The 144,179-nt window shown below is 40.9% G+C and overlaps 2 protein-coding genes and 1 pseudogene across 3 annotated transcripts; 1 reads left to right on the forward strand and 2 right to left on the reverse strand.

The window, feature by feature from the left end:
• Positions 1-23,807: 23,807 nt before the first annotated feature.
• On the reverse strand, positions 23,808-58,227 carry ABHD17B (abhydrolase domain containing 17B, depalmitoylase). Its single transcript, XM_080913272.1, has 4 exons — positions 57,862-58,227; positions 31,633-32,102; positions 27,347-27,526; positions 23,808-25,297 (listed from the first exon to the last, which is right to left on the reverse strand). The coding sequence occupies exons 2-4, from the start codon at positions 32,097-32,099 to the stop codon at positions 25,078-25,080; spliced, it is 867 nt and encodes a 288-aa protein (XP_080769398.1). The 5' UTR covers positions 32,100-32,102; positions 57,862-58,227; the 3' UTR covers positions 23,808-25,077.
• Positions 58,228-58,522: 295 nt separating this feature from the next.
• LOC308416429 (uncharacterized protein C9orf85 homolog) lies at positions 58,523-109,576 on the forward strand. The gene is made up of 4 exons (XM_080911424.1): positions 58,523-58,837; positions 89,704-89,810; positions 108,199-108,312; positions 108,720-109,576. Exons 1-4 carry the CDS (start codon positions 58,541-58,543, stop codon positions 108,862-108,864), a joined length of 663 nt encoding a protein of 220 aa, XP_080767550.1. The 5' UTR covers positions 58,523-58,540; the 3' UTR covers positions 108,865-109,576.
• A 7,357-nt stretch (positions 109,577-116,933) lies between these two features.
• On the reverse strand, positions 116,934-117,485 carry LOC308417972 (ferritin light chain 1-like; annotated as a pseudogene). The gene has a single exon. The product of its transcript is annotated as a ferritin light chain 1-like (transcript).
• Positions 117,486-144,179: the final 26,694 nt, after the last annotated feature.

Raw genomic sequence — 144,179 nt, forward strand, 5'->3', positions numbered from 1 at the left:
CACCAGATCCTAATATACAGGGAGCCATGTCTACATTTGCTCAGCATTGATTGGGTGCTGTTCCCAATGCAGGTGGTACCAGAGGGAACAGGGTGGGAAGCTAGTATATAATATGTATATAATCCTAACTATATAAATGTCTTGTTTGTTGATGGTTTTTGGCCAACTTGACACAAGCTAGGGGTATGTGAAAAGAAGAAATTCAATTGAGAAAAGGTCTCCACCCATATTGCCTGTAGGTGAGCTGGTCAGGCATTTTCTTGATTAATGTCTGATAGGGCAAGGCCCAGCCCATTGTGGGTGGTTCTACCGTTGGGCAGATAGCTGATCCTTGGTTGTTCAAGAAAGCAGGCTAAGCAAACCGTGGAGAACAGGCCAGTAAGCAAAATTCCTTCCTGCCTCAGCTCCTGCCTCAAATGTTTTTTTCTGATTTCCCTCAATGATGAAGTATACCTGAGACTTGTAAGATGAAATAAACTATTTCCTCTCCAAGCTGCTTTTGGTAATGGTGTTTTCTATCACAGTAATAGAAACCCTAAGGCAATATACTATACTATACTTATACTATACTATACTATACTATACTATACTATACTATACCATACTATACCATACTATTCTATACTATACTAATACCATACCATACCATATTAATACTATACCATACTAATACTATACTATACTATTCTATACTATACTCTACTGTACCATGCATACTATAATCTAGTAGTAAGTAGGTTCCCCAATGCCTATTTGGCAGGAGCCTGGGAATGAAAGCTTGATCTTACTCCACCCAGCAAGTAAGGTGATATTCTTCTGGTTTTTTGCTTCAGTGGAAGCCAAACAGGTAAGCCATACTTCCATGTCACCTGACAGTAATAAAGTGTCACCATCCTCCTCCACTGGTGCTAGCAGAGCTGCTGAAGTGGAAGAATTCAGTCTGACCCGGAGGCTCAGTACAACAGCTGAAAATCACTAATAACATGAGTCAGGAACAGCCAGATACGGTGGCCCTTACTTGCAATGCTGAGTATGACCATGAGTTCCAGGCCAATCTGAGCAACACAGCAAGATGAAATACTATCTCAAGAATAAAACAAAACACTCCCAAAAAACAAAAACCCAAACCAAACCAAGCAAGAACAATAAAACAAAGAATCAGATAAACTAGAAGAGACTTCTAATGAAGATAACTCTAAGATTAAACAAATGCTAGAATTATCTGACAAGAATTTAAGAGCTGTCAGCTGGAGAGATGGCTCAGTGGTTAAGAGTACTGACTGTTCTTCCAGAGGTCCTGAGTTCAGTCCCCAGAACCCACATGGTGGCTCACAACCATCTATAAAGAGCTCTGGCATGCAGGTGTGACCAAGCCAGCTCAGTCAGTCAACAGGTTCTCCAGCGCAGGAGTGAGGGTTAAAAGGGAAAAAGACAATTAGTCAACCTTGTAGCATGACCCCAGCCAGTTCTGGGGCTGAGGCGGGTTTATTTTTTCCTAGTCTGCTAGGGAAGTGGAAGAGTAGTGTTGCGGTAAAAGAAAAAAATGACCGATGGCTACCAGTCCCCGTGCATTCTCACTCAGCAAGCAGATTCACGAGCCCAGCTGCTTCTCTGCCACCCAGTCTTCGAACTTCCCTCACATTCCCCACAGCCCGGTAAAAATCATGACTCAATAATCAATAATTTATCAATCAGATTTATATGCTAAATTCTCAATCCACAATACAGCCACACAATAAGCTTACAACCAGTTAAGATATAAACCGCCCACCTGGATAAGAAACTGATGTATAGAAACCCTTAAAAATCATTATCTACCTATCTCCAATTAAGACCACCTGGATCTATATCCTCCTTCTCCGGCTCCATCTTGATTCTTCTCTTGTTCTTCCTCCTCTTTCCTTCCTAGACTTTTCTCTATCTTCTCATCCAGTGATAGGCTATACCCGCCATGCTACATAATGACGTCCTCCTACAGGAGAGTGTACTGGAAACAGCAAGAGGTAGCACTGGAGAGCACAGAGGATAGAGTACGCTGAGAGTAGCCAGAGAGTCTGAGAGTGAAAGGGGTGAATGAATCATCCCAATCATAAGGAGGATGAGAGGCTGGGGGGAGGGGCTGCTTTGGGGTATGGTTTCACAAGCTGCTGAAGGGGCTGGCTTTTTATCTATGATCAGAAATCTAATAGTCCATCTTGAGCTCACAGAAGGCCTGAGACCTAACATGTGAAGTAAAATAAAATGAAAAAAATTATATATATATATATATAATGAAGTGAAGCCTAGTGGAAGAAAATTATACAATTGAAAGTATGTCCTTTAAGGGGCTATTTGGGCCCCTGTCCCTACCTGTCCTTTCTACTTCCTGGCCATTCTAAGACATACAGGCCTTTTCTACTGCCAGATATCACCGTGGCATTCTGTGCTCATCGAGGCTCAAAGCAACAGGGCCAAGAAGCCCAGGGCTGAATCTTCTGAGACTGTAAACTAAAACCCTCCTTTAAAGGTGATTGGTCTCAGGCACCTTTGTCACAGTGATGGAGAACTAACGCGCACGTGCCAACCAAATACTTGGTGATAGAATTCATTCAACTGGTGAACTCTGCAGTTGTTTGAAGAGATGAATTTTGTGTGGATATTTTGTCTGCATGTATGTTTATGTACCACATGTGTGCCTGCTGCCTTGCAGAGGCCAGAAGAGGGCATCAGATCCCCAGTAGTTGGGGTTAGAGACCCTTGTTAGCTGCCTTGTGAGTTCTGGGACTTGAACCTGTCCTCTGGAAGAGCAGCCAGTGAGTGCTCTTAACTCTCGAGCCCTGCAGATGAGTGTTAAGAATCTTCTTTTTTTCATAATCTTAACAATTGTGACTATTTACAGTTCTCACATGCATGCATTTCAAGTCCCTCTGGCAGCAAAATTAGGATGTAGGCGTGAGGATCTGGGCGTTTAAAAATAAAATCATTGTTTTAATGTATGTAGTATTTAAAGTTATTTAAATTAACATTCAGTAACATCCAGAAGCATTTTCAACAAAATACAATAACCACAGGAATCCCAGTCTCCAGCTGGAAGTGGGCCAGGTCCACTTGGTCAGCTGCTGGAACTAAATAATCCAAATGGATGAGATTCCTTGGATAAGTTGTTTGAATGTATCATAGTTTATCAAGGAATGTGGCTAGCTTTCTCATACAAAGGACGCGTGAAAAGTGTTTGGTTTCCTGCTGCATGTATTCAGATATTCTCTGTCATCCTTGGGAAGACATGAGCCTCTTTACAGAGAACAAAAGAGACAGGAGGAGGAAGGAGGTTTATGCTGGAGTTCCCAAACCAGGGGCAAAGGCTAACACAAATCTGATTTCATTTCTGTCCTGGCATTTTAAAGGGCATAGAAACTCCATTCATTCTGGTCATACCTACAGACTTATTACGGACAATGTCATTTCATTTGTTTGAGCCAAAATAAAATATTTTGTTCAGTGGCAGATCTGTTGTTGACAAAGCTAAATAGTTAAACATTTATCACTTCTTGGATATTTCCCCCTCATCTTAACAAACATTTGTACCCATATGTGCCAAGCACAAGATTGTTTGCTACATTTGAGGGGAACGGGAAGGCTGTGAAACACCAGTTGTTGTGTGTTCTTTTACACAGGTCTATTGTCAGTTTAATTTTGCTACTCAGAGCTTTGTTTCTAAACCTTTGGATAATGTTCTTTGCTTTCCCCTTTAAGCCACAGAAATCAATTATTCATTAGTCGGCTCTCATCTTGGTATCCAGAATACTCCTAAGTACTTTAAATGTGAAGTTAAGAAGTCCAAGTACCCTTTGTTTGTCTGTTGCATAATCATCTGGGAGGGTATCTATACTCCTTACCCTTCCGTTGCAGTGACATACAGTGATCTAGGTAGAAACTGAGCACGGACATATCAGTATGGGGGAAGAGTGGAGAGATGGCTCAGCAATGAAGAGTACCGACTGCTCTTTCAGAGGACCCAGTTCAGTTCCCAAAATACTGTGGTTCCAGTTCTAGTGGATCTTCTGGCCTCTGTGGGCACCAGGGGCATGTGTAATACACATACATACACATGGACAAAATACACATACACATAAAAACAAAAATTTTCCTTTAAAAAAGAATATATCAACCAATCAATTAATCAATCAATTTCCACTCCCTTTCTCTTCTCCAGAAATCATAAAAATCAAAGCAACCCCTTTTCTAATGAGCTTTCTCCATTGTTTTCTCTTTACATTTTTCTCCAGCCTGAACACGTTTTGCTTTTAGTATTTTCTGGCTGCCACACTCCACTTTAATGACAGGAATTTTAAGACTATGCTATGTCCCATGGGTATGTTTCGTTGTTTTCTGTTTTGTTTACAAAAGGCTAGAATCTAGGACAGCCTTTAGTCTCTTATGACACGATTTAGCCTGAACCTGATAAGACCATAGCAAACAGTTTGACTGAAATTTCATTTGATGCTCTGGCATCTTCTTCAGAAGTGATTGGTTGTCTGAAGTGATATTTAAAATGCTGAGGCTTGTGCATGGCTAATTGTGTTTGAATGACAAATATGACGTCATGAGTAATGGGTATGGTGGCGGAGACTGTCCTTGCATGCCCTCTTACTTTACTTACAGACAGAGTTGAAGCTTGGCACTAGGAGAAAATTTATTCTCTTGGTCCCATGCCTAGTACATGCTTCAAGGGTGGGAAAAAATGCAGTCAGTTAATCTAAATCAACAAAACCTGATTAGCCCACCTCCCCCAACAGCAGCTAAGAAGGCCAGGTTCTGTTTATTTTCACAATGAAACAACAAATCATTTATTTCCTGACGTCAGAGATTTTACATTTCATCATAAAATCATGTTACTCTCACCAGTTGATAGAAAGACCATGACCACAGTTTAAAGCCAATTAAATCCTGGTCAGGTTGATGGACTCTCTGGCAGGTCCATCTCTGGTTCCCAGAAAATGGCTATGAGTCATGCCTTGCAGAAGCTTTTAAAAGGCAATTCCAGAAGGCTACAGTACTTCCTACCAGTCCAACGAAGGGCAAGCCTACAATCGGATGTATTTCCCGCCCACTTACCTCCTGCCTACATTCGATCAAAGACATTCAGTGCAGCTGGGTCAAACAAACTTGTTTAGGGGAGTGGAAACAGGATGCTTGTAATCTCCCATAAACAACAGCCTCCAGCATTTCGGAACATATGTGTCATTAGGGCAAGGGGCTTACAGGCTAGAAACATTTTTTGTTTTGTGGTTCTCTTAGGCACAGTTACTAAAACAAAACATTGGCTCTCACAATAGTAAGCATCCATGGTTTCCTGGTGTGCTGGTTAGGTTTTCTGTTTCTGTTCTTTTGTCAGCTTGACACAAATCATCTCCGATAGACTGCCCCATAGGCAAATCTAGGGCGTTTTCCTGATTAATGTTTGATATGGGAGGGCAGTGGCACCCCTGGGCAGGTCGTTTTACGTTGTATAAGAAAGGAAGCTGAGGAAGAAGGGCAAAGGGAATCAGGCTTTTGTTTCAGTTCCTGCCTCCATATTTCCTCCCTGGGACTCCTCAGGATGGACTGGACTGTAGCATGTAGTTTCTACCACCGGCTTTAAGCTCCATCAGATCATTCTACCAGGCCCCGCCCAGGTTCCCTTGGATTTGCTGATGAAAGCCACATGCACACACTAGCTTATTTCTAATACGCTTTTTAGCTCAATGATCAGGCATGTCTAAACCTCCTGCGGCTAATGTGCCCTTACCTTCACTCTCGCGCCAACACCTCTAAATCTTCCGTCAACCCAGTTGCTCAGTTACCGTTACTTCTAGCTCAACACTCTAAATCTACCCTCAATTTAGTTGCCTGGTTACCTTCTCTTTGCTCAGCACCCTAAATCTGTCCTCAGCTTAGTTGTATTTCCAGTCTTCCAACTGCCTGCTACCCCAGACCCAGTTGGGGAAGCAGCCAATGGTTACTCCAACCAAAATCGCATATGGCTGGTGGCTCTCTCTCCCTCCAAAGCATGGTGAACTCTTTCCCTTTCTGTCTCTCTTGGCCAGCCTGCAGGAACCAGGAAGTCCTACCTCTTTTTCCCAACCACTAGCTGCTAGCCATGATCAATCAAGAATCAACTGGGGAACAAGACCTTCAAGCCTGGGCTGTTAGTCGTAAGCAGAATAAACCTTCTCCTCTTCAAGTTGTTTGTGGCCACGGTATTTATTGCAGTAACAGAAGGCAGTCTGGAACAGTGGTTACTGCTTGCTTTGTTTTCCCAGGTTAGGATGACAGAACAGCTTCATAAAGTGTCCATCCTTGACAGAGCAAAGCAAATTCTGAATGGAACCAAGAGAGGAGTGGGAAAAAGGAGAAATGAGAAGAGAAACAAGAGGCCAAAGATAAAATAAAAGACAAGTTTTCCCAGACGTGGCAGGAAGAACATGTAGATACAAAGAACCACACAGAACCAAATCCCAAACTGAGAGCATAACTGTTGGGTTTCAAACCCAGGACAAGCAGTTGGTGCGAGTACTTAACATAACAAAGCAGACCTGGCCTGCAGGCTCTTTCACACTTTGGTCTCAGCTATCTTAAGTTTCCAACCCAAGAGCTGGGCTTCCTTTCACATAATGGCTCTTCACTGCATAATCTAGACTTTTTGGTACTCTCTCTCTCTTCTCCCTCTGCAAGCCACTTTCTCTCTCTCCTCCCCCTCCCCTTTCTCCCCTTCCACGGTGACTTCACTGACTGATGACAGTGTGATCAGTGAACTAGACAAAGATCTCCCCTCCCCGCCCCAAACCTGCCTTTATACTTTAATTTAATGGGCTCATTTTGTTGGCAGAGTTACAAATTGATTTCTTTAAGTGGGAAAAATATGTAATGCTACCCCCTTTTGTTTGTTTGTTTGTTTGAGACAAGGATTCTCCAAGTAGCACTGGCTGTTCAGGAACTCGTTTTGTAGACCCCTCAGCCACTCAATGCCAACAGCTAAGCTATGTCATCACTGGTCACCAACCCTTGTTTTCCTGTGGTCTTAGGTGATCCCTGTCTTGCTCAACCCTGCAAAGGGATCTCCAACCACAAGTTGAGAACCACTGCCCCACAGTCTTGTCTACAGCCCAAACTTTGAGGTTCCCTCCTCTCAGATGACATTAACTTGTGTCAAGGTGACTTAAAAACTAGCCATGACAACCCCTTAGGTTAGTGATTCCATAACATCTGTCACTTTTGGCCTTATGTCTTCTTTTCTTCCAGGTGTGGGTCAGAAGCCATTCCTTTTTTACAGGCTGAATTCTATTGGATGCTGTACTATGTCAAGAGTTGAAATTTTGTTTTCCTCCTTAAAAATCCCTTCCTGCCTGCCATTCAACAGGGTTTCCTTATGTAGCCAGACTGGCCTCACATAATCATCCTTCCTCAGTATCTTGGTGTTTGTGGGTAACAAACATGAAACACCTGCAGGCAGTTATTTGCAAAGATTATCTTAATTTTTTTTATAGTTTTAAAAACATTGTTAAAATTTTGTTTCATTTTGTTTTGCTGGTGACTGAGCCCAGGGACTTCTACTGGGTCAGCAAGAGCTCAGTCACTGATCTAAATTGCCAATCCTGTGGATCGGTTTATATTTTTAAATATTGAAACTAGTGTTTCTTTCATAGTACCTATTGCTAAGATATGCACTTTTTAAAAGATCTCTAATAGCTCCATATGTCCAGAGATGTCCCTGAGATCTGGGTGCATGGGATTCAAATGCCCTCAAGCCAAGTGTGAACTTGCAATCTTTATTCTTTCTCCTGGGAGATCTCATGCTATACATACAGAGTGGTACTCAGCCATGAAACCAAGGAGGTCCTTGTGAACATTTCTAGGGCACTTTCATATGCAGTTTCTCCCTTCCATTATTCTGTTCTGAAAATTTTAGCCACTTCAGCTTCATGAAACTAGTATTTAGGTCTTCCGAGAGGAATGAAATTAGCATATTCCATTTGGATTTTCTTTCCCTGTGTCAGTATCTAAAAATGTCCCCTTAGAAGTGTTGCCAAGTACAACCTTGTACTTTTACAAATATTTCTACTAAAAATGTCTTTTGGTTGTAACTTGAGGCAGGATAGAAAGATAGGGAAAATTATGGGGACACGGGAAAAAAAGGGGTTCCCAACTCTAGAGTCTAGTTGCTAAGAATTCCAACACAGTTAACAACGCTTGCTATGAACATTCTATGTGCAGAAAAAAAAAAAAAAAAAAACTTTTGTATAGGGTCGTATTAGACAAGAATGTTAACAGAGCAATGATTCATGCTTGAACCCTGAGTAGATATGGCCAGCAGTTTTCTGGGACTCCCATGAGGAGAAACCCCATTTATTGTAAAAAGTATGCCTTGACGACTTCCTTGTGCAATCCTTCCGGCTCCTAATTCCATGTTATCAGATTGTGATCCCATCTAAAAGCTACACAAAAGTGGTAGCCACAGCTACTTAGACTTCCCTTTGTGAGGCTCACAACCCTAATCTCAGGGCTGTCTTTACCTTTGCCCGAGCACCTTTCTTTCTAACTTTCATGTTTAAATCTGTTGAACTCACTTTCAAAAAAAATCTGATGGTGCTTCAAACCAGCTCCTCCTGATTTTTTTTTCCCCCAGAAGATATTAAGGATCCATCTTTGCCTTAATGGAAGCCCCTAGGAGATAAAGGGCTCCTGAGATTGGACAGCAGTTCTGGACGTCTCCTCCTTGCTTTTACTGATGGGCTGAAATTTGTTGTGTGTCTGAGATGTAACAAGATTTGTCTAGCAACCCTACTTGTAGGCAGTGCTCTGGGACAGTTGTGGGGTTGATTGCAGTTTTCTGTCCAGAATAAGAATCTTGAATATGTGGAGCCATGTGACTACCACAGAGCTGTTTCTTGTATGCTGTCTAGCTTTCTAGCCATTTACAATAGGAGGGTAATACTGTACTCCTTCGTTAAATAGAGGTTCATGGTGCATCCTCAACGCAGCTGGGCTGGTGGCACATATCTACAATCTTAGCATTCAGGAGGTGGAAGCAGGATTGGTAGTTCCCGGCTGGCTTTGACTGCAGAGTGGCTTCTCAAAATCAAACCAAACAATACTGACCCTTCTAGAATTCTCTATAGAGATCACATAAAGCAAGTACATAAAGCAGTGTGGTGACGTTAATTACACAGCACCTTAGGAGCAGAGGCAGGAAGATCAATACAAGTTTAAGGGGGCAGCTTGGTCTACATAGCCACATTCTCACTGTGCCTCCCAAGGAGTAAATTAGTACGTGACTTCTCCTTATGCCAGACTTTAAGGTGTCCGTGTGAGAATGAGCTAACCCATCACTCAGAGGCTCTGTCTGACAAGTGGTGTTAATACAGTTAAATAACAGATTCCATACGTAGCTCAGGCTATCCTCCAATGTGTACTCCTTTTTCCTCCATCTCTGTGTTCACCTTTAAAATAATATTTTCCCCCAAGTTTTGTGGTTGTCATAAGCTTTTATCTGCTTCCATGTCCGGTGGTTCAGAGAATGCTAAGCCTGTAGGGTTTTCCTGTCATTGTGTTCCTCCTGTTTTCTCCACCACCCCCACCCCATCCTCTTCTTTCCTTCATTATCTCCCTCTTCCTGTTTTTTTATTCTTTAGAAAGACCCAGGAAAAGGCCAGGCTGTGTTCACATTGGAGAGGAAACGGAACCAGTGTGGATACTCATCGACAGATGGATCCTGAAAGTGTGGCTCACATACACATGGGGCTTTTTTCTCAGTGGCAAAGGAAAACAAAATTGCAGATTCTGCAGGAAAATAAATGTAGCTTGAAAGTCTCACACTGAGTCAAGAGACCCTAACAGAGACCGTTCTTACATATGCATGTCCTCCATTGTAGCATTTACACATGTAAATATAATTATGTATAAACACAAACCAGAGTAGAAAGGAGGTCAAGAAAGAGTAAAGAGGAGGTGTCAAGGCAGTGGGGGAGGCAGACATATGGACTTGAAAGCCTAAATGGGGCTGCAGGTATTGGAGAGGACAGTGTGGGGGGGCAACTATAACACATATTGTTTGCAAATGTCATTAGGATACATAACTCATTTTGTATGGTAATTTAAAAGGAGGAAGAGTGGGCGGGAGGTAAGGAGGGAGGGAGGAGGGACAGGCATAGTGGGTACTCAGGAGGCTAAAGTAGAGGGATCTTGAGTTTCTTGGACAACATTCGTTACATAGTGAGTTTGAGAAAAGCCTCTTAATGTTGGGTGGTGAGTGGTGTGTGGTGCACGTGTGATGATGGTGGCAGAGACAAAGAGTAAAGTCATCAGGGCGGATACAATACTGTAAACACGTAAAAGATGAGATCAGGAGGTTCAGAACAGTTGTATAAAGTCCACACTCCCAAGACCAGTATCCTAGTTAGGGTTTTACTACTATGAACAGACGCCATGACCAAGTCAAGTCTTATAAAGGACAACATTTAACTGGGGCTGGCTTACAGGTTCAGAGGTTCAGTCCATTACCATCAAGGTGGCTGTATGGCAGCATCCAGGCAGGCACGTTGCAGGCAGAACTGAGACTTCTATATCTTCATCTGAAGGCTGCCAGCAGAATACTGGCTTCCAGGTAGCTAGGGTGAGGGTATTAATACCCACTCACACAATGACACACCTACTCCAACAAGGCCAAATCTATTCCAACAAGGTCACACCTCCAAATATTGCCACTCCTTGGGCCAAGCAAATGTGAACCATCACAACCAGGTTTAAAACCAGTCATTTCTCGTCGGAAGCCTCTCTCTTTCCATCTTAGTGCTTTCTCAGATCCTCCACACAGATCAGAGTAGTTTGGGATTCAGCACTCTAACAAGATACTTCCTTTAATTCATTTCCTTTCAAGATGTCCAACAGATACAACACAAGACAAAGATTTGGGAGTAAACAGCTTCTTTGAGGAGGTGCAGAAAAAGCTAGAGAACATGGACAAGACAGGAGAACACCCAATCAAGTCCATGAAACCAAACCAGCAGAACAGCAAGGGCTGACGCATGCACCCTCTAGGCAGATTTGGTGCACCTGGGCAGGAAGCATGAGTAATAAATATCCTTCTTTGCCCAAGCCAGGGAATGGGATCAGGGTCTGGCCTGGGTTAGATCTAGCAAACGGAAGTCATCAGAGAAAGCAATACTAAGTGCTGGCAGTTAGCAGGTGGCTTGACTGGGCAGGGAGGCGGTGGTAGGCTCAGCAAGTAGGCACTATATGGGAGTGCCCACTGAACAGCGCTTGTGCAGTTGTCATGCGCACTTTTCATCACTAGAACTGGAGATAGCTTCCAATCCTAAAGAGCTTTTCACATGGATCATCCTGTAAGACCATTTATGAGAGCTGTGTTGTACAGACAGAAAAGTAACTTGGTCATTGGCACTGAACAGCCTTTAGGAGGACATATGCATTTGGCCTTTTCCATGTGCACTTGGGAATTTCAAAGTTTTTCTTTGTTTGTAGAGTCTCAGTCATCCTTATTTTGGAAAGTCACAGGCACAGGAGTGAAAAAATTTAGAAGCTGATTATAGAGTCTTTTGGGATCTCACTCTAAAAACCTATTTTGGAAACACAGGAACTTGGAAAGCATCTTAGAACCTCGCCAAATGATACAAACACAAAATAATACGGGTGGTCTGAGTCAAACAATTAAGTGCATCCGTTGACATGCATTAAAAATTTTATTATTAGTCATGCATACATATGTTTGGGGGGATGTTTTATGTGTGCCTGTGAATGCAGGTTCCTGAGTTATCTAGGAGAGAGTAGCAGATCCCCTGAAACTGGAGTTACAGGCAGTTTGAGCCACCTGATGAAGGTCTGAGACCTGAACCTAGGTCTCTGTAAGAGCAGTAAGTGTTCCTAACCACTAGCCCACATACATTTTTACATCAATATATATCAATATCTATCTATCTATCTATCTATCTATCTATCTATCTATCTATCTATCTATCTATCTATCATCTATCTATCTATCTATCATCTATCTATCTATCTACATACCCACCCACCCACCCACCCACCCATCCATCCATCCATCCATCCATCCATCCATCCATCCATCCATCCATCTATCTAGTTTTCTTAGTGATTTGTTTTAAATCAAAGCGTCAGAGTATTTTTTCCTCCTCCAAGGTCAGGCGAAGTGTGTTTCTTCCTGTAGAGCCACCTTGTTGAAGTCCTGAGGGAGATCCTGAACTCTGAAAGTAGAGGATGTTTTGCTCCTCAGCTGTGTTTCAGAACAGCAGAGGGAATGGTGTGTGAGAACAACTTCCAGAACACCTCGCTCAGAAGCAGAGCTGCTCATATTAAAACCCCTGCACACCGTCCCTTGTTCTGCATTCATGCAAAGCAGTGTGCCCTTGCTGCTGACCATCACAGCACAGAAGCTCAGAAGCCATGGGGAAGGAGCACAGGAGAAGAGCTGGAGAAAAGGAATGTGTGTATGTGTGTAAGGGGGAGGGGCACAATGTTATTAGGTTTTAATTAAAGCAAAATAAAAGCATGTCATAAGCTCAGCTAGAGTTATCAATTGCATTTTTGTCCCATCTTAGAGATAATCTAACAGTAATAAATTATTTATATTTAATTTTTCCTCATGTTAAATCTTTATTAGCAAGCTAATAATTAAGTTTTGAAATATTACTTGGCCAGTGATCTTTATGTCAGCTGGAAAGCAGAGGTGGGATAGATGGGGTAGTCATCATTATCATCTTCAATTTTGTTTTTAAGCTCTTTTAACGATTGATTTTCATTTCTTGTGCACTGGGGTTCTGTTTGCATGTCTGTCTATGTGAAGGTCAGATCACCTGGGCTTGGAGTAACAGGCAGTTGTGAGCTGCTATGTAGGTCCTGGGAACTGGATCCAGGTCCTCTGGGAGAACAGCCAGTGTTCGTAACTGCTAGGTCATCTCTTCAGCCTGCCCCTCAGTTTCCTTAAGGAAAAGTGAGCAAGCTCGAAAGTTTACCACTTCAGATGAACCTTTCCTGAAACCATTTTCATCTCATGTTCTAGGGCCGTCTTCCCTCCGGCATCTTTAGTTTAACCAGCAAAGCTAGAAAGACAAAAGAAGCACGTTTGGGGACAAAGAGTCACCAGAGCAGGGCAGGGTTGGACAGGACAGAAGGCACAGTTGCTCTCGTTTGCTGCTTTAGGCTGCGCAGTATCGGGGACACAATGCTACTGTCTGTGTGTATGAACAGAGAAACACACACAGTGAGAGTATCACCAGGACAGCTGGATGATGGTCAGTCTTGGCTGCCAACTGGAGAGCACCTGGAAGAGGTCGATGGCATCAATGGAAAGGGAAATGGAATGTTGGCTGGTACCAGTGAGCAGGCGTTCATGAACTCATCTGTTCCAGCTGCTTCCGGCTTCTGCCACTCTAACTTGCCTACCTTGATGGACCATCCTTTGAAGACAAACAAACCTTCTCTCCCTAAGTTGCTTCTGTCAGAGTAGTTTATTATAGCAACAAGAAAAGAAACTTAAGACAAACTTTAATCATGGAGTTTCATGAATTCAGTGCTCTCTCTGCAAATACAACGGTAAACCAGCGCATTTTGAGGGATATCTATCTAGCTAAATCACTAAAAGTTATCTGTGGTGTTACTTTCTTTACTCCAGATATTTATGTTTGTGTTATTATATATACACACATATAATAATATCTATATATGTAGTGCACATGTTATGGAGTACAGTGCAGAGAATGTTCTAGAATGAGTGAGCTTAAGAGAGATGCCTCTGACTCTTTCACATTCACTCTTAGAATGAAGATTTGAGCAAATTATTTCTAGGAGACACTGACTGGTAAGGCATGCTTATCAAACATCTTAGCAACTTGGGGCTCTAGTTGGCATAGGCTACTCACACACACCTGTCTGAATTATCTAAAATGCTACTTATGTATAGTTTAACTAAAATATATCATTTTCCCCCTTCACACTTGGCAGCTTAATTCCTTTACCTGCATGTACCATGCACACTCCTCTCTGAATGATGCACCTAGCAACTTTGGATTCGAGTCCAACACAAACACACACACACCAAACAATGAGATGGGTTTCTTTTGCCCTGAGAACCATCAAGTTGTATTCAATTCCATGTTCAGTATGTCTGGACAGAATGGAAAGACTGACAGCTCTGAGCTGGTTTTAGATGAATGTGCAACGAGGTAAAATTGTGGCATTTTAAGAACAATATCCCAACTTACCATCTTATGCCTTTGCATAATTGGATATACACCATGGGAAGGGAAATGCACTATAATGCGATCTAATGTTTCAAAATAGAAAACCACCCAAATTACATCCCTGGTAACCAACCAAATTCCTTTTTCTCTTAAATCCCCAATAAGAGAGCTATATTTGGACCCCCTCCTATACTTTCTCATATGACCTGCTGTTATCTTGTGATGTGTTTTCTAAACTGTTCTAGAGATTTCCTTTGAATAGTTTGCTACATGTGTCTTTGGATAAGAGACCAAGGACCTGGAAACATCTGACCTCAAGCCTAACCTGTGGCCACACTGGGAAGGATTAGATTGGTTCAGCACCAGAAACCTTGCCCTCAAGCCCGTTTAGATTAATTATGCTCTGCTTGTCTTTGGTACTCTGGCTTCTTCAAAGTACAGCAGCAGTCCAGTGTCGGCCTGCGCACTGGAGGCTTTCCATGAAGATCTCTGGCAGTTCAGGCCCACTGGAGAGAACCTGGCAGGGAGGGAAGGAGAGAGGCAGGGAGAGCTGCTTCCGCTTTTGTTGCTCCACCTCCATTTTCCACACTGTCGCTTCAGTTGCTCCAAGATGTCAGGCCGGGCTGAGCCAGCAAGAGGCTGAGTAGCGGGCAAGGGGTTCAGGGGAGCTTCTGGAGATGATCCCAGGAGAGCAGATCTCTTCCACAAGTGGCAGTGTTACCGCTCTTATGGCAGAAGCTCTCAGATGATGGAGTGATTCTTGCACACCTTTATTCTTTCTGGATAGGATCCTTATATAGTTTTGGGGTGGGCCAGGGTCTAATAGCGGGTACTTCCTATTGTCTTGGCCTGAGAGCTTGGAAATACCTCACCTATATAAGGGAGGGTGTGGTCCTACTTCTATGTGGCTGATGGCCACAAACCTCTCTATAGGGGGATGTGGGGAGGCTGGAGCTACATGAGAGGGGCCTGGCCTTCTGGGAACTTAGGGAAGCGCCTACTGTCCCTTAGGGTCACTGGGGATTCAACCTTATCTGGACCGGGGGACCAGGATACTGCTCACAGCCCGCTGCCCCACAGTCCAGATGTGGGTACCATATGGACTCTAACTGTTCTAATGACTGTTTCCTGTACAGCCTCCATCAACACAGCAGTTAGCTTACTTAAAAATTCCATTACAGTTCCAATCTGAACTATTCCCCATCTGATGCTGCCATCTTTAGAGGAAGGTTTGGCTGGCCGAGAATGGTCACTGTGGGTGAGTCTTTGAAAATCTAGCCAGCTTGTCAGTTCCAGAGCTGCTCTCTGCTTTGCTAATGTGTACACAGCTGCTACCCTAAGCTCTCTCCACATTTCCCCACCCAGAATGGACTAAGACCCTCTAAAGTGGAAAGTAACCCCCCCTTATTTGTCACAACAGGAAATGCCAAAGGGAGACTAGTTTCAATTTTTGTTTTTTTTCTGAGACAGATTCTCACCATGTAGCCCTGGATGACCTGTAAATTTCTGTGTAGACCAGGCTGGCCTCAAACTCAGAGATCTGGCCCAAATTGTTGTTGGGTTCAGAATCTTCCTGCCATAATACCCCAAGAACTAGGATCACAGATATGCACCACTCCACCTGCTTTTCAAGCTAACTCCATCTGGAATCAACCAAAACCCAAGGAGCTGGGCTCACCTGTGACTTTTCTTGGATTTTTTTAAGGTAGGAAGACCCAACCTAAGTCTGGGCCACACCTTCTGCGGGTAGCCTATGTGGAAGTTTTTGCTTTTTGAGTATTTGTTATTAAGCTTGCTGGCAAGCTCATCTGTCCTGCTGCCGAGTCATTCCTTCGCTCCTATTCAAATGTACTTCATCAAGATTCCAATACATTTTGAAGACCAGCTGAGTCATCCAGCCTATGGACTGAACAACTATTGGATTCTTGATTTTGTTAGAAGACAGCCATTGTTGGACTAGTCAGACCAACAATGTGGAGCCACTCTAATAAATCCCATATATAAATTCGGTCTATCAGCAGTGTTCTTCTAGAGGACTAATTCAGACTGTGGTACCAAGAGTGGGGTAGGTGTTCTGACTTCAAATGATCCAGTCAAGAAAATTCCCTTACTGGTATGCTCAGATGCTTCCATTTTAGTTGATTGCAGATATAGCCAAGGTGATACCAAGATTAGCCACCACACAAGATGTAATTGTATAGCCCACACAGACAGCAAACATGGTGAACCATGGCATGAGTCACCATGCCCAGCTTCCTTTTTTGTCAGTGCTGTACTCAGGGTTTCCTATTAGTAGCAAAATATTTAACTGGGACTTCACATACTTACATGAACTTCCTCTAGATCCTATATATTTCTGGTTATTAGACTTAAGGTATATCATTACACTGATTTTTCTCAGCCTCTTTTTATTTTTGGTACTAGTAAGCTCATTCTTTCATATCATGGCTATTTTCTTTTTCTGTCTGTCACGGTTCAACTTTCTGAGCAGCATGTTTCAACCTGTCAGGGTGGCTTTTAACTGTGCCAAGCTGAATGCACAGTACCAGTGCACCTTCTCAAATTAGTGTGATTAGTCATTTGGATGCTGCTGGAAAACTTGGACAAAACATGTTGCTGTTTCTAAAAAAAAATCATGAATTGTTGGTTTTTTTCTTCCCCGAGACAAGGTCTTGCTAGCTTTGTCTCACCCTTAAAAGTGGGGGTTTCAAGACCTTGGGCATGCCAAGCACACACCCTATGAATGGGCACACTGCTAGTCCTAGACATAATTTGATGACTGTAGTTTTCTAAACTATTAGAGCCAATGACATAAACGTATAGAACGCTGATGCCACAATTAACTGTGAGAAGACTGTAAAACATCTGAATGCAAACTTAAGTGTTGTGGTGAATATTAAAAAGGTGGTAACCTTTCATCCTGCACTAATGCTGGCACGGGGGGAGGGCATATGGCACTGTGGGGATGTCTAGCTTGGAACTCCATGCTACCTCTAAGAACTCAGGAACGTTCACTCCACCATCCCTGATGCTTCTATCCTAGGTGAATATGACCACTCCAGCACACTGTTTTCACTCACTTTCCTCCAATGCTGGTACAAACATGACTCTACATCCATTAACTTATCAAACAGGTTTATATGTTAAATTCTCAATCCACAAACCCTCTACACAATAAGTTTACAACCAATGGACAAAGATATAAACTGCCCATCTATATGAGATAAATTAGACCCATAGAAACCCTTAGAAATAGTCATGACAACCTCATCAAGCTAGAGATGCGTCGAAACATACATGTCAGCTTCCATTTTCTCTCTCCGTCAATCTCTGCCTAGTGCCTCTTCTTCCACTTTTCTAGACCTTTCCCTGCCTACCTCTCTACAGTCCAATCACATATTGCCTTAACATAAACCTACACATAAGAGCCTGAGAGGGCACTCAGGCTGGATTCCTATAACACAAGAGCTCATGTAACTCATGAGGTTGGGGCTGGAGATGAGTTACTGCATAAGAGCTCTTGCTGCCCTTCCAAAATTCAGTTCTCAACACCGAGGCTGGGCAGTTCATAACAACCTGTGACTCCAGCCCCAGGGAACCTGATGTCCTCTCTGGCCTCTATAATCACTAGCACATGTGAATACATTTACATTTCTTTTCCTTACTGGCTACTCAGAAATTTTAATTATCATGTTTCTTGTGGTGCTGGAGACGCAACTCAGGACCACTTTAACCAACACACACTTACCCAGTTCACATGACCACTCCATTTCCCAGGATTCCGGTGGTATTGCTTAGTGCACACCATGCACTCTACTACAGAGTGTCTCACCCACCCACACATAATGACTTTTCCAAGTGTCATAGGGGCTCAGAAACCTGGCTTTGAATACTACAAAGTCTTTGATGGTGGTATACATGCCTTCTGGTTTTACAAAAGAAACAATGGACTTGAATGCAAATGTTTCACCAGACTCAATTTTGTAACGTACAATTCTATTTAGAAGTTGTGATTTATAGTTAATGTATTCACCAAGTATGAAAGAAAGTCAAAAGGGTTGCTCTGCAGCCCAGTGTGGTTTGAAATTCACAGCAATCGTGAACTACCATGCCACGCTCTGGTTTTAAAATTCTGATTCAGGCTGCCCAATGTCCACAAATCTGCCTTGCCATGTCAATTTGAATCTGCCTTGAGCAGTCTCTTTGGAATATGTTAAATTCTTATTCCTGTGAAGCTAGGGATCAAATGCATTGGACATGTGGGGCAAACACTCTACCAAGGACATTTCACCTCAACCATGTACCAGTTATTTTAGGGAAAAAAAATCTAACTCCGGAGTTACTACAAAATAGCTTCCCCCACCCCTTTCCAATACAGGAGTTTGTTGTTTTCTGTGATAGGGCACACTCGGCTCCAGCTGGCCTTGAACTTCTGTTGCTCTGTGCTCAGATTATAGGTGTGTGCCTTAGTGCCTGGATACATTTTGTTCTTAAATCTTAAATGCCTTTTCCTGTGGTCTAACTGTATTATGCATGTTTAGTCATGGTTGCCAAGAGGAAATACAAAGTCTGAGTCCATCTGTGTTCATGAAAGCCAATTTAACAGCTTTCAGCTGAACAGCATTTGTAGACTCTATTCTTCCTGTTCTTTTGTTGTTTTTAGGCTCAAATGTCAAACAGGTCACTTCCAGGCTAGTGCTGCTTGTTTCCATCCTCAGCACCAGTCATCCCTATTCAGTCAGAGGCATCAACTATTTGGAAACAGGAAAAATGTTGTCTTGCTCATTTCTGAAAACTGAACCTCAGTCTAATTTCTAGTATTAACTGTTCTCAGTGCTATAATTTGTAGTAAATGGGAAGTAGAAATAAACTCTTATTCATGTAGCCATACCGACATACTAAAAAGGTACTGACATACTAAAAAGCTGTTATTTCACCTTGTCAGCAAAGTAAGTTAGCATTGATTAAATCATTAAGAAATAGGAAGGAACATTATGGTGAAAATTTAGTCATTTAAGATACAGAACTAAGCAGTGAGGAACAAATCAATTTGGTGCTAGAAAGTCCAAAGGGGTCACTGGAGCAATTCCAGCACATAGCAGCCCGAGGTAGGAGGATAGCTTGGACTCTGTAGCTACAATACCAAAGAATCAGTTGTATTACTTAAAGAAAGATAACAGCATCTAGGAGCCTCACCACAATATTGCTAATAAATTAACCTAGAGCAAACTATTCCTTAGCTGGGTTTGTTTCTGCATTTCTAAAATACAGGGTCAGGGTGTACAATTACCACCAAGCTTAAGATTTCCAAGTTTACTTTGCTTTCTGTAATGTAATACCTATTTAGGGAAAGCTGTCTTAAGCCAAGTTTTGGTTATGTAGAACTCATAAATGTGCCAAGAATATGACAATTGTTGCCAGTTACAATTTTTTTTTATTTTTTAAAGATTTATTTTATTTCAGTATACTGTAGCTGTCAGTTGAAATTTCAAAACTCACTTTGCTAAGCTCTTAAACAGAATGCCTATATTATTAAGAAAAAGAACTGCCAAAGTGGTAGTGGCACACACCTTTAATCCCCACACCTGGGAGACAGAGGCTGGTGGTTCTGAGTTTGAAACCCTGTCTTAAAAAATAGACTGAGATATATATATATCTTCCCTTACATAGCACAGAGAACTGGTAAATTTGCCGAAGTTCCAGGTTCAGAAAAGTATTACACTGATAAACCACTTTATGTTACAATTCTCTGATCTACCAAAAACCAAGTATGTAGTAAATGAGACTACATAAAAAAGAACCCACAAAACTTTCAAATAAACATTGTCTCTTAAACTACAAATCAAATAAAAATTAGCAGAAGGAAACAAAAAATGAGTAAGATAAATGAAAGAGACAAAAAAAAAAAAAACAATAGAAATAATCAACGAAACATATTTACAAGGGTCTGTGACAGGACCTTACTATGTAGCTTCTGTCAATCACAAACTCAGGACACACCCACACAAGCACCACTAATCCAAGGGCTACAGGCAAGGCCTTCAACACCTGGCCAAAGGGCTAGCTTCTGACAAGAAGCTTTACTTGAACTAACCAAGAAAAGAGATGTGGGTGTAACACACAGAGTAAAGAGGCAAAAAGCATAATAACCAAAGGGATTCAAGGGCTCAGTAGGGACTACCCTGAAGAATTATATGCTAACCAACTGAAAAATCCTCTAGAAAAAAATTCTTAATACCTATTAATATACTGAAGTAGACCCATGGGACCATTAAACCACTTAACCAGACCAGTTAACAGAAGATTGAATCTGTAGTTAAATTTCTCAACCTACAGCCCTGTCAGATGGCTTCATGAATGAATTCTGTCAAAATTAAGAGAATTAAAATTACTTTCAAACCATTCTAAAGGCATAAGGAGGAAATATATTTGCTAAAAGTTTGAATGGGACCCACTTGGTACCTAGCTGGAAGTTCTGTTTTGGGAGGTTGTAGGATCTTTACAGAAGGTGAGGCCTGACAGGATGAAGTGGGTCACAAGGGCTTTCTGGGTCACTACCCAGGTCTGGGCTGAGTTCAGATTGCGCTTCAGTGATGTGAGCAAGCAGCCAGGAGTGCTGCCGTGAACTAACTGAACCATCCTAGCTAGAACAGACTATGCCCTCACACGGAAAGCTAATTAAATCGCTTATCAGGTATTTTGGTCATAGTGGCACACTTTCCAAACCCATTCTAAGCCGGCACCACACAAGGATACAATACACAAAGAAAACAGTACTCCTCAAGAACAGAGATGCAAGACTCTCACACAAAGAACTGATAAGACAATCGGTGATGGACATACAGGGAGGTGAAACTGAGGGGCAATGGAAGGAAACACTGATGTCCGAAAGTCAATGAAAGGCCTCATAAAACAAACGGATCAACACCCTGCATTTGGACATCTGGTTTCTAAAACTAAGAGAATATAAATTTTGTTGTCAAACCCCCAAATTGTAGTAAATTGAATTCATCATCATGTTTAAAAAAAAACTGTGTTAAATTGGTTTAATTCTAGAGATATGAGCATGCCAATCACCTAAAAGGATGAAGGATTAAAGAGCATATGATCATCTTAACGTGCAAAAAGGGATCTGATAAAATTCAACTTGACAAGTTCAGATGACAGACCCATAGTCAGTGTCACAGTGAGAAGGGAAAAGCTGAGAGCAGTAGTAACAGCAATAAAAGGCATCCATGAATACTGTTCCTATTCAGCACAACACTAAGAGACTTAGTTAGAAAAACCACACAAGAACAACACAAAAATCATATAAATAGGAAAGAAATTAAATAATTGCTGTATGCAGATGATGCTGCATTTAGAAAAGCCCAAGACTCTACAAAAAGGTCAGAACTGATAAACAAATCCAATAAAGTAGAATACATCAGTACAAAAATCAGCTAAAAAGCAGCTGGGTGGAGGTGGCCCACGCCGTTAGTCCAGCACTCTGGAGGCAGAGGCAGGTGGATCCCTGGGTTTGCTGCCAGCCTGATCTACGGAGTAAGCTCCAGGACAGCCAGGGCTACACAGAGAAACCCTGTCTTGAAAAACAAGAAAAACAGTAACAAAAAGACATCTGGTAAAATAATGAAAGCAACCTTACAACTTAACCAAAGAAGCCCTCTGTAACGATTACAAAACACTGATGAGAAATATTAGACGCAAAAGTAAAATGCAAATACCTCCCATGTTCAGTGACAGAAGAATCAGTACTTTTAAAAAAGTCGATGTTTCTTAAAGTGATCTCTATTTGAACACAACCCCATTAAAAGACCAGTATTCTTCTTCACAGAACCAAGAACTAGAAATAACCATGCTGAGTTCATATGGAAGCACAAAAGCCTCCAGATAGCAATCTTGGGCAAAATGACCAAAGCAAGGTGAGTCACAATACTGTAAGCCGTGTATATACTAAAGGGTCATAACAACCAAACCTGGCATGCTGTTAGCCTAAAAACAGTCCTCTCCATCAATGGAGACAGAAGTAAACACAAACACACACAAACACAAACACACACACACACACACCTTGAAGACAGAAGTAAACACAAACACATACACACAGACACACACACACACCTTGGAGAGAGTAAACACACACAGATACACACAGACACACACAGACACACACACAGACACACACACACACCTTGATGCCAGCTCATTCTCACCAAAAGCACTACAAACTTGCCCAGGATAAAGGGCAGTATCTTCAGTAAACAGTACCAGGAAGCTGGATGGCAAGAGGTTCCTCTTCTATTCTAGGCAAAAATCAACTCAAGGTGGATCAGGGGCCTAAATAAAAGTTCTGACACTCACAAACTACTAGAGAAAATAGAAAAGAAATAGTTGAGAAACTGGTAAGAGCAATGGCTATTGTAAAAATCAGATGTGTGGCCACACTGAATAAATCTGCTTTTCAGTTTTCTTTATTTTGTCTGTTTTTGTTTTTCAAGACAGGGACTCTGTGTAGCCTGGTTAGTTTGAGACCAGACTAGCCTCAAACTCAGAGATCCACTTGCCTCTACCTTCTAAGTGTTAGGATTAAAGGTGTGTGCCACCCCCTCCTGACTGCTTTCCACTGATAATCTGGATCTTTTGATGGGTTTATTAAAGATATATGCCAAACCTGGCTTGTTAGAGCCAAGGAGCAAGCTCTGAACTTAGCTCTGGCCAGTTAGAGGCTGGACTACACTAACAGCACTACTTGGCTATGCTCTGCCTGCCCTCCACTTTAAAGATGGACCTGAGAAGAGGACTCACTGGATCTTTGCCTTCTTCCTCAATGTGGACCTCTGCTTTCGACTTACTTTTTTACTACTGTTTAATTGGCTTCTTGAAATTGTCAGGGCCCAGGCTCTGACCAATTAATTAGTATAGTAATAAGCAGATTAGTGGACAAATAAAATGTGTCACACACCCACAGAGTATTGCTTTAATAACTATAAGGAACGAAATCCTGCCACATGCAATAAGATGAATAAAATTAAGGAACATGATTAAATAAATAAGCCAGACACAGAATGATAAGCATGACATTTTCTTTTCTATATAGAGGTTAAAACGGTTGACCTAAAGTAGAGCCCCGAGGGGCATGGTCGTGCACACCCTCCGTCCTAGCAGTTGGGAGGCAGAGGCAGGAGCATCTCTGCGAATTCAAGGCCCGTCTGGTCTACATAGCAAGCTCCAGGACAGCCAGGGCTACATAGTGAGACCCTGTCTCAAGAAAACTGAAACCAGCCAACTGTCCAACAAACCAACACCCCCCCCACCCAAAATGCAGGATTCTTAGTGTTAAAGACCAGGAAAGGGATGGAAAACCGAAGGCTACAGACATTTACTTATGTGGAAATACCAAAGAAACCTTCTTAAATGTGTAACTAGAATGCTAATTTTTTTTTAGATATGGAAAACTTCAGAAATATGTCTGACATTTACTCTTTCAGTGTGGGGTAAGGGTTCAGAAGAAGGCAGACAAAAACAGCCGAGTGATACATTTGTTGTTTTACTGTTAATCTGACATATCTGAACCAAAGCATTCACAATACTTGATATACTCTGAAGGATCATATACTATAATCTTAGACATAACCACAGAACAAGCAGAACAATTAAAACTACATAAGGCCTTAAAAACATATCCACAGTGTGTATTATTTCAATTCTCATTCATTACAAATTAGACTATATACCATTAGTTTAATTTTTATTTTTCTTTCATTTATTCAGGCAGGATTCATTTAAGAAAAGGCAACTTAGTTTTTGTGTGTGAGCTTTATTTATTTATTTATTTTTACTATACTGGTTAATATAAAACGTTTGGCATGTTCTCATAGCCCCTGTACTCAGGAGGGAACCCATGATATTCTCAGACAGTAATCTGAAAGAATAGGCCCTACTCTTAAAAACAGCCAAGATGGAAAGGGACTAGACAGCCAGTCTGTTGTGGTCTTCAAGATCAACTAATGGAGTTTCAAGTATTCATATAAGGAAGACTACTACAATGCTAATAATTAGTCAAATGTAAAACAACATTGCATACAAAATCATTCTTGAAGCTCTATGTCCTTTAAGTAGCTGAATGAAAGTGCTCCGTAGTTGTCTCACAGTACCAAATATAAACCAGAGCTAGTTCAAATGCAGCGCCATTGGGATTCTCATTTTCACAAATAGCTGGTAAGTTAACAGACGGCTTAGAAATTAAGACTTCATTCTTTTTTAGAATAAATGTACTATAATCAGAGAATACCGAAAAGTCAATGTATTTTTTTTTTACAATAAAATAACCATTTAAGCCTTTATCCCTGTACAACAGAGTATACATCAACTCAGTGTGGGTGTTTTCATACAGTTTTGTTTTTTTAGAGTTTATTCAGAGTACTTTAATTGCTTTAGATATACAGCTTTTTGAAAGAATATTACATTTGTATACCAGGATATTTAGTACATTGAGATGTTTAAAAATATTTATAAATTTGCTTTTGATATGCAAAAGCATTTAACAATACTTTTACAGCATTTGATTTTATAGAATTAAAATTTCATACAGTACTCATCTTGATGTTTAAAAAAAATTCACAGAAAAAATATAAATTACATAGCCTGACTGCATGATACTGCTATTCCAGTTTCAAGTTATGGTAATTAAAACCTTCATTAAGTCTGTTAACAAATCATTACCTGTACAGTTATGAAGGCAACTTACATGATTTGTAAACAAAACCTTCAGGTTTTATGTTATTTACCAAGGAGTGCAGTTCAGCAAGAAAAGAAAAACCAGTATGCAAATTTACAGAGTAGTTTACAAATTTACCAGTTCCTGTGACACAAACTGTTTTAACCTCTCGAGGTATTGTCCATAGAGCTCCACGTCATTGTGTCCTGCCCCTTCAACCCAGAGAGGCTCCACAGGTCTTTGGCAACGCTCAAACAATGCGAGGCCATGTGAAAAGTCAATGACTTCATCTTCAGTCCCATGAATTATTAATACTGGAGAGGTTATCTTAGATATTTTGTCAATACTAGAGAGAATAAGAGAAAGGGATAAATGATCAGTGAACTATATAAAAAAAGTTTCCTGTGTTGGAAGAGAAAATTCAAACATCAGAACTGTACAAATTAGCTTTCGGGATTGAAGCGACTTAGATTCAGTAGGATCCAAAAGGCATCCACCCTTTCCATGTCTATGGTACTGCAGAAAGTTACCTATGTGCCGCTGTTCCACTGAGCTACGCACTGCCACCTCACACAGAAGCACCGTTCCTTGACTCTGAATTCCCCCTAGGCTTCAAGAACCATAACCTGAGGACTGTGCCTGGCTAATCTCATTCTGGCTAATTTCACTCTCCACTGCGCTTATTTTATTCTATCAGTTACTAATCAACACTCAAGAAAATTCTTTGGGTTTTGTTCTGCTTTAAGGTTATAAAATAAAAACAGTGAGAAAACATAAAATTGTTGAAGTTATAAATCAGATAAGTGTATGAAATAACTACTAATAGGGTAAGTAAAAACACAATGTCAATAAATCGAAGGCAAAGTGAAGAGCCATCCAAGCTACAATGAAATTCCCAGAGGCCAAGACATTGAAATAGAGATGATTGAAACATGATGGAATCCTTCAAAGTCTGCTTAAAACACAATACGGCCTCCCTTTCCCAGACTTCCTTCAACTCTGGAAGGTCTGTAGATGTAGGACTCTAGATTAGGGGAAGGTACTATATAGTCACACAGCACACAAAAGGGCGACTCTGTGAGGTCTGTTTGGGTTCTGAAAATGCTATATAAAAAGCTTCATCATCCAAGAGTTTCAGTTTTATTTGCATAGTGTATCAGAGTAGCTCTTTGGTTCTCTACTTTTAACATAAGAATACTCTGATCCTGAATGATCAGATATTGAAGAGAATACCTCAAATACAAAATAGATACTAAAACAAACAGAAAGGCAACTTGGAAAAAGAAACCATGCAAAAAAATCTTATAAAGATGTTTTCTGCATTTTCCCCTCTGGACAGAGAAAACACTTTAGTTACAAATAAGATGGAATCTTATAAAGGATTAAGTTACTTAGTGAAATTGATGAGCAATCTCTGCACTCTCAAGGTTCTATTTCCTAATAAATAATGCAGAAATGTTTACTTGGAGAAATTAAAGATTAAAATAGTATCTTTTCTTTTTCAACTAGCTTATTCCCGAGAAATATCTAAGTATATCAAACATGAAAAAAGTTCAGAGAATAAGCTGGCAAAGCATCACCTCACCAACTCTCTGTAATTCAGTTAAACACTAGGTTCAGTGCCCAGGGAGCTCCAGAGAACTATTTGTTTCTCTGACCCCCTCACCAGCCAAGTATTTACAAGTGAGCACCATTATGCTTACTTTTAAAAATGTTCTAACAGATTGAACTCAGTTCTTCATGTTCACAGCTAAGTCATCTCTGTAGCCTAATACAGAATAAATATTGTTTTTGAAATAACTTTTGCTTTTCTGCTAAAGAACCAAATGATAACTTGGCTTCTGGCCTGCCATTCAAAAAAAATATCCTTTGTATTTCTGTCAACAGAGGAAAGAAGACCAAACGCAACTGCCAGCTTTCCCCTTCTTGCCTTCTCTTTCCTTGAGAAAAATAGGCCACTAACTTTTTTCCAACTAGGAAGACAGCTGATGGAACCACTCTTCACCATGGAAAGCAAGCAGCAGCCCTTCTTTCAAACCCATCCAGCACTGTGTACAGCAGCTATACTCACTCCAGCCATCAAGAGGTACCTTTCTTGGCAGGTTATATCCACCTGGCAGCCAACATTACTCCTCCCTTCTTCCCTACTTCTCTCATGCTGTGCCTCTCACTGAACTGCACTTTGTTTTAACACAGCAAGTCTGGGGCCTTCCTCAAGTTGTTCTTTGTAGAATCCAACATCCAACCTGCAGCTCTGACCTGTTAATTTATATTCACAAATCTGTTCTTTTTGTCTAAGGACTAGCGCACTGCTGAGCATTCATTTCCTGCTCAGACATTTCAACCTTTTTATCGGTCATGCTTGGAGCAGAATGATTTCTAATACTGAACTTACTTTGGGAATGCATCAAAACAGTAGGTCTTCTTGGTATCCGGGAAAGCAACCCGCATTCCTGAGGTCAAAGGAGAATGGAGAATAACAGCAGCACTCTCGTACCGAGCAGCGAGATCCACAGAGGGTACTGTCCCTATGCTCTGGCCATATATAATCACATTTTCAGGACGAATGCCGTATCTGAGAAATTCAGAAGTTCAAAAAATAGTTGGAAGAAAACAGTCCATTGCTCTAAAAATTTGCTACAAAATATCTCACAAGATATCAATTTGCATTTAAAAATTAAAATTTCTTAGCTATCACCATTGCTAATGTTACAACAAGCTCTATACCCACTTACTTCATGCTCAATTCTAATCTTTTAGAAAAGTAGTTGGTTAAGTCTTAAAAGTTCAATTTTATGGAATTAAGCAGTGGTGGCACAGGCCTTTGATCCCAACACTTGGGAGGAAGAGGCGGGCAGATCTGTGAGTTGGAGGCCAGCCTGGTCTACAGAGTGAGTTCCAGGACAGCCAGGCTACAGAGATATCAATAACCAAAACAACCCTTCAGTTTTATAAAAAAAATTTACGTTCATCACATTTTAGTAATTTTAAGATTGAAATATACTATACCACTTACATTTCAATGAACAAATGATTAATATTTGGTGCTATTTAGTGTGAGATATTTTCTATCCAATATAGCAGATGTTCTTGATTTCTCTGTACTTCAAGAGTAGGTTTTGTGATTTTCTAAACTGGCCATACTGATGAGATGCTGCATAAAGTCATGATATGAAAAGAGTGTAGGAGCCTATACTTTTAGTCAAGATCAAACTACAATATTGTAACTGTAATTTCCTTACAGTTATTCACAGAGATGCATCAAAACTTACAAAAACAATCAGATGACAAAGCATTCCAAATAGCATTATTTAGTTAATTAGGAGTAGAATTCATACTAAAAAACTTTAAACATGTCACTTTGACTCATTAATACCCCTACACATTTAAGTATATGAATTCAATGACTCCATAAAAATTTACTGAATACCTAAGATAAGATGTTCCAGAAAGTGTTACTAGTTTATAGTGTAATTGTTCCAACTTAAACTCCTTCAGATGTAGGTGAGGTACCATAGGAACTAATGAATGTAGGGACTAAGACTGCAAAGACCTTCAGTATGCCTTTCCATTTAGAAGGCAGCATGGTTGTTTCTGGCAGCTAATAGTGATTTGGACAGGGGTGTTTCATCTTTTGGGGTTGTTGTGGGGTGGTGGTAGTATTGAAAATTTGATCTTTCACCAGAGAAGCAAGGCAAACTCTCCCTGTGCCCTCTTTTAAGTATTCAAGACCAATTTTAGTATCCAGGCAATGACATACTTCCCCACAGCTTCTTCAGTTTGTCCTCCATAAACATACAGGGTGGGTTGCACCGGGTCCTAAGAGACTGGGGCTAAAGCCAGCAATATTAAGACTCAAGAGTAGGAAGAATCAAGAGGTTCTAATTAAGCAATAACAGTTCAAGAATAACGAGTTTAAAAGAACTATAGAGACCACCCAATCCAGTTAAGCTGCTTAATGCCCAGATATTAAAAATCACAGTAAGTTGATAGTAAACCTAGATCCAGAACTGACTTTCAGTGGTCTCTCCATGAAAGCACACAGAGACGGGGGACTGTGGAAGAGGACTGCATAGACCAAACCCATTTCTATCCCTGCTGATCCATCAGAAGGCCAGAAACAACTATTTAGAGCACTCGATTTTATTAAAAAGATAATTTAAATAATAAGCTTATATTGTATAAGAACAGAATAAAAACATTTTAACACATTCACTACTATTAAGGGACATGCTAAGAGCATATTAAACCTGCAAAATGATAAAGGAAATCCAAGGAATGCATATTCTAACTTGAGGATTAAGTTCTAGAACTGGACAGAATCTTTAATGCCACTCACACAACCTCTTCATTAGACAGATGAGGAACTAGGCTCACAGGTTATTCCCAAGACTGCTTATGTTACTTGCTATTCTACCATGTTTACAGGTCAACATTACAGAAAACAAAACCTCCTTTAATGCAGTTAAGTCTGTGGAACTGAAGGATTTATTTAGCTCCTGTTTTTCACTAATATTGGCCATTGTATAAATTAAAAGATTCAGCCAGGCACAGTACTGCACACTTTAAATCCCTGCACTGGTGAGGGAGAGGCAGAAGGATCTCTGTGAGTCCAAGACCAGTCTGGCCTTTGTTGTGAACTTGATAGCCAAGGGCTATTTCTTGTTAAGAAAACCAAAGTTTAATGATGACTGGAAATCATGTAGGGAAGTTTTTTGTAAAACTGGTAATAGTAAGATTTTAAAAGAGGACAATGGCAATGCTTTGTCCTCCTGTAGACAGAGAACACTGCATCTTCATGTCTTTCAATAATACTTCTGATGACACTTACAAGTTCTACTTTAGTATTTTAAAAACCACTTCTTTTCACTGAATTGACACTACAACTGTGGACATGTGAGTTTTGTCATTGTGTGTGTGTGTGTGTGTGTGTGTGTGTGTGTGTGTGTGTTTGTAGGCAGGCTGTAATAATATAGCCCAGGCTGGTCTTGACTTTCCAATATTACCATATAGCCTTCTACATGGGTATTGCAGGTGTGAGTTACAACATCCAACTTGTACCTTAGTAACTAAATTGTTGTATTATTATTAACATTTACCTTCTTTATTTTATTTTATTTGAGACAAGGTTTCTCTGTGTAGCTCTGATTGTACTGGAACTTGCTCTTTAGACTAGGGCAGTCTTGAACTTGGAGATCTGCCTGCGTTTACCTCCAAAGTGCTAGGATCCCACCACGCCAGGCTTATTCCCCGTCCCTCTCTTTTGGAGACTGTCTTGTTATGTGGTACATGCTAGCTTCAGCTTCAATTCACTATGTAGCCCAGGCTGGCCTTAAATGCATGGACCACTCAGCTGCTCTATTTTAAAATATTATAATATCTGACAGTTGTATTACATTCAAATAGTAGATTCTAATAAGTGGTGATTATTCTGTTACTTGTCCAGATAGAAATGGTGTCAACATTCTTAAAGATAATTTTTATATAAATATAATTTTTTTATATTAAAATGGGAAACTAAACACAATTCCCTGTCCTCTCCTATACAGTAATTTATTTTTTTGGAGACAGGTTTCTCTGTGTAATGGCCCTCACTCTATAGATTAGGCTGGCCTAGAACTCAAGAGATTCATTCTGCCTCTGCCTCCCAAAGACATGCACCACCACCATGCCTGGCCTAAAAAGTGATCTTATCACTCCGTTAACACTTTACTACTTCCCATTTACCTTTTCTTACTCTTCAAATTAATGCTTTCATATCACTGCAACTTGGTTTCAGAATTCCTTCTACACAGAATTTTGCTATGAGGACATAACTTTATTGGAATGGAAACATTTTAAAAGACATTTTATAAAAGTGGTTATATTGCTGGGCTGTGGTAGCATATGCCTTTAATCCTAGCATTCATCCACCAAGCTAGAGGCACCAATTCATAATATTGAGTTTCTCCCTGGCATCATCAGCATTAACACTGGATTAGAAAAAGTGGGTACTTTTTATAGCCTGTAGCTTAAGTTTAAAATACTGTGGAAAAGGCAGGTTATCAATATGTAATGAGAAACCATTTATATTAAGATATCTACTATTTATTATATACTAATCTGAATTATGAAGAACAATACTCTGGAATCTATAAAGTTTGTACCCAGAAAAGTTAATGGATTTCTAGTTTTCAAATACAATCTGTTCTAGTTAAAGAATGGCATTAATAAGATATATCTTATTAATTTTTTCATATTACTACAAAGAAAACAGATTCCTTCCCAAGTTTTAGTAGACTAAAATATAAAGTAAAATGTCAACATATCTTGCTTAATAGTAAAACAAAAGGCTTCTCATTAATGACAGAACAAACGGAGTAAAATCAAAGAATACGAATTTATGTATTATATCTCAGCCACAAAGTCTGAGATGAAACATTTACAGGTTCCTAGATTTAAATAAAAAAGATCCTGAAAAACACATTCACATAGGCATTTACAAACACATAAGATGTGAGCTGTTTTTAAAGACTGCTTTGGCTATTATATAAAATTTCAATCTGTTAACTTAATACTTCATATACATAACATATATGCAAATATCTTCCTACTGTATTTCGAAGCATCTGTTTTAAAAAACGCTTTCTGTTGTGCTGTTCTACGGTACAGCTTAAGGACCACAAGTGTAAACATGATTACCTTGTCCGAAGAGCCAGCCAGGCAGCTTCAACGTCTGCATACAGGTTCTTCTCTGTTGGCTTTCCAGAACTAGCACCGTATCCGGAGTAATCATAGGAGAATATATTACAATTAATCCGGGATCCCAGACCTATGTAAAAGCTGCTCATCTGACCAAGATCAACAGCATTTCCATGTGAGAAGAGCAAGGTATATTTAGCATTTGGTGAACAACGCACAAACATACAAGCAATTCTGTTGCCTTTACTGGTTCTTGTCATGAAACACTCGATAGCATCTTTCTCTCTGGACGAGTACTGCCAGTCTGCTCGTTCTGACAGGTGTAAGGTCCAGCGGCTTCCACTTTCATCACACATCAGTGTGTAAGTTGGGTCAGGTGGCAAGAATGCTAGTTTTGAAGCAATTTTCCCTGGGCAAGGCGGACAGCAGAAGAGGCAACATAGCTCACTAAATGAAAGATTATTCATCTTCTGAAAAAGAAAAAGACAGCAAATATTTTAATAATTTAATGTGGACTTTGCACTCATACAATAACAAAGACGTGTAAATATTATTAGTAGTCAATGTCTATTAACTATAATTTCAAGAACTACCCTCCAAATCGGTTTAATGACTTTGCACTGGAAATACTTTAAATCCTGAAGTGAAGCAAGCATTTCTGCAAACAGACTCAAACACACTATATTCCCAAAGCAGAGATTATCCTACTTAATAAAACTACTTAAGGTTATCCACAATCAAGATAAGAGGTGTGTTTAGGTTAGTTGGTAACTTTTGTGTAACTTGATGAAAACTCAGAATGCGAAGGGAAGGTAAATAAAGAAGAACATATGGATACATTATTGGTCAGCAATGTGTGTGTTTGTGTGTATTCATATTGGTTTCCTGACACTCACATATCAGTATGAGAAAAGAAATCTGCACAAGGGAGCCACAGTAAGACACTAATCACTGTCACATTCACACAGAAACAAGGTTCTGAACCCTTGGAGCAGTTCAACCAAGTGATAATAATCCTTTCGCATTATAAACCTATTAATTTCCATTTATAGTTCATGGCTCACATAAGATTCAAGAGAATTCAAATCACAATGACTAATAAGGCTAATAGTGTAGTGATGGGACAATCTTTTGAAGCAAGAGTTTCAAAAAAGTGGGGAAAACTGGAGCAAGAGTTAGAGTATCTAGCCAAAGGAAGAGTACCAGGACAGACAGCTTCAGAAGGGCACTGACTTCTAAGCCTAAGTCATGAAAGGAAACTGAAGGAAAGATTATTCCTACTAAGTCAGAGAGCTAAAGCAGTTTGTACATCTAAAGCAGCTATATTCAATCTTCACTATTTTTCAGACCTCAACTCAAGGGAAGAGTAAGCATAGAGAAAGAAAGAAGAAAAACTCAATGCAGATACTACTATTCAGTGCCAGGGACTTTCTTATAAAAACCTTTCCCACAGATACTAACTCACTTAAGCATTTTCAGAAACCCTCTGACATAGACTGTGATCCAACTCACCTTACAATCGAGGCAGGAAACAGTTATCCAATCTGCCTATGTTTACACATGGTAAATGCTAGAAGTGAGAATGATTTTCGGAGTCTTTGCTATAACCAATACTGGTCAGGAGGACATAAATACGTAAGTATTATTATTTGGGGTCCGTGTGTTAAAGACTAGTTGTCCAGAGTGATGTGACTGTAAAGAATGATGCAACTATAAAGTCTTCAGTGATAGAATCTTAAAGGGAACAACCGGCTCTCTTCTTTCTCTTGCTGTTGCAAAAAGGTGAGCAGGTTTGCTGCTGTCACATGCTCCTAACATGATACACTACATGTTACACGTTTACAGAAATAAGGCCAACTGATCCTTCAAAACTGAGAGCCAAAATAAAATATCTTTAAAGTTGATTACTTCAGGTACCTTTAATAGTGGTTAAAAGGTAGAATAACTAAACAACAAAACAGTGTGTAAAATAGGAGGTTAGTTAAAAGAAAAAAAAAGACAATAAAATAACCTTGAGAAATACATCAAGTTATTTTGGGTAATGTGATAGTGAATACTGGCAGCTAACTTGACAGGATTTAGAATCATTATTGAAATGAAACTAGAAGTTTATGAGTGAGGGTTTCCCAGACTAGGCTAGGTTACCCAGAGGCAGGAAAACCCACCATAAATGTGAACAGCACCATTTTATGGGCTGGAATCCCAGCCTGAATAAGGTCAAAGAAACTGAGAGCTCAGAAACAGAAAAAAAATTAAGAGATGGAGGACTGAGATGAATCCTGGGAAATGTGGTTTTCTGGAATAGATATGGCTATAATAATCATGAACTCACAGGTGTGAGAACTTGTACAAGTATATAAGACCTACTCAAGACTCAGCAAAGATCTCCAGCTCCAGCCTCTGCCCACAGTGAGGAGCTATCAGCTGTGGTAGCTGCTAAGGAAGGAGAATTTAATCTTTATTCAGGATATGGTCAGTTGACAGGTTTCCCATGAGGCAGTGGATGGTGCCAGTGTTTGTGCCTAGGTGAACCTATGCACAGAGAAGCACTGGCAAGACTTAGTGGGTTACCAGGAAAGAAAAAAAAGAAAGGAAGAACAGATGAACATGAAGTTCAGAGACGGCATGTTGGAGGAGGAAAAATGGGATAGATAAGATCATATTTTATTGTATATATACATGAAATTCTCAAGAATAAGGAATCCGTAACAACAACGACAACAAATTGGTTCTTCCAAAAGATCAACAAGACTGACAAACTCTTAGCTAAAGGACTGAGAGAGAACCCAAATTAATAAAAGTAGAGATGAAAGAGGGAGCCATTACAACAGCTACCAAAGAAATTCAGAAAAACATTAGATTGTACCTTGAAAACATATACTCTACTAAATTGGAAAAATTAAAATAAGAGTTTAAATTGCAATTACTCCCCACCCCCCAAAGAAGTACAGGCCAAGATAGGTTCCAATGCTACTCAAGCCATTCTATACAACAAAAAAGAAAGAAACATTCATTACCCAATTATTTTACAAAGCTAGTACAAGGCCTATTAATGAAAGCAATAAAGATCTAGGAAAAAGTCACCGACCAATTTCATTGATGAAGAATCAAAAATTCTCAGCAAAGTATTTGGAAACTGAATTTAAAAAACACAAAGAACAAGTCACTGACCATGATCAAGTTTGTCAAATTTTATTCTGGAGATGCAGAAATGATCCAATATATACAAATCAATAAATTTTATATTACATGAATAGATAGGTTCAAGAATAAAAATTCCATTGTTATATCAATAGATGCAGAAAAGGCTTTTGACAAACTCCAATCTGTTCATGTTAAAAGCCCTGAAGAAACTCATAAGAAATACATTTCATCACAAAATCATAAAGGCTATATATATATGTGATATACCTACAACCAATATTATATTACATGGGGAAAACCATAAAGCATTTCCACTAAAATGAAAACTAAGATAAGTGTCTTCACAAGACAAAAGAAGCAAATAAAAGGGATATAAATAGGAAACGAAGAAATCAAAATGTCTATATTTGCAGATGGCATGATTCTTTCTATACATGAAACCCTAAAGACTTCACTGGCAAACTCTTAAAGCTGTTAAACACTTTCAGCAAAGTGGCAGAATACAAAATTAATACATACCCCCCCAAAACAAAACAAACCCAACAGTCTTTCAACATATTAATGAAAAAAAAATTTGAGAAACAATCCCACTGTCTAAAACAAACCAACCAACCAACCAACCAACCAACCAACCAACCAAACAAACAAACAAACAAACAAGAATAGCTCCCCACTCACCAAAACTTCCAAACACTTGGACTAAACCATGGATATGAAACACCTCTATAATGAAAATGTAAAAAATACTTTTAAAAGAAATTGAGAAAGACCCCAGGAGAAGGAAAGACCTAATACGCTCATGGTTTGAAAGAACCAATAATGTGACAATGGCTATCTTACCAAATGCAAACTGTAGGTTGAAAGCAATCCCAATCAAAACTTCAGCAATGTTCTTCAAAGAAATAAAACAACAACAAATCTTAAAGTTCACATAGAAGCATAAGCTACTATTTATTGATAACCACGGCAATCCTGAGCAAGAATTGCGCTTACTTATCACCATACCCGATTTCAAGTTACACTACAAAGCTAGAGTAATAACAACAGTACAACACTGGCAGAAGACACGCATGTAAACCAGGAGCACCACAGAGGACTCAAGTACATGATCAGCTAACTACAGGCACTTGATTTTTTTTTTTTTTTTGAAAGATGCCAAAAACAAACAAAAGATAGCATTTTCATGAAGTGGTGCCAGAAAAACTGGATATTAACATGTACAAAAATCCACAAATCCTTGTCACTCTGCATAAAATCAAACTGGATCAAGGGCCTTAACATAAGACTTTAAACTCTAAACCTGCTAGACGAAAAGTAGAGATACAGGGGATGGTAAGGATTTTCTGAATATCTGGTTGTTCAGGAAATAAGACCAATACCAATAAGTGGGATCAAATAAAAGTAAAAAGGTTTTGTGGAGCAAAGGAAACTGAACCAATGAAGAAACATCCTACAAAATAGGGGAATATTCTTGCCACTCATATTTTCAACAGAGGATTAGTATCTTGAACAAAGAATCCAAGAAATTAATATCATAAAAACCAAAAATTAGTAAGAGGGGATAGAGAAATGAAAAATTAAAGAAATAGAAATGTCTATATACAATAAAAAATTTTAACATCATTAACTATCAGGGAAATAAAAATTAAAATTACTTTGAGGTTACATTTCACCTAATCAGACTGGCTATTGTCAAGAAGACAAAGGACAACAGATGCTGGTGAGGATGTGTGCTGATGGTACAAATGTAGAAAACTAAATTGCTTCACCCCTATGGAAATCTTTGTGGAGGTTATAAACAACCACCATAAATTAATTTATAACTCTCCTGGGCATCTATCCAAAGGACTTCAAATCCTCTTTGCACATCCATGTTCACTGCTACTCTATTTACAGTAACTAGGGAATGGAACTACTCTAGAAGCCCATCAGCTAATGAATGGGTAATGAAAATGTGGTACAAAAACACAATGGAATTCTAATCACCTCTAAAGAAAAATAAAATTATAAAAACTTCGGGAACTTGGATGCAACTGGTGGACATAAATTTAGCAAAGCACCCTAGGCCTAACAAGACAAATGTCACATATTTTCTGCCATGAGGATCCTAGCTTTGATGTTCATATTTGTGTTATGGGTCGAGACATTAGAAAGGACCTATTATGGAGAGGATGAAGCCTTAAGGGGCGAAGGGACAGAGGGCTGGTACTAGGAGTTTAAGTTTAAGGAGGGATAGTGGTGAAGGGACAGAAGAAAGGACAAGTGGAAAAAAGGTTTACTAAAACTAAGGAGGCATAAAATTATGTCTTAGAAACCCACTACCTTGTAATCAAAGTAAAAAATGTAAGTAAAATGAATTTGAACACAGGAATCCTATATACCTGGACAATGCTCCCCCAGAAGACATGATTATTAAATGAAAATTTCAGTAGTAGGTAACTTCTAAGTATGGGATAACTTCATGAGTTATTGGTTACTGACGTCCCAGCCGACCTCAAAATAACACTGGCTCTTTGTTGCCCAGCCTAACTAAGTTGTAGTTAATAGCCAACTGCTGAAGACAATATACGTTTGTTGTAGGATATGAAGGAAACTACACTGACCTGAAAACATACTGCTGCATACTACTCATCAATCAGTGCCATTCTTGACTTGGCCGGAAGTTACTTTCCACAGAGGGCAGCAGCTAATGCAGATTGAAGTGCTAAGAATAGGTTATGGTTAAGTATTAGGTGAAAAAAAAAGTAAGGAACTAAGACCCACTAATGCCATTAACATAAACACCCCCCCTCCCTCCCTCTCTGTCCTTAAGGTACAATTAAAAAAGAAAATAGGCTGAGCAAGCCAGTTAGAAGCTGTCCTTCCTCTAGCAGTTCCTGCCTCCAGGCTCTGACCTCCATGCAAGATGGACTACAAGCTGTAAGATGAAATAAACCTTGTCCTTCCTAAGTTGCTTATGTTCATGGACTTTTTATACAGCAAAATGAACTTTAAGACAATCCTCTCTCTCTCTCTCTCTCTCTCTCTCTCTCTCTGTCTCTCTCTCTCTCTCTGTCTCTCTCTCTCTCTCAAGATTTATTTATTATATATAAGTACACTGTAGCTGTCTTCAGACACACCAGAAGACAGCAACAGATCTCATTACAGATGTTTGTGAGCCACCATGTGGTTGCTGGGATTTGAACTTGGAACCTATGAAAGAGCATTGTTCTTAACAACTGAACCATCTCCAGCCCTGACACTCATTTCTTTAACACTGAGGAGACCTTGTCTTTTCAAGGTATACAATTTCCTCCTCCCCAGTATTGTGTCCTGTTGTTTATAATGGACTTCAGCCTCTAGGCACAGAATATGACATAGACATCCTTAGATATCTTAATGCAGATCTGTGAGTTCAAGGCCAGCCTGGTCTATGAAGTGAGTTCCAGGACAGTCAAATACACCCACATGTGCAAAACCCTTTCTATCATGCCCACAAACATAGTAAAGCTTAATGTAAAAACAAACAAACAAACAAACAAACAAACAAAAAACAAAAAAAAATTGATTTCAACCTGTAGATAGTCCTGAAGCTGTTTGTATTTTGATGCTAATTCCACTTCCCCAAGAAGGGGTGCCTAGTCACATACTCATGAAGGTGACTTCATCTGAACCTTCCCATTTTAATTAGTAAAAGAAAGGCAAGACCTGGTGACTGGGCAGGGTAAGAGAGGTGCAGAGAGGGTCAGAAGTCAGAGGTCAGAGGTGAGAGGTGAGAGGTGAGAGGAGGACCAAGAGAGAAGGACCAAGGTGGAGACCAAGAAGAGTGAATTGGGCTCAGATGGACTTAATTGGTGTTAGGTAGCTATGAACATTTTAAGGATTTTACATAGGCATTATATCTCATATAGAAGGGCAGTTTATATCTTTGTCTATTTGATGTAATCTTGTTGTGTAGAGGGTTTGTGGTTCGAGAGTTTGATATATAAGCTATTAGGGCCTTAGAGTTGTATTTGTTAAGATTTGGGGTAAAGAAATAACCCAGGACGGAGGCAGTAGGGCAGGTGGAGTAAATTGCCAGGGAAAGGTATGGATAAAGTGAGACCATGGGGGCGTCTTGGACAGAGCAACAGAGTCCATGTGCCGGCTCCAAACTAGAAGTGGCGCCCAAGGAGTGAGACCACGGGAGCTGGTAAAGAGAATAGCCTTTCCAATTTTTTAATATTTACTGCAACATCAACCCCGTACTGGACAAACAGAACGTTGTTGTTAACAAGAGGGACACTAGAGTAGACAAGAGTGACAGCAATGTATCACTATCACATGGTGCTGGGAACCAAACCTGAGTCCTGAACAGAATACACAATCTTAACTGCTGAGCCATTTTTTCTTCAGTGCACTGAACCAGAGTTTCTCACAGTACCCTGTGTTGGCCAGTGAGGTCCAGGGATCTATCTCCACTTTTCACTAACTTGGCTGGACACCAAACCTTGGGTTTGTAAAGGTGCTAGCAACCGAATTCAGGTTTTCATGTTTGCAGAACAAACACTTCACCGATTATTTCTCTAGCCTACAAGGACATTATTTACATTAACAATTAATGAGTTATAACGTTAGGTAGTGACGATGAGGTAGGTAATGAGGTGCAGAGAACACAGAGGTCACACACACACACAAACACATACACCATGATGGCAAAACAAGCAAACTGTGTTTACACATCACAGTTCTTTTGCTTTTCTGTCCTGAGCTATGACTTTTTCAAAAGGAAGGCGGTCCTCGAATGTGTATATATCTTAGTTATCTTGGGAAGTCTTAGGACACAGGATTCAATACTGTAAAATTTCTGTTTCCCAAAATGTACCTGAAATAGCGCAGGGACTGAAGTTGCAGCTCAGAGGCAGAGCACTGGCTTAGCATGTGTGAGGTCCTGAATTCACCCCAAGGACCAGGGAAAAAAATAATATTATCAATTAGTGGAGTTATATGAATGAACACCCCAGAGATACCTATTATTTAGTTTAATTGATGGTTTAATGAAAACAAGTGAGACTCTTGGATTACTAATGAATGACAGTAACCCTAGAAACCAGTTCTGAGTAACTAAAACCTTGGAGTCTATGTATTCCAGAATAAGTTCTTTCCCTTCTGAAAATTGAGTCTGTATGTAACAACTCTACTATAGTTCTTCAATCTCAATATATTAGCTGATACTTAGAAGTTCACTGCATTTTCCTGATTTACAAAGGTTTTGATGTAGATTACCACTAACAAGCTCCTGATTCTAAAAGTGAAAGGGTGACATAGCTTTTCTTTCCCTGTCAGGTACATTGTTGCCTGGTAGTCCAGGTTGGGTGCCACTTGACAAATATAGTAATAGTAATCATTTCAAGTATAACTTCTTCCATAAAAATATTAAAACATATTCTCATAAATTAAGAAAGTTTGGGTGCTGGAGAAATGGCTCAGAGACTGAGAGCACAAAATGTTCTTCCAGGGGAGCTGGGTTCAGTTCCTAGCACCCACAATGACAACTCACAACCACCAGTAATGTCAGTTCCAGTGGATCAGATATCACACATGTGGTGCAGATATACACGCAGAAAGAAACACCCATGCATATAAAAGGAGATAAATCTTTAAAAACACTTTCTTTCCATTCCTTGTTTTCAGAGTTTTAATGGAGTAAATGCCAGAAAACCAATTTTTTATTCATGAAATGGTTGTTTAGGTAATATGTAAAATATTTACACATTGCTAAAGTTAGGTGGGAGGCAGAAGCAAGCCAATCTCTAGGAGTTTGAGACCAGCCTGGTCTACAGAGCTAGTCCAGGACAGCCAAGGCTACAAAGAGATACCATCTTAAAATACAAAAACAAAACAAAAAATTGTACTTACATACATGGTTGAGAATGAATTTGAAGTATCCTTATCTCTCATATTTTTGTATTATGATTACATTAAATTAATACAACTTAGGTGGGGGAGTATTCTTCCTATATTAAAGAAAAATCAGTTTCTTATATATAAATATGAAATAGTTAAGATTGTTTTCAGACTCCCCCATGTCTTGCTGTTTTCCCCTCTTTTAACTATTATGGTAGCCATGTAGTGAAATATACCTGATTCCAGCTGTGGGGAGGCCAAGAAAGAGGATTTCAAGCTTAAGACTACGTTGAACTATATATAAGTTGATAAGTACAGCCTGTCTTAAAAACAACAAAAAATCCTGCGTGACATTGTAATGTCAGAGAATGAAGTCAAAGAAATGGCTACCTCACAGAACAAAGGTGCTTAAGAGACAGAAAGTACTGAATATTAATTGCACAATGTCTGATATGTACTGAATTTCTGACATTTTACATTCACTTTCAACTACCAGAGGACAAATGCAGATATATAAGCCTTGGATAATGTATATAATAGAAATGCACTCAATTTGCAAAGCTGCATGAGAACTAAGAAGCAATGTCTAATACAAATCCGAAATTTAAACTGAATTGTTACAGTAAGGGGCCTTGCCAGACGAACGACCTGGCTCTCTGACAGACTGTACATGTTTACGAGACTATGGCGAGTGACGGCGGCACATAAACCAACGTGGAAGCTTCCAGCCCTTGGGACTTATCTCGGCACTCTATACATTTTTCTCTTTGAACCCTCTTGCTCTAGTTAAAGATTCCTGGTTTCTGCTCAACTGCTTTCCTCCTTTCTATTCTACTGTCTTCCACCTTCTACTGTGAGATACTACCTTCAGTTTGGGGGCTTGAAATTTTAAATCAACCTTAGATTCAATACTCCCGATGCAGGAGGCACACTCAAGAGTGAGTGAAACTCTACTGTCCAAAAACTGCTATTAGCAAGATTAAGTAGATAACCACATGTGTGTTCCAGGAATCTAGCCTGGAGGTGTGGAAGAGGCTGGAGGAGCAGCAGCAAGCACTCAAGCTCCTCCATTTACTATCTTCTGGTGAATGCAGGACTCTGAGAAGACCTCAGTTCCATGATTACACACTACTGTTTGCAACTTTTAGCCTTTCTCTACCCAGAGATTCGACAGTATACTTATGGGTTTCACAGGCTGCCATCAGGGAGGTATTCTTAGATCTAGACTCTAAGTTGTAACTCCTTAAAGACTAACTAGATCAATGCTCATGCCTTAGACTTACTTCCCATCCAAATGAGTAAATATATTGTACATCTCTCAGGGCTGATCTGTTGTGGAAGCGCTACTCCACTGAACATTCTTTTCTTTTTTGATTCTCTGACCAATAGTCATGTCATGCTTGGGAAATAAAGTTTAATAATGCTCTACCATTTCTCATCCTGCTTTTTTTTTTTTTTTTTCCTGAACTTTTAAAATGTTTCCTAGCCATGGAGGAAGTTATATAGATGTTCTATTTAAGGCTAAACATTCAACAGTCATTTATTTTCATCATTTCAATCAGTATGAGTTTGTAGACTTACTGCTGTCCATTGTAAAAAGAAATATGCTGGACATAGTGGTGTGCTCCTTTAATCCCAGCATCTGGGAGGCAGAAAGACATGGATCTCTTCAGTGAGAATTTTGGTTTCTCTAAACACCCAATAATGTACGGATTAGGGGAAGAATTATTGGAGGTGGGTGACTGGGATGGAGCAGTTAGTGGGATGTAAAGTGAATAAGTAAACAAAACAAAACCAGTTATGTTATGTGAATATGTTTTTGTTTTAATCGCAGGTGTGAGATACAGGGTTGCTTCAGATTGCCCACAGCCGCTCTGATTTGTCTCCTGCTCTAGGAGGGGTTTGATTTTTGCCAGCTGTAGATAGCTTATGTTTAGAACTCTGGGGACTATGTGAGAGCCCTGAGAGGTCATATGGTGGCTGCTGCTCCTCCTGCTCCTACTGTAGCTATTGCTGGCTGAAGATATTCTGACAAAGATTACACTTAACCCGAGGAATTCAATCACTGTTGTAATCAGCAAGTAGTCTAAAGAGGTCTATGTCCCTTTCTGCCTCTAACATTCTATTGCACCTAGTACCAAATGGGGGTGATAGTGGGGGATGGAAGGGATTGGGATAGAGGATGTTAGATATAAGAACCCAATAAAGTAGCCCCCAAAAGAACACCTACAGATCTCTGTTTAGGAAGGCTACATAGTGAGACCCTGTCAACAAACAAGAAAGCATCTTTGAAAAAAGCTGACACCACCGTTAACTGATCTACAGACATAAAGATTTAAAACATATTTAGATAGGCACATACATGTCCAATTAGAAAAACAGCAGTAGCTTTGCCCCCTAGAGACACCTACGATCTCCCCAGCCACAGCTTTCCGGTACCATAAATTCCTTCTTGTGGAGCAGACCTCAAGTAAAGCCAGAAAGGGACTGGTTACCCTGCACTCACTCGTCTCTACTGCACTGGTGGGCACCTAGCCAGAACTGGCTCTACATTTAAATATGAGATTACTTCAAGATTAGGTGGAACAATAACATGTAGACTCACATAATATTAAATGTAAGTAACTTCATATACCAAAATTTTAAGACTTAAATGTAAGACTGTGTAAATGAAACCTAAGGCAGATACCAACCCACAGCATGAAGACATGCCCAATATACATTAGAAAGAAAACTGAGTATTAAAAATAAAATTGTCAGGTCACTTATATTACAAAATGTGTCAGTGACACCCTTCAGTTAATTATCTTAGTTATTTCTCTAAATTATGAAACAGAGGCAAGTAGTGAAAACACAGCAAATATCTTCATTTTTCTTTTAGAAATGACTATTAGGGAAGTTATGAAATGTATTTTAGCCAGAGCTAACAGGTCAACAAAATGCTCTAAACTGTTGGCCAAATATGGCAACACAGGAAGGGTGGGGTGATTTCAACATGATTTCCCTCTTAGACTTAGGGATTTAAATGCTTGGGTCTCAGTTAATGTCATTTTTTGGGGAGGTTTACGTGTGGCCTGTCAGAAGTGTGCCACTGTGGAGAGGCTTTGAGAGCTTAAAGACTTGAGCCATTTTGAGTTTGCTCTCTACTTTTGCTTGTGATGTGAGTCCTTAGCTTCCTGCTTTCCACCATCACAGGTTCTAATCCACTGGAACCTGTCATCTCAAGTAAATCCTCTGTTAAATTGCATTAATCATGAGCTTTATCACAGCAATGACAAAGTAACTAACACAGAAGTTGGTACCAGGGACTGGGTCACTGCTGTGACAGACTTTAAAATTTTGGACATCTTTTTAGAACAATGATTAAATGCTGTAAGAAGAGCCTAGTGTATCACAATAGCAGAAGCTCAAAAGACAGTGGTGTAAAAACTACAGACTGTGGAGGCCCAGTTTGAAGGCAACACTGACAACTGGGCTAGAGACATTCTGTGATATTCTGGCAACTACATATTGTTTTCTGTCCAAGTCTTAAGAACTTACCTGGATAGCATAATATTGACTAGTTGAGTATTTATTAGTAAAACCACTCTTATGAGGGTATACAACGAAGAACAAATGGGACAAGGAACTGTACAGTTTGAAGAGGAAACAAAGACTCAGAACTTCACTGCTTATAGCTAAGGCAAGAAGAGCTGGAAAGAAGCTGTAATTGTTAAGGAGAGTACAGCTATCAAGGAAAGATCTAATTTGAATTGTGCCCTGGGGTCAAGACCCCACCCAGTTAAGGCTTAGACTTCCAACAGAAACTTTCCAGGGGATTTTCTGGTCCTGGAAAGCAACTGGGAGTGGCAAGCATCTTTCCCAAGCTGGCAGGTGAACTTGACGCTGTGATCCAGGTGGTAGTAGCTTTAGAGTCATGGAGAATGAAGAGAGTAGAGGGGATTCTTCCCCACTGCGGCCAGGCAATGTCTGGCACTGAGTAAACCTGTGAAAGCCTGGGTTGCATTGGATAACCCCAAAATGTTGGGGATGCCAGAGCTATGAGGCATCTGCCAAAAGCTGCATATAGGAAATGTAACCAGTCTAAGAGAGAAACGTATGCTGCATGGAGCAAAGCTGGAGGAATATAGCTATGTGAGCTCTTTAAAACTAAAATCCCAGACATTGAATGTGGACCAGCTGGACTTGATATTTGCCTTGCTGAGTTTCCATTTTGGTTTTGTGAAGCCATTTCTTCACTATTTTCCTACCCCTTCCTTTCAGTATGGCAACGAATGTTTTGTGTTACTGTATGTTGGGCTGTATAATTTGCTTTGTTATTTTATAGGGCTTGAGTCTCAGAAAGAGTCTGAACTCAGTGTTGAGACTATGAAGAAGATTGTGGAGACCAGCTTGTTAAATATAAATAGACGGGTATTTGAATGCTTGGCTTTCAATAGGTAGCACTTTCTTAGGAGGCTTAGGAAGTGTGGCCATATTGGAAGAAGTGTGTCAATGTAGGTGGACACTGACATTTTAAAGACATCAATTCAAGTTTGTTCTCTTTGCTTTGTACCTGCAGTTCAAGAAGTGAGCCTCCAGCTCCCTGCTGCTGCTGTCTACTATGTCTTTGCTCTAGACCATTACACAGATTTTGAGGGACACTTTTTATGCTAACATCTTTACTAGATTGGGTCTCTTCCGGACCCTACTTCCACAGTCAAATAACCTGATTTCATATTCCATTAAAATACTAAGTATATTTTAAAAACTTATTAGCTATGATATCTCGAGACAGGAAAACAATACTCTTTTTGAAACAATACAGAATACAGGCCAAAGTAGTATCACAGAGGAAGGATATTTTCATTGACCTAAACATCCTGAAATTCTAAATTTGAAAGCAAATGGGAAGGAAAACTGGTAATGTATTTATTGGTATTTTCTTTTCTACTCTTCTGTTAAGTTCCTGGTTTAAAGACCAATAAAAGGAGCAACAACTCAAAATGGCATAGCAAATGTAAACCTTTTGGAAATGAAAAGTAATTTTTTTTTCTACTCATGAGTTCTTTGAATCTAGACAGTTTAAAGATGATCAACTTCGTGCTTTAAATTACCTTGGTACTCCTTGCCCCTCACCACCTGCAGAGGTGGGAGATGTGGCTCCGCCCCTTGCTTAGTGCTGCACTTGGGTAAGCAAGCCTGAGCAGTGCTAGAGGGCTGGTCAACTCAGCTACCACACAGGCCCAGACCCAGGACTATGACGTGGCTCACCCCAACATCTACCCCATCTACAAATAGCCGGAGCATATGAAGAGGCTGATCCTACAGAACCAAAGATTCAGGGTCTCCATGACAGTTGGCAACAACAGAATAACCGAGAGCAGTCATGATAAGGATCCAATATAGATGGTGTAGCAGAAGCCAGAGGCCTAGAAGCAGACCAATGAATATCTTTGCAAGTAGTTTGGACAAAGGGGTATATAATGTGTGAACTGGGCTTAGCTCACCTCTCTGTTTGGACGCTTTCAATTCACTACTGTAGTTTGCAGGGTTCACACATGCTTTTATAACTGAACATTGTGATGCCTGCTACACATTTATCTGTGGGCTATATTAATGGCTGTTATATTTATAATTTATTATTTTTATTCTGTGTTTGTATGTGGGTATGTCTACATGAGTGTAGGTGCTCAAAGAGGCCAGAGGCATCAAAACCCCCGGACCTGAAGTTAATGGCAGATGTGAGCCACCTGACATTGGTGTTCAGACCTAAACTCTGGCCCTCTGGCAAGACATTATATGCTCATCCAATTCTCCAGCCCAATGCCTTTTATCTTTAGATTGTGTTTATTCCATGAAATCAGTCACCTACATTACAAAGAGTACACAGAGTGTAAGATGAGATAATACTAAGTAGTTTTGTTGGAAGGAGATTCTTTTGCTTCTCTGAATCAGGGTTCTAAGCACCAGTACGTATACATTTTCTGGAAACTGGTACCACTATGTTTTTTTAAAATCTATTATTGTATTCTGTGTATTACAGAAACCTATGTTTTGAATGCTTAAAATCCAAAAGGCAACTAAGTAAACAAACCACTGAAGTGAGAATTACTTTTAGGATTATGTATTAAATTGATAAACCAAGGCATGCATGACCTGGATAAGTCTACTAACTACAGCATAAACATCAATTCCATACCAATTCATCAGTTATAGTCATAAAAATTCTATATATTTATCCATCAAGCTTTACTATGTCTTCCTTCATAAGGTTGCAAAGTCCCTTAAAAGTTTCCACTGAGGAGCTGGAGAGATGGCTCTTGCAGAAGACCTGAGTTTCGTTCCCAGCACTCAGGTTAGGTGGCTCCCAACTGCTTTTACTCTAGTTTCAGAGGATTCAGTGTCTCTGACTTCCACGGGCACCTGTATCCACACACATGTATTCACAGATACTAGCACATAAACACTCAATTTAAAATACAATAAAACATAACATGAATGTGTTATGGGGGTGAAGACCTGGAGAGGTGGCTCAATAGTTCAAGAACACATAATATGCTTACAAGAAGACCTGAGTTCTGTTCCCAGGATCCTCTTCCTTCCGAGAGGACATGCTTCCAGCTGGGATGTATGTGGTGGTGGTAGTGGGTGCAATTTTGGTCAGCTTGCTCTTTGAAGCGATGAAGTTTGTGAGTTGTCGAATATTACACATTCCTTCATGTTTAGGAGTTTTTTAAATGATGCAACAATTCTGAAATGTGTGCTAAGAGGCAGGATTGATCTCCCTCAAGTATTCATTTTTAAATGGCTGGGGGCACTTGAAAAAACTGAGTAATCTGTTCCTGCGGCCCTTGGGCTAGCACCCGTCCCTTATGATGTGGTCTCAACTACTGCCTAAACGTCAAAACAGCTGTAAATTTAACAAATGTCTTCCTGTTCATTTATTAAAGGTGGTCAGCTGTAAATAGTGGAGATTTCAAAACTGGTATTAATGGTGTGTGTTAAGTTACTACACGCTGACTTTTCAAAGCTGTTTTACCAGCAGGAAACCTAAAAACACAAATTACAAGAATAATGGAATGTTAAGTTCTATTTTTCAGTTAACCTCAGTTTGTCACTATTGCCCCCAACCCCTGGCAGCTCAACAATGAGCAAAATCATTAAAATCATTAAAAGCTTCATAAGTATCAGGTGTGGTGGTGCTTGCCTTTAATCCCAAAGGTGTCAGAGGAAGGCAGAGCTCTGAGATCAGACCAACCTAGTCTTCGTAGTGACACGGCAGCAAGGGCCACCCCCTATAAACAAACACAAACAAACTCAAGAGAAATTCAACTGTTTTTATGAACACAATCAGATCTTCAGTCATGATAGATTTTGTTTTGAAACAGTAATATACTAAGCTTTTGCACACAGAGTTGCTATTTCATAATTATTTCTAGGCAGTAGAAGTTTGGAGACAGTGATAGTTTAACAAAGCAGAAATAGTTATGAATTAGATATGTCAAACAAATTCATTATGGACATAATTTATTTACTTACTTGGTCTGTGTTGCAGTAAATATTAAAATAATTCAGCAAGACCAATTCTTGAGCGTTACTACTCCACCCTACCCTGGCCTCAAGCTCAGGATCTTCCACGGAAGCCTTTCAGTATTAGTATTATTTCTGGGCATGATTACGAATCTTGTTTATTTTTTAAACCAGTCAGATTTAGTATTGGGATTAATATTAGTATTGGATATCAATTTTAAGCAAACACACTTTTACTTTTGCTTTCTATTCTTAGGTTGTTTCTCCTCCTTTTAATGTGAAATGTTATCTTTTTGAAAAAAATTTTATTAAAAGTAAACAATGTGAATTTTTTTGAAGTGATTTGCTAGGCAAAAACCTAAATAGTATTCTCATCTTTTCTGCAATTAAAATTATTTAAATTACACTCATGAATATAGATATATATCTGTGTATTTATGTGAACACGCGTGTGCTTCAGTATCCATGCAGAAATCAAGACCATGTGAGTTAGGAGAATGCAACTCCAGTGATAATGATGGACAGACACTTTGCAAAGAAACTAACTAGTCATAATACATCAGGTTTTAACCTGGGCCTGGCCTTTGGAACTAGACAGATAAGCATTCCCGTCATACCTTGGTGACCCTAGGCTTCTTAGCACCCCAGTCTTCTCAACTGTGACCTGCAGCTCTGCTGAGATTAGTCTTAAAGCCTGTACACACTATCTAGATCCAGAAAAACGTCTTTAGTTGGTAGTCACGTTTGACCACTCTTCTAAACACTAGAAATTAATCAAACCATGTCTGTCTTTTTCCTCCTGAGAAAGTTGTACTCATAATGATCAATCTCTCAGAGACCCCCTACTCATCAGTCACAGAATCTGTAGTTTGCACCATCTTCCTCTGGTGGTGGCATTTCTTTTATTAGTAAACAACCCCCCACACACACACACCCAAGAGACAGACTCCCATATGTGATTTCTTCAGAATCTCAGGCCTAAAATGAACTGTGACCTAGTATCTAACTCTTCTTTCAACCTCTTAAAACTAAAGCACAAGAGTTTTTACCTTTAACCTAATGTATCACGTAACAATTTGTCCTTTTGTTCCTTCTTAAAGCTAATTTTCAACCTCAATTTCTACATTCTTCAAGTTTTTTATTTTTCTGACAGATTGGTCTTTTGTTTTTCTTTATTTTACTGAAACTCTTAATTTTCTTCTCCTCAAAAAGTAGACCCTCACCCCACTACGACCCAACCAAAGCTAGTCTCAAACAAGTCTGCTAGGGCTAAACTCAAGGCTCTGACACAACAAGGACACCAAAGCAGATCTAAATCTTAAAATTTTCTTAATCCCTTCATTAAACTCTACACCCCAGAGTCTGTATATTTCTTGTACTTTTATGACACATTAAACCAATGCCTCTTTCCTTGTATCTTCCATCAATCTTCTTCAGCCATTTCTTAACTACTTTCCACCAGACATACAATCCCTGTGCAATAACATTATAATACCCCATATCTATCAAATCAGTACTTTGTATTCCTGCCAGGTGGCATTGCTTTTCCGTTTACATTTTAATAGGCCTGTGGGCCCTCTTGAATAGGCCTCAATTCTTTAGCATGCCATACTGCATCATGGCCTCTATTCATTGATTCTACTGCACATGCTGACCCTGGATACAGACATTTCTTTTCTTTTTTTCTTCTGCTTCTGTGTATTTGTGTGCACTGTATATAAACTATTGATAGAATCGTTGCTATCATTCCGCTCCAAATAAGAACTCCCCTTCTCCCACAAAGCTTATGTAAAGTTTTATTTTTCAAGGAAAAATATAAGTCTGCCCTGAACTATGCTGTGCCCATGATGTTTGGTTTAGACACTCTCGTTAGCAAAAGTGTAATTTTGATTGTTTTATTTCCATATTTTAAAACAAAATGTATTCTGGGTCCTAAATAAAATGCTAAAACTTGTACCCTAGGGGTTTATATTGGAATGCCCTTTAAAAACAAGAAGTCCTTACAGATACTAACTTCTTGCTCTAAACATTTAATTAATAAAAGATACACTAAAGTCTGTAAAGGAAATGTAACAAATTATTTGGGTATCGGAGACAGAAAAACTCAAGCTAAGCCTAAGCTAAACAGCCTGAAATCTACACCCTCCGCTTTAAAAAAAAAAAAGGTACACTTATTATTTTAGATACAAGCTACCAAGTTATATCCTTTTGGGGGGTGCAGGGAGGGGGGAGAGCTATCTGTACACTGTAAAATTTCAGAATCAAAATCTAGGTCAAAATCTGGGGACAGGATTTTTTAGAGGTTATTACACAAACTATGTCACATTATCTCAGTTTTCAAAGCATAGTTAAGGACACCCTAAACTCAGAAACCAAGCAACTTTATGGCAACTGATAAACAGCCTTCCATTGTTGTTGTTGGAGGCATATTCTTTTGTTTTGTCCCATGGGGAAGGTTCTTTCAATTCTTTAATTCTTTACCCTGATCTACAGTAAATATATGCCAGATTCATTTCCCCCCTAGTGCTGGGGATTGTACCTAGGGGCCTTGTCATGGCCAGTATGAAGACCCTTCCATATATCCTAAACCATATCCCTAACTCCACTATGTACTGCCTAACTCCTATCACTTCATGTGACTATGTATCCTCAGTAAACCTGAAATCCACAAAACCATACAAAAAAAGAATTCCTTTAGTCCTGGAGACACTTTATAAAAATAAAGGCTTTTGACACCACTTTTCAGATATTTTGAGGAGTTCTAAGGGAAAACTTGGAAACAAAGCCATAACTAGAATACTATTTCCATGTTTCCTCATCATTTTTCCAAAGGCTAAACCTAATGATTTAGGGTTCATGTGCTTTTGCTTTTAAGTAAATTTTAGCAATATTGTATGTGTGTAGGGGAGTGGACAGAAAGATGAACCAAATGTCAGCTGTGATCCAAATTTGCTTTGATTTTGTGTCACTGTGATTCAGCAGCCTCAGTGCTTTTACAGTGCAGGATGAGACATACCTACTACTTTCATCACAGAGATGTGTGGTGATTAATGAGCTAATGCCTGTAGTACAGTCTAAAGCTCTAATTCAAAGAGACTGTATAAACACAAAACACTCTCAACAAATCTGAAAGAGATAATTTCTAAATGGAAAAAGGGTTAAAGGCTGTCTCTGAGTGTATGTTAATGAAATAGTACTGTACTAACTGGTTCTTCCCATCAATATTTCAGAAGGGGTGAGATAAGCTTTATCAAACTGTGATACAGACAAGCTGTGACTTACACTGTGAAAACACAGTACAGAGTTCCGAGAACACAGTGGGGTGGGCTCTTACTTATCTCTTAATCTTAATAATACTTTTCTTACACTGTTATACTTTTATACATGAGGAACCCATACTGTAAGTTTTTAAGTTAACTGACTTTTCTAAGCTCACACAACTTCAAAGCCAGGGACACAGGCCTGATGGAAAGGCTATTCTGTCTACTTGTACTAGATTCTGCTAAGACCTGCATAGTTAATGCCATGCAGTGACTGCATGACATTGCTCATTCTCCCCTGTTCAGTGAAATCTAACACGACCACCCCATTTAGGATGTCAAGCAGCTTCCTTTGCTCTCCTGAACCCTGTGCTACTTATTCTGAAGTATCTATCACTTTCTAACATCATTTTATTTGACCATATTGAGTGATCCTCTGTTAGATGCTGAGTTCTAGGAATAAGTTACACATCTTTATTTATTCTGCTCATAAGCCCCGCTTCACCACCAAAATCAACCCTACAGCCGTGAGCAGTGCATATGCTGTGTACACACTCCTACTTTCCCTATTTATCTATTCATAAAAACTAAACTTGTTTTTTTGAATGTATAATTCCCAAGGAAACAAAACAGGGCCCATCTGAGCCAACTTAAACATTTCAATTTATTCTGACATTTTATTCTACTAAAGAAGACTGGAATCCTGAGTATCATTAAAAAAAAACCCTAGCCAAGAACAAAAAAAAAAAAAAAAAAAAAAGACTGTGAAAAACCCATAAAGCATACTGTAAAATGAAGATTCAAATAATGATCAGTGACAAAAGAACCTGCCATGTCCTACACATCTCGAAGCTAAATGTGAGCCTCAGATGCAACAACATCCATGTTGAGCATTCCATGTGAGATGAGTAGGACCAGAAATCTATTTTAAAATATTTTTCTTAGATTTTTACTAGACAAGCATTCTTAACCTCAAAGTCAGAAATCCTAAAATACTCAAAAATCTGAAAACTTTTGACCTTTATACCAGTACTCAAAGAGTTGTACATTTTGGAGTTAAAATTTCATATTAGGAATGTTCAATCTGTACTCTAAAGGAATGACTGTAGATTCCAAGAATTTCTTACTTTAAAAGAAATTATTTCTGGTCCCCAATGAAGGAGTTAGAAAAAGGATTGAAGGAGCTGAAGGGGTTTGCAACCCCATAAGAACAATACCAACCAACCAGAGCTCCCAGGGACTAACCACTATCCAAAGAGTACAAATGGATGGACCCATGGCTCCAGCTGCATATGTAGCAGAGGATGGCCTTGTTGGGCATCAATGGGAAGAGAAGCCCTTGATCTTGCCAAGGCTCTATGTCCCAGTGTAGGGGAATATTAGGGCAGAGAGGTGGGAGGGGTAGGGGGCACCCTCATAGAAGCAGGGGGATGGGATAGGGGATTTATGGAGGGGAAACTGGGAAAGGGAATAACATTTGAGATGTAAATAAAATATATCCAATAAAAAAACCAAAAACAACAACAATAAAAAGAGTGGAAAAGTTATCTATTCTTTCACATAATTATGCATGTCTCGATAGTACAAAATGCTTTTTTCCACATTATCATGACTGAAAAGAAAGCAAACAAAATGAAATATTGCAATGACAATAGTTATTAAATCTTATTATTCTTCCGTTTTATTACTCATCTATGTATGTATATGTATTCACAGTGCTATGCATGTGCATATGACTGTGGAGCAAGAAAAGAATGTCAGATCCCCTGGAGTTGGAGTTATAGGCAGTCGTAAGCCACACAATGTGGGTGCTTGAACCCACACTCAGGCCCTCTGGAAGAGCAGCAAGTGTTCTTTACCACTGAATGGGATCTTCCACAGAGTTGCCCAATTTTAATTTTCCATATAGGGATACTAACTAAATCCAGTAACCATCGTAACTATGCCAAAAGAGAATATTAACATTCTAAAAAGTCAATTTCAAAAAAAGCATCTTTCAATGAATACAAATTTATAATCCCCTTATTATGAATAAAAATGAAGAATTTCAGATCTTAGCTACTTTTCTGTAATAAATACTCTTGACAAAAGCAGCTAAAGGGAGAAAGTTATTCCGGTCCATTGGGGTGGGAAGCCATTAGGGGTCAGGAGTGTGAATCAGCTGCTTACACTGCATTCAGTCTGACAGCAGAGTTGAAATGTACACCCGTGCTTATTTCATTCACCGTGTCCATTTCAGCAGTCCAAAACCCCTGCCCAGGAAATGGCATCACTTGCAAGGAGGATGGGTCCTCCTAATACAAGCAAGATGACCCCCCCCCCAGGCACGCCTAGAAGTCCTTCTCCCAATTGATTCTAGATTCTATAAAGCTGACAGCACTAACCGTTCGTTACAACTAAGAAATTCAGAACCAGCTGAGGTGATAATTCCAGCACTTGATAGGCTAAATCAAAGACTGTTATTAATCTGAGGCCAGACCAGGTTTCAGAGTGAGACTCCATTTCAAAACATTAAATAGAGAAAACCACTGGACTAAAAAGTTTTTGTAAAATAGTATTCAAAGTGAAAGACATGCTAAAGAGTGGAAGAAGGTATCTTTAAAACCCCAATCTGTTACACGGAAAATCAGTAAGGTAAAACTGGGGGGGGGGGGGGGGGACACAAAAGAATATATGGCAAGCAAAGAAAAATAAACAATTATGAACAATACAAATTGGGAGATATGAATGAAATTAGAATCAAGTACCATCTGTCTTTGGAATGGCAAAAATTAAGTCTACAGTATCAATAAAAGGGAAAACCTGATTTCATCCATCATTGGTACAACCAATCTGGACAGAGAATTGGCAGTTACCTAATAAGGAGAAGCTCATACCCAGTGATCTAAAAATCTACTACTACATTTATGGACTAGGGTAATCTTTCTTATTGTTGGCCTTCAGGTATCATGAATGAAGCATGACTAACTCAAAAACCAGGGAAGGCAAGTACTTTCCCTGTAATCAAGGCCAGCCCTAGCTCTACACCTCTCCAATGAAAAACAATCAAAACAAACTAGAAAAAGATAATGCTGTTCCAAGTCCCGTGAGTTTTAACTTCTGTACTAGACAGTGGAAATGAGAGGAAAAACAAAACCAACTCCAAGGTCAGATATTTCTAAAAATGTACTTATTGTCTAGTTATATTGTTTTAACACAGATGATGACATTAAGTAATTTGTCTAGTGTAAAAAAGGAAGAATGTTTGCTGTTTTGCTCAGACTTTAAGGAGTAAGTTTGTTAATTTTGAAGATCACTTGTCTGTCACAGTGCTGCGTTTGGTGTCTGAAAGCAATTCAGTAGAACAATGAGAACAGACAGCTGCAGCGACTGTGCTGACAGTTACTCGACCCACTGGTGCAGAGCTCCTGACTCTAGCAATACTTCGAGTTTAGTGTGGACACATCCTGCAATCCCATTAACCACCTGAGCCAGTGCGATAGGGCTCACAGCACTGCAGACCCAGCAAACTCCCAGGTGCATCTGATGCTGTCATTGCAGCACTGCACTGGGGCAAGGACTGAGTGTTGCAGCTCAACTACTGATCTAGGAAACACAGAGTATTTTGGGTTTTACTAAGAACACTAAAAAAACTGCTCATATGTATACATATATATATATATTGTATATACATATGAGAGAGTGCATGTGTGTGTATGTGTGTGTGTGTTAAGAACCATAGCTGGTGATATCTTGCACACACATTTAAATACACATATAAGAGACAAGCTGGTAGTGGTGGTGGCTCGCTCTGATCCCAGCAATGGGGAGGCTGAGAATCTCAAATTTAAGGTAAGCTTCGGCTACTGAGGGTCTCTCCCTGCCTTAAGAAGACAAGACAGCGAGACATTTTCAGAACCCTGCTGTCAGACAATTTTCTTATGCAAATGTCAGAATATACTTACAGAAAGACTCCAAGGACAGCATAAAGCAATATAATTTTGAGACTTCACATTGAATACTTGTATGTAGTCATAGGGCAGTGAAAAAAAAAAAGAAAAGCAGGAAAAATATGGATGAATCTTGGCCAGATAGAGAATACAAGCTACAGAAAGATTTAAACATGCTCAGATAAATTGAAGGCCATCAAAACTACACCCCAGGTGTGTTGAGGATCTAACTGCTGTTTAGATGAGCAATGACAGCAAGGAGCCGTGGCAATTAAAGGTTAACAGTTGGTGTGGGGGAAAGAGTAGCATTTGGGAAAATTTACAAGACATTGGGAAAGTGTCCTTTTGATTTGCAGTTGTATTTCTTCTAGTTGGTGAAAGGTACATGAATCCTCATTAAATTTTGTCACCAAATTGAAACTGCTACACTGACATTTTACTAAGACTAAAGAAAAACTGAGTATAGACATAGCAGGGAAGACTGTCTCAACACCAAGAATTGAAAAGAAGTCAAAAGATGTGGGTTCAAGTCTCAGTTCTTACTGTCTAACTTTAGGCTAATCAAGTAATTAATTTCTCTTGTTTTCATCTACTTAATATGTAAAAGCCAGTAAACCATCCCCCTACCCCCACAAGGCCGGGATAGACAAGACAAAGTAGTGAGAGATTCCTAACAGGAAAGGAAAGGAAGACATTATTTTAAGAATTACAAGGGAAATCACTTTATATTGTTAGTGATATAAACCAAGGAAGTTAATAAGCCCTAAATTTCCTTGTTAACACTGCTTTAACACCAATCCTAATGCACACACAAAAATTTATCAATTGATACCTCTAAAAACTGAGCAGGTGGAACAATTTTAAATGAAGGAGATTTAATTTTTTTATGTTTATGTTTCGTCCACATGCATGTTATTTGCACCAGGCCTGGTGTCCATGGAGATCAGGTGAGGGTGGTAGATTCCCTGGAACAGGAGTTAGCAATGGTTATGAGCCACCGTTTGGATTCTAGGAAGGAAACAGAGGTCCTCTGCAAGAGCAACAAGTGCTCCTAAGCAGGCGGCACATTTTAATAGTTCTATATTACTAATGAGGACACTGATTCAGCCTAGAACTGCATGCCTGGAGTTGTACATCAATTCGGTGGTAGAATGTGGACCAGGCACCAACCGCCTGAGTTTATTAAGCTACCAAAACAGTATCTTGTCTTAGTACTTTAAGTCCAAGTGTTGGGGTGGGGAAGACCCTGCTTTTACAGTTGTTTCGTTCACAATGCAAAATGAGTGATGGTACTCAAGTAAACAAGCCATGTATCAACCAGGGTATGGTACACCAACTGACAAAGTTAAAGCTTCCTAGCCTGCCTTAAATCTAATCCTATCCTTGCCAATTAATCTTATTAATACTAGAGTAGAAGAGAGGTCAAAATACGGGCCAGGGTGCTACTTTATTCCCTCCTAGATCTGAAACAGTAACGAAGGCACCGCAGGCAGTGTATCCGTTTTTAACTTCCAGCACCATCGCCTTCTTCGTTTTCCGTTGATCATGCTACTACCCCTTCTTCCAAAATGAAATTTAGTAACAAGCACGGGCACCGATAATAATGGTGATATTCAAAATACTACTGCAATGGCTACAAGCAGATATATTACCCAACTGAACCCATGCGCCAAGCATACGGACACAAATTCTTAAGTATTGAAAAATCCCTGTTAATATAAAGAAATCAATGTCAATCACAAAATGCACCTGATGTTCTAGTCAAGACTTACTGGTTTCAAATACCGGCCCAAGACGTCCAAAATTCTCTTTATACGTTGAAGTCTTGAGGATGTAAAGGAATTATCTTAGGGATCAAGCATTACATACTGCACAAGGTATACCTTTCATAAACTCAAAAATATTTAAAGGTCACCCTTTCCGCGGGGCCCCGTTATTCCAATCTTTTCTGACCAAACTTGCTTCACATTGCCTTAAATCAGAGCACCACTGAATATTCTGCTTTTGAAAGAAAATCTCACCAAGATAAAGGCTCTGAACGCCCCCCCCCCCTTTTTTAAACAAGAAGTGGAGGAGGTTAAACTCTTCGAACGTCCTCCACACACTATAATTTGACACAACTTTCCTGGTTTAGTATTAAATACAATTCCAAACAGAACTCTCCAAGACTCAATTCAAATCCAACCTCCTTGAGTTCTCAATCAGAGATGATAATAAGTTCAAGCCATCGAAAGCAGCTCCCGCGACAGGAGGAGCGGGATATCCCACTCAAGCTCCGGGAGGACTCCATCTAAAATCGAGGCTGGCGGGTCCAGGACACCGAGCCAAGAGCGAGGGCCCGAAGTGGCCCAGATACTGGGAGGGAACGGCGCCCGACCCCATCCTGCGGTCCTCCGTACGGGGGAGGAGGCCCGGGACGCGCGGGTCTCCGCTCGGTAGCTCCGCTCCGGAGCCACCGGGCCTGGTCCCCAGCGCAGAGCAGCGACCCCCCGACTGCCCAGCAGCCCGGCCACACGCACCTGCAGCTGGGCGGCCACGGCCGCCAACGCGCTGTTCTCCGCGGGGCGCCGCCCGCCGACTCTGCGCGCGCGGCCCGGCCGGGCGAGGACGCGAACGAGAGCTGCGGTGCCCGAGCACGCTTCGTGTGGCCCCTCCACGCGCGTTCGCGTTCTGCTGACTAACGGCCCCGGCGCGAGGGGCGGCCGCCGCCGGGGCTCTCCGGCCCGAGGTCCCGTGTGGCCGTGGTCGCCGTCCGCAGCGCAGGGCCGGCGCTGCCTTCTCCGCAGCCCGCCTTCCTCGGCACCTCCCGAGCCCGCCAGGCGGCGGAGCGCGCGGCCGCGAGCTAAGGAGGGCCTCGGGGGTACGAGCGGTGCGCGGCGCGGCTGGAGCGGGTCACCGACTGGAGGAGGGCGCCGAAGCCGACCCGGGCTCCGGACTGCAGGCGGGCAGTGCACCGGCCTCGCCCACCTTCCACCAATCACAAACTGCGCAGCAGAGTCGCTACGCTACGGAGCCTGGGACAGGTTGGGAGCGTTCGGCAGGAGGCGGGGATTGCGGAAAAGAAGAGCCAATAGAAGCGGTGGATCTCCGCCCCTCGCCGTGATGGACAGCCGCGTTCGAGCCAATGGGGGAGTTCTAGATTCGGAGAAAACCGGACTTGCACCTTGGGTCTGAGGAAGGTTTTCCGCGAAGGGGGTAATGGAGGATGTGGGGCAGGGAAGAGCGAAGCGTGACCTCCCTAATGAGTCACGTGGACCAACCTGGGGCCGGGACGGGAAGAGTAGAAGAACTTCTTCCGGGTCACTGTCGATAGTCTCAACCTGGGGCGGGAACTTCTTTACCCTTTCCTGTAACTTAAAGGCTGCACCGGCTTATGGTGCTTGTGATTTGGTGATGAGTTCCCAGAAAGGCAACGTGACTCGGTCCCGGCCTCAGAAGCACCAGAATACGTTCACCTTCAAAAATGACAAGTTTGATAAGAGTGTTCAGACCAAGGTAGGCCCCTGCCTGTTGTACTGACTACCATCCCAGGAATAGGTGATTGGAAAGGAAGAGAGAGAAAAGGAGAAGAGTTGTTGAGCGTGGTTGCAGCCCGCTTAGCCTTGACTGCAGTGCAGTCGTATCTAAAATATTCTTCCCACGCCTTTTCTTTGGCTTGGCTCTGTTCTGTGAATACATCTGATTGTCAGCATATCTCACTAGTGGCGCCAAGACTGTACTGGGCAGCCTGAATTCATCCAACCTAAGGTACCGATGGGGCGATTGAGACCTTGGATGCTCCCATCTGGATCATCTATTCTACAAGAAACCCAAGGCTCACGTTGCAGTTTTTCTCAAAGACTGTGCAGCGACTGTTTTTCGAAAACTCCCAAGCCCATAAGTTTGTAGGGAGTACGATCGTAGCGTCACTGTCCTCATCAACAAAATGTTATTTCAGTTTTGTGTTGGGATTGATTGTAAGAACACACTGGTTTGGTTTGTGTAAAAATGGTTGCGTGCTGTTTATACAGTTTTTTCATTTAGCGGGACTTGTGTAAACTGGAAGAAAACTCAGACTGTTTAGGTCACGTGAGGTAGGTATGACCAGTGATTTTTAGTGGATAGCTAGCCCCTTCCCCATAATTGAATGGAGGCTTTAGTCAACCCGGAGGCCAGCTTACATCAGAAAAAGTTAATGTTTACATAAACAAGAGCTCAAATTTCCTAAGTATGTTTCTTGAAGTAACTTAGTAATTAATTTCTGTGAACTTTAACTTCAAATGAGAAATCTGGTAGGATTATTCTGAAGGTAACAAAAGAGTAAGTTCGCTGGGACATAACAGGTGGTCAGCAGCTGATTAAGTTTAAGACATTGAAAGGGCAATCTACTTACAGTGACTTGTACTCTGTCTTTCTCTTTCCTTGTTTCTCAGATGGATCTTTAATTACAAATTTCAATAGAAGGATGTTTTAAGTTAGACCCTCAGGGCACAGGGTTAGCAGACACTGGGTCATACACCTGCTTTTCCTGTATTAGAAAATATTATGGAGTTGAAGTTGGTAAGGAAACATGGATTAATCCACAATTTGGCTCAAATAGGAGTGGCAGTAGTAAAGTATAATTTCCTCCCACTGCCCCTGTAGCCATCTTAAAATCTGTGGAGAGCCTTGAAAGTAAGACTAGACCATACTTAAATATAATTGTGAGATACAGTAATTAGACCTTTCCCAAGAGGAAGGAAACTAGGGCCCCAGGTTGTCTCAGCTCTCTAGTCTAAAGACAGTTTTTAAATCCAAGACTGGACGGATAAAAATGGAATGTTAGGGAACCTTCCCCTATTCCCACTCCACCTCTACCTGTCTTTAATCTCTTGAGGCAGGGTCTCACTGTATAGACTAGGCTGGACTTGCATTTGCAGTGATTCTCCTAACCATACCTGGCTATGATGTATGCTTTATTAGGATGCTTACTTTTCTCGTGTTGAAATGTATTTTTGAAGAGGAAAGAAGCTTGCCCTAGACGAAGGACCTTTCAGCTTGATTAGAGGATTACCTAACAGTAAAGCGGTGCATACCAAACTCTGTGACCTCCCACTCTCTGAGCTTATTGAAAAGAGGCCTGCCTTGACAGTCACTGATTTACAGGGTTTGAAGGGGTAGAGATCAAAGTAGATGTAAATGTCTTCTCATTAAGATGACTGCACTGTTGATTGTGTCTTGATGGCTTTGCTTCCTTTTCTGGAGAGGAGATGGCATGCGATGAAAACACTGGTGGTGTGGAACATTGTCATCTGGGCATGACATGGTCAGTGACCTGTTGAACCCTTGGCACCTGTGATTACCTGTGAGGCACAGGATTGGGCCTATTAATAGTCTGTCATGGAGTGAGTAGGGGCTTAAGTGGCATCATCTGTCCTCAAGTCTATGTGACTGATGGATGCTGATACAGTCATTTCAGTGGGATAGCCACACAGTATTTGTCCTTGTTCCCAGAAATAGTCCATTTTTTGTTAAGAGGTTCTAATTAAAGTTACACTTACAGACCTGAACCCTGGGAGAATTGTTTCTTTGTCCTGTTGTTGGTGCCCTGTTTCTTCATCTCAGCAGAAGTAGATGTGTGACTGCGTTAGCAGAAGAGAGACCTCAAACTATATTTTTTACTCTATAATGCTGGGTCAGTACTATCTCTGCTCTTAAGTTTCCTGTCAAAATGGTTGTAGGGATCATTACAAAATTCTTGAGAAGTATAGATATGCCAAGAGTTGTATGACACATGCCTTTAATCCTAGAATTTCGGAGGCATAGGAAGGCAAATCTCTGGGTTCAAGGCCACCCTGGTCTACATAGTGAGTTCCAGGACAGCCAGGGCTACACAGAGAAACCCTTCCTGTCTTAAAAAACAAAACAAAACAAAAAAGAGATACAAGTGGCTTGTCTAGATGCAGGTGACCTTTCTAGAGGGTGCTGTGATATATGAGCGGGCATGGGGAAGTGGATGAATGGAGAGTTTCAGAGACAGTTACCCACCACAAAGAGCTGTGTAGATTTTTTTTTCTTTTAAATAAGAGAAGGAAATGAACGTGGATCAGTATGTGGTCTACAAACTGAGTTCCAGAACAGCCAGGGATATGTAGAGCGACTCAGTCTCAAAAACCAAATAAACATAAAGGGAGAGAGAGAGATACAAGCATGAGCTTGAAAGCATTGTGACAAGTTAATAGAACATAAAGATTACTTTTCTCAGGGCTACAGTTCAGGTGTAGTCACCGTTAACAGTTTTATGTATATTTGTAGATATCTAAGTATGATATAGCGTACATATAATAAACTACAATTTCTTTCTTTCTTTTCTTCTTTCTTCCTTTCTTCCTTCCTTCCTTCCTCTCTTCCTCTCTCCCTCCCTCCTCCACTCTTCCTCTCTTTCTTCCTTCCTTCCTTCCTTTTAATGTTTCAGGATAGTCTGTATATTAGCCTAGCCTAGAACCCATTGTGTAATCTAGGCAATTTTGCCTCAGCCTCCCTCCCAATAGCTAGGATCCTAGGCCTGGGCCACCACACTGAGCTAATTTCAAGGTTTTTAATCATTATAAAACATTGTATGATACAAATATAGAGTAACTTATTTAACCACTTTCCCTTTTATAAACCATTGAGTTCTTGACAGTTACTTATTGTGTATAAAAGAGCTGAAGCTGGAAGTGGTGGAACATGCCTGTTACCCTAGCTCTCTGAAGGCTAGGCAAGAAGACTGGGAGCTTAAGGCTAGCTTGAGGTAGATAATGAGACATCACTTCATGTGTCTTGTATCAAATATTGTGCTAGATGTTGAGGGATTAAGGCTAAGGGCAATACATATACGTGTGTGTGTGTGTGTGTGTGTGTGTGTGTGTGTGTGTGTGTTCACTTCTCCCTGTAAATTGTAAACTTCAGATAAAGTAGTGTGTATAATTAAATAGTCTTTCAAGTGTGTCAGTGCCTGTGCCTCTAAGAGCTATGAAAGAAAGATTCAAGGGTATTTACTTAGAAATCTTGAGTTTGGAGATTAAGGAAGAATCCATTAAGATCTGATGGGAGGAAAACTGTAATAAATGAAATAGGAAGAGCATTTGCCATTCTATAGAAACTGCTGATTGTTTTATATATGATCAGCTTTATTTATTTATCTATTTATTTTGCATTTCTCAACATGTATATTTTTAGGCCTCCAGCAACCGTTTATGATCAAATTGCTTTAGAAATACTGTGCACCAAATCTGACTTTGTGGTGGGGCAAAGGGTAAGTTGCTGCCATGCCTAGCGCTGAGATGGGCACTCTCTGGAGTTTCTGAAGCAGGAGTGCCATGAATTCTGTGCTAGGCAGGACTAGGTAGTGGGTACTGAGCCATCCAGAGGTGCACAGACAACAATGTGCAGTCAAATAAACAGCAAAACCCAAAAAGCACTGGGATGCCTTGCAACTTGAAGAGGTGATTGACCAAAACTTCCTTAGTTATGAAATGCTTTGGTCTGTAAAATGTCTAATGAACTGACTAATTATGAAACACACTTACTTTTGGAAACTGTCATCATGATGTGGAGATGAAAATTGGAAGTCTGAGGCCCTAGTGTCTCTATAATATTGGAAATATACTTAGAATAATACTGACTGATAGTTATATACTTCAGTGTGCTATGTTATTCCATCTTGTTACACGTTATCTAATCTTCAAAATGACCTTGGGATAAATGCTATAATTACTCCATTTTACATACTGAGAAATTAGGACTTAGGGGAATGAGTGGTGTCCCCAAAGTTACCTAATTAGCATGTGGCTGTGCATTAGTTAGTAAGATGAGACTCAGAGGGCAAGTCATTTCAAAGCCGTGGTTTATATGCAGAGTTCCTGTTTCCGTACTGGAGATTTTTATCTGCTCAACTCTGTCCATTACATTTTGAGACAGTCTTACAGATATAGCCAGCAAGGCCATGAACTTTCAGCTCCTTCTGCCTCAGCCTGCTAAATAACTTTACAAACCTCAGTCACCAGGACTAGTTCTTCTTTTCTTGGTGTTTTTGCTTGTAACAGAAGCAATATGACCCTGAGATTATGGTCATAGCCGAGATGTATGAGCCCCATTGTCAAAGCCTATTACTGCCAAGGTGCTCTTTGTTTCCCAGAGGTTCACTTGCAGGAATCTTTTAGTGTGAAGAATGAGAGACTGAGGATTTTAAAAGATGGGTCCTGGTGGAACTTGATGGGGGTAGGTGCTGTGTCTATGCATGCTTTCCAACTGTGAACTCTGTGTAATCAGAAGGTGCTGAGCTATCATGAAGCTTGTGCGTGATTTGTTGTTTCTGGCTCCACTCTTAATCGCTGGGAAATCAAATTTCAGTTGATTTGGTGCCATAGCTCTTCTTCTGTCTTCAGGAACATGTAGTTGTCATCATTCAGTAGAGACATTGCTGAAGTAAACTTTTAAGTTACTTGCCTTGCGCTTTCAGGGAACACTGCTTACCCATGGACCTCACAAGTGAAGATGTATCTCTTAGCCCACAGTCTAACCTTTTTCCTATTTGTGGCTTTAGTCAGTTCCTCCTCAATCAAAACTGTAGCACTGGAAAAATACTTGCTGTCAGACTAGCGCCCCTCCAGGTCTGGGCTAGCCTCCCACACACTTCTGCATCAGTGCCTGGCTTACTCTATGCCACAGATACTCTCATCATACTTAGTAATCCTTCCAGCATCTGACTCCAGCTTTTAGATCTCCGCCCATCAGAAGTCTACTACCAGGGTCAGACTCTAACTTTTACCATGGCTGGAAACTGTTCTACTCCCAGACAGTATCTTTTTATGACCTGGAACTCACTGTGTAGACCAGGCTAGCCATGAACTCACAGAGATCCATCTGCTTCTGTATTTCAGATGCTGGAATTAAAGACCTGTGCTACCTGTCTTAGTTAGGATTTCCCTCCTGTGAACAGACATCATGTCCAAGGCTTAAGTCTTATAAAGGACAACATTTAACTGGGTCTGGCTTATAGGTTCAGAGGTTCTGTCCATTATCCTCAAGGCAGGAGCATGGCAGCATCCAGGCAGACCTGAGTGTTCTACATCTTCAGCTGAAGGCTACTAGTGGAAGACTCACTCTAGACAGCTAGGATGAGGGTCTCAAGCCAATGCCCACAATGGCACACCTACTCCAACAAGGTCACACCTCCCTATAGTGCTACTCCCTGGGCCAAACCAAGCACATACAAACCGTCACACTGCCACACCCAGCTTACTCAGAAACTTAAAAAAAAAGAGAGAGAGACTACCATTTATTCACATGGCATTCTGTTTCCTCAAATACACCTATATGTTGTTGTTGTCCTCACTGGCAATTCCTGTCTGATAATCCTTCACTTTTCAGTGTACTTTGTATCCCCGTGTCCCTCATTACCAAGCTCTGAGTCAGACTATACTCTGCTCCCTTGTCTGTCTTTCTCCTTCTGGCACTCTCTTGACATGCCTAACTTGACTCAGGTCTAGCTTCCTGATTTTCTACCACCATGCTTACCTGTGCCCATCCATGCATATTCTACTTTCTTATTGCTTGTCTCCCCTGTTCTAGTTTGATTTCTCCTGCTATGAGAAAGTGTTCTGACAAAAATCAGTATTGGGAGGAAAGGATTTATTTGGCTTCCAGGTCAGAGTTCATCACTGAGAGAAGTCGGGGCGTGTATGTAAGCAGGAACTTGAAGCAGAAACCACAGAGGAATGCTGCTTGTTGGCTGGCTCACACACTCGTGCTTAGCTAGCTTTCTTCTGTGACATGGGACTACTTGCCCAGGCATTGGTACCATTCACAGAGGCTTGGTCTCTCCTAGATCTATTAACAATCCAGTCAGCCCCCAAAATACATACAGTTGGGCTGATCTGGGTAATAGTTCCTCAATTGAGATTTGCTTCTCAGGTCACCTAAGCTATACCAAGCTAACAGTTAAAGTTAAGTAGGGCGTTCTCTAAGGCTGTCTCCTTGTCTTGTACCTTAAGTTCACCCTCTCTTGCCTATTTAACAACCTGAAGGCATAAGTCTCCTTAATTACCCATTCACCCTTAATGTTTCTCCCAATAATAGTTTCTCTGGATTACTATAGATTCTTTAAAAACCTCCCAGGGAGGGGCTGGGGTTGTGACACAGTTTGTAGGTGCTTTCCTAGCACAAAGTCCCAAGTTTGATCTCTAACACCCATGAACAGTGTCCTCTAGCACCCCATAAATAGTATTGTGTGGCATCTACCTGTAATTCCAGCACTTGAGAGGTACAGGCAGGAACTGAAGGTTAGAGACATCTCTGCCTGTATAGACTAGCTGGCTAAAACTACGCTTAACTAAGTCATTGCTCTTTGTGAAATTCTTGGTTACAAATGGTCTTTGGGGGGCTACTGAGATGTCTCAGTGGGTGTTTGCTGCACAAATCCAACAGCCTGTGTTCAATTCTGAGAAATTATCGTGGAAGGAAAGAACCAGTTCTCTAGAGTTGTTCTTTAACCTTCTCATGCACAGCTTGGGTTGAGTGTACCCACACTGACGCACATTATCGTGTGCACAGTAATAGTATAAAGCAAGTCTGAGTGCTCCACGTAAGTCAGAATAAGCTTTTCAGTAGTAAGGATGTTGATGATGGAGTGGGCAGGCATTGTGGGGGAGAAGGTACATGAGGAAACTCTGTGTTTTACTGGGAACCCGAGAGTATATATAAAACCTATTTACAAGGAGTAACAGACTCCAGTCCTCATGTTCATCACCCAGCAGTAAAACAATCTAAAAACAATTCTTCATTCCCTTCCATGGCTTAAAGTCTATCTGTGTGCTTGTAACTCAGCCTCCAACTCAGCTTTTCTGTTGAGCAGCAGGATTAAGTGTCTGACAACCTACTTGACCTCTGTTCTGGAGTGAAGCATAAGGTAGCAAAGAAAAAAACCCTGCTTTTGTCCTGTCTAGTATTTTTACTGAGCAGTGTTCTCTAATTTCATTAATGGCTCCACCATTGTACAGTTACTAAAAGTAAAACTGTTAGAACTATCTTTAATTCAGGCTCATTCTAATGTCCTGTGTTTCAGTTGACAACAAAACTGCACTCTTCCTTTAATTTTCATTATTATTGACTTAGTATTTGTTTTGTTTATAGCCTAGTGTGGGATATAATAGACACCGTAGTAAGGAGGTGTGTGTGTGTGTGTGTGTGTGTGTGTAGGCACATGTACATGGGTGGGGTGTTTATTGTGAGTGCATATATATTGAGTATCTTCATCTATCACTCTTTACATTATTTTTTTTTAAACAGTTTTCTCATTGAACCTGAAACTCACCTTTTAGTTAGACTTGTTGTCCAGCCTCAGGAATGCTCCTGTCTCTCTAACCCCAGTGTTGGCTTACAGGTACACTCTCTCTGCCTTTCCTGGCTTTTACATGAGTGCAGAGGGTCGCCTAGATAATTTAGAACTCAGTTTTAAATGCTTTTGTGACTGAGCCATCTTACAGGATTTTTGTTTCATCCTCAACACCAAGGCTCTGGTGTACACAAATGGACAGAAATGGTATTTAGTAAATATATATTTGATTGCATCAAGTATTTTGACAAGGATAATACCATTATAATTCAGAAATGAAAGGGGGGGCGAGGAATAACTGATAAAGTGTCCTTAGAGAGAAAGTAGAATTGGGAAATTGAGTAGAACCAGATGGAAGAATCTGTGCTGAATTCGTTACTTTTATACTGTTTTGACAAAAGTATCTGGCAGCAACACCATTGAAGGGAGGAAGGATTCACTTTGACTCGGTTTCATAGCAGTTTCATTGTCTCGTGACAGGAAAGCGATGACAAAAGCAGACTGAGTGTGTGTGGTGGACTCTCTTGGTTAAGGCTAGCGCAGGAGCAGAGGGAGAATTGTAACTTGAGGATCTCACTCCTAGTGACTGCTAAACCATAGTCTGACCCTACCTCACATCTCCACAGCCTTCAAAACACAAACTTGAGGCCAAACATACAAAGCATTAGCCTGTAACTGGTGAATTTGAGTTATAGGTCAAGGAGTTGAATGCTTTTCAGGTGTGTCCAGACCATGGAGTCACATGTCGTCCAACACAAAAGTGCAAACTTACTTAAAAACCTCTTTGTGTGTGACTCAATTGTGTGGTTCCAGAGCATGGAGTTTGTAGGTGTCATCGTGTCTTAATGTCAAAAGGTTGGGCATTTCTGATACTTTAATCTGAAAATGAAGCCAAATGAAAAGGATCAGCTAAGAATATTACTCCATCAGTCTTTTGAAAACGGGACTTCCTTATTGTCTTTGAGGATGAGTTGCTGACTCAGAAATACTCAAGTAAATGAGTAAATGTCTGGAGTATGTGAAAGGTTGTTCCCACAGTAATTATTCCGGAACAAGTATACAAGCAGATATTCATGCTTATTGCCAACGTGGAGATAGTACGTTGTCTGAGGACAAAAGCACAGGAATGAAGGCCCCTGTTGCTTAAGTGGCTCCTCAGGGTGTATTTGGATATATTTACTAGCTGAGTGATGATCATGAGAAAAGTGCTGCCTGAACGCTCATGGTCTTCTTTGTGAGCTCATCTGTTTAGTAAGTGCTTGGTAGGTTTGTGAAAATGCCATCTCAAACCTGACCTAGTACTAAGCCTTCATAAATGGTACCCTATGCCTTCATCTTACTAGGATGTTCACTGTGTTCATTTGCTACTCACTCAGTGATGCTTTTCCTGGCTCATCCTGCTTGAAATAGCTCTCGTTCCCTGTCACATGTGCTGCCATAACCATGCCTATGATGCATGTCTTGTTAGTTATTAAGGCACATGTCTTGGCATCTTTCTCTTCCTCACACATATCCACAAATGCTATCTATTGCCCCCTGACAGAGAGTCAAGCATTAAGTAACTCATTGTTTATAGTATGTACTGTAGGAGTATCCCTGTGAGGTGGCATGAAAGAATGGAAACATGGACTTTATTTTCACTGATTATGGTCTATGTGAATCTGCTTGTGCGCTGAGCACTATAATGTGCCAAATATTGACAACAATAAGTAGGGTATGTATCCTCCATTCAAATGTCAGTCTAGTAACTAAGACTGAAAGTAGAAAAATTACATGTGCAATGCAGTGTTTTATTTAATAAACATCTATTGAAGTATAACTTAAATATATAAAAGTATATAGGTCAGGAAGCAGTTTAGTGTATTTTCACAGGTAAGGTTATGGCAGCCTCTTTTCTTAAATGTATCTACTAAGGAAGTATGAAGTAAACTTTGAATCATAACTTGGGAAAGATCCAGAAATAGTGTTAGTAGATATGGAATAGCACCCTGATGGATCTGCACTGTTCACGTGTACACAATAGCTTGAAATAATCCTCCTTTGGCCAAAAGGAATGGGTGTGACTTGATTTTCCAACAGTGATCAATTTGTCCCTTTTGAAACCTGGACTTCCCTACAGCTTTGGAGGTGGATACATAATTTCAGTCCTAACTCTCTTGTAATTTATCTATGTCTTTAGGATATAAAATGACAGTTCAAAAACTTATGGTACATATTTTTTGTTTACTCTATTTGAAACAATTAGGTTTACATTGAATATCGAATATAAGTATTCAGTTGTCCTTTTGGAACAAAGTTGTGTGGTATATTTTTTTGTTTTTTTTTGGATGGAGTCATGTTATTAATAGGAAGAACTCTTTTAGTTGATGGAACTGTTTATTTTAAATTATGGCTCATCAACAGAATTCTATTATACATTTATATACTCAGACCCCATTTTGAAGGTCATTTGATATTATAGGTCATTTACAACATCATGGGTTTGAAATTCCAAGCTAAGCTAGGGATTAATTGAAATGTTTTGTTGTTCTATGAAGAGTTATATGTTATTAAATGCTCAGTCCTTTTCTACCAGGTGGCTGACTTGTTTGTCTTGAAGTTACTCATGTCACTGAAGTCATCAATTTGAGTAATATAGTTGACATCATGGTATATACTTGTGTAATGAATGTTTAGTATACCATCATGAGCCTTTATTACAAGGTTCTGTAGTACTATGATCTCAAGTTTTTTTGTTTTTTTTTTTTTTGTTTTTGTTTTTTTTTTTACAAATTGAATGACATGATCATACTGTTAAATCATATGGGGTAAGTCATCTTTTTTCTGTATAAAAGGGAATATTGTGGTAATTTTTATTTATGGACTATGTGATCCTCACATAGTCAGCTGTTTTTGGGACGGTTAAATAAAATCCTGGCTTATCGTGGTTTCTAATTCTTAAGGTTTTCTTCAAGGTATGTTTAGAAAGGCTTGCTTTTTGCTGTCCAGAAACAGTTTTTACTGATGTTTCTAATTCAAAATGGCTGCATAAAAACACCTCCCACTCCCAAAATTTCAGTGAAATGACAAAAGAAAGCTGAGACCTTCAATTGAAAAAGATCTTCTAGCAAAGAACACTGTGGAGAACATCACAAGGACAGGCACAGTCATGAAGCCAGGACAGTGTGTCCTCTGATGGTCAGGAACTAAACAGGATTGAGACTGTTCTAGCAGAGGTGTGAGTGGCTTTTCACAAGGACTACGTCATTCAAGCTGCTTTTACATAGTTTAAATGTAGAGACCTTTCTTGATAATACATAGACTAAGCAGGTAAAAATAAAGTCCTGCTTTATAATAAAACATTAAAGAAATTTATAAGGCATAAAGTAGAGAGTCAACTCCTAAATTTGCAACTTTGTAATATAGTATGGTTGGAAGTCAAGGTTTATCTAGTCAATTTTTGAATAATGCAAAAACCAAGTCAGAACAGCTGTCTGGTGTGGGAGAATGTCATGAAAGGGGAAGACAGGAAAGGGATCCTGATGGTGCCTGTACCTTGAAGCAGCATGAACCCTATACACAGTAAACTCTAAGCTGTTGTTACCCTCCCAGTCAAAGGCAGGCATTATAAGATGTGAATTTGCTTCCAGGGTAGTAGTGACTCTCAGATCTGATTCATCTGTGCAGTACAACCCAGTACCCCTGCCTGTAATGCCTCGGGTCATCGTTTCCAGTCCCAGACAGCATGGCCTCCATGTGTACCTTCCAAGAACTTGAACGGTTTTCAGTACAGCTGAGAACTTGAACTTTACTCTCTATTCATTTAAAGTAGCTGTCTGTAGTTGGTGGCTACTGCCTTGCATAGCAAGCTAGGCTTTCATACAAAGGTTGAGCAGATTACTCATCAGTACACATTTTAGGAAAACTCAGTTACACAACTGAGGACTTTACCTCTTGTGCCCAGATAAAGGAGCTACACAGGACTCCACAAAAACACGTTAAGATGTGCTTGATATTATTAGTGATTAAAAACTAGTTAAAAATTCTTAAAATGAGAGTTTGGTAAAACAGGCATCTTTCTATAACAAGCTTGCAGAAGTTTAAAGTAAACACCCTAGTACTATAGCTGTGTGACAGCCATGTACAAGACTAAAATATGACTATATTTGCAATATACGATATCAAGTTAATAGACTTCTAAAACATAGAAGTCCAAAGTAATGAAAAGTGAGATAGAACTTAAGAAGTGAAGGACCCAGCTACACTACAGTTTGTGTGAAGGAACTCACTCCAGAGGTCAAGGAAGGTGAGAAGGAAGTTTCCTCAAATACTGACAAAGCCCTAGACTCCAGACAGAAGGATCCATCTGGTGCTTTACAAGAATATTGTAGTGAAACATCTTTGGAAATAAAGCTTTGAGCTCTTGATGAAGCACTTTAAGCTATTCTTCAAAGTTTCAGATTTTTCAGCATGGCCAGTGTTCTACAGAACATTATGAATTTTGAATTAATTGTAGTGCTGAGCTGTAACTTAGATGTCAGAGTTAAAGAATCACCCAGAAGCAAGGGATAGTGGTACATGTTTGTAATGCCAGAGGCTAAGGCAAGGGAACTGTAAATGAAAGATAGAAATATATAAGATCTTGTATCAAAATGTGAGATATAACATTAGTGTTGTACTGAATTGTACAGGGAGACAGAATTGGAAATAAAATATCTAACTCCAGATTTCAGCTCACTGTAAAAACTAATGTAAGGGTCTGAGAATTGCTGAAGAAAGACCCCACACTCAATAGTATGCAAAGACAAAGAGCATTTATTCTGCAGAAACAACCAGCATGTAGGGGTCAACTATCCAAGCAAAATGGCAACCATAAGGGAATCTGTTGGCCTCCTTTAAAGCCAATTAGGGGTTCTCCAGTTGTGGTTGGGTCACCTTCATCAGGATTCGTTGAGCTTATGATATAGGATATTTATACACTTTTGATTGGTTCGTACCTTGAGGGAGAGAGGGTTGCCCCTGGCCAGATGTCAGGGCAGTTGCTGATTGGCTGCCCTTTTTCTCGGGTTTCCTAAGAAGCCTTGGCTGTCTTTTTGGGAAATTGCAGCCTAAGGCCTAATATGGCCACCTGTTCTAAAATGGAGTGAGTTAAGTCCTCTCACTAAGTTTATGTCAGCTGAAGATGGTGTCTGTTTTAGGGGAGTAGAGATGCCATAAAGAAGAAGTGTCAGTGTTTCCAAGACACTCTTTAGGTTGTGTGTCAGCTGTAGCTTTCTGTCTTGCTATGCAGAGTGGAGAGGATGCTAACACGTTAGATTCACTGATGACGGTAAGTGCGTGGGAAGACCACTGTATAAGAAGCAGGACTGAGCAACTCCACTCGGGGTTTTCACATTAATTTATTATTTCTCTGTCTTTATGGCTTTTTGTGTGTGTTTGGGCACATGTATACCAGAGCATGGATGCCGATGTCAGAGGACAGTACCCAGGAGTCACTTATCTCTTTCCACCATGTGTGTCAAGGGACTCATACTGGAGTTGTCAGGCTTGGTGGCAGGCACCTTTATGAACTGAGTCTTCTTTTATAAGATTTATTTTAGTTTTAAATTATGTGTTTGTGTGTGTGCATTTGAATGCAGGTATATGTGGAGGCCAGAAGAGGGTTTTAGATTCCCTGGAGCTGGAGTTAGACAATTGTGAGCCATCCAACATGAGTGCTGGGAAGCAAACATGGGTCCTCCGCAAGAGCAGTGTACACTCTTAACCTTTGAGCCACTTCTCCAGCTCCCTTCTCAGGTAGATTTTTTTTTTTTTTAATTAAAGAGCTGAATTGGGAATGGGGAAGTTTCAGTTGAGATAGGACAGATTTGCTGTCCAACATCCTGACATTTATTTGTATTAGTTTTTAGTTACATGCATGTGCTTGTTTCTGTGGATATGTGCACATGAGTGGCGGTGCCTACTGAAGGCAGAGGGCTCAGCTCCCTAGGAGCTGGTGTTTTAGGTGTGCAATCCACGGAAAGTGCTGGGAACTGAACTCGGGTTCACTGCAACAACAGTATGTGCTTTTAATCGTCGATCCATTTCTCCAGCCCCAATTCTAGCATTTAAATCAGGAGTTGGTCCCCGCTCTTGTAGAAGTAGCTATTTGAGTCACTTCATATGTCTCTATCAAGTCACATACTTTTCAGGAAAGACTGAAGAAACATCATGGCTTCCCATCGTGTTATCTTTCCTGGTTCTGTTTGTGCTTGAGCCTTATTTCTAGTTTTGCTCTCTGACTGTAGCCACACAAGGAATACTAGAAAGGAGCTGGGATAGTAAATAAAGTCTGCAACTCTGTAGGCTTCTACCTGAAACCCTTTGAAGACTTCAGCTGAACAGTAGAATTGAGTGCCAATGAGATGAAAGCTTTCGAGTCTTGAAGGCTGTGAATTAGCCTGGGTCAGTTGTCTAAATCCTCCTAAAAACCCAGTTTGCAGAAACTAGCCAGTTAGCTTATTTTAAGCCTTATTAACTCTAGACACTGCTTGCTCTTCAGATTAATTTCATATGCATTACTTTAGTAATCCTACTTTAGTGGGATTTTAACATCATCAGGACTAGACATGATAAATCTTTGGAATCTTGGAGGTGCCACATGGATATTAGTTTTTACTGTTTTGAGATGTTCCCATGAACAACAGAGATGGTCATGGTACATACTTTGGAATTGAAGAACTCTAATCTGTCACCCAATTACAGGCTGATATGTTGGAAAGAGTCCTAAATTCGAGTCCAGAAAGAACAACAGTGTGCTAGTACTTTGAGTCACTCTTTATACAGTCCTGGAGGAGTTGTTAATCCTGTAAGTTAGAATAACATTAGATAACAATGCCACTTTCTTCCCTCCATGCAAGGATGATTTGAGAAGACATGAAAAGGTATAGGGAAACTCCAGGAATAAAATGTACTATAGTTATTACAAATGATCTGTATTGTTCATTAAAATCTACTTTTATTTCTTGGCTTCACATACTCATTTCTTCAAAAACATCTTTGTACTATTTTTCTTTTAACAAGGAGAAAATGTTCTCAACTGAATACTAGGGAGGTCATATAAAAAAAAAAAAAAAACTGAGCTTTAAACCAAATGAGTCACAGGATAACCCTAGCTTTCCCCACTCAGCTGACATTGTCAGTGTAAATAGATTGTCTTGTGACACAAACGTGATCAGGATGAGGCACTTATCTTTGAAGATGTTGCCAGATTCCAGGAAATGCTCATTTATTATTACCCCCAAGTATATGACTTGATGCCTGAGATTTATTTTTAAAGATAAGTCATTTGGTTTATAGCTTGCTTGTCTGTTACTTGAAAGAGTTAAATTCATACACCTCTTAATATATACCATTAGGAAGGAAGGGGTATTTGTATCATTTTAAAAACCTGTCTAACAATGGTTGCTAGTTTGTCTCTTTAAAGATCACTAACTTGGGGCATACCTTACTGGTTGGACAAGGTCTCAGATTGTGACTAAGCTCTAATGAGTGGGTATAAAAGCATGTGTGTTGCCTTGTGACACTTACATGTTACTGTTTGAGTTTGGCTCTTTGCATTCCAGTTCATTGTACACAGCTTAGTTCAGGTTGCTCACTGTTACTGACCCTCCTTTGTTTAGATGTCACAGGGAATTGACTCCGTGGATAATAGCATGGTGAGTAGTTGTAAAATCCTCTTTTAGAGCAGTGCTTAATGAGGATATTTTCTTCTCTGAATTAACTTTTCTAACATTAGAATCTTATATTTATGTTCTTTAAACAAATAATTTATTGTACACTGTAACCAAAGGTTACCTTAGGCTTATCCCTATTTGCAAAGCAGTTAACCTACCAGTGTATGAGTTTAGAATCAAGTTATAATATTTTACAAGTGGAAATGTGTATACTCTGCCAAATTGGCTGCAGGGTTCCTTGTTCTTTTGTTCTTATAGAAGACCTTGAAATCTATACAGAGGCACTTTTCACTTTTAACTTAAATCCATAACTTGAGTTAATAGTCATTTTTTATGAGTTTGCTCTTTGATGTTCCTGATTAATTTTGTGACCCCGAGTAAATCTCTTAATTCTGAGCTTCAGGTTTCTCATCTGCAAAATGATGATAATTAATACCTACTCCTAACCACAGGGATGTTGTAAAAATAGCCAGGAGAAGTTTTATAAAGGATTAGGCATGAGGTTTATGAATTTATGGTAGCAGTCTTTTGTATTCAGTTTATTTAGTTTGCCAATATTATTTTGATAAAAATTAGAATGCTGGTTGGTTTTATAGTTTCTGTGGTTTGAATGTGAAGTGTCTGCCATAGGCTTCTGTGTTTGAACACCCAGCCCCTGGTGGTGCTATGTTGGACCCTTGTGGTATTGGAAATAAAGCCTCATTGGAGGAAGTAGATTAGCAGGGCTGAGCCCTGGGGATTTCTAGCCTGACTCTACTAACTCTTAACTCTTGTTCAACTGCTTCTTGTCTGCCAAGACATGAGTTCAGCAGACTTTCAGGACATTCCTGCAACTATGGAGCCGCCTGTCTCCATGTTTTCCCCTCCATGACAGTCAGTAGCCCCTCAAACCACAAACTAAAATAAAACCTTTTTCCTCAGGCCACAACAAGAAAAGTAACCAATGCACTAATTACCCATGTAGATAACTAACATTGAGATACTTGAATGGTGTGCAGCAGGATTTAGTAGAAGGCAAAGAATTATGGTAGACTGAGTGAGGAAGATTGCAAAATTCATGGTCCGAAAGTTTTAACAAATGTCAACAAATACACAAACCCAAAAGAGAGCAGGAATGGTTTTTCAAGTGTTAGACAAAAATAGACTTTAAATTTAAAAAAAAAAATTACAAGAGACAAAGAAGACATTCCATTAAAAATTTATATAATAATTAATTAAAAGCTTGCATTACCTAAAACAGACTATCAAAACTTTGTGAAGCAAAAGTTCAGAGACTTGACAGGAGAAGTCTCTGTTGAGTGAGGAGTCAGTCTTTGCTGAAGACCTGGAGTGATGGATCCAGCTAGAGAACAGGAGGACCGGCAGCAGTCAGCTGCGAGCGTGGGAGGAGCACTACACAACAGCACAGACGTCTCCTTCTTGGGTCTTCCTGCAGTGGGTTTTCAGTGGTAGAAACTCTACTACTTTCTCTGACTATAATGGGTGGGTAGAGTCAGAAAGTAATAACAGAAGAAAACTTTTTTTAAAAAATCACAAATTTGTAGAAATTAAACATTCTTATATGAAATATATTAAAAATCACAAGGAAAATGAGAAAATATTTAGATGAAAATGAAGGGCTATAGCCATACTACCCTGAGGGTGCCCCAGGGTGGGGCCTGGTTAGTACTTAGACGGGAGCCGCCTGAGAATACTGGGTACTGTAGACTTTAAAAAATATAAACAAACAAACAAATAAATATTAAGAAAACAGATGAAAATGAAAGCAATGTGCAATGAAACACAACATAGATGTGCTGAAGCTGTGCCTTGTGGAAAACAAATGTTAAAAATCAGAAGCATCCCTGTCAGCAGTTCAACTGGCAAAAAACTGGAAAAACAGAAACCACACCAAAGATCACTAAAAAAAAGGAAATAGATTTTTGCAGTGATAAATAAAATGAAAATTAAAAAAAAAAAAAAAAAAACCCAGAAAAATCAGTGAAACCAAAAGATTTTTTAGGTTATATGTATGTGTTTAGCAACACATTCACACATGAATGTGAGCACAATGAAAAAGGAGGCTATGAATTTGGAAAAGAACAAGGATGGTATATGAGAGGCTTTGGGGAGGGGGAAATATTATAATCTCAAAAAATAAAAGAAATATTAAAATGTATATATATGTATATATATATATATATATATATATATATATATATATATATATATATATATATATATATATATATATATATAAACTGGTAAACTTTTACCTCTGTGAACTAACAACAAATAAGGTTTAAATAACAATAACCAAAAATGAAAATTGACAAATTAATGGCATTTGTACCCAATTAAAAAGGATTATGAAATGGTGCTTTCAACAATTTACTGCCAACAAATTGAATAACCTAATTGAAATGTGCAGGATTCTCAAAGTGCAAACCTAGACTGAATCATGAAGAAATGATAAGATTGAATTAGAGAAAAGAACAATCCCCATTGAAGAAGCATTCTAGCCTTTACTCTCTCACTGGGGCAGTCCGTCAGGTATTTAAAGAAAAACTGACACATCTCCCAAGCCTACAAGACATACAACCTAACTTGTTCTAATGATGGCTTTACCCCAAGCCAAATGAAGAAACCATAGGCCAGTCTCATTTCTGAGGACTGTCACTGCCTGTCTGGTTTGGATGAGAACAGCCCCAGAGGCTCATGTGCTTGATTATTTGTTCTTAGTTGGTGGAACTGTTTAGGAAGGATTAAGAGGTGGCCTTGTTGAAAGAAACCTGTCACTGGGAATGGGCTTTGGAGTTTCAAAAGCCCATGCCAGGCCCCATCTAAATCTCTATTACAACTTATAGAACAAATGCGAGTTCTCAGTCACTTCTTCAGCACCATACCTACTTGCTTGCTGCTACAATCCCTGCCATATGATTATGAACTAATGCTCTGAAATTGTAAGCAAGCTTCCATTTAAATACTTCCTTTATAAGTTGTCTGGTCATGGTATTTCATCACTGAAATAGAACAAGATACTGCTGAAGTCTCAAATATCCTGCTCCAGGCTGTGTTAAAGTCTAGGCCTATAACAGTTGCTGTGTTTTAATGAGGTCTATAAATTTTAGGAGGTGGCATTGTAGATGAGAGAAATAGGTCACTAAGAGGTATGTCTTTGAAAGTTATACCATGCCTTTACTTTCTGCTTTCTGTTCTCCATAAAGTAAATATCCTCTACCACGTGATATTGCTTCACCATGGAAACAGAACCAGTGTAGCTGAGGACTGTGGACTAAGCTGCGTCCTTCCCAGAATGAGTGCTGGCTCTGGTTAATGCTGCTGTTATAGAAGCCCCAAGTTCAATTCGGTTGCAGCTCTAGGGGATCTGACACCCTTTTCTGGCCTCTGTAGCTAAGCCCAATCCCCACAGCATATACTCACACAGGCACACATAAATAAAAATAAATCATAAAGGATTAAACATCAAAGTCCAGTGGGATTCATTCCTAGAATATAAGAATAGTTCAGCACAGTACAAAAATACAACAGAGTGAACAAAAGAAGTGCATATGATCATTGGACTGAAGTTGTAAAAGCAGTTGGGAAAATTCAGTACTCATAATAAAAATACTTAAGTGAATTTAGAAAGGCTCTCTCAAAATTTTAAAAGAAGCCACTTGTAAAATGCCACAGTGGACAATCATATTTAGATTTGAAAATATAAAAAGGGTTTTTTTTTTGTTGTTGTTTGTTTGTCCTCTTTCTCTCTCTCCCTCTCTCGCTTGCTTTTTTGCTCTCTGAGTTGTTGAGACAGAGTCTGGCTATGTGACTGAGGCTGGCCTTGAACTCTTTCCTGTTCCAGCCTTCCAAGTGCTGGCATTACAGATGTGTGCCAACACACCCAGCCTAATCCTGGCTCTTGAAAGTGTTCCTGCTTGTCTACTTTTGTCAGTTACTGCTGGAAGTTGGAGCCAGGACAGTTATATAAGAAAAGGGACACAAAATACATACAAATTAAAAAGAGGTAAAGTTAGCTCTATTAATAGCTGTTATGACCTTATGTCGAAAATTCCCAGGACTCCATCAGTTAAAATGAGTAAATGCATTCAGCACAGTAGCAGGAAACAAGTTTATACACAAACATGAATTACATGTTTGTCCACTAAAAATGAGTACTCTGAAAAGGGAATTAAGTAATTAGTTTATAATAGTAAAAAATGAAAACTTAGAATTAACTAAAGATAAAAAAGATGTACAGTGAAAACTGTAAGCCATTGCTGGCTTTAAAAGCTATAGAAGGCATTAGGTAAATGAAAGATACTTCATTATTGCTACTAAAGCTATCTACAAATTTAGTTCAGTCCAATTTGGAGTTCCAGGGACTTACGCACAGACCTGGAAAAACTCTAAAACTGACACAAAATCCCAAGGGATTGCAAATAACCACAGGAATCTTGAAAAAGAACTAAAAGGAAGACCTGACATTTCTTAATTTCAAAATTATGCCAAAGCTAATAAAATTAATGTAACATTAGCATGAAGACAGGTGTATGGGTCAGAGCTATAAAATGGCCTCTAAAAGTGTGTAACAGAATTATCAGATGATCTTAAAACTGTGTTTTTTATTACAAATCCAAGCAGTATGTCTTATGACAGCCAAAATCAGCAGCAGTCAGAAAAGCCTACAGAGGTATGACAGGATAAGCAAAGTATATTATGTACACATACAGGAACAGTGTTAGCATTTCTCCTCAATTTAAAGTTATTTTCTCATATATTACATCTCAGCTGGTTTCCTCTCCCCCTCCCCCAAATTATTAGCATTTTTAAGGATGGAAATTCTGAGGTAGTCTGCAACTGTGACCCTCGACGATACTGCTAAGTGAAATAAGCTGTTTATCTCCATTCATATGAGGCACTTCAAGTAATAAAGATTAGACAGAACAATGGCTGATGGGTTGAAGGGAAGAGAGATTGAGAGTCACTGTTTTAAAACAGCTTGCAGGATGTAAAGACGTCTTGAGATGAATGACATTATCAAAAGAGGAATTTAACACAATGTATTGAACAGATACTTTACAGTGAAAAACAGACAATCTTGGTAATTAGGTTTTCCTTTCTCCAGGTTCTTCACCTCCGGTGTGTTGTTCATTTGTTTTGCTTTGCTTTAACGTGATGAGGATAAAATTCAGAGCCTAGACCATGCCATGTCAGAAACGGTGGTGAACATGTGTTGTGTTTCTCTAATGTCAATTTATTGAACAGCAATAAATTCACAGGATATGGCAGCAATTCGGTAGATATTTCTGCTCTTTTTAGTATCCCTAGCCTAGGCCTTGAAGGAGTAGAAAGTGACCTGGAATTTGTTAAAGATGACATTTGGGACAAAGAATAGATTTGATTGATAAGGTGGTGATTGCTAAGATAGTGTCTTTGAATCTGAATTGGAAGCATCAAGGATTTCTGCAGAAGAACTTGTATCTCCTGTGCGGTTGGCCACATCAGACTATCCCAGTAGTTAGAGCAGGCGGCTCATTGCTAATGCTGAAGTTATGCTTTCGGTCAGCCTTCAGTACATTGTCTGAGAACCAAGGATGACAGTACTGGCACCTGCCCTGCGGAAGAGGAAGTTGATGACTAACCCAGGAAATCTCAGCTGGCGATCCTGAAAGGAACAGATGGGTTGAAGATGCCCCCTTACCTCGAAGATGAACCTTATTTTCAAGAAAGACAATCTCCTGGTGGAACTGTGACACTGTCAACATTTACAGGGAAATCTGACAGAAAAGGCTCCTGTTCTGTGAAGCCAGAACTTTTTCGTGGATTATTTTCTTGCTGAAGGTGTCCTGGAGCCTGTTGAAACCATGTTCTCTTGAAACACTAAGTAACCCTGCTCTAGTCATTCCAAGGCAGCTCTTCCTAGTTTAAGACTTAACATTTTGTGTTCTTAGAGTTTTATTTAGAGTAACATTGTATATCCTTTATGAAGAAATATTTTCTGGCTGGGGATGCAGCTTGGTGGTAGGATTCTTACCTAACTTTCTCAAGGCCCTAGCTTTGATCCCTGCCACAGAAGGAGGCTGGTATTTTCTACTGCTTGTTATATGCTCTCCTACTTGGGATCAGAATGGGAAGAATCAAAATCTTTTTACTAGAGGTTCTTATTCAAGCTCTTACTGGTTCTTTTAAAGTTTCAGTATTTTAAGAGTACAATGCTTGGGACTGGATGGTGGCTATGCTTAAGAGTTCTTGCTGTTCTTCCCAAGACCTGGGATTGGTTTTAAGAACTCATATTGCCTGACTCACAACTGTGTGTAACTCCAGCTCCAGGTGATCTCCCACACCACCCACATACATGTGGCATATTCTCTCTTTCTGTCTCTGTCTGTCTCTCTCTCACATACACACACATACACATACACCCCAATAAATAATTTGGAAAAAAGTGAATTAATTAGTTATCACAATGCTTTGGCAATACTTACTTGTTGCATTCTGAGTCCCATCTTTGTTTTCCTTACCAGTGAGGAGAGCTGGGTTAATGAGAATGCAGGGCCCTGCCTTAGATCCTCAGTGCCAGAGGAAGAAAAAAACAAGCTGCATAAGGTAGCTGTGGGTTTTCTCTGACATATCAACACACTTTCTCACCTGCAGGCCAGTGAGGTGCCATTTGGATGTGTACATGAAGTTCCTCAGTGAAAATCCTAGTGTGCTTGGCTGCTAAAGTTAGCCAGTGTATGCACAGGGCCTCTCTGTTTAATTGCCACTGAGAATAAGACTCCAGCTTACTGAGAGAATAGTCCATTGTTTGGAATGACCCAAACTCATTTTCTATTCAGTTTCCTGCTAAAAATGTGATTGTTTATTTTTGCAGATGATGTTAAGTAAACAAGGAAAAGGGTGGGGGGGGGGGGGGACTCAGCATCCTTTCCTGATTTCTAGGAAGGACTTGGTTACAGGTTCCTGAGCAAGAGGCACATTATGAGGACTAGTGAGCATTTTGCTTCTCTCTGGTTTGTGTTTTAGACTTGTGGTAAGTTTAGAGTGAATGAAAAAAAGATGGGCTTTGAGGAAAATGTTATTCTATCTCACAAATAGGATGTGCCTCACTTTATGCATTGGTTATCTTTAACTAAACTGCTACATATTAAAACCAAACATTTACATATTTGATATATACATGCAAATTAGGAATTTTAGAATAGTGGAATGTTTTGTTTTCTATTTATATGAACACACTTAAGTAGCTGTCCTTAGACACACCAGAGGAGCATCAGATTCTATTACATATGGTGTGAGCCACCATGTGGGTGCTGGGAATTAAACTGAGGACCTCTGGAAGAACAGTCCGTGCTCTTAACCACTGAGCCATCTCTCTAGCCCTCTTTTTTTTTTTTTTAAATACTTAACATGTTTAATACTTTAATTAGCAGCGTTGTAGAAGTAAGGGTTTCAAAATGTTTATAGCTAATCTTTATTTGCTAATACTGCAAAATAATATTGCCTTAAAAAAACAAATGGTGGTGACTTGATTTTACATTTCTCTGTAGATATTTCTTTAGAAGTCACTTGAGAAATATTTCTGGGTTAATTATATTACTAATCATTTTCTGGAATAGTAAAACATAAACTTATTAATATTCAGTAACTTACCTAGATAATCCTAAGAGTAGCAGATAGTTAAGTTTCTTATTATGACATTAAAACTGTGATGTGGTGGCACACTTCCTGCAATCCTAGTGTTAGGAAGAACAAGGTAGGAGAATCACAGGGACACAAGGCTCCTTATGGAGTCCCAGTCTCTCCTGGACTGCATATTCATAGCAGAACCCTGCCTCAAGCAAAGAAAAGATGTACTAGTTTGAAAGTGTGTGTGTGTGTGTGTGTGTGTGTGTGTGTGTGTGTGTGTGTGTGTGTGAAAACTATGTGACTTCTTCCTCTGTTATTCACATTATTATTATATTATTGAGACGGTGTTTCTCACTGAACCTGGAGATAGGTTGTGTAGACTATTGGTTAAGTGAAATGGTTACATTCAGTTGCTGGGGAGAGTAGAAGAGGCGAAGCTTCCATTACTAGGCTGGAGGTTGCAGGAAGGGACTCTGAGGAATCAGGCAAAGGAGGAGAGTGGAGGAGGAAGAAGGTGGGGAGAAGAGAAGGTCTTCGTTAGATGGAATGGACACATGCCCGAATGAAATGCTCCCCACCACCAGGACAGACTGCTGGAGCAGAAATAACCCCGGGTGAAATTCAAATAGCAAGTATTTGGGGAGCAGAGGTGGGAGTTAGTGAACAGAAATACAGATTAGGGATAACCCCCCAATAATTATACAAGAACTGATCAAATAATCCATAGAATTCTGCCTTGGTTAGTGGGAGGATGACTAGGTCATATTAATAATTAGTAAAGTTTATTAAACACCATTTGCATTGTTATAAATTCCCTAGTAATTTAAGCGAAATACTAAAACCAGGCAAAATTACTATTAAATGAAAACTCATTTAACTATGGATATCCTTTATGACATAACAAAAATTTCCCACGGTGAAGCCAATGAATTATAGCATTCCACAATGAGCTGTGGTTCATTCTGAGTATACAGTATCATAAAATCCAGTACTGGGCTGCTGAGATGGCTCAGAGGTAGAGAGAGACCCCTTAGTGTGACAACCTAAATCCCTGAGACTCATATGGTGACTGAAGAAAAAAATGACTCCTAAAACTTGTCCACTCACCTCCACATGTGTGCCATACTCCCCACACAAAATAAACGAATGTTAAAAAAAAAGTGTTTTAGTTAGAAGAATTGAATATTATTAAGATGCCAATTCTTTCCCAAATTGACTTATATTTTCAATATGAACCTAGCCAAAAGCACAGTAGACTTTTTGTGTTATTAGAATATTAATAGATTCACAAATATAAATAGAAAACTTAAAAAGAAACTGTAATCAAACCATTTTGACAAAGAACAAAATTGGAGAAGTCAGAGTACTGAGTTCAGCACTTGCTGTAAAGCCGCCATAATCATGATGCGGTACTGGAGGAGGAATGGCTACATGCATGACTGACAAATGCTTGCTGAGTGTAGAGACACACCCTTATGTACTTAAGTTTTAATGCAAATACAGAGACAAGTCAGTGGTGCTGGAACATTTGGACATCCTGTAGTGTGTACAGAATTAACTCACAAGGAGTTTTACACTAAAAGTTAAATCAAGTGCAAAGCTTTTGTTATTCTCCAGCAACAGTTTCTTAGGTAGAAAGTATAGTTCATAAGAAACAGACTTGATGGCTCATTTTTTATTAAAATTGTTAAGAGGTTTGCTGTTAAGAAAATGAGAGTCATAAAGATAAAAGCACGGGCTGTGGAGAATGTATGTATCTGACAAAGGCTGATATCAAGAAGTACAGAAAATGAACACTCTAATAAGAAAAATGGGCAAAAGACTTTAGACAGTTGCTTCTCCAAAACAATGCATTCCAGAAAAAAACTTGGTGCTGTGGTCAGAGAAATGCAAATGCCAGCCACGGTGAGAAAGCTCTGCACTCTTCCAGATGAAACAGATTTTACAGTTCTAAGTTCTGAAAGGCACGGTCCAAGGCCAACAAAATTAAGGCATGTCCAAATAAAACCTTACATAAAGGTGTCTGTTAGCAATGCTCCAATTGTCCTTCAGTGGTGAGGAAACTGCAGTATAGCGGGACACCAGCATCAGCAGGGAAGCCGAGGAAGCCCCTCAGTGGCCACTGTTCCCTTTGTGCTATATCCTGGAAAATACACAGGTTAGCCTTTACCGTTGGTGTTCCTGGGGAGGATGGAAAGTAATTACCATGGGAGGAAGCTGCCAGACAAGCTCTCAAAGGCTGGGAGCAGAGGAGGGAATGTCAGTATAGGTTGTCCATAGTTACAGTATTAGGGAGCTGGTTTTCCTGGTTTTTAGTATGGTAACAGCACCTGGAAGTAGAGCCGTTGTTTCTTAGATATGAAGAGTGGCAAGAGATGAAATGCGTTCATGTTTGGAGCTTCCTTTAAGTGTATACACAGATGAAAAGGGAAAGGGTGAACTTGGTGGTTGCTTTTAGCCATTGTGCATATGTATCTGCATACGTATATGCATATTTATTTTTTAGACAGTCTCAAATTGTAGTCTAACTGACCTCATACTCATGGCCATTTTTGAGCCGCAGTGTTCCAAATGGCAGATGGCTGGCATGAGCCACCACACCAAATAGTATTGTTTTAACTTTTGTACAGATTTGACATTTTTCATGATAGATGGGTCCAGTTGATGATAATAACATTTCTTCAAGATGACCTTGAAGATGTACGTCTTGTGATGTACAGGGCTTTCTGACAGACCTATTATCATTAGGGATCTGCATGTAAGAATACCTTTGTGGAGCTTTTGGTATTAGAGCCTATTTGAGTGTGTCTGAGCAGAATAAGCCAGGTTTATATTGCACACTGGGCGAGAACACATTTCTCTGAAATGCTTTGTATGGTAGGGTTCTTTGAAGTTTTGCTTACTGAATCACACTATGAGCTTTTGGGGAAAGATACTGGGTTTCAGCAGCAAGAATAGGCATATTGCTTCTGAGAAACTGGACTTGGCTTGTTACAGTGAGTTCCAGTTCACTAACTGCAAGGACACTCACCTGTGGCCCATCTCTAGCAGGTCTACTCCAGCTGTGCTCCTGGTCCTGGGCTTCTCCTTGCCTACCCGTCTCTTTGTGGCATCCTGATTCTTCCCACTGGTTGTTGTTATTGCTTTTTCTTTGTTTGTTTGGCTGTATTTATTTTGTGAGAAACTTCATGTTCTATGGTAAACTGTCTGAAGAAATGTAAAAAAAATTTAGTGCTGGGAGTAAAGTTTTGTGGCTTCACGTGCACCCAAAAAAAGAGAAAAAAATGTAGATAAAAGTTAATGATTTTAAGGTAATAGCCTAATGATAAAGTTTCACATTATAATTGTTATATAAGTCCTTGTGAGACTACTTGTCCTCTAGTCAAATTTTGAGTAAAAGATTGTTTTTAGAAGTTAAGGCTGAAACAAGAGGATTGGGAATTGAAGGTCAAGACTAAGCTCACAGTCCTGAGTCTGTGCGTGGGTTCCAGGGACGGAAGGCCTGGCTAGAATAGAAGAGAAAAAAAGGAAAGACAGATGAACAAACAGAAAGCAAGCTGGGATTGGGTGGGCTCGGCTTTAGCCATAGTACTCTGGGAGCTCAGTGTGTTTAGTATATGTTGTTGAACAAGGAGTCAGGGTTTGTGGTATACAAGGACTAAGGAAACAATACTTAGATGTTACTTCTGTAGGAGCAAAGTCTGCAGTGAGAAGCAGTCTTGGGGCAATAAACATGCCGGGGTTCAGAAAGATGGGCTGACATTCTCTCTAGAGTGTCAAGCATCCATGTTTGTACCAGAGGAAGGCTTTTTCATGCTTCATCCTCACCCCAGGGAGAAGGCCCTGCCAAATGTGCCTGAGGCCGTGCCTTTGAGAATAGTGCACATTCCTCAGGACTTTTCTCCCTGTATACTGGAGCAAGAACATTTCTTTCCCTCTCTGTTTTAGGGTTTATTGGTGTGAAGACACAGAATGAGCACAGCAACTCTTATAGAGGAAAACATTTCATTGGAGCTGGCTTGCCCTTTTAGGGGTTTTTAGTTATCATCACTGTGGAGAATCATGGCAGCATGTGGACAATCATGGTGCTGGAGAAGGAGCTGAGAGTTCTGCATTATGAGCCTCAGGCTGAAGGGAACTGTGGTTCATACTGGACATAGCTGGAGCATATGAGATCTCAAAGCTTGCCCCCACAGTGGCACACTTCCTCCAACAAGGTCACACCTACTCCAACAAGGCCATACCTCCTAATAGTGCCACTCCCTATGGGCCAGGCATTCCAACACACCGGTGTACGTGGTCCATACCTACTTAAACACCTCTTCCCCTCCCCCTCTGCCTCTCTCGTTCTCTCCCCCCCCCCCCCCCCGTGTATGTATGAGGAAAGAGAAAGAGCATTAACTATTGTTAACATTAAAAGTTCCTATTTTCATAGTAGCAGTAATACAAGCTATCTCACAGTAAAATTTCTCATGTAGCGAGATTGCATGGTAAATAGCCAGGCCCATCTGGTAATCCCTGCTGGCAGCAGTTGGAATAGATATTTTCCTTTAAGATTTTTTTTTTTAATTAAGAGAAATGAAATACAACATCTACAGTTGTTTTGGATTCAGCATTGCTGAAAGAATTGCATCATACCAAAAAATCCTAAAGAAAAATTACTAGTTATTTTAAATTCCTTTACTTTCTCAAGTTGTGTCTTTTTTTTTTTTATTCTTGTTAAGTGATAACTTTGTGGCTCATGAAATGCTTATATGCATGTTTATGCACGTGAGTTACTTTGCTCTTGCTACGGTCCAGAGACTCTGAACTCTCACCCAGTTCCTGTGTGTGATTGTGATATTCCGTTTTGGAATATTTGTTGTGTGGCACAGGATCTTCATAGCTGGGATAACACTATTATGCTGATGTGGATTGATAAGCAAAGGTCTTCTTGAACCATCTTCTCTGTGGTCCATTAGGAATATCTTTTCATGTGTGGAATTTATTCTCACCTGTAAGAAGTATTCATCTCATTTTTCTGTATCTGATTCACTAACTCATTTCTAAATATGTGGAATTTTCATTTTTTAACAATTTGAAAGTTGTATGTGCTGAGGCACCTGTCCGTGATCCCTATACATAGTGTTGGCAATTCCTCTGTGTTCCATCCAACAGCTACCTAGCAACAGCATAGCCTCCTGCAGGTGCTGGCCAACTCACATACAACCACTGCTTTGCGTCTCTCCCCACCCCTACATGTTCTCAGCCTTTCTCTTCCTCTCTCCTCTTTCTTTCTGTCCTCAGTCCCCCTTTTCTGCTTCTACCCCCTTTCCAGGTCCTCTTCCCTTCCTGCCAATAAACCATCATCTGTCTGTATACTAGCTAGGTCTCTAGCATGGCTTGGTTGTTCAGGGGGACACCTTGGCTGGCCTGCTAAGATACTCCCTCTGAGTTTCATAAAACAACACTTAGACATTGAGGCAGGGGATTGCTATGAGTTTTAGGTTAGCCTGGGCTACATGCTTAAGTTCCAAACCAGCCAAAACTACTTGTGTCTTAAAACAAAACAAATAAACAAAACCCCCCAGAAGATCAGGAAAGGAACCTGTTGAACTTACTGATCCTTTTTACAAACCAAGTTTTTGTTTGTATTTTACAGTAATCTGTGGTCCCCTACCTTGAGGGATACTCTAAAATGCTTTGCCAAAGGAGGATTAGATGTAAATAGTAGTGTATAAGGCAGGATCATCAGCTCCTCTGCCCAACATGGACGAATTCCTAGAAGTAGGATCTGGCTGTCTGGGCTCAGCTCTCTGAAATGGCCCCTTTCCGGATGTATGTGTTTTGAAGTCAACATACTCTTTGCTGTCATCCTCGCTCATTTCTTAGTATGTAAAAAGCAGGTTAGTTTTGTAGGAGTTCCATTTGTTTGTTTGAGCCCTGTACAAGATTACCATTTATAGTGCTTCACGGATCACTCACAGAACAAGTTATCACAAAGACCTGCTTTGTTCCACAGTTGGTCCTCCCTAAGGAAACCAGTTTCTAAACTATGCAAGCTTTAGAAATCAAGATGAACTGGTCAGAAATTGTATAGAGAAACAAACGAGAAACCAACTAATGCTTCCTGATTGGCAAACAATGCATGTTCATATACTACAACGGCAGGAAATTATAAGAGTTTTTACTAGTTAGAAAGTTTGTTTTAGGTTGTAACGTTGGTTCAAAGCCATTAACTTATTATAATTGTTAAGTGACAAACACAAGTAGTGAGGTATTTCCGACAACTGATGAATTATGACTGTGAAGTGTGGCGGTGCAGAGGAGGAGTTTGGTGTGGAGGCATGGAACCCTTTCTTTATAGTGTACCGTAGTGATGGTGAACACGGAGGCATGCTAGGACTGACCATCACTACATCAGAAAGACAGCAGTAAACCCATACATAATCATAAATGTCACAGTACACTCTGTACCAGAGTTCAGCTGAGATATAGGTCTTGAAAATATATTTTATGGACCTTGAAATATACCCGTAGAATAAATGTTCGTCAGCTTTTATGGCTAGCAGGGGTCTTTGCAGATGTTTGCTTCTACTGACCTAGTCTACATACTATGTTTGTAAGTCATTATCAAATGGCCAGCCAAGACTGTGACTTGTGTGATGTGCTCGCCCCGTCCCCTGGAGATATTTTTAAAAGGAAACCACATGACCTTAACAATGGCAAATATACGTTCTAACAGTTGGCAAAGACCAGCCTTCCTCTTTTATCAAAAGAAATGATAGGATTATCAGAACCTAAATCCTATAACATGTGAGCTTGCCATAAGATGCATGCCATAGACACATTACAGAGGACCTAGGATCCATTTAAACTCTTGCCTGTTTATAGAAGTGTGTTTTGAGAATAAAAATGTAAATGTTTACTTGCTGTGGGACAGCTTATGAAATCTCTTGTTCACTGGCTGTTCTTGAGACAGGTGAGTTAGAGGGGTTTTGTTAGTTTGAGACTGGGTTTCCAAGGAGCCTTTGTAAAACATTTTGCTTGTATAGAACCACAGAAAGGAAATGCCCTTGGTTCCCTGCTTGCTTCTTGCTAACACATCTTAACTTTCAGTTTCTGCTATCCCAGATAAACTGATAATTACAAATTTCACCTTAATTCAGAGTCATTGGTAGAATTTGAATTGTTGAGTAGTGTGTTTCTTTTCTTTTATTACATTTTTTTTTAGGTCTGATTTACAATCAGGAAAATCCATGTGTCTTAATTATTCAGTATTGGTCTTGATCTAGTATCAGGGCCAGTGAGGAAGGCTTTCTCAGAGTTGTCTTGGAAACTCTTCAGCATATTGGCAGGTTAGAAACTATTGCCTTTGTAAAAGAACAAATTGAGTAGTATCATAAAACACGTACTATGTTGTAGAATCTTAGAAGAAAGTTAAGTCATTACATTTAACGTTTGAGTTGACTTTATTGTGTAGACATGTGTATGGGTGTGTGCTCTATAGTATGCATTTGGAGATCAGAAGACAACCTGTAGGAATTAGTTCTTTCATTTCACCATTTAGGACTAGGGGATTAAACTCTGGACCTCAGGCTTGGGGGCAAGCACCTATATCTGCTGAGTCACCTTGCTCATCCAAAGATATTTTTATGACATTTCCATGAACCTTTTTATGGGGTTTGCCATATTGACTTATTGATGAGATTATTAATTTATTTATTTTTATTTGCTTTTAGAAAATTAATGCAAAACTTCATGATGGAGTATGTCAACGTTGCAAAGAAGTTCTCGAGTGGCGTGTAAAATACAGCAAATATAAACCACTGTCAAAGCCTAAGAAATGGTGAGTTAAGTTTCTTAACTTCCTTTGGTGATGTGACTATCTTAGTGTCCATTCTCTGTCTCTCAAAACTGTATTAGGTAAGCATAAAAGAAAGTGCAGAAGTCCTTTTCTCTAGTGTAGAATTTCCTTTTGCATGCTGAGTATTAGTTTATGAAAGCAGACAAAAGTAGATTTATCATTCTTTGTCCCATGATTTTTTTTTTAACCATTTTTATAGAAACTTTTTTCTAATAGGTGAGTTTAGGAAGACTGGAGAAAGCCTAGTTATTGTAAAATGCTGTTTTCCATTGAATCAGTAGTTTATGGGTTTTTTTTTTTTTTTGTAGCATATGTGGCCTAAACCATCCTCCAACTAATGACCATCTCACAACCTCCAAAATGCTTGGGTTATTACCATGTGGACTATACACAGATATTATACCAATTCTTAAAAGGGATCTTACCTCTTAACCCAAACCATGAAAGATACTAAAATTCCTTGGGTTGATTATCATATATGAATCAGTGGTGCATAATTTACAGTTTCAGTCATTTGGAGACTTGAGTACAATGAAAAGATACACAGCTTGGTTTCTTACCTGTCTGCCTCTAAGATTTCTGTAATTCTTTATCAGCCTGATACGTCCTTTATTTCAGCTGAGTTAGGATATTGGAAAATAATAGCTGTATCAAAGAACCTGGCAGTATTTATTATAAATATTAATGCATTTCTTTATATTGTTGTAATTTGGTATTCCTTATAATAGCTATTTAACGCAGTTGGTCATTGTTACTCTATATATGTGTTATATTTATTTAGCTATTTAGTAGTTACATCTTTCTTGACATGCATTTCCCTTCTGCCACTTCTCCTCCCTCCAAATAGTCCCACTTCTTTTTGCTTTCATACAACAAGGTTCCTTTATCCTTACTTTTCTTCCTTCCCTCATTTCTTAAGACCTTGTCCTCCTCTTTCATGGTCCCATTCCTAATTGCATGGCATACATATAAATCTACATGGGAGAGGAGATGGGCAGTATTGTGTTTGTATAATTCCAGTTCCATTCATTTTCCTTCCAATGTCATTTCATTTTTCTGTGCGGCTAAATAAGCTTTCATTGTATATATGTACCATGTTTTCTTTACTCATCCAATGAAGGATGTGGGGTGTACTTTCTAGCTGTTAAGAATAGAGCAGGGTGAACATGGATGTGTATCTGTGGTATGACCTCGTTCTTCAAGAATACACCCAGGTTTGGTATAGTGGACTCACTTGTTAGGGACTTCCAATGTGATTTCCATAGTGGCTGAACAAGTTTATATTCCTATCAGCACTTTATAAGAGGTCTTTCCTTGTGTCCTTTGGAATTGCTCATGTGTATTCCCAGTCCTCGTTTGTTTTCTTGCTAGCCATTTGACCTAGGTTAGATGGTTCCCTGTTTCAACCTCCCTTTCACTGGGATTACAGGCACACACTGCCATAAGTAACCTTTTTGTATGTGCTGGGGATCTGACTCAGATCCTCTTCTGAGTGTGACAGGCACTTTCCTGATGGAGCCATCTCTGACCATTGTTTTATGTTTCTTTTCTTCCTAGGTCCTGAGTTGAATTTATCTGTTATTCCTATCATATTTTGCAGTTTTTCCTTTCTCATTCTTTCTTCCTCCCTCCTTCCCTTCCTTCCTTTGAGTCAGGGTCTCATTATGTAACTCTAGTTGTCCTGGAACTAATTATGTAGACCAGGCCAGCCTTGAACTCATAGAGATCCACTTGTCTTTCTGCCTCCCGAGTGCTGAGATTGAAGGCATGAGCCACCATGCCTGTTTTGTTGTTCATTTCTAATAGTAAACTTTAGATCACATACTCACTCTGGTGTCTCTGAAGAGTCATGCTGTGTTGGTTTCTTTCTGTTCTCACCTTTCTTTATTGTGATTTGATCATCTGCTAGGTTGTCCTTTTTAGTTGTGTTTGAGGATCTTATTGAGTAGTTTCATCTCTAGATCTTAGCCGACTTGGTTGTGGAGTCTTGTGCATGCCAGTATCAAGCTTGTGTGGCACAGATGTTCAGTGTCCACCAGAGTTGACTTCACTTTAGCAGTGTACCTTCTTTGTGTAACAGGAGCCTCTGTTCACACTTTGGGCCCTGCAGTCTAAGAACTAGACAGGTTCTTTCACCCTCCTGAGACTTCACTGATCATGCCTAAGATCACTTACATTTTATCTGGTGAAATATATATATATATATATATAAGTAAGCTCTTGTAAGATGGTCCTGTGGGTATATACACCCACACCAATACAATCATCTTACATGAGCCTCAGGGGTAGGGAATTAAGTACAGCCCTGATGTCTGTTTAAGGAAGTTTTCTTGCTTTTAAACCTTTTAAAAATATTGGTCTCTCTGCAGGTGTGTGTCACTATTCCACTGGAGCTTCTGACTCTTGAGCTCTACACAACAGATTGTTTGTTCCAGAGGTTGAGTCCGACAGGGACTGTCAATTCCTAGAGGTATTCGAGGAATAAAATCAGGTCCAGGACTCAGGAGAGCCGGGATGCTTTTTCCTGTGCCCTTCAGTTCCCAGGCTTCCTTGCTGTCCACTCCGACCCCACAGGACTATTTCTGGCCACAGAACCATGCTGGATTGAATTTAGCCTCTCTGCCTTGCGGCAGGTCTCTGGTCTCAGCTTCCCAGAGTGACTCACCTTTAAATGACAGTTGCCCTCCGAGATAGCACTTGGCCACTGCTCTCTAAGTGATGTAGAGTGACAGACATGGGGTTCCTATACACCCATTTGCTGGAGCCTGGGTTTAAGGCTTCCTGAGGGGCAAGGTCACACAGTTTCTAGCACACCATTTTACTTGGACACACCTTCTTTCTTATTGGGAGGAAATCTTTGTAATAGCCATCCTCCTCCTATAGAGATTATAACGTTTGGTGTTGATTCCCAGTGGAAACTATTTTAGGCTTTTTATAAATCTAAAACTAAACTAAAATCTAAACTCAAGGTTTAGAGCATTTTGTGTATTTAAAACTACTTAATATCAGTTGGCATGCTAGTACATGCCCTTAACTCCAGCGCTTACTATAGAGGCTTAGGCAACTAGATCTCTGTGACTTTAAAGCCAACTTGGTCTTCATAGTGAGTTCCCAGATAGCCATAGCTACACAGAGATTCCATCTCAGAGAGAGAGAGAGAGAGAGAGAGAGAGAGAGAGAGAGAGAGAGAGAGAGAGAGAGAGAGAGAGAGATTGATTTAATTTGGCTTTTTTTTTTATACTTAGGCATTTCTTAATATTGTTTAAAAGGTCTCAGAAAAGGTCAAAACTAAATCTAGCTGCTCAGGTTGTTTTCACTGTATTACTTTCTCAGTATTATCATTTTCGTTGATGGTATTGCTGAGTCTCCTTTTAGATAGTGTTTTTTGTGTCTTGATTATTTTCTCATTGCTTTTCCTGCTCTCTAGCATCTTTCCTTTTAAAAAAAAATCCTTTCAGCTAATGGTGTAGCACAATGGTAAAGTGTGTGCTTGGTATGCTGACACCTTAAATTCAATCCCTACATGGTATAACCAGAAAGCCCTCACTGATAAACAAGTCTGTTTATGGTAAGTCATCTAAATTGATAGCAGGAAGTTATGCTGTTAGAAGGGTGTTTAGAGCACACAAGTTTAGATTTCTATGAATGAATAACTTTTCTAGGTAGTAATTAAAAACTAGCTGTGCAATAAATCGTGTACTTTTAGTTAATAAGCCAGACACAGGATGTGTGGTTTCCGAGCATTTTTTACAAGGTTTTTTTCCTATAAAGTGTGTAAGGTTTCAGCACTGTTCTCTGTCCCCTGCTTGTTTCCCAGAGCAGTTTGAAGTATACAAAATAGACCTTGCAGAGTGTTGCTTCTTAGCAGACTTTTACATTGTAGCAAATGAAGTCACTTAACTATATTTTTCCTATGTCTATTACTTATATTCTAATCCTGGTAGTCTGTGCTGTGTCCTGTGTGCTTGCTTAACTTTGATACAAATATGCAACTGTGAAAGATCATAGACAGATTTCACTAGTGCCAGGAAGGAAGAGGTGCATGCCCTCATAAGTCTTATGTGATCAACTGTTATATCAAAGGAAATGAGGGCGAAATAGGACTCAAGGCCATCACACCAAAAGTTATGCCATAACCTCGGATGAAGGGAATGAGGTATTATATAAAGTATTGTATACATTTTATAAATACAAAGTAGAGATAAGTCATTAAGGAAAATCACCAAGGATAAGGACATTCAAAGCAAGGTCGAAAAGAGCCTGAGTAGTAGAGTAATAGTAGTCAAAGCAGAGCTCCGGGATGAAAGTGGAAGAAATGCCTTTTTCATCTCCCCTTTGACTCTTAGCTGGGATTCTGCATCTAAAACAAGACCAGAACTGGCAAATGTAACTATTTTATATAGCATGGAGTCTTCATAAGAAAATGAAAACCTAAAGAAAGTCCAAGCTAGGCCTACACCTGTTAAGCCCTGCACTTAGGAAGCTAAGGCAGGAGGATCACAAATTCAAGGCCAACTTAAGATAAAGAAGGAGTTCTAGGCTAGTTTTTGATACATAGTTCAGTCTACTCCCAGGAAATCAAGACCGTATGGGGGAAGAGGAAAGATAAAAGAGAGGACTAAGCTGTAGTGTTTTCACAGCACGTGTGCTGAGCTGTGGGAAGGACACCATGGAAAATGCAACAGGCCAAAGCACAGCAGTTGGGAGTAAATCCAGGGTGGGGTGGTGATAGGACTCACTACCACACAGGAACCCTGCAGCTTAGCATGTGCCTTCAGTCTTTGGAGGTAAGGATGCTTCTGTCTTTCAGGTCAGCAGGATTTCTCTTACATGAGGACCTTCATACACCTTCTTTAGCTCAGGTTCTGGAAGCTTAAGATAGTCATTAATCCAAGGCACCTTTTTGGTTAGAATGTTTTAAATTCTTACAATCTAAATATGTTACTTGCAGTTACTGTCAAGTCTAGAACACCACAAGTTTCTGATCATCCTGAACATGTAGAACAGTAAGCTTTTGAGATTTCAAAGTCCAGTCTGTGGCGGTAGCTTTGTAGGAATATACTTCATCTGCACTTGCTTTGTTTTACTGTGTATTGATGCTGTATACTAAAACACATTGTAAGGAATTTTAATCTGTTAATGATGCTGATAACAAAATATTAAACATTTCATTCAAACTATAAATCACCTATAAAATTATCCTTTGTTCAGATTTGTATTTTAGTTATACCTCAACTTAAAACAAATTACATCCTAATTGACCCATCACAAATAAAAATACCCCAGTTTGAAAACATGTGAGTATATCCTCATGTTATATGTTAGGTTTATATACCTTAAAATGGTCTGGACCCTAGCCTAAGTGGGACAAAAATCACCTAACACAAACTAGATCACAGCCAAGTAATCTTAGTGATTAACTGAAAACTGCACTGAAAGGAAAAACAGAATACTTATATAAAAAGACGAATAGAATAGCATTTCTTGACTCAGGAACTGGACATATTAGACAAGTATTTCTTTTCTCTTTGTACTAGCCGGTCCCGTGTACTGTAAGATAGGTCACAACATCCCTGGCCTCTTCCTATTTATGTGCCAGTAATCTCCCTTCTTCCCCAAGTCATAGCAATGTCAGCAGTCCCCAGCCATTCCCTTCTGCCCCTTGAGAGACAAAGAGCCACTTCAGACTCACCTCCTTAGTAAGTCAAGAACCCCACCATTAGGTGGATTTGTGCAGCAGCTCACTCCACCCAGGCCCCAGTCTGGCTGGTTGCCATTTTGTACCAGCTTCTTCTTTCTCTAGCACCAGGACAAAGTTAAGCATGAGCTAATTCATTATTACTGATGATCTTGTTTAATGGATGGAAAGAGAAGTAGCTTAGAGATTCTAATATAAATGTGGGTATTTGCCTTACTACATGTCTAACCTGGTGGTAGAAAGATTGCTTGGTGGGTGGCAAGACTGCCCAGGCCTCCTCCACATGGGAGCTGTGACATCCCGTGAGCATATACACAGTGTTCTATAATTAATTAATTAATTTTAGACTTTTTTGGATTTTTAAAAAATGTTGCTTGGTTTCCTGAAACAAAGGCATCTGAGAACGTAAAAGTAAAGTTGACTTGTCTTTCCATAAATACATATACTTAACAAGAAACACCCAGGGTATGTTAAATCGGTACATGTGGTTCACAGTTTCAGACCTGTTCTATAAACAAGATTGTGACGTTTGTGAGATTGAATGAAGCATTGAGCTTTTGTTGAGTGGAAGAAAAGGACTTTGGAATGATTAATGCTGAACTGGGAGAGAAGGGAAAACCGGGCTGTGGGATTAATTTGAAAGACCCCCCTCCTGCTTTAGCTGCAGTAATGCCATTTCGTGCTAGGCCCAGAGCAGGCAGGGATAAAAAATAATACTGAAACAAAAGTGAGCCAGAGGACAGCCCAGTCTCTGTCAGAACAAAAATATCTGCAGTTGACCACCTGGACCAAAGCAAGGACGAAAAACAACTCCTTGTCCCAAAGGAGGGGCCAAGGCCGCCCTCCTCTTCTGAGAACTTGGGTCTGTAAGGCTGTGCAGGCTAGGTCGGGGTCCCAGGTGGCCAGATACCGGTGGGCGGCCAGCTAGCAATAGACAAAGAACAGAAGACATTCAGACAAGCCCAGCTTTCAGATAAGCTGCAGCCCCCGACTAGAACCAAGAGTTGTGTCCTTGGAGCCATATGTCTGCCGTAGTTTCCACACTTAGATAAGCCCAAGGCAACTATTCTCAGGAGCTGCAGCCCCAGCTGGTATCAGGAGCTGTTTCCTTGGAGCCATGTCCTTGGGCTCACTCCCTGGCCACATTTAAACTAACCAATTAAAGCCCTGTTCCTATGCTTCTGCTTCTGTACCTTGCTTCTGCCCCCCAAGCCCTATAAAAAGGGGACTGCCCCTTTGTCCGGCGCGCAAGTCCTCTGAGAGACTGTGTGCCCACAGGTACCTGTGTAAATAAACCTCTTGCTACTTGCATCCGAAGTGAGTGGTCTCGCTGCTCCTTGGGAGGGGTCTCTTCAGACGGAAGATACCCTCCGGGGGTCTTTCAAATTAAGTTTGCATTTGAATCTAAACTCTCTGTGCTTTACTTTGCCTTGAGCTAAACATACACTCTCTCTGACCTAAGACATTAAAATTAAAAAAAAAAAAAATTCATTTCTTGCCTTCTTGCCCTGCTTGAGATGAGAAATGGGCAAAAATCTTTTAACCATTAATATAAATTTAAAAGGTGTCAGAATTACTTGATATCCTTCAGACCAGTTATTTTATAAGATCTTTCCCTTACTCCTTCATACTTAATTCCATTAAATAAATTTTACTATTTTAAAGTTATTGCTGCTTCTTGTCTTACCTGTTCACCTGTTTTCAGACATCTCTGTTGTCCCAGAGATAAATAAACCTGTGATTTAACAAATTAAAAGGAGCTGGAGAAATTGCTCTGTGGTTTAGAGTCCTCACTGCTCTTGCAAAGGACCTGGGTTTTATTCCCAGCATCCATATAATGGCTTGTGCTGCCTGTAATTCTGGATGTGTTGGGATCTGATAACCTCTTGTGACTCTTGGCCTCCTGCACCCACATGGTGGATAACAGCTCATCACACCAGCCCACACAAATGAAAAGTAAAATGTAAAAAGAATAAGGTTAATCCTCTTTCAGGGGGTCCAGTAAGGAAGGCTGGATTGTTTGGTCTGTCTACCGTGGTATGGAGTAGTGGGTGGAGGGGGATCTAGAAGGCAGGAGAAACCAAAGCAGGTCATGTTTGGAAGACCCTGAGAGAGCATGGGCTGCTCAGAACCTCATGCCACCATGTGCTCTGTCCCTATTCGTGGGGCCTGTGCCACAGTTTTTTCTTTTGGTCTTTTGAGACAGGCTTGCTGTGAGCCCCTGTATCCTCCCAACCCCCATCTCAGGTTTTAGGATCACAGAGGAGATCACTCCAGGGGGCTCTTTGTGACTTGGTAGGCAGAAACTTAACTGCAATCTTTCAAGACTAATTCCTTTGTTTCTTCTGAATTGTGAATTAGTTTTTGTTTTCCTGAAATAGGATCTTGCTGTGTAGCCCAAGCTAGCTTGGAACTTGGGACTCCTGATATCCCGAAACTGCCCTTAAATACATGATCCTTCCCCACAGCCTCAGTCAGCTATCTGGTTTTGAAAAGGATATCGATGCAGAACATCAATACTCCAACAGGAATAAGATCATTTTGGTTTTGTGGGGTTTTTGTTGTTGATGTAGTTTCTGGTTTTGTTTTCAGCTAAATGTGAGTGATTGTGACCATGGGACATAAACTCAAATTTCCCTGAATGACATGTTTTCCCCCATGGAAGTATTTCCAGTAACTTTATGGTCACAGAACAAAAGAAAGAATCTGAGACACTTGGAAATACACTGGTGAGAACAGAGGAGAGAACAGAGCAGCTGCCTTGAATGGGTGGAGGTCCCTTCTGTAGGTTTCATGCTAGTTGAGCACACTGCTGTCTCTGGGTAGTGGATGCTATCAAGTTAATACATCCCAAGAATTCTACCTGAAAGTCAGAGCACTGTCCAGTACAGGTGGGTAGCAGTGGGTGCTGACTAGGTATCTTCAGGTAACTTTGGCTGTTAACCTGCAGCTCTCTACAACCCTACAAGTTCTAATCAGTCACCAGTCTGGTCTGTAGAATCTTCAGTGTAGATGGGCTTTTCAAGGAAATTGAGTTCATACAGAAGTTCTGTAATTCTGAATTTCTTAATAATACCCTGGTTCTGAATGTGGTCTTGTGAGTCTGTCTTCCCAGTTAACTGAGAGGCTGATGCAGGAGGATAGCTTGAGCTCAGGAGTTCAGGAACAGCCTGGTCCAAAACCACAAAAGAAGACAAACAGGAAAGAGTACCACTGCCCACATTTTTCAGAGGTAACAGGTCATTGGTTTTCAGAGAACATGGTAATTAGTGCCAGTGCCTTGCTAGTCTGGCTCTGATACAACATTCAGTACCAGCCCATTGGCATTCACTAATTATATGTGTTGGCTGAACAGACACGATTACCATACCAGTCTTCCTGATGCTGGAACTACAGTGTAGATAGGTCACTTTCATGACACACTTTTTCCTTTTGTTTTGTTTTTCCAAAACAGGGTTTCTCTGTGTAGCCCTGGCTGTCCTGCAACTCACACTGTAGACCAGACTGGCCTCAAACTCAGAGATCTGCCTGCCTTTGTCTCTTCAGAGGCACACCATTGATACTCGGCTTCCCTTCCATTCTTAGAGCTGGATGAATGATGTGCCACTGATGAGTTCAAACTATCCCTTGTTCTCTATGTAACTCCAAAAATTGGATCTTTATATGCTTATGGCTTAATAGCTCCCTCTCTGTAGATTGTCTTTATTTTTTTAAGATTTATTTATTTTTATGTATTCAAGTACACTGTAGCTATCTTTAGACACACTAGATCCTATCACAGATGGTTGTGAGCCAACATGTGGTTGCTGGGAATTGAACTCGGGACCTCTGGAAGAGCATTCAGTGCTCTTAACCACTGAGCCATCTCTCCAGCCCTGATTGTTTTTATTTTTGCAAATTCTATGTAGCACTTCGGTTGTTTGTCTGGTTTGTAATTGTTAAACCCTTCCTGCCTCAGCATGCTTCAACTATAATTTTCAATTTTTACATCAGGATCTTAGATTAAGTGAAAAAACAATATGTTCACTACATTTCACAAAATTTATTGACTCAGAAAGATTGGCATGTTTACATTTGAATTATATATATTTCACTATATTTTTCCAGTGTTAACCTTAAGTTATGTTCCTGAATGTCACCAAAATAAAAGCATTAATAAATAGTAATCCTGTTTTTAAACACATTCCTGTTAGGCCAGTGACATTTTGATTACTTACCACATACATAATTAGGGGGGAGAATCATTCTGAAATGCAACATAAGAAAGGGGTATTTAATAATTGAGCTTTTATTGAAGGGATTTTAAATTATCTGTAGGTGGTACATCAGCATGTTTTCAGAGGCCAGAGGTGTTAGATTCCCTGGAACTAGAGTTACAAGCAGTTGTAAGCCACTGTGTGTGTGTATGTGTGTGTCTGTGTGTGTGTGTGTGTGTGTGTGTGTGTGTCTATGTTTTTGAGTGCTGGGAACCACGTTCCAGTCCTCTGGAACAGCAACTAATCTTCTTAAGCACGGAGCCATCCCTCTAGCTCCTTAAGCAATATTTAACAATTCTTCACTTGTGGCCCCTTTTTCTGGATATAATTGCAGGCATTGCCAGTATGTAGTTTATCTGGAAATCCGAGTCAGTTTGTGATGGCAGAGGCTAATGAATGAAGAATGTTCAGCAAGTTATGCTATCTGGCAGAATCTTTTTTGTTCGGTTGGTTTGGTTTTGGTTTCTAGAGACAGGGTAGACACTGTGTAGCCTTGGCTGTCCTAAAACTTGCTCTGTAGACCAGGCTGACCTCAAACTCAGAGGTCCACCTGCCTCTGCCTTTTAAGTTCTGGGTTTAAAGGAGTGTGCACCACTGCCAGGCTAAGAATCCAGACTCTAAAGTTAGTAAAACATGAACCGCAGTGGCTGTTTTCCATCTCCTTCCTGTTCCTCCATCCCCCATAGGCATAGTAAGATGTATTGTAACCCGTGCTTCCTTCACCACTGCACCCCCAGTACAGTAGGGCTTAAGGAGACTTGGGATCCGAAACTGCTTTGTTAATATAGAATATTTCTCATTTCTCAAATTTTTTTTGTTAAGATTTATTTATTCATTATATCTAAGTACACTGTTGCTATCTTCAGACACACCAGAAGAGGACATCAGATCCCGTTACAGATGCTTGTGAGCCACCATGTGGTTGCTGGGATTTGAACTCAGGACCTCTGGCAGAGCAGCCAGTGTTCTTACCCACTGAGCTATCTCTCCAGGCTTCTCAAATTTTCAAAATGCTTTTCCTCTTTAGGCTTGGAAAATGATGCCTCTTCTCAGATGAGAAGTTCTTTTCTGTTGTGGTAATCATAAACATTATTTCAAGCATTCTTTATAGAGAATTGTCAGGAAGCTGACAGTTTAGAGAAACAGGGAAAAGAAATGGAAAGATCTTAACAGTTTACAGCAGGCTTGCCTAAAGATGTTGTTGTCTTAGTAAGTTCTCTGTTGCTGTGATGAAACACCAATTTGACCTCAGCAACACCAGGGAGGAAAGGGTTCAGCTTATGCTTCCACGGCACAGTTCATCACTGAAGCAAGTCAGTTCAGACAGGAACCTGGAGGCAGGAGTTGATGCAGAGACCAGTACTGCTTTGTTCCTCGTGGCTTGTCCTGCCTGCTTTCTTATAGAACTCAGACCAGCTCAGGGAGTGCATCACCCACAATGGGCGGGGTCCTCCCCCATTGATCATTAATTTAAAAAATGTCCTCCAGGTCTGCTTACAGCCTGATTCTATAGAGGCATTTTCTTAATTGAGGTTTTCTTCTCTCAGAAACTATCCAGTACAGAGATGATAGATAAATCTGTCCATTTTCTTAAGCAAGTAGATAATTAAGATCCTTACTTTAAATTTTAAAAAACATCCTTTCAAAACTGTCATAGGAGTGAGTGCTGGTGATACTCACTTGTAACCAAGGTCTTGGGAAGTAAAGACAGAAGCAAGAATTCAAGGTTGTGAATCAGGAGTTAAAGGTTGTTGTTCTTGGCTGTATTGTGAGTTTGAGGTCCGCTTGGGCTACGTGGGACCCTGTCTCAAAGGAAAAAAAAGCCTCTATCACATAATTACATAATTGCATTTTAAATACCCACCACCCTTAAAGGTTTGAACCTGAAGAGGTGGCATTAGAAAATCTTTGGCTAGCAAAGAACATATTCAGAATTAGGATTCATACTTTTTGTCATCTCTCATTGCTGGCTCTATTTTAGTGTCAGATTGTTAAGGTTTGACAGGGTCATTTATCATGTCTTGAACAGTTCCTATATCATAAATAAACTAAACAAACATTTTATAGTATGAAAAGACACCTGCTAGAAAATCGTGTCTTATATGAACATTTTTGAACTGTAAGAACCAAGAGACCGAGCTGGATTTAAAAAACAATATACTATAATTGTTTTATTAGGAACAGTAAACATTGTTATAATTTAAGCAGTAGACACCATAAAGTCACAACAAATGCAACAGATGCTATTCAAGGAGTTTATTGGGGGAGGGAGGTGTGTGGAAGCTGGCTTTGAGCGAGAGGGTGGAAGGGGAGAGAGGGAGCAAAGAAGGCACTTTCATAATGGGGTGTATAGCGCATGCTCATCGGGAGAACAAGACTTGTGACAGTGGAAATGAGTCTCATTTGGCTGCTGCTGATGGCCTGCTATCGCTAGGTTACTGAAAGTGGGCTGAGGGTGGGATTTCCCAACAAATATTTCTTGGAAAATTCTAGGCTAGTATAAATATCCTGGATATAACTCTCAAATTTCTAAGAGAAAAAATTACAGAGAGCCAGACAAGAATTGTGGTTCAATTTGCAATTATTTTAGATAGCATCTTCAATGTACAAGCAAGCTACTATGATTAAAATATATATAAAGAGTCTTTGCTAGCAAGGAACTTGTTCAGTTGGAATCCCAGGCTCTCCTTCACACAGACACACAGCGTGGTCCAGCAAATTCTATTTCTCCCTCTCTCTCCAACCCCACCCACTCAGAACCCCCCCCCCCACAGAAAAGTTGCCAAAAAGCCCAGCTGTCCCAGTCCCCCTCATCGGAAGTCATCGGACACCCCTGGGACACACACACCCCTGGGCATAAGCCCAGTGTGTGACAGACACATTTTCCTTCACCCACAATCTATAAAAAACTTACCTTCCATAGTCTGTCTTCGGCTTCTTCCTGTCTTGTCCCCTGAAGCTGGTGAACTTGCCTGGTAACCCATTCCCAAATAAACCTGCCTTTTTAACTCTTAATTGGCCTTGAATTGGTTTATTTATCTGGTGCAGAACACCTATTAGAATTTATTCTCTGGAAATGTGGGCCCACAGGCAACTCCCAAGCAGAAGTGATAATTATTAGTACAGGGGGAGAGCTGGGATTGAGGAAGAGACTGCAGAGGAGGAGTAAAACAGTAAAATGAAGAAAAGCAGTTCAGAAAGGTCTTGAGTCATGACTGGGCAGAGGCATGGGTGATGTTTGCAGAAAACCTTTAAAGAGCGGCCTGGGAGGGAAGGTGAGTGGAGCAGCCCACCTCCCCTCACCCCACCTTACGAACAGTGAAGGTGACCCTAGACACCTCAGCCTCCCCAGTGCAGGAGTGACAGAAGCATTGTGTGTCTGTTCCTTACCGTTCTATAACTTTGGGGGCCATGGAGAGGAGTAATATTTGGGTGGTTGAGGAGATGACTCAGGGGTTAAGAGCACTGGCTGCTTTGACAGAGGACCCTGGTTGCCACCTGTAATTCCTGTCCCAGAGCTCTGATGCCCTCTTCTGACTTCCATAGGGACCAGGCATACGCATGTCGAACAGACATACTTGCAGGCAAAACATTCATACAATAAAAACAAATAAACAAATTTTAAAGGATTGCTAATCAGCTGAATAGAAGAGGAGGAAGCAGCAACAACCACCACTGTAGGGTGCTGGCACACACCTTTAATCCCACCACTCCGGAGCAGAGGCCTTGTCTACAGATCAAGTTCCCAGACAGTGAGGGCTACACAGAAAAATCCTTGTCTTGACAAAAAAAAAAAAAAAAAAAAAAAAGAGGAGGAGGAGACTTGTTTGATCTCAAATATATACTTTCATCAAAATAAGCATCTATTACCATTTATCTGAGTATTACAAGACCGAGCTGTACTAGTCCCCTTGCTGTAAAGCATGTGAGACTAAGCCATCTGCTTGGCCTCTGTCTCTCATTTCCAGCATGTTACCAGTGAGAGGCTCTGACTGAGGCTAGCCTGGTCTACATAGTAAGTTCCTGGATAACCAGGGCTATATAGAGTCCCAGCTCAAAATAATAATGGTAGTAATAATGACAATAATAAATAATTATCCTAGTCCAGGCTACTACTGCAATAAAGGGAGATAGTATTTTATCTGTCTGTTAGGTCTGGGGTATACAATGTGGAAACACCAGGAAGTTCATTGAAACTACTGTATGAGGTATTTGGAGAGGGGATGGGGAGTTTCCTTTAAAAGCATTTTAAAATCTAGTAGGAGGTAATCCCATAGTTCAGTTTTAGACTTTCATTGTAAACAATACAGGTTGCTTAGTACCACTGCAGGAAGTATCTTGAAGATCTGCCAGTATTAAGTTTCTCTCATTTGCATACCAAAGGGTGAGGCGCTGACAGTCACTGTTTACCTAGGTGCCCAGTCATCCTGTGTGCCAATACCACATGGGCTAATTATGGACATAGTCAGAATATAATAGCCAGGAAACCAAGGCAGAACTACAAAAGCAGCAGACAGAAGTTTGTTCCTGTCAACTATTAAAAGAATGATAAGGAAACGTCCTGGGATTTTTGTTTAACTCAATTTGTAGCCATGAGCATGATGTAATTCGGATGTCTCAGGTCCCAGTGCCACTGGCTTTTCATGCTCAGGGTAAGCAGCTTGGGACCCATTCTGAAGCCTTCAACTCAAAAGAAGTTGCGGTGACTTTAAAGATGATATAATGAAGACTTGTCAAAGCTGGGCTAGTCTCACATTCCAGTCCTACTTCTCCATGCCTTTTTTCTACTGCTTTATTTTCAAACTATTTCTAGAGCTTACTATGATAGATTGAAAACTCCCCAGTCTGACCTGGTTCAGCTCTTAAGTAGTCAGCATTTATTTTTGTTTTGCATTGTAAACAAACCTTTCTATTTTTAAAGATGTGTGTTACTGATTCCTTTGTCAGTAAATAGGGTTTGTAAGAACAATGTTCGTTTAATTTATCACTTTTCCTACTAAACTGATCAGTTGTAATACATTATAGCCAAAATTGCTTAAGTGCTTGTTTTTTGGCAGTTTTGTCTCATACACACACACAGAGAGAGAGAGAGAGAGAGAGAGAGAGAGAGAGAGAGAGAGAGAGAGAGAGAGAGGAGAGAATATGAAAAGGAGGGAAACCAGGACTAACACCCATGGTGTTTTCTTAATAAAATACTATAAATATAGCAAAGTTTTCAAGGAAAAGAAATATTCACGTGAATTTAAAGTTATTTCTTACCACAAAATGGTATGAGGTATAAGGAAAAGTACTTAGGAGCAATTAGAGATTTATAGCTAGTTTTAAAGATTTAAAAATAACTTTATGGATTTTAGGCAACTTGAAATGGATGCCTATTAAAGTGCTGCATAGACTATTATCTATTTAGAATCAGGGTCTTTGGGTTTAAAACTAAGTGTTAAAACTAAGGCTTGGCTTGTGTATTTTGAAAGGGACACTCCTACCCCTGTTGGGAGACAGACTGAAGACTAAAGAATGTTGTCATTCACACTGCCACCAACACAGCTGACCTATGGGAAGAGAAGTCCCTTTCCTATTTTCACTCAGGGATAATGCCTTTCAAAACTTGGTGTTCCGAAGGAATTTCACTTTGGAAAGATCATGCTTGTTTTCAGCAGCGTTCAGATGTCATTCTGTTCTCAGAACTGGTCACTGCAATCTCACCAGGGCTGGGAAACCCCCACTTAGGAATGGAGATCTTTTTATTATGATGGACGTCAAGGGTTTTCTAATGTTTGTGGGCATAAGAATTCACTGAAGAATTTAGCAGACTCTTGGGGCTCATTCCCAAGATTTTGGTTATGTAAACAATGCACAGAGCTTTGGGATCTGCATTTGTCGAGCTATGCTGTTGTGTGATTCTTAAGTGTCACCTTTGTTGGAGCTGATGGCTCCAGGCTGTAAAATAATAGAGCCATTTTAAAGATTTACATGTAAATGTTAACACTGATAGCTCCCAAGTATACAATTTTGACCCTACATTAGCAATTTAGTAAATACTTAAAAGATCTGTTGGTTCCAGAGGTTTTTCCACATGAGACAAATATTTATCAAAAAGAAAACATGCTTTAAGTTTTTTGAATTCTCAGGTGACCTAAACCAAGAGAGATTACTTTTATTTTAGGATGTTAAGAAATTAAAGCTGAAAATGTTATGGGAACTCATAATCCATTGGAGTGATTGGAACTTTTTCCTCATGGTCCAATGATGTACTCTTTAAATAGAGAATAATTTAGTAAAGTCTTTTAGAATAATATAATCCAAGTATTTCAAAATAATTTACCTTAGAAGTTTTAATAACGTTTCATTTAGCACCTATGTCGAGAGTTTTTATTATCTTAAGTTTTGTTTACAATTTCTTACAGTTGAGACCCTTTGTATAATTTCTGTACTATAAAACTCACCCTTTGCAGCATACAGCTTGAGATTTAGCCTACAAAGTTGTTAGGTCAACATCATGGGGAGGAAGATAAAAATTGTAATTGATGTGTTTATAAAAAGATAGAGAAAAGGTATGTCCGGGATTTCAGCACCAATGTTATGAAAAAGATAAAAGAGGGTGGAGGGATATGTTCTATGGAGGTGTGGGGGAGGGTGCCACTGGCAGGCCCTTGTTGGGCATCCTTCCCTGAGGGACCAGCCACAGGACAGCAGAGTATAGAAAAGAGTTTATTCAGGGCATGGGGTGGGGGGAATGGAGAGTTAAGAGGGTAGTAGAGGCAGAGAGAAGAGGAGTAGAGAAGAGGCCACCATGAGCACGTGGAGGGAGAGAGGGGAAGGGAATGGAGAGAGGAGGGACAAAGGGGTAAGAGCAAGAGAGTAAAGAGGGGCAAGTAGCCCCTTTTCTAGTGCCAAGTAACTGGGGTGGAGTATATCTGGCTATTGCCAGGTAACTGTGGGTGGAGTTTAGACAAAATGCTAACAGTAATTACCCAGGAATTTCTTGTCAGCTTAGAGACAGTTCTACCCTTTGCCACTGATCTGTTTTCCTTCCCTGTATGTTGCATTTCCTGAATGCCAGATGTAGGGAATCCACATCTGTGCGACCCAGGGCCTCTTGCTGAGGAGGTGTCCACTGAACGGGGTGCAGCTGAGTTTTATGCACTGGCCAGCTGAAAGCACTTAGGATGTACTTCATTTTATAGCTTTAAAGTTAAACCGTTGTTAATATTTAGACAGGGTTTTATATGAACGTAGTTTTCATTTTTCCTGAATAAAGATGTCATAGTGAGATTATTGGGTTGTACGGTAAGGATATGGGTGTAGAGAATATGTGGCTGCAGGGGCTGGACAGATGACTCGGTAGCCAGGAGCACTTGATGTGCAAGCATGAACACTGTTTGCTTTCTGACCCTGGGGTGAGGGACTGAGATGCATACTTATATATCAAAGCAGACCTGGCCTCCAGGTTCTCCCAGCAACCCTCAGTCCCTACCTGGTATGCCCTGCTGCCCTTCCTCCTGAGACTCCTTCCTATATATTCCAGACATTTTGTTTTCTTGTGCTCTCTCTCTCTCTCTCTCTCTCTCTCTCTCTCTCTCTCTCTCTCTCTCTGTCTCTGTCTCTCTCTCCTCTTCTTCCCTCTACTTCCCTCCCTCTCCCCTTCTCTGCCTCTCGTTCTTCTCTTCTCTCTGCCCGTGTTCATTCTACATTTTTCTCCCCTACCCCTCTCACAATAGCATCTCCCCTGGCCTCAATATTTGGGGACGCGGTAAACCTGCCTTTAATATAACCAGTCTGGCTTGAATTGGCCCCTTTCACCTCAGGGAATTAACCTATCAAGCCCCTCCGCTCTGCTAGCATTGGCATTAAAGATGGTTGTTTGCCCCACTGGTCCCTTTGACTCCAGTTCTGTAGGAGAGACAGGAGTCTGCTGGCACCAGCCTAGCTCCAGGTTCAGTGAGGGACCCAGTCAGAAAGTGGAGGGAAGTGCCAAGCAGGACACCAGTGGGTTAAAAGGTGCACACCACTGTGTTTTCCCCAAGTGTTTGCTACTATTGAACTTTGAAGCTTTGTGTGTATCAGCTGCACTGAAGAAAGTCTGAGTCACAGCCCCACACTACACCCACTGCAGACTAAGTTCTTTTCCGAGATTTACATTGAGGTGAAGCTTGGACTCTTTACAGGGGGGGAAATAAAGAAGCAAAGCTGAATTAGGACGAAAGTCTGTAAACTTAAACACAAGATTGTTAGAGGGGCGCCAGGAAACAGTGAGCCGTGCCCAGTGCTGTGTGCCGTTGGAACAGTACCGTACGCACAGTACTTTGGAGGCTTTTGGAATGGCATTGCTTAAAGGGCTTCTAAGAAACCGGAGAAGTACTTTACATCAAGTAAAGCTCATGTGAAAATCAGAATGTAATTCCCCTTCCTCTTTCAGTGTTAAATGTTTACAAAAGACAGTAAAGGACTCTTACCACATAATGTGTAGACCATGCGCCTGCGAACTTGAAGTCTGTGCAAAATGTGGAAAGAAAGAAGAGATCGTTATTCCGTGAGTACTGCCTTTTACACTGGAATTTGTGTCTAGTAATTAATACACAGTCTTTCTCTCAGACAGCACTAACAGTGTAATACGACCACTTTTCCACATAGCAGGAGAAGGGTCGAGGCTTGATTAAATTTTTACTGTAGTATGAGATGACATGGACTTGGGGATGTCATTGAGCACCATGCCCACCACTCACTTCCTAGCAGCCCTGCTGTGGGTTCCCTTCACCAGCTCCTCGGCTCACTCTCTGACTACAGTTAGAACCTGCTGGCTGCGGTTTACGCTACTGCTCAGAAGAGTTTTTCTCCGTTCTTTCTGAAGGAAGCAGATTAGTAAAGACTTTAACGGCCACTATTAGATGATGAAAGTCTGATAATAACTATTGACTTTTCTTCTTTTTCTCCATTTAGGTTTAATAAGGAGCCAGAAGCTTCAGAAAATACTGAAAATGAAGGTTCTAACCATAGAAGAAGTTATAAATGGAAGGAAGACAGTGATAAGGACTTAGATGCCGAGTCTGACTCAGATGGCGAGGCTGAGGACACTCGGGCGTGACAGCACCGAGGCAGGTGTGGAGGGAGTCAGGAAAGGCTGTCCCAACAGGCAGAAGTGCCTCAGCAACGCCGGTTACTTAGGACATTTGAGAAACAGAATCTTAAAGGCTTTCACAGAAACACTTAAGCTGCGTATACAGAATTGGTGATTGTATCAGAACCATCTCATGGAAAACTAAGACGACTAGCTCAGAGTATACTGCCATAGCTGACCTCGAGTAAGCTATGCCCCCTTACATCCTACAAAGCAAAACAGTTTATTTTTATATGTGCATGTGTACAAACACACAAGATCATATGTAATGATTTTCCTTCAAAAATGTTTTTATATTCTTCATGCCACTTTTTTTTTAACCTTTTCCTAGTTTTGGAAATATGTATTTAGAAAAAAATGTGTAGACTGTATATTTTTATCTAGAAAGGAAAATCCAACCTTCATACTGGAGTGGAGATCCTTAAGTGTCAGAAGCTCCTGTGAAATTCTCCCTCATAAGCTTATCCATCCCAGAATTCCATTGTCCTGAATTATCACTTTATTGTTAGTGTTTTTTACTTGTAATCAGTGTATATTAGCTTCATGTGATTATTGAGAGCTGCGTTAGTGTGTTTAAAACCTAAGGCTACAGAAAGTGCCAGGTGATACAATGAACTTTTCCACAATCTTTAGCAAATGCCCAATTCTAATGTTTTACTCTTTTCTTTGTGCCTTAATTTATACTAATGTATGTATGATACTTATGTACATGTGTGTGTATATTTGCTGAGCCACTGAAATAAATGGCAAGCTTTGGTTTTGGACTTGTGTGTCTTGTTATAAAAACTTGGAGACTAATTTTCCTGATACACAGAATTCCCATGAAAAGGGAAGCAGAAGTAGAAACTGTATTTAAGATATTTCACTTTAGGCTTAAACTCAAGGCTTAAGAGAGAGACTCAGAGGAAAGTAAGGCACACTCAGGGGTGTGAGTGTGGGCTTTGAGTCACAGAAAGTAGGGTATACCATGTGTCTTAGTCAGGGTTTCTATTCCTGCACAAAATATCATGACCAAGATGAGGAGGAAAGGGTTTATTCAGCTCACACTTCCATATTGCTGTTCATCACCAAAGGAAGTCAGGACTGGAACTCAAGCAGGTCGGGAAGCAGGAGCTGATGCAGAGGCCATGGAGGGATATCACTTACTGGCTTGCTTCCCCTGGCTTGCTCAGCCTGCCTTCTTATAGAACCCATGTCTACCAGCCCAGGGATGGCACCACACACAATGGGCTGGGCCCTCCCCCCTTGATCACTAGTTGAGAAAATGCCTTCCAGCTGGATCTCATGGAGGCATTTACTCAACTGAGGTTCCTTTGTCTATGATAACTCCAGCTTGTGTCAGTTGACACAAAACCAGCCAGTATACCATGTGTGGACATGAACTCCACCCAGGAGAGCAGCAGGTCTTGGCATTAGCCATACATATGTACTCATAGTTGCATCTCAAGTTTCCTAAGTGTATAATCCCATAGCCAAAGCAACTTAGGTATGGGTCAGTAGCTCTTGCGTAAGTGTCCATCCTGCTTGTGAGGCATGGCAGCATGCGGGCTGGAAGTGGAGCCAGCCTATAAAGTCATAGCCTCCAGAAACACACTTCCCCCAACAAAGACACATCTTCCAGACTTCCCCATCCATGGTCACAAACTGGGAACCAGCGGTTCAAATATCTGGTAGATGTCTGTGCTCTCAATCAAACCACTTTTTTTCCTTCTCTCTCTTGGTGAGGTGGCCCTGCCCTGAATGGTATCATAATCTGGTCATGTAAAAGCAGAAGCTTAGTGCATGCCCTTCCTACATAAAGGGGGTTCTGGTGAAACTCCTAGAAAATGACAGGTTTGTGGCTGGGAAGGGGAAAGGCTCCAGCAGTCGTTGGTTGTACTGAAGTCCTTGTTCTGCCTCCTACTAAGGCTTCAACTAGATTCCAGAACAAGGGTTTTTGTTTTTTCTCTTCATGTCTGAAAATTCACCGTCTTTTTATCCTGCCTTAGTAGTCAATTTGAATGTGTGCAGCAATGTCACTTGGCTGATATTTATATATCCCTAATTGTTAGTTAACCAGCATACCACTGGCTGTCCCGGAACTCGAGCTGTAGGTGGCTTTGCTATTACTGATTCTTTACCCAGGGAGAAATGTGTAAGGAAGATCTTCACCCAGAGGCCCACACCACAGCTGCACTGTAACTCTTCAGTTCCAAAAGTAGTTATTTTGTTTTGTTTTGGGAAGTGGGTCTTATTATATTTAGTTCCTTTATGTTTCTTTAAGAATTATTCTTTTTAAAGACAGGCCTGGTGACACATGCTGTAATAGTTGCACTTGGGAGGCAGAGGCAGGCAGATCTCAGGTTTGAGGAGAGTCTGCTCTACATGGTGAGTTCCAGGGTAGTCACACTACACTAGAAAATCATAGGGTTATCCTTTCTAGCCTACACACTCTTTTCTTGGAGTTCAGTATATGGAAATGAAATGAAACATGTTTTATTTTGTAATGACTCTGTATATAGTGGAAGTTGCCCTGCCTTGATATTCAGAAGATAATGAGAACTATTGCTTCTGAATATATCAGGTTTATTACAGAAGTTCCAACTTCTAGTCATACGTCATAGACCCTGTTCCTAGAACATTGTGATGCATTTCCTTCCCCTGCTTAGAGTCCTGCTTTTTTGTTTTGTTTCTTCCAGGATTTCTGGCTGATTCTGTGTATCAGGTACAGAAGATAGTTGTATATAATAAAAAGCCATTTTCATGCTTACCAGACACAGAGCTGTTTGTTGATTTTCCTTCTCCACAGACTCTTGCAGCTAGAGGTAGATAGCCATGTGAGAGGGTTCTGGGAAAGAATTACTAAGAAAAAGAAAATAGTTTGGTTCTTCCTGCCTAAGTGCAGTGAAAGAAGACATAACTATCACCTTTAGCCATTGGGAGGAATTGCATGGCACTGCAGATACAGGGCCCTCGTTCCGTGATGTCAGATGGGAGCTGCCGACCTTGGGAATCTTGGACTCACCCACAACTTCCCAGTCTTTTCACAAGCTCAGCAAGCCAGAAATCCAGTTCTTTGCAGCCATAAGCATTCTGGGTGACACCAAAACAATTCTGCGACACCTGTTCTATTGCACTTACTGCTGTGGCAGCAAGAAATAAATTCATATATTAATATGACTGACTGGCAGCGAGCACTTGCCTTCATTCTACCAAAGAGTTGACACAGATTCAATTGCTACGATGATAGCAGTTGCACTCATAGATTCTGGGTATTTGCATACATTAACACTTAACTAAAATTGCGCTTGCAGTGCCCATCTGCTAATGCATGGAGACAGACTATAAGCAGTATGTGGTGCTCTATGAGTCAAAGCTCGAGGAAGTTGGGAACCAGCCCAGTGGGCTAGAGGTGTGGTGCTCAAGTAGATATGGAGTGAGGAGTGATTTCTAAAGTGTCCTCTTGAAAAGCCTATTTGTGGGCTTGAGAGATGGCTCAGGGTTAAGGGCCATCTAACTCTGCTCTTCTAGAGGACCCAGGTTAAAATTACCAGCACCCACATGGCAGCTCATAACCTTCCTGTAACTCCAGTTTCATACAATCCAACAACTTTGTACAGAAATTCACAGGTAAAAACATGAATGCACATGAAAAATTAAATTAAGAAAGGAAAGAGAGAAAGACTCATTTGTGCAAAGAGGGGTAAGAGACACGAGAAGAATGTTCCAGGTAGAGAAAACCCACCTTGCTGAGCAGAGGGCAGAGGGCACACTCCTGGAGTACCAGTGTGGAAGAAATGGAGGCAGGAGGGCCTGGAGTTTGCCTCTGCTCTATGCTGCATTTAAGGCTACCTGAGCTACATAAAACCCTATCTCATGAAACAAAAACATTTTTATCTTTTACGATTTTGTTTCAGACCTTTGATTTCTCCAAGGTGAATGTCTGTTTTATGTGATGTTTTCTGAGATCTGTTGGTCTCTTTAACATGAGACTCAGAAGACAGCCATTCATTCTTTCTGCTCATAGTGTATCTATTCCTTTCTTTGGGACTTCAGTGCTGATCCTGGGAGATCTAGTGAGCTGTGTCCTCTGCACTTCAGCAAGTTTCCCATTTGCCTTTCTTTGCAAAGTGAGTCTTGGAGAGAGTCGTAGATTAATGTCTTTAGTGTACTTTTAAACCTTTCACAAATCGTTCATCTCTGACAGTAAATTTATAATTCTAAAACCATCAGCTTGATCCTTGAGGTGATGACTGTTGGCATTTCCATTGTGCCTACTCTGTGCAGGTTTTCAGTTTTCTCTCATCATAACCATAGCTGACTGCTGTCTGGGGTAGTTAAGGTATGGCATGAATATCCTGGATTGTATGCTGGAAGCATTGGCCCTAGTATTGTGGGTTTGAAGTGGCAGATCCTCTAAAAAGAGGACCTAGTATAAGCCAATCATGTCACGAAGGAACTACCTTGCAAGGAATTGAGTGAGTTTTTACCAGAATGGACTCTTACAAAGCCAAAAAGCCACCCTGGTAGTGCTGGCCCACACCTTTAATTCCAGCACTCAAGAGGTAGAGGCAAGTGGATCTCTGCGAGTTCAAGACCAGCTTGGTCTACAGAGAGAGTCTAGGATAGCCAGGGCTATAGAAAGAAACCCTGACTCAAAAAAAAAAAAAAAAAAAAAAAAAAAAAAAAAAAAAAACAGAAAAAGAAAGAAAAGAAGCTGCAAAGTCTTTCTTTGCAATGTTGACTACTAGAATTGTGAGCCACGTAAATGTTGTGTTGTTATTTATAAAGTGCACCAGCCTTTAATACTCTTTTACAGCAACACAGAATACACCAACCAGACATCATCTTTCATTAGTTTACCACTGGCTACATCCTTTGATTGTCAGTCACTTTTTAAACTCTGCATATTGAATGATTTTAATTTTGTCTTAGGAGTCATAAGTGGTACATTATTGAGACTGTTTTTAAAAATCAAGTATATACAGCACGTTGGATGTCAATACTAAGCATGAGGCTTTGACAGAGGTGTTTCTTTTGGTCTTTCTTCTGTTCCTAAGGCCCCCTGTTCCTAACTCTCACATGCTGTTTTTATTCTTAAGTTTTTTGTTTTGTTCTGTTTTAATCTGAATGCTAGGTTAGCTCCACTTCCATGTAAGTCTCAAGTTCAACAACTTCTTTGTATTGCGTGGCCCTCAAAGTTTCTGCCAACCTTTTCTACCATGGGTCTTTCCTGCTAGGAATCTGAGAATTTTCCCTAATATGTTCACCTGAAGCTCTGGCATGGCCCTTGCCCAGCTTCTGTTGTGTTTTCTCCAGTGTGCACAATTAGCACCTTGTGCTTTAGCTTAATTCTCCTGAGCTGGCTTTAGAAAGTATCATGAGACTAAGTGCTGGCTGCAGGTAAGGCCTCTCAAAGTTTATAGCCTACATTGTGTGTGAGCCAGAGCCTGCAATGTCTCATGCAAACAAAATACATCTATAGTTGCAAGAAAAGTAAATCTAATACCATTTTTTCCCTGGGTGCTATTCAGAGCCAATGTGTCTGGATAGGAAAAGATATGGTCACCTATGGAGCAGATGACCTGAGACCTATTGAAACTGTTCAACATTAGGGATCAGTGTGAGAAGAGAAAAAACCACTGGGGGAAAATCAGATAGGCCTCTGAGAAATGGAATGAGAATATGTATCCTGAAGGCCAAGTGGCCCAACAACACAGTACTTGGTGTGACCTGGTGCTGCTCCAAACAGGACTGTGCATAGAGAGCTCACTGGCCCAGCACTGCTGTCCCATAAGTCTCCATACTTACAGATGGTTATCAAGGTCAACTTGATGGGGTTTAGAATGGCCATGGGAACACATCTCTGGATGTGGCTATAAGGGATTGAGATAAATTGAGCTGGGAAGACCCATCCTAATTGTGGGTAGTACCATTCTGGGGGTTGATGTCTTACACTGAATGAAAAAGGGAAAGTTAGCTGAACTGCAATGTTCACCATTATACTTCCTGACTGCAGACAGTAAGCAGCCTAGTTCTGCTGCAGACGCCATGCCTTCTCTGCCATGATGGACTGTCCCTTGCCAAAACAAACCCTTTTTAAAGCCTTCCTCCCCACCAGGTATTTTGTCATGACAATAAAAAAAATAATATATAGTTGAAAAAGTGAGTGCAACTAGTTTCACATATGAACAATAGGTTTAGAGTTTGAGCCTGCATAGTCATCTGACTCCAGAACTATACCTGTATATTACTAGGGTTAGAGTATATGAGAATACTATGTATTACTGATTAGACAAGTCTATTATTTCTCTCACTAGCACCCTCGGGCTCTTCCCTCATTTTGGACTATAGTGTCTCATGCACTACTGGAAAGTACTTAGGTTCTTAGCTGTTTGTAACTGATGAATCTGAATTCCAATCATCTTTTAATTTCTGCCTATGAATATCAATACATATGTAATAAAAATATCTGTAATCACTCTACTAGGTGGCACCACTTGACTGCGAGATCGATTGGCATAATAAAAGAATAGAGTTTTGTGCCAAATCTAGATATGTGGTACAGATGTCCAGAATACAGACTGGGAAGTCCTCAGAGTGACACTCAGCATGTAATGATCATCAACAGGAAAGGAGTTATTACAGGCATGAGTGTGTGTGCGAAGCAGTCTCTGTGTAAGTGTGTATATGTATATGTTTGTAGTTGGTATCTTCATTGGCACTTTAGGGGAGATATGGATGAGGTCTGTGTTACTTCAGCCACACTTACGGGAAGCTTTATAATATGGGAAGTCTCCTACGCTTGTCTTAATTCAGTGCATCTATGACATTAGCACAACTCTATGTCTTTTTGTCCTTCCCTGCAGCTCTCCTCTGCCTTTCTCCATTATATCCTCTCTGTCCTGGATGACTGTCCTATTCAAAAGCACTTTACACAGAGCATAGATTCTCTCCTCTTGTCTCACCTTAGAATTTCTCATTTTGTTATCAGTTGTCAGAAATATTGAAAGCCACAGGACTATTTTCCACAGCCTTTTATGAGCCTCATGCTAGTGAGTCCCACAGTCCTGTCAACCATCACACATACAGGAAAACGTTCACCTCTCTCAGGCTCACACATCCAACTTTTGAAGAATCAGAGGACCACAATCCCACAGGAGCCAGCATGTTTTATTTCACTACAGTTTGGGTGAACCCTGCCCCTGACAAAGCTTGTGTTGAACTGTGGCTGGTGATCTAGTAGTGTTGGGATGTAGGCTCTTTAAGAAGGATGGTAATGTCTATTGAGGTTGGATTACTTCTCTTGAGGACACACTAGTTCTAATGTGTTTTGTAGCATATCTGGGCCTCTGTTCTCCTGTCTTTTCATCATGTATCTCTCTATTCATAGTCACATGATTGGCAGCACCATGTTTTCTGCCATGAGGCCCTAATCAGAACCCAAACAGCACAAAGGATTCATCACCCTCTTAGGACTGTGCCCGACTGCTTCAAAGCCCTCAGTGTGAATTCCCTGTCGTGATGCTATCCTGGAACTATGGGCTGAATTAACCCTTTCCCCCTTAAGTTGCTTTTGTATTTTATCACACCGGGGAAAAAAGACAGAGGCTAGCCTGAACAACACAGAACACAGAACGTGATGTCTCAAAGGGGTGGGGGAGGGGGGAGAGTACTTGATTTTACAAAAGTCAACAAGCTAACTTCGGTATTTCATCAAATTCTAGTTTCAATACCCAGTATCAGTTTTAAGTATATAAATTAAAGTCTTCGTGTTAGATGTGTGCATTAAATAATTTAAATGTTACTTTGTAATCCTTTTTTTTTTCCATTTAAAATCTTCAAATATTCTTGAAAGTAACAGTCGGTAAAAAATGAGCTTTTTTCTTTTTTCCTGTTTCAAAAAGCTTTTTTTTTTTTTCCCTTGGTCCAAGACTTGGGAGAGGCTCCAGGGCAGTTACAAAACGGCCTTGTGGCTTTAGAGGTTCATTCGGGTGGAGGTCCTGAGGCGGCTGGTGCAGCAGAGGATGGAGCCCCTTGGAAGGCACAGAGACCTCCTAGTTGTGCTTGAGAGTGAGGCTCTCAAAGAGATACTCGCCCAGAGACCCCTGGGGCATGCCAGTCTGCGCTGGCTGTGGCCCTGCCAGCCGACGGAGGTTGGTCAGGTGGTTGCCCATCTTCTTGATGAGCTTCGCCTCCTTATCCAGGAAGTGGCTTTCCAGGAAGTCACAGAGATGCGGGTCTGCGCGGGCAGAACCCAGGGCTTGCAGATCCAAGAGGGCCTGGTTCAGGTTCTTCTCCAGGGCCAAGGCAGCTTCCATGGCCTCCAGAGTTTTACCCCACTCATCTTGAGATGGCTTCTGCACATCCTGGAAGAGTACACGGCCTCCACGTTTGTTTTGCAACTTGAGGAGACTCTTGGCGCCCTCGTGCTTCTCCTCGGTAAATTCGGGGGAGAAGTGGCCTACGCCCTCCAAAGCCACGTCATCCCGATCGGAAAAAGAAGCCCAGAGAGAGGTAGGGTAGGAGGCCCGCAGGTGCAAGTTGACCAGGCAGTTCATGGCAGCTTCCACTTCGGTGGAATAATTCTGACGGATCTGAGAAGTCATGGCTGGTCCGGAGTTCGGGGCAGACCGCGAAGACGGTGTTGGCTGGTCCTAGGAGCCGAAGACGGCAAGGAGATGGTCCGGGAGGCTGCGTCTGCAGAGACTTGTAAGGCAGCTGGAAGCTAAGACGGGAGCCCCCGGGTCTGTTTCATTCAAACACTGTTGAAGCAAGACACAGACCCACGGGACCTCAAAGGCGCCGCTCTAAAATGAGCATTTTAAAAAGTAGGTCGTGCCTATTGGTCGCTTCACAGGCACAGTGGGTGAAAGAATCCAGACACAGCTGCATCTTGATCCAGGTGTTCGCACAGATGTAGAAATGCAGTGCTCGGCTCTTGGGATTTGACTTTATTATATGTTAACTTCAGTCAAAGTAAAAATTACAAAGTAAAAGTACATTTTTGTCACATCCAGGCCTTGATGAGATGACACAGCCCCTGAATTAAAGGGAGAAACAACTGTTTGAATCCTACCCTCACCTTGACCATCTTGGGCCCAAGCCAGTCTCCTCTGTCAGAGTTCTTTCCATGTCTTTGACAAAGATGTGATCACCACTGAATACCTGCCGTGAATATGAACATAAAGAAAACACCCGGCACATAACAGCTGCTCTAGTCAGGAGGTTTATAAATATTATTTTTGCAGCTGTTTTCAATCCTTTACGTTTACTTGAAATTTGCTTTTAAGTTGACTAGTAAAAACAAACAAAAAAAAAAAGTAAATATGGGATGTTTTGTATAATATGTGGATCAGGTTCAACTTCTCAAAGAGTTACTATTTCTTTATGATGAAAACATTCAGCATCCGTTCTAAATTTTTGCAATACGGTAATTATCATTATCCATAGGTTATCCATAGAAACCCTCTTCAGTCCCTCCTGTGTAGCTGAGACTTAGCACTCACTGGTCCACCTTTTCTCATGCCCCTTACTCCTGTTCTTCCTAGCATCTGGAGATCCTGGCTTCTATAAGATAATTTTTTTAATTATATATTTATTTTTGGTATGTGTCTGTCTTAGGAAATATTTCTATTGCTGTGGTAAAACACTGACCAAAGCAACTTGGAGGATTTTTGGCTTACACTTCTATAGCACTGTTCATCAAGACAGGAACTCAAGCAGGGCAGGAACCTGGAGGAGGGGCTGATGAAGAGGCCTTGGAGGGATATTGCTTGCTGGCTTGCTTTCTTGATGAACTCAGGACCATCAATCCAGGAGTGGCTCCACCCACAATGGGCTGAAACCTGCCTGGTCAAGCACTAATTAAGAAAATGTCCTTCTGGCTTGTTTACAGCCCAATCTTATGGGTTGAATTTTCTCAATTGAGAAACTGTTTTATCCTCTCAGATGGCTCTAGATTGTGTCAACCTGACATAAAACTATCCAGCACAACACATGTCTCCATGAATGCTGCAGAGCACAAAAGCAGGTGAGAGGACAACTCAAAGAAGTCAGTTCTTGCCTTCCCTTGTATGGACTCAAGAAATCAAACTCAGGTCTTCAGGCTTGGTGACAAGTGCTTATTATACCTGATGAGAAAAAAAATGTCCTCCAGTCATTTTTGGCATAAACATTTTATTTCAGGTTATCCTAAGAGGTTTGTGAGCTTGCAAAGCCGGTCAACCAAAATTCTTGGATAAAAGCAAAGAAAGTGTGATACAAAATCCCTTTCCACTAAAGGAGGAAGCAGATACCACCAATGAAATTGCTTAAACTGGATTAGACTTGCTTTGGGTTGTTTGTAATACTTGTGAGATGTAAACCCTTCAGTAATACCATTTGCAAATTAGATGCAGCAGCAAGCTTTAGGAGATATATTTCTGGCAGTAATAGCGTTACAATTTGTTTTGTTTTCTTTGTCAAGCTGGGACTAATTGTTATCACATGCTTGTCCACAGAAAGCTGAGGAAATCAGTCTATGGAGGGATTTATCTTTAAAGTAACAGTTAACTAAGAATGGAAAGTGAATTTTCAAAGCTCTGTCCTTTATAATGAACTTTTAGTTAAGATGCACATGAGCATGATCTGATCCAATCTGCATTTTATTACTTGGCTAGTCCTAAGCCCATTTATAGCATATGTTTTTGTTGATCTGTTGTTTTTTAAATTTATTTTACAACTATCAAGAAAACTCATGATTGACCAGAGTACTATGATCTCAGTGGTCCAGGAAATTATCAGCACTGTGGAAACTGCAAGGGCCACTTGAGGTTAGACACTCTGAAGGACAGCCCTGGTGTCCCTCAGACCAGGATGTTACACTGTTTTCAAAGTGAGGAAATATAAACTAGAATTGTTTATTTTAATTTAAATTTTTTATATGTATACAAGTGTTCCTACATGTATGTCTGTGTCACATGCATGCCTAGTGCCCAAGAGGCCAGAAGTACTAGTACTATGACACTTGTGAGCCACCATGTGGGTGCTGGGAATTGAACCCAGTCTCCTGGAGGAGCAGCTAGTGCTCTTAACTGATGAGCCATCTCTCCAGCCCCCATGAAATGAGTTTTAAATTGTGATTTACATTTCATGTTTTCTGGTTATGTTCTCTGAACCAATAAGTCTAATTGTTCCTCAGGAGGGAAAAATGTAGTGTTCTGTGCCATGCTCAGAAAGTCTGAAAATGGCGAGAATGGTGAATTAATTTTATTTTACCCAAGAACATATTGGTCACACTGTATGGAAGCGTAAGAGTGGTTACACAGTTAAAAATAGGACTCACCCACTTCTCACCTTCCAGCACTGTGGCTGCCAGCTGCCGTGGGACAGGTGCAGTGCACGCAGCTGCCAGTGGACAGAGATAGCTTACTGGAACTCACAAGTGCTTCTTGTAAACGATTTGGGGAAGGGTTTGAATTTACTTGTTGGCCATGAACAAGGACATTTGAGGTCCTGTCAAGTGACTGATTTATATATGGGAAGGCCTCAGTTAGGAGTGCTGGACATACTGTGAAAGCCTCACAAATCAATGAAGAAACCCTACACAAAAAGAAAAAACTCCTAAAGCAAGGAAGCCTTTGTTTGAAGTAGCCTATCAATCATTTTACAGCCTACAGTGATATAATTCGGTACCACTGCGGTGCCCCCTGGGGACGAGATGGAGATTAAAAGAAAATCCATAAAATGGTCTACATGTTTGGACAGGCATCAGACCACTCAATCTTTCTGTATTTACCCAGTCATGAAGTCTCCTCTTGTTCTGTGATCTTCTCAAGTAGACACCCTATAGCCCACAAAGTCAATGGAATTGAACTGAGTTGCTTTGTGTTCCTTTGTTCAATGCTGTATCACGGAGCCAAAAAGTCTTGGGGGAGTTTCAGCTTATGGGCACTGACTGTTCAGCATCTCCATTGATAGCTCAGAGCTGTTGAGCCATTCTTGCAACTCAGTCAGTAGTCGACTAGACATGTTTAGATGTCTAGTGTGTGTGTATGTAATAGTTTGTAATTATTTCAATGCAAATTCAATTTTACTGAGTTTACAATATCCCTTAAGGTTATTTATTTTTCTGGATTTATACTTAAGATCCAATTCAGCTACTGAAAACTATGACTTTTCTTCTTCAAAAGAGATTTGGGAGCCTGAAACTAATAAGAAACCACAGATAAAAATATCGTTCTTCATTATTTTATAAGTTCTGTAAACTGCTGTAAAACCCTTTTCCATAATGGGGGTGATAATTCTGTCTATATTTTAAATGTTTTTTTTTTTTGTAGTACAATTTATACAACATAAACTTACCAATTTTTGAAAAGTATATAATTTAGTCATTTGGCAAATTAGAAATGTTACATAATAATCACTAGAATCCAGCTTTAGAACATCAGGTTCCTTTATGTCTACTTATACTCCTGATTCCTAACTGAAGCCCCAAGGAACTTACCTTAGTCAGGGGTTCTATTTCTGCACAAAACCCCAACCCTCAGTTACCTAGCAGCAGCCAGGAATACCCAACCCCTCAATTACCCGGCAGTAGTCAGGTATGCTCCGCCCAGTGACCTGACACTATAAAAGGGCTGCTTGCCCCCTCCTCTCTCTCTTGTCTCTCTTGTGCTCTTGCAGCCTTGCTCTCCACCCCTTATCCCTCCTATTCCCCTTCTCTTCCTTCCTCTTCCTCCACGTGCTCATGGCCAGCCTCTACTCCTCTACTCCTCTATTCTTCTCTCTCTCTGCCTCTACTACCCTATTAACTCTTCCATGACTTGAATAAACTCTATTCTGTACTATACTGTCTTGTGGCTGATCCCTCGGGGGAAGGGATTCCCAACATGGGTCCCCCAGAGGCATCTCCCTTGCCCCCAGGCCTCGAGGAACCTCTATGAGCCATATCCCCACCACTCTCTTCATCCTTTTCCTACCATTGGTGCCGAAACCAGAGATATCATCTTTTAACAACATTGGTGCCCCGTGACTTTTAACAACATCAGGTATGCTCCGCCCACAGTTACCTGGCACTGTAAAAGGGCTGCTTGCCCCATCCTCACTCTCTTGTCTCTTGCTCTCCTCTATTGCTCTCTCCCCCTCCATTCCCTTCCCTACTTCTCTCTACATGCTCATGGCCAGCTTCTACGTTTCTACTCCTTTTCTCCTTTTCTCTCTCTCTCTGCCCCTACTACCCTATTAACTTCCTTCCCCATGCCCTGAATAAACTCTATTCTATTACTACACCATCATGTAGCTGGTCCCTCAGGGGGAAAGGATGCCTCAACATGGGTCCACCAGAAGCATCCCCCTTCCCCCACACCTCCATAGAACATATTCCCCCAGCCCCCTTATCTTTTCCCTAACATTGGTGCTGAAACCTGGGACATATCTTTTCTTTTTTTAATAAACACATCAATGACTCCCTATGGCGATGTGAAGAAATGATTTTAATGATTTGTTAGTTAAGGTGGGCTGCCAGTAGTTGGAGGTATGGATACACATCTGTGTAATTGAAAACGGTTGGAAGGAGTGAGTCAACTAGAGACTATGAAAGAAAACAACAGATGGACCCACTTGTAAAATAACATACAAATTCTAGCTAGCCCATAGAAAAGATATGCAATCTAATTACGATACAAATACAATTTTATATACAAGCCGTATGCCCAGAATAGGCAGGCTTTGGAGCTATTCCTACTTTACATCTCAGCCATATGTCCCTTGTTACTTGCTCTCTGTACTGGCCACATGCTCAATGGTTCATCTCCTCTCATGGCAGCCTTTTCTCTTGGTGTCCTTTCTTATTCTCCTGTCTCTACCTGTGATGCCCAGTGCCTACCACTGGCCAATCACAGGTGTTAGCTTTTTATTGACCAATTCACTTGGGGAGCAAGGTTTGCACAACATGTATGTGAGGATTTCCTCATTGGGGGGCAGCCAGATCTTGGGGGCCAGTATTTACCATTCGAATATATAGCGGCACCATTCCAGTCCTCCACACCTCTTTCCAAAAGTGGAAGCTGTAGACAACAGAGGCAGAATTTGAATTCTGACAGTAGCCTAAGGCAATGACTGTGAGAGCAGTGTGGTTGCAAGGCCTGTGTGGGTTCACTTTAGGCCCTGGTTTGGACGTGTGCCCTTACGTTGCTTCCGTCACCAGTGGACCAGATTTTATTGTGTTCCATAATCAACTGTTGTTAAGGCTTTGCTTGTGTCAATCAGAACTGAAGGTTTTTATGGTGCTTGTATAGAAATGCGTTTTAAGACATAAGTGAGTACCCACACCTGCTCTGCATGTGCAGTTTCATTTCCCTCCTCTACTTTCCTATGATAGAATCAGTTCCTGCTTCAATCTCAAGCTGAAGATATTTTCCACACCACCCAAAAATATAGACACCGTGAAAGTTCTGTCATTAAGCCACCCTCCCCCCTCAAAGAACCAAACAAACCAGAACACCCCGACAACTTAATGAGATAAAGATTACTCAATATGGGCAGAGGACCTCACACTGGGTCTACATTAGAATCATCTATAGAGGGAATATAAACTTCTGGCATCCCTGGTCCCCTAGGCACAACTACACCATTGTGAATGGCATGCCAGTGCGGTTCCAGGACTCACAAAGATATACTTCATGGCTCTGAAAGGCAGAATCCCTGTTGCTAGTGCACTGTGCCCTACCACACAGCTGGGGAGATGCCTTCCACCCAACTCAAAAGTGTTGTGCCCCAGACCTTTAGGCACAATGCTGTCTAAAGTCAAACGACAGGTGTGGCCAGAGGGCATGTGTATATGGGGAAATGCTACCTTATAGGGAATGTGAGTGAGATTTCCAGGCTAAGGGAAACACTGGAGCAGGTCATATGTTACAAGAGAGATTGGAAGGAACACAACCATTAAGCAACATATTTCCTGACCTGATGATTAGTGTCTATGTGGGTTATGGAGGTTGCAGAAAATTAGTCTGTGAGAGGGGGTTGGCAGAGATACAAAGGTTCAAGAAGGCAGATGTGCCCCTTCCTGAGCACGGATTAGGACTCGGGCATCCCAAGGAGCATCACAGTCTCCATTTCCACCCTTCCAGTCCTTCTCAAACCTCCGTTCCAATGTGTGTGCTCTCCTGTGTGCCTCTTCTCTTGTATTCCAATACCAGCATCGGTCTGACTGGAAATTTGTTAAATATGCAGATTCTTGGTTTCTACTTCCAGCCTACTGAAACATACTCTAGCAATGGGGAGCAGCAACCTGCAGTGGAGTCTTGTAGGGAATCCTGCTGCTGGGGCCGAGGGTAAAGAATGCTAGCCTGGGTTAGTAGTTCTTAGTTTTGGCTGGACATCCAAAATCACCTGGACTTCATTTCTAACTACCAATCTTGGAACGTCCCTGCAAAGACTCTGCTGAAGCAAGTATGTGCATTGTCAGAGTAGAGCGCTTCCCAAGCTTAGAGTCAGTGCTGGGACTGGTGGCAGCACACTTCCACACCTGCTGAAGCCACTAGTGATGCTGCAGTAGACACGAAAGGGCATGCAGGACTCCGAGGTTCAGAGAGGAGGAACACACGTTTTTGATAAGAGGATAGTCTGTGATTTATATCTGAGTGCCATTTGATAAATGTTCACCTTCATCTTGTTACATCTTACTCAAATAAATCAAAACAATGAAAGGAACAAGTGTTGACATACAAAAACAGTAAATGAATCCATCCTAAGGAGAAATAGAATACTACTGTATACACTGAAAGGACTGAGTCTCATACTATACTCATGAGCTGCAAATCTGAACGTAGGTTGCCAGTGCCGGTGGTAGGCTGTTTGCCTAGTATAGTTTGATGCTAGCCCCAAAGGAGAAACAGAAAGAAAGAACAAAAAAGGAAAAAGGAAACATATATAGTTGCTTTCAAACAAAAATCAAAAACAGTTAAAAGTGACCTGTAGTAAGGAAGGCTATTAAGAGCTAATGATTAGAATGTAGTGCCAGGGAACCCCCTTAAAAGTGTTCCATTTCTTCACCTAGTGATAATTATATACAAATGCACGTGCTCATTTTAACATTTGAATACCCTGGGGCAGGAGAGATGGCTCACCACTCCTGAGAATGTACTTCTCTTTTGGAGGACTCAGGTTGAGTCCCAGCACCCACATGGTGACCTCATAACCATCTGACACTTCAGTTCTAAGGGATCTGATAGCCTCTTCTGGCCTCTTAGGGCATCTCACACCCACATGATACACAGGCAAACACTCATGCACATAAAAAGAATTTTTTAAAAAACGGCTAAAAGTTTTTGAATAGCTCTCTGTATTTAGGTGACTCCTCACTGATAACTACAGAAGTTGAAATGGAGTCCTCAAGAGAAACCTTGTCACAGTGGTTCTCTCCCACTTGGTAGGCTGTTATTTTATTCTAACATTTATGGTCAATAAGAAATGAATACAACACTTTAATTTTATGTTTATTTAAAGCATATGGGAGAATGCCTTCGGTTGCAAAAAGAGAGTGTAGTGGCTATTCCTGGTTGTCAACTTGACTATGTCTGGAATGAACCACAATGCAGAATTGGAAGGCTCACCTCTGATCCTGATCTTGAGGCTGGGAGATGAAAGTTTCTGACCTGGACCTTGGATGGAGAACTTGAGGCATAGTGGCTATGAATCCCAGGAAACTAAGGCAAGGAGATCACTGAGTTCAAGGTCATCTGGGACAAAGCAAGTTCCAGGTTCAGGCGCAGTGGTACACACCTTTAATCTGGAACACACCTTCTGCTGGAGACCTACATAAGGACATTGGAAAAAGGAAGGCTGTCTCTTGCCTTGTGGGACTGAGCAGCTGCTAGATCCTTGGACTTCGGTTCACAGCTGCTGCTGACCATTGTTGGGGAGTTGGCTAAGTCACTAACAAATTCCCTTCCTATATAGAGACTACCCATAAATTCTGTGACTCTAGAGAACCCTGCCTAATACAGAGAGTAATAAGATTTGTCTCTCTCATTTTGTGTGTGTGTGTGTGTGTGTGTGTGTAGTATAATGTAGAGGAACAATTCAATGTCCTTCTGCACACAAGGTAAATACTTCACCACTGAGCTACATACAGTCTCTGCACTATGGTCTCTATTGAAGCTTTAGTTTGTTTTGAATATTTGCATGTGCACAAGTCCAGGTTTCTGCAGCAATACATTCAAGAGAGCAAATAATTCCAGCTGCCCTCTGCTATCTCGTACTCACTCCTCAGATCTAGTAATAGATCCGAGATGAAATTGTCTGCTTTATATTATCTGCAGAAAAAAAGACCTCTCCCCTCTGTTCTCTCTGGCAGAAGGTCAAATGCATCTCAGAACATCAAGTCAGAGTAGAGGAATCTGTGTATGGCAGAGAAATCCAGAAAATTGTACAAAGCTGTTCACCATCAAAATAAGGCATATTTGTAGGGCAGTTAGGAAGAAAAAAAAATGTGTTCAGGAAAGGAGAACCAGAATCACGTAGCAGAAAGCAGAAAAGGCTGTTGGAAAGAAGCCTGGTCAGCTATTGCTTCCAAGTCACAGGCTGGGGGAGGGGGTTTGATTCTAGGGGATGGATCTTCAGAACATCAAAAGCAGGGGCTAGATATCTGAGGCAGACCCAGGAAAGCATTTGAGAACAGCCAAAATCTTTGATCAGCTGTAAGTATATTAGATGCTGTCAGAGTTTCACCCTATCCAGGTCCTTTGTGCCATTGTGTTCCAGGCCCTTTGATGTCATTGTGCAAGAACTGAATAGAATATGTAGGACGATGGTGGCATTTTCCTCAGACACTTTTTAGTTATGACTTGTCCCTGACCCTAGGAACACGCTGTGGTGTAAGGCTTACCGTAGAAGTAACTTCATCCCCTCACTCACAGCAAACTGTCTCTGATGCTTTAGGGGGATCTGTAGAATTTGACAGTCTCTCCTCTCTCCGTTTATAGTGGGCTGGGAAGAGTGAGCTGGCATTCAGTTACTTGGTGCCTGGGAAATACCTGCTCTTGTAGCCTGAGTGGCTGGGTTTTCGCTGAGGTCCACATCATCCCCGAGTCAGGGGCCGCTGACCTTGGTTCTTCCTGCTTCTGCCTGAATTGCTGCAGGAGCATCAAAGGTGTGGGCAGTGATTCCGAAGCTTGTAGTAGTCACACACTGGGAACCACTTCCATTCCAACAATAGGGAATGGCATTTAATAAAAGAGAATTTAAATAAACGCATAATGCATCGTAAGAAGCAAGCTCTCTGGGTGTTGGGGATGTGACTTAGTAAAGTGGGTATGAATCACATGCCTACAAATCATGTGCCAAGTCTTAGGTTTAAATCCTCAGCTAAATCCTTAGCACTGACTGCTGTGTATCCAGAGGGCTGTCCTGAATGGTTATACCAATGGACGGTATTACCCTTTTGCTTTGATTTGGATGCAGTCAGTGGTGTTCCTGAAAGCAGAATCCCCTCCTCAGGTTCTCTGTCTTCTAGCTCTGGGAAAGCACTGCCACCTCTCCCTTGGTAGGAATGGTATCATGTTATTACACACTGCTCAGATGTACCGTGCTTTGTGTGGTGCCTAACCCTGCTGAGATCCTTATAAATGGTGTCTTTACTCACTCCACGTGGTTCAGTTGGACTATGTCAATGGTTTCTTTCTATTAATCACTTCTACTAAGTGGCCTTAGGAGACAGAGAACCAGCATTGGACTCTGGGTTTGGATAGCCATGTTGCAGAAAATCAATGGTAAGCTCTAGTGTGTGTGTGTTGGGGGTTGGCTCTGGGGAACTATTGGTTTGTGAATGACTGAGATAAACTCACAAAGGACAGGTGAGCATGCCAAAGACACCAAGCTGTGGGAAAAGGACAGTTCCTAAGGAGGTCCAAAAAGAAGAAGCAGTGTGGAAGCTAAAAAGTTTTAGGAGCATTAGGCTGTAAGAAGAAACATGGCTACTGCCAACCTACTGAGAGAGAAGGGCTGTGGAATAAATAGTTCATATCCCCTTTCCCTTCCCCCAGTTGTCAACAACCAGAGAAAAATAAGAAGGCCCATCCCTATGTCCCTACTGAGACATTCCATTGTGTTCTCCCAAGAGCTGGCTCTCCTTCTAACACCTCTATTCCCTTAGAATGCATGGGAGCACAATTCTCATTCTTTAGTTTGCTTGTCTCTGTAGGGTTTCCCTGCTCCCTATTATTTACAGTAGTTTCAAACTGGCTTCTCAGACCTCCTGCTCCCTATCATTTAGGTGACAGGAGTTTACCTCACACTGTGTGCACCTGGTGCTCTTGGGGATTTGAAGAGAGCATCAGATCCCCTGGAACTGGAGTTAGGAATGGCAGCTGGGATGAAATCGCACTCGTTTGGGTGCTAGGAATGGAACCAAAGTCCTCTAAGAAGAGCAAGAAGCGCTCTGGACCAGAGTCCTTTCTTTATCCCCCATTCTCTAGGTTGTTATCTTCAAGCCCTTCTTGTATGCCTTGTTGTTCAGCTTTTCTTAAAGTTTGAGTGCTAATAGCACTCGCTGCTTCCTGTTTCCAACAGTACGATGATTTATTTCGTAGATCGCTATGTATTTTTGAGTAAACGAAACAAAGCATAGCAAGAGAAGAGACAGTTTCTGAAATTTGTCATCTTGCTATATTACTGTCTCCCTGGAGAGCCTGTAGCCAAGATGCTATAAGCAACAAAGCTTGTTAAAGGATCCAACATCTTGTTCTTACCGCTCTTAGCCTGGCCAGTCTAGCAGGCAGATGGTTGACTGGGACTGTAAAGAAGACTCACCTGCTTATCCTGCTTCTTTGAACTTTTATTGTGCTTGGAATAGAAGGCAGACTCTTCACCACTACCCTCTGGACCACGTGATCTCTGGCCTACCTTTCCAGTTTGTCTGATGGGCTCTTTCTGTGACTTGTAGTTGTATGTATACCAGCCCTCCACTCAAACATACCAGCTTGAGGATGCTCCCAGCACTGCTGGTCTCCAGATCATTTCTTACCTAGCAGCAGCAGCTGCTTTTCCTTCGCTGCTGAAGAAAATGCTCCATTTATTAGTGCTGATGTTAGATCTACTGAACAGAGAAAATGTGTGCACTCTTGTTTGTGGAACAAAAGAACACATTTATACATCAAGTTGTAATAGGAAAAAAAATGAAAAGATGTTTATTAAAAATGAGGATGCATGAAGAGGCTGGGAAATAAGGATTGCACGACAAGCCTAGTAATTTGTGGAGAACAAATAAAAATATGAAAAACTAGAAGTATCAATTATTGGGCAATGCTACAGCTATGAAAACTGAGGGACACACACATTTTCTCCTATCATTGCACAACACCCAGATTCCTACTGACTTACTGTTTGCACGTAGACTTTTCCTGGAGTTCTTACAGTAAAGAGAGATGATGGTAAAGAGGGATCAGAACCAGCAAAACAAGCATCATGGGCACATCTCTACTGCTCCTGGGAATATCTACATTTCCTAAACAAACAGGCAACTGAATTTTGAAACTTGTTTCATGAACACAAGTAAACCTAGCAAAAATTAACAACCGCAGGAAAGCTGTAGGATAAACAAAATTTAAAGTCATTTCCCCACCACTGATAGCTTCAGCTCACTGCTCCCTGAATATTAACATTTATGAGCTGTTCTACTGAGATCTGTAGGGCATCACACTTATGTAATAGACCACAATTCTAATCTAACTTGGACTTAAGACAAATAAGGTATACTTTCTCTCAATATGTAGTTCCTAGAATTTAGGTACATGAAACCAGGCATGCATACATGACAGAAACGTAGAAGTGAAACTGTTGCAGGGGACAAAAGGAATTTGGGAGAGGATTGAAAAGGGAAGGATAGGGATGGAGACATGGCTCAGCAGCTAAGAGCACTGGCTGCTCTTCCAGAAGTCCTGAATTCAAATTCCAGCAACCAAATGGTGGCTAGCCACCATCTGTAATGGGATCCAGTGCCCTCTTCCGGTCTGTCTGCAGAGAGAGACAGTGTCTTCACACTCATAAAATAAATAAACCAATCTTTAAAAAAAGAAAGAAAGAAAGAAAAGAAAGGATAGGACATGGGGAGGATTGTGTTTGATGTGTGCATTCGTGTGGAACTGTCCTTATGGAACACAGAACCTTGTTTGATGGATATATACAATGAAGGTGTTCTGAAAGGACATACCAGAGCCCAATGATCCTATTGGAAACTCAGTGATGGGAGTTCAGAGAAAGATGTGATCAGGCTTTAGATTTCTTATTAAGGATTTGTTTTTACTTTATGTGTATGGGTGTAAGCCTGCATCTAAGGAGATGGCTCTAGTCATACAAGCATGAGGACCAGAGTTCAGATCCCAGCATTCATGTAAATGCCATCTTGGCAAGGGCAGTCTGCCTATGATCCTACAGTGTTAGAGGCCGGCACAGGGGTCCTCAGAGCAAGCTGGATAGCTAGATAAGTCAGATCAGTGAGCTCAAGGATCAAATAAAAACCTTGTCTCAATCCATAAGATAGACATCAATGGGGAGAGATACCCTACTTCAACCTTGGGCCTACTCATATACATACACATGCACGCACATGAGTGTCTGTACACACTAACATACACACCACACACATATGAAAGGATAAAAAGGACAGTTTATTCTGCTTCCTCCATTATAGCTGTTTCCTCTGTGTTCCTGAGTAGGTGTGTGTATGTGTGTGTATGCACGCTCGCACGAGGGGGGGGGGGTTAGTGGAAAAGCTTTTAGGCTATGGGGAAGTGGACCTTTTCAGCAATAGTTCTTTGGGAGTGAGCTTGATCTTGTTTTTCAGCAGTTCAGTCCCGTAGCAAACACCAAATACAACTCAGCAGCTGCAGACCAGTCCTAGAGGCAGGCAGACACCAGGCACGAACCAGCAGCTGTGGTTCAATCTTGAAGAAACCAAATAGGCTTGTCAACCAGCCTGAGCCAAGCTGCAGCAGGAACCTTGGGACCGTTCTGCAAGTTGAGCTCAACAGTGCTACGTAAGGTGAACAATACATGCATGTCATCATCGAAGAATATTGAGGTGGAGCAAAGCAGGTTCTTTCACATGTTTGCAACATCAAAACATCCTTTCACCTGTGTCTACTTCAAGCAAACATTCTTTCCCGTTTCCAGCTTATTTGGCTCCAGCAAAACATCCGTTCTCCTGTGTGCCCCAGCAAAATATTTGACATAACTAATTTTCCAAAGAAACCACAAGTTTTCACTTCAGTAAAGTAACAGGAAGTAAGAGTATTAAAAGAATTTGTCTGAGCAGTGGTGACACACGCCCCCCTTTTTTTTTTCACCCATAAACTGATAGTTTGAAAATCTTAAGTTCCTTCATTTCACACCAGCTTTCTTTCATTAGTCACCTGGGGAGAATAAAATCCATGGCCCTGCACCTATGAAGGAATTATCCAAGAGAGGCCAAGGCAGTAGCAGTCACTTCATTTCAGACCTAAGTCAAGCAGCTTATTTGGTGGTGAGTCAGTCCAAGGAGGTTGGATTTCCAGCATGAGGGAATTGTGGTGTTTGTGTGTGTGTATGCATGTATGTATGTAGACTGGTGACAAGAACTGTTTACCCTAAAAGTGTTTCTCTTCCTCCCCTCCCCCTTTCTGCTCCCCTCCCCCATTTTCTCCTGTTCTCACACCCCACAGAATAGCATTGCTTCCCTTCAGGACCTCTTCAGCTCCAGCTTCTGTCTCACACCTCCTTATTAGGTTGAGTGACAGGTGAGACGCTGTTATCTGAGATGCGTCAGGCAGGGAAGAGAGTAGAAAGTGGATCCACAGCTGTCCCGGAACTTGTCTGGATCCTCCTGGCTCTGATGGTATCTGTCTATCCTCCATCTTCTGGGTATCAGAATCCAGACTGATGTTCACGGAGGAGCTTCAGGCAGGTCTGGACACAGCCATCTTGTCCCCATACTCCTCTCTTCCTATTCTTGCATTAGTCTAGGGTCCTTGGGTCTTTGGGATATAAAGGAGCCTTTTCTGGTCCTTTCTCCTCGAGGGCAGAGAACAACAGAAATAAGTAGGTGGAGCTAAGCGTGGGCATTTATTAGCTCTCAAGTCGCCGAGAGATGACACAGATGGTAACTAGGGGTTAACTTTCTTTAAGGGAGGCATTTTGTGCAGATTTTTTTTTTCTTTCAAGAACGACCAACAGTCGAGCCAAGCCCTGGCACTGATATAACACCAGTCTGGCCATCAAGCACCAATATCTAAGAACGGCTTCGTCTTCTTTGACAAGACACTGCGTCCAAGGAAGATACAGTTCAGAGATAAATACAGACAGCATCTGTATTTATTAGACTGGGTGCTATTGGGGAAGCTGTAGCTATGTTAAAAATACCATGCGATTCAAAGTTCACAGGATAAATATAGCTAGCCGGGAACAGATGAGTAATACGGGCACGGTGGGCTGCGCTCCCAACCAGGGGGTGCTGAGTGCTGAAATTCAGTTTTACTGTTGATATTCCTTAGGCATTCGCAAGGCACAAAGCAGAGCCCTGCTCTGGAGACCGGAGGCAGCCGTGACATAAAGAAGAGTCTGTTAAGGGAATAAAAACGTCCTTCTATTTTACTGCTTGCTCGGATCAAGCAGTTCTCGTGTTCTGCGCGTGTTTCCAATGGCCCTTTCCTGATACGGCCATGCTAAAACCTCTTCCTATAATCAAAGCGTCCTGAAGGGAACTGGGAAAAACCAGCTAGCATTCAGGACTCACGGCAACAGCGTGTAAGTTGCACTGTCTGTTGCTTTTGCTTGATTTGGTAAAGGAATCTAGCCCAGGGCCTCTTCTATGCCAAGCATGCACTGTTCCAGAGAACTGCCTCTCTCCCAGGGAACTACATCCTCATCCCCAACCTAATTTTTCAAATTTCCCCTTTCCCCCTTTCTTTTGTGGGCTTTATAGAAAGTCCTTCTTTCAAAATTCTAGCCATTTTACCTGTTTTTAAGAAAGTTCTGAGGTCCTTGTGGGTCAGCAGAGACAGCACACCCTGGGGACACATTACTAATGCACATTCTTTGGTTCACCCTACACGACCTACTGTACCAGGAACTATGGGAATGGGACCCAGCGATGCTAATTAACAAGCCTTCTGGGAAATTCTCACGTTGGTTTGAGAACCAGTTTCACCAGAACTAAGGGAAATCGCGCCCCCTGGAGGCCACATATCACAACCACCAGAAGTAGTTGCATCTACCCAAGCAGTCCAGAGACAGAGAGGCGGGGTTTGCAAGTCCTCTCTCTCCATACAAAGAGACTATTGCAGTCAACAATAGAGGCTCCGGAGTAATTAAACTATAAAGGATAGTACCAGTTTGAAAATGGGTGAGTATGGGGCGTTAAAAGGTGAGTATTTGCTGATCTGTTTATTGCTTCCATTTCTGGTACTTGACTCACTTCCGTATTTAAAATCTTGCAAAGGATCTCCATTGAGCGGCCTTGTCTTAAACCTCTGCAACAAGGTCCTGTTCTCATATTCAGCTCTTGCTTGCCTCCCACACGGAGAAATGCTGTCGCTTTCTTCTGTGTTTATGTTGCTTGGGCAGCAGCAGGAGCCAGAACATGCCTCCAACAACTGTGCCCTTTGCTAGGAGCAGCTCCTGGAGGGCAGGAGCTGCGGGTTGACTCCCTTTGATCCTGATTTAGCACACTCTTCTTGGTGAGAGGTGTTGTGAAAAATACTTTCGGACTGGTAAGCTGGCTCAGCGGTTATGAAGAGCACTGGCTGCTCTTCCAGAGGTCTCGAGTTCAAGTCCCAGCAACCACATGGTGGCTCATAACCATCTATAAGGGAATCTGATGCCCTCTTCTGACTTGTAGATCAGAGTACTCATAAAATAAATTGATTTAAAAAACATTTTCAAACGCGTACACGGATTAATTCAGCCCGTAGTCTGTATACCTTAGGCATTTCGGAAACGTCCCAACTGTCTTTCTTCTTGCAGTTCCTCTCAATGCGACATGCACTATGTCCAATGCCAATAGGAAATGCCTCATGTCTGTCTCTAGGCTGTCTAAATCCCACCTGTCCTTTAAGGCTCATTTAGAGTGAACTGCACACTATCGAGCACGTCCTTGATCCTGAAGTCACCATCTGGTGAGTACACTGAGTCCCACTGTGTGTGTGTGTGTGTGTGTGTGTGTGGTTGTATTGTGTTGTGTTGGTTGAGGACTTAACATGTACCACACCACCTTATTTTTAAAATCAGTTTATGAGAAAGGTATTATTGTTGTTGTTGTCAAACATAATGAAAAGGAGGAAAGCAGGCCTTAAATAATTTGCTTAAGAAGTAAAGTGAGAAGTTTCAAACCTAGTGCTAAAACCCAGGTTTGGTCTACTCTTAAGGTCAATGTAGGTAACAGATGAAACACAGATATTCAAGATGTTCAAACTCAAAAATTATGAATATAAATAGATCACCAGAGATCTTGACTGACATTTTGTTATGCCTTAAAAAAAAAAAAAAAAAAAAAAAACAAACAAACCAAGATCTCAGTACACAGTCCAAGTTAACCTATATCTCAGTTCTGGGATTACATATATGTACTACTAAGCACTGGAAATTGGAATTGAATTATATTGACTGTTGGATAGTCAGTGAATACAAATACATTGATGTTCAACCAGTTAGACATTTCTCTAGGAGCAGGAAAATATAGGGCACGAATAAGATGGACAGATCCTTGACCTCTAAAAATTACTTTCTTTAATCCCACCACTCAGGAGGCAGAGACAGGAGGATTTCTATGAATTTGAGACCAGCCTTGTCAACAGAGTAAGTTCCAGGACACCCAGGGCTACACAGAGAAAACCTGTGTTGAAAAAAACAAAACAAAACAAAATCCAAAAAGCAAATAAACCCCCCAAAATTATTTTGTATCAGGAAGATTTGATCGACGAGTCTTCTCTGGGCGTAATGAAAGAAGCACAGGCTCTGAAGCTAAGGATCCAGGAGAGAACCAATGGGCAGAAGCCACATTCACTGGACTCCCAACCTTGTCCTCAGGAGGACTGAGTCTACTTAGCTTGTCCTGGCATGTGTTCTGTAAAAGAAGGAACCAGCCCAGGCTGTCCCAGAGAGTAAGTCCCTGACCGTACCCAGGAGACAGATGTTAGCTGAAAGTCAGTCCCTTTTGTTTATGCCAACAACACTGTCCTCAGTGCCTGAAAATGAGTGAGATTGTAACAAACACTCAAGTAGTGTCTTACACACACACAAACATGCACACACATACAGACACAAGAGAGTCAATGAAGTATATGTAAACTGGTTCCTTATTTATTTATTTATTTGTTTGTTTGTTTGTTTATTCATTCATAAGACAGTGTTTCTGTGTAGTCCTGAATGTCTGGGAACTTACTCTACAGACAGGCTGTCCCACTCACAGTGGCAGGTCTTTAGGGATATGCCAAGCTTCGACAGCATCAGAAGGTGGGACTGAGTCTGTTGGTAACACACCAGAGAATATTTTGTTTCCATGAGACTGTATGTCCTTGCCTAGATGCAGACAGAAAGGTGCTACCTTGACTATAGAATACCAAGCAACAATAGCAAGGACAATTAAAAAAAAATCAACCTGCTTTTTGTTGTCAGTGTATACTTATAGCTAGAAACCAGGTCAGTGACAAAATGTACCTTCCTACTTGGGGTTGGGGGATGGGATGAGCATTTCCACAGCTGTCTCCAGGGCGGCTATATTACTGTTGTAATCTTGGGTTTACTTAGTACCACCTTTTTGCCTTTTCTTTGTTCAAAACTTGACATTCCATGTGGTCTGCTTGGATTCGGCTTCCCTCTCCAGGGGCTGCTGCATTCTTGCATATGTTATTTTCCTTATTTTGGGGTGCATGGCTGTCCTCTTTACAGGTAGACTTTCCCATGTTCTCCACTTTCTTTGACCTACACATCAAGTCACTTCTTTCTGTCCTCCAGGGGTACTGCCACCTTCTTCTTCTTCTTCTTCTTCTTCTTCTTCTTCTTCTTCTTCTTCTTCTTCTTCTTCTTCTTCTTCTTCTTCTTCTTCTTCTTCTTCTTCTTCTTCTTCTTTTTCTTCTTCTTCTTCTTCTTCTTCTTCTTCTTCTTCTTATTATTATTATTATTATTATTATTATTATTATCATTATTATTATTATTATTATTATTCTTTTTTCTTTTTCCTCTTCTTCTTCCTCCTGGCCTGGAACTTGCTCTGTAGACCAGGATGGCCTTGAACTCAGAGATCCTCCTACCTCTGCTTCCAAAGTTCTGAGATCAAAGGAGTATGTCACCCAGCCTGCCTTCTTAATTAAGTATACTTATTGTAAAACAAAACAAAACAAAGAAAAATGAACATTAATGCAGGTGTTTACTGAATACCTTCCATAGTCCAGCACCATCATCACACTTGGATGGAGAGGAGTGAACTGGACAGACAGTCTCTAAACCCAGAAGACATTTTTAAAAAAGATTTATTTATTCATTTTATGTGTATGAGTACACTGTAGCTGTCTTCAGATATACCAGAAGAGGGCATCAGATCTCATTAAAGATGGCTGTGAGCCATCATGTGGTTGCTGTTAATTGAACTCAGGACTTCTGGAAGAGCAGTCAGTGCTCTTAACCACTGAGCCATCTCTCCAGCCCCCCCCCAAGACATTTTTAAGAGAATAATTTTGTATAGTAATAAATATAGTGAAGGAAATAGGCTGGGACAATGTAATAGAGAGCAACTGGGGTGACTACACTTACAAAAACAAATTAACAGAAGCTTCTTTAAGGATGGATGATTAACAAGAGACCTTGGTGTCCAAGACAAAATAACTACCCAACAGCAGCCAACAATTCAATCAACTTCAGCCAACCAAACAGCCAAACAGCCACCAACTAATCAACTAGCTAAGCAGCTGGCCAGCCCAGCCAGGAAGTCTCCCATTTGAGAGCTCTGGAGGCTGAGAACTACATGCATGGAACTATAAGGGTAGAGCTCCTGAGCTAACTTGGTATGCTTGATAAATAAAGACCCCAGTGCAAACAATTGACCAATGTGTACAAAAACTAGCAACTGCAGCTTTCTCCTCCCAGGTGTTTACAGACCCAGTTGGCTGTCTCCAGAGACCACTGAGACAAGCCACACTTTTGTCCCTGTGCTGAACATGATTAACATTCCGAGGTTCCAGGTCATAGTCATAGTTGCTGCAGCTCCATCAGAGTTTAAATAGTCCACCTAACCCCAGCCTTTCTGTATGTGTGTGTGTGTGTGTGTGTGTGTGTATGTGTGTGTGTGTATGTGTGTGTGTATGAGTGTGTGTGTATGTGTGTGTGTGTGTGTGTGTGTGTGTATGTAGTTCCTCAGTGTCTGTCCTGAGTATATATCTGTGTGTCTATTCTATTTTTATTCTCTCTCTGTTATTGTCTAGTCATAGTTCCCTGACCAAGCCAAGTAGGACATGGCAGTTGTTGTGTGTGATCTTCTAGAACAATCCACAATAAAGAGTTTAATTTTATTTTGTGATCAGGGGAAAACCATTGAACAAGTCAGTGACTCAAAATGACTTACAAGAATGCAGACTATATTACTTGCTTAATTTTTTGACAAATAATGAGGTAATTAATGTTTTTAAAAAGATACTGAAAGTGACTTAATGGATTCAAAGTCTCCCCAAAAAGGTTCTGAGTAGAGTCGTAAGTTTGAGTTTTTAAATTGCCAACTTTAGTAAAGTATGACTATGGAAAGGCACGAGATGAATTTGACTTGTGAGTATTTAAAGTATGAAAGTACACAATAAACACTCCCCATGTGTTTGTGTTGTTGAAATAAAAGACTCTGGTGGACCAGCATATCCCTCAGAACTTCAGTTAGCTGTAAACACCATCTGAGTCTGTTCTGTGTTGCTATCATATGATGCCCACAATTGGGTAAGGTAGGAAGAGAAGGCATTTATTTGACCCATATTCTTGGCCCAAGGCTGAAGGTCACATCTAGTGTCAGGCTTCCTGCTAGTAGAGTGCCAAGATAGCATAACCCATTACATGGAGAGAGGCAGGAAAGTAATTGTGTGAATAGACTTATGAGGGCAGAGCTCTAACCATCTCTTAAGGGCTCTGCCTGGCTCTACCAGTTACTGGTTTCCTGAGAGGAGCCATATTTAAAACATAATTTAAATAAACAAGGTCCTGTTCCCCAATTGGCTCTTGATCTATCAGTAAAGAATCCATGGGCCAATTGTGAGGCAGTTTGAGCTCTGGGTCTCTGGAGGCAAGAGGCAGAAACAGGAGAGGGAGGAGGAGAGAGTTCACCATGCTTCTGAGCTAGAAAAAGTCAAGCAGCCATATGAGATCTGGGGCCGAGTGATCACAGGCTACTTCTACAGGAGGGTGGTTGAGAGTGTTTAGCTGGGACTAAATGTAACTGAGCAACTAAAGTTGAGGGCAGGTGGAGAGCTAAGAGTTTTGATAAAGACATGATTCTCCAGGCAGGATATAAGTAGCACCTAGCATCTGCAGATCCAATACTCTCTGGGCTGGGGGCTGTAGTACAGTTCATTGCTGGAGCTTAGGTGGGGTAGCAAAAGCTGCAGTATGCAGCACATGATGTTTGTAGGAAGTATGAATAGGACTCAATAGACAGTGACAATGTGCCTGCATAGCTAACATTGAATGCTTCATTGGTCTCCCATCTTTGCTGGTCTTTACTTCATTGTGAGAGGCACAGCAGAGAACTGGCATCCTGACTGGTTCTGATGACCCACTGCTGACCTGTGCTGATTTGGAGGCCTGGCTGTTTCTGCTGGATTGTGCTGCTGATTCATGTTTGGTATCCTGACACTACCAGACTGGACTGATAACAGAGACTGGAATTGCTGCAAAGAACTACTTCTAAACAGGTCTGCATCCTCTTGTTTTATTTATCCTTTTTTCCTTCCCTTCTTTTAGATGGTGGGCAAGAAGGGGAGTTGAAGGATTTGAAAACCCTTATTAAAAGTAGGTTTTAAAATATCTAAGCATACATCCAGGTTTACAGACAAGAAAATAACAGCTTTTGGAGGTTCAAAACTTCCCCCAGAGACAACAAAATCAGCAAGTGTTAAGGACACTAACATCTACACTTTCAACAGCACAATAATATTTTGGGCTGACAGCATGCACAGTTGATCTGTGCAGAGTGTTTTCAGTATAGCCCTGGAATACATTATTAGCTTTCTTATATGGTAGCTGAAAATGTATGTTTTGCCCAATATCACTTAGGGAGCAAGAATCAAACTGAGCAAGTCACAAGGAACAAACCACCAACCAGCACCCTCCATGGCCTGGAACGACGAGCCATGCAAGGGCTCGTCGTTCCAGGTCCCTGCCCTGCTTTGAGTTCCTGCCCTGGTTTTCCTTAGTGATGGACTGTGATGAGAAACTCTAAGCTAAAATGAACCATTTCTCCCTAGGTTTCTTGTTAGTTATGGTGTTTTATCATAGCAATAGAAACTCTAAGACAGACATGACAGTGACCTCTCTGTGATGCAATCTACCAGCAGCTTACAAACATTTAAATGGCTTCCTCATAAACAGAAAGTCATAGAACCCAACACTCCACTTGGATTCTTATGTATCTTTAAATCCACTACATTGTTAGAGTTTCTCTCACTGCATGAAGCTCAAATACCTTAGCACTTGTGGCCTTTTTCTGTGTGTATGTGTGTGTGTGTGTGTGTGTGTGTGTGTGTGTGTGTGTGTGTGTGTGTGTTTGAGATATGTAGCCCAGGATCTTTTCAAATTCAAACTGTCCTTCCTGGAATACACAATCCTCCTGCCTCAGCTTTCCATGTGCCGGGGCTACTCATATGCATTACCATTCCCAAATTAGGATGTATGGACACATCTCATAAAATATTTTTCCAAATAACAAGACAGACTGCCTGCTATAATGATGTCAAGAAGAGCTGTTAGGTTCCTTCACACAGCTGGCCAGTTGTGTGTTTAGGACAGAATACATCAGTGAATTTAAGCAGTGAATGCAGAACTCCAAGTTGCCTTATGAACTTCAGAGTTGCACAGCCTACTATGCCAAGGAAATTCAATAGGACCCCCCAAACCTTCCCCCTTATATTTACATTTTGTCTGTTTTATTAGGCTTAACATATTTCCTCAGGGCGCTGTCACAGGCTCTGATTCATGTATTTGTCACAAAGACAGAATGGCACACACTTTTAATAAACTACCCTGGGCTCTACAAAGGAGGACCCTAGTTTGATGGGGGCATGAAGTTACCACTCTGACCACCAGGTGGCAGAGCCAGCCAGCTCAGGAAGCAAGGAGGCAAAACATGCGCACAATGCCAGGTTACAGAAGAGGTTTGAAATCACAAGCCTGTGAGCAGAGGCACAAGATTTGTTGACAGTTGTTCTCAGCAGGGAGGACCAATTCCTTGAGCAGATGCACGACTAGAAAATGGTACCAAAGGTGCTAGTTCCCGCTCAGCCTGAACATTCTATTACAGATAGCCCTTTGGTAGTGCAGACATATCCTCGGAGCCAAATTCTGCTGGTTCCCTTAACTATTGACCTTCCTTCATAGAAGAAGGATGGGGAGAAGGTCACAGGTCCCTCACCCGTATTTTGACACTCCTCCTAACCAATCCTATGCAGTTCTTCCCTAACTGCTTGTGGTCCTAGCGGAAGGCCCGAGGATGTAGGTTGGGAATGATGAGGGAATAAAACTCTTTCTACCTAGCTATGGGGAAGCCACCATTTCTACTGTGTGCAGGCCATTCGGTGTGGCTGCTTCACGATCATTTATGTGCGGCCCATAATCCCTCACCCATTGCTAAGTAAGGACACCTAATAATATGGGTTATCCTTGGTAAACAGGTGCAATTGCGCCCCAGTTTGTCATTGGGGCTTTTGGAGGACAGGTAGAGATTCTTTGCACCTCTCTCAGGAAAGGGATTTTAACAACAGCTTTTTCTTCTTTTCTTTTTTTAAAGTTTATTTTTAATTATATGTGTAGTGTCTTTGCCTCTTTGTCTCTTTGTCTCTGTCTCTCTGTTTCTGTCTGAGTCTCTGTCTGTCTGTCTGTCTGTCTGTCTGTCTGTCTCTCTCTCTCTCTCTCTCTCTCTGTGTGTGTGTGTGTGTGTGTGTGTGTGTCCAGGTGTCTCTAGAGTCCAGAGAGGGCATATGGTTTTCAGATCTGGACTTAGAGATGGTTATGAGTCTTGCAGTATGGGTGCTGGGAAGTGAACTCACATCTACAAATGCAGGAGGAAACGCAGAAGAGATTCAGTTTCTCCTACCCTCAGGATCTCTCTAGGAATGGCATTTGTGAGGCCTGCTACCAGAAGTTCCCACTCTTACCAACTGTCCCTATAGAGGCTTTATTCTCACGAGGAGTAACCATTGGAGGACTCAGCCCTGGCTCTCTCAGTGATAAAAAACATGCTCTCTGAAATTTTAGAAACCTTACAGCCAAATTCTGGGAGGTAAAATGTTTATCTCTTGTTTGCTGAAGAAACTGTCTTAGGTACAGGTCTGCTACATTCTCTGAATGTTTCTAATTGACCAACCGTTGAGACCTGCCTTTAAAAGAATTTTCCATGCGTCTGAATGTGGAGGCCAGGGGTGAATATTGGATCTTTCTTAATAATTCTCTTCTTTTTTGATGGAAGGTCTCTTACTGAACAAGGAGCCTACAGATTCAGCTAGACTGACTAGACAGCATGCCCCAGGGATTCCCCTCTCCCCACCTCTCCAGTTCAAGGGCCACAGGCATTTACCACCACTACCAGCTGTTCATGTAGATGTTGGGGATCTGAACTCAACTCCTCACACATGGCAGGCAAGCAGCTTCCTGGGTCTATGCCCCAGCCCTGAGACTTTCCTTTTAAAGTAATAAAAAGCTTTAGCAACTGAGATTTGTATTTCAGTAGTTGAGGGAGTGTGTTAGACAAGGAGACCAACCTCATGCTCAGAGGCTCGAGGGAGATCTTGTACCGTCAGTCCTATAGGCTAGTTTTCACAGGTAACTTTCAGGCTAACTGGGTATAGTTTTGTCTTTAAGTGTGAAGAACTTGAACATCAGCTTCTTAACCGGATGGATGATGACTTAAGTGGGGGGTGCCAGCTGGAAAGATGTAACTGCATGTCTGCCTGTCATCTGTGTGCGGGAGGGACAGTGACTGAGAAGAGACAGGGAAATGTAGAAGATACAGCCCTGAGCTGCTACGCTACATCAAATCTGGTGTCACCAAAGCATCAGATCTGTCTCCCCTGGGAGAAGGGAATGTTACATCACTTCCCATATGTCCATTGTCCAATGGCTGTAATGAATGCCCATACTCAAGACACATGGCTCAGAAGGAGAAGCACTTGCCACACCACCCTTTCAATCTGAGTTCAAGTCTCAGAACCCAAGCAAAAAGCTTGATGCAGGGCAACCTGCTTTAACCCCAGGGCCCCTGTATTGATATGGGCAGTGTGGTGGTTTGAATGAAAATGGCCCCCATAGACTAAGGTGTGACCTTGTTAAAGTAGGTGTAGTCTTGGAAGTGTATGATTGGGGGGTTGGTCTGGTGCTACTTGTTTTTATATGCTAAATTTTGTACCCCAAAATCTGGTTGCCCCAGGACTGGCAAATTCCTTCCTACACTAGCCTTTGCTGTGCAATCCAGAATCCTCAATGTAAAACTATTGGTTAAATAAAATTAGCAACAACTAATTACTAGGGGAATAGAGAGAGGTGAAGTTTGAGTTACTGGGCTGGGGATGGCAGGTAGGGACCACTAGAAAGGAGAAAGATAGAGATAGGAAGATAAATGGGTGGATGGATGGATGGATAGATAGATAGATAGATAGATGGATGGATGGATGGATGGATGGATGGATGGATGGATGGATGGGTGGATGGGTGGACGGGTGGATGGATGGATAAATAAACGAATGTAGAAAAGAAGAAAGACAGAGAACAGTAGGTCTTCATTAACCGTGATGGATTATGCCATGATGTATATACCCAAGTGAAATGCCTCCCCAGGATACCAGACTGCTGGAGCAGAAGTAATGCAGGAAGATTCAGATAGCAAATATTTAGGTAGCACATTGGGGAAGTAGGTAGTTTAGCATTAGAGAATTAGAATAGGAGTAGGCAATTTATATTATTTTACAGTGTGTCAAAGAGGGTGGGTCTTGAGGTTTCAAATGCTCAGGCCAGACCCAATGTCACACTCTCTTCCTGCTGTCTAAAGATTTGGATGTAGACCTCTTGGTCTACACCATGTCTGCCCGTGTGCCACCATGCTTCCCACCATGATGGCATCAGACTAAACCTTCAGAATAGTGAGTCAGCCCTAATTAAATGTTTTCCTTTATAAGAGTTTCTATGGCCATGATGTCTCTTCACAGCAACAGAAGCCCTAAGACAGGAGGCAAAGAGTGGAGAATCAGCTGGAAGTTTGCAACCCAGCTGTCTGCCACCCTAGGCAGCGTGGTCAAAACAAGAGGCTACTGAGATCCCATTTCTCCAAGGTTGTCCTCTGACTTGTGGATACCTGAGGCTTGCATACACATTAATAAAACAGGCAAATTTATTATCTTATAGATTCCGAGGGAGGTGACTTAGGGTGTGTTCTTCAGGCTGCATTCTGCTGGAAGTGTAGAGAGGAAGATGTGTTCTTTCCCAGCTTGTGCAGGCAGCTCAACTTTCTTGGCTGGTGACCTCCTTCCTTCACACTGCAAACCAGCAAGGAGGCATCTACCAACCTATGACATCTTTCCTCATACCTCCCTGCACTCTGACCCACCTGTCTCCCTCTTATACTGTGTGATTCCATTGAGTAATCTGACCTTACAGCCCTTAATTTAAGCACATCTGCACACAACCATTTTGCCAAGGGAACACATATTCAAGCTACTGGGAGCAGAACACGGGCATCTTTAGGGGGTTGCATTCTACCTACCACACCAGTGTTGTAAGGGTTATTTTTGTTGCCATGGTAACTTTGGGGGTGGTATTGCTGCACTAGTCAACCACATCACTGACATTCACTTCTCTCATGGCTTGTGTTTCTCTGCCCAGTATCCTGGATTGTTCGGAGCTTGGTGAACATCAACTGTCAGACCTGGGCCTACCTTGGGGATTGTGGTCAGCCCAATGCCTCATTTCTATTTAAGGAAACAAAGAGATACAGACAATGTCACAACTCTATGTTCATTTGTATGGGACATAAAGGTTAGAACATGAGGGTATCTAAGAGACGGTGTGAGTCAATCCTCTTCATCTCCTGTGTGAAGAGAACGAGGTCCAGA

This window comes from Micromys minutus, assembly GCF_963924665.1.
Source record: "Micromys minutus genome assembly, chromosome: 2".
Classification (NCBI taxonomy): Eukaryota; Metazoa; Chordata; class Mammalia; order Rodentia; family Muridae; genus Micromys; species Micromys minutus.

Bases quoted from the DNA above. Each gene is read 5' to 3' on its own strand.
- LOC308416429 (XM_080911424.1), top strand. From the start codon at position 58,541: ATGGAGGATGTGGGGCAGGGAAGAGCGAAGCGTGACCTCCCTAATGAG. The intron at 89,811-108,198 runs GTGAGTTAAGTT...TTCCTCTTTCAG, and splicing joins CTGTCAAAGCCTAAGAAATG to TGTTAAATGTTTACAAAAGA. The intron at 108,313-108,719 runs GTGAGTACTGCC...TTCTCCATTTAG, and splicing joins AAAGAAGAGATCGTTATTCC to GTTTAATAAGGAGCCAGAAG.
- ABHD17B (XM_080913272.1), bottom strand. From the start codon at position 32,099: ATGAATAATCTTTCATTTAGTGAGCTATGTTGCCTCTTCTGCTGTCCG. The intron at 27,527-31,632 runs GTAATCATGTTT...TGAATTTCTCAG, and splicing joins TGGCTGGCTCTTCGGACAAG to ATACGGCATTCGTCCTGAAA. The intron at 25,298-27,346 runs GTAAGTTCAGTA...TATTCTCTCTAG, and splicing joins TGTTTTGATGCATTCCCAAA to TATTGACAAAATATCTAAGA.